This window comes from Ovis canadensis, chromosome 7 (genome assembly GCF_042477335.2).
Source record: "Ovis canadensis isolate MfBH-ARS-UI-01 breed Bighorn chromosome 7, ARS-UI_OviCan_v2, whole genome shotgun sequence".
Classification (NCBI taxonomy): domain Eukaryota; kingdom Metazoa; phylum Chordata; class Mammalia; order Artiodactyla; family Bovidae; genus Ovis; species Ovis canadensis.
Window position 1 is genome coordinate 79,943,235 of NC_091251.1, and position 127,950 is coordinate 80,071,184.

The 127,950-nt window shown below is 36.9% G+C and overlaps 2 protein-coding genes and 2 non-coding genes across 7 annotated transcripts; 1 reads left to right on the plus strand and 3 right to left on the minus strand.

Moving 5' to 3' along the window:
- Positions 1-7,181: 7,181 nt before the first annotated feature.
- Positions 7,182-57,917, minus strand: EXOC5 (exocyst complex component 5). Its single transcript, XM_069596696.1, has 18 exons — positions 57,559-57,917; positions 42,586-42,680; positions 41,812-41,959; positions 40,585-40,779; positions 36,125-36,189; positions 33,596-33,624; positions 32,459-32,568; positions 31,705-31,749; positions 31,462-31,602; positions 30,372-30,454; positions 29,201-29,410; positions 27,781-27,928; positions 20,110-20,218; positions 14,992-15,112; positions 12,411-12,497; positions 10,468-10,576; positions 9,988-10,203; positions 7,182-9,375 (listed from the first exon to the last, which is right to left on the minus strand). Exons 1-18 carry the CDS (start codon positions 57,583-57,585, stop codon positions 9,187-9,189), a joined length of 2,127 nt encoding a protein of 708 aa, XP_069452797.1. The 5' UTR covers positions 57,586-57,917; the 3' UTR covers positions 7,182-9,186.
- AP5M1 (adaptor related protein complex 5 subunit mu 1) lies at positions 57,461-81,535 on the plus strand. Of its 4 annotated transcripts, XM_069596697.1 has the most exons (9): positions 57,461-58,304; positions 64,008-64,653; positions 67,989-68,216; positions 68,779-68,918; positions 69,637-69,722; positions 69,819-69,937; positions 72,902-72,998; positions 76,123-76,201; positions 78,292-81,535. In XM_069596697.1, exons 1-9 carry the CDS (start codon positions 58,231-58,233, stop codon positions 78,308-78,310), a joined length of 1,488 nt encoding a protein of 495 aa, XP_069452798.1. In that variant the 5' UTR covers positions 57,461-58,230; the 3' UTR covers positions 78,311-81,535. The 4 variants fall into 4 exon arrangements, 3 of the variants coding, with proteins under 3 accessions (XP_069452798.1, XP_069452799.1, XP_069452800.1); XR_011258295.1 differs by lacking the exon at positions 72,902-72,998 and having other exon boundaries at positions 78,292-78,333; XM_069596698.1 differs by lacking the exon at positions 78,292-81,535 and having other exon boundaries at positions 76,123-76,832.
- A 457-nt stretch (positions 81,536-81,992) lies between these two features.
- On the minus strand, positions 81,993-82,124 carry LOC138444463 (small nucleolar RNA SNORA72). The gene has a single exon (XR_011258488.1). It is a non-coding gene; the product is annotated as a small nucleolar RNA SNORA72 (small nucleolar RNA).
- Positions 82,125-96,287: 14,163 nt separating this feature from the next.
- Positions 96,288-96,360, minus strand: TRNAS-GGA (transfer RNA serine (anticodon GGA)). The gene has a single exon. It is a non-coding gene; the product is annotated as a tRNA-Ser (tRNA).
- Positions 96,361-127,950: the final 31,590 nt, after the last annotated feature.

Here is a 127,950-nt window from a genome sequence, read left to right on the forward strand (position 1 = left end):
GGTCATGTATTGATGTCAGAGCTGGATTCTGAAGAAGGCTGAGCGGCGAAGAATTGATGCTTTTGCACTGTGGTGTTGGAGAAGACTCTTGAGAGTCCCTTGGACTGCAAGGAGATCCAACCAGTCCATTCTAAAGATCAGCCCTGGGATTTCTTTGGAAGGAATGATGCTAAAGCTGAAGCTCTAGTACTTTGGCCACCTCATGCGAAGAGTTGACTCATTGGGAAAGACTCTGATGCTGGGAGGGATTGGGGAAAGGAGGAGAAGGGGACGACCGAGGATGAGATGGCTGGATGGCATCACGGACTTGATTGAGTCTGAGTGAACTCCGGGAGATGGTGATGGACAGGGAGGCCTGGCGTGCTGCGATTCATGGGGTGGCAAAGAGTCGGACACGACTGAGCGACTGAACTGAACTGAACTGAATGTGTTATAATGGTAGCATGAAACTAGGTGCTGTAGAAGCCCACAGCAAGCCGTTATTACATTTGTTAGCTGGTGGGGATGGTACGTAATTAAAACTATTAAAGTTATCTTTCATTAAACACGTCACAAGTGTCTTTTCTCCACACTTTATAACACTTGCACAAGGTCACATAATTAGTAAGTGACAAGGTCATGCATGATGCACATCTGCCATTGAGCTGATTTAAAAGCTTTAGCTCTTATCAAAGCGGTACATGGTCACTGCAAGCGGTAGTATTGTAGGAGAATCTAGTTCTGATATCCTCATTTGGGTTCAGACATGACTTCTTAAGCTAATCTATTTCTGATATCACTATACGCTTTTAACAGTATGCCTACATTTGGAATTACAGAATTTAAGCTTGCTATAGCAGTGATCACAGAGCACTAAGAAGGAAACTGAGGGCTGAACAATTTGCCCAGATACAGACTCCTATTTCAAATGAAATTTAACATGTATTAAATCTAATCTAGATAGACTTTCTCATATAAAATTGATCTTACTTAAATGTATTTTTATTTATCAGCCTACACAATAATTTCATAATTATTTTCTTTTGAATTTTATTAGTAAAAATATCCTATTGGTATTTAGTCCTTAATGGTCAGATTTCCATTCTCAGAATTGGTTTCACTGATGTACTTTATCATTAATTAACAACTGCTATTAACAATAGCAAGGCCATGTATTATAGAAAAACATATGACATGATTTTAGTTCAATTCCTTCGAAATAAATACAAGTCTCATATTTTTTGGCATAAACACTTTACCCTTCTCAATTCTACAATAAAAGAAAATACACCAAAAATTTGTCGTTTCTGAATAAAGCGATTATGAACAATTTTTATTTACAATTTTTAAATCTTTACATGTTTTCTGTAATGACTGTTTTCATTCCCCCTACCTTGTTCTATGGCCAAAGCCTCAGAGGCTGAGTGAAGTTAGGAAGCCCCCCTCTTGCATGGGGGAGGAAACACAACAGGAGTACTGGAGCTCAAATGAGGTAAAAAGGGTATCACATAGGAGAGTGTATGTGCATGTAAATTTAAAACATACCTGTATACACACACAAAGCCCCACAGCACCATCCACTGAGGAGTGGTGGCACAGACATCTCAATTATAAGCATATCTCATATACAAATTGTAGTTTCTAAATACCAATTTCCACTAAAAAGATGAAGAAACAGCTGATTCAAACTATGGGGCAGGCAAATACAGGATGAGTTTGCAGAAAGCTGTGTGCCCAATGTAAGAAAGCACTTAAAAAATGATGACATGTCTAAAGGAGATAGGAGCCAACTTGAAGGGGATCCCATTAACCAAATGTGAGACAATTTGAGATTCAAAATAAGCAACAGGTTATAATCTTTTAACCAGAAAACCATTAATTCACACTGAAATTTTGATTAGGAGCAGGATATATACATAGTTTCAAACTACCTTCTCACAAAATTATTACAAAGGGAAAAAGTAACTTTATAGTAGAGAATCCTGATAGGTAGCAACATAAGCAAGTGATTAAAATGAGTATTATCAGAAATGGTGCACTGAGATTGTGCACTACCTCGTAGGCTGCAATTACAACACAGACTTGCTTTTGTAATATCCCTGCCAAAAAAGCACAACTGGAATCTATTCACGAGGAAATATATTCAAATTTAGGAACATTTTACATAACTGGCTTATAATCTACAGAAGTGTCAAGGGTAGCAAAAATCAAGGAAAGACTAAGTAAGAAACCATTCCAGAGTGGAAGAAAGTAGAGATATTACAACCTAAAACACCACATGATTTTAAAGTGGATCCTTATAAATCATTATTGGGACAATCAGTGAAACTTGAAAGGGGTCTTAGGGTTAGATGGGAGTAACATATCAATGTTAATTTCCTGATTTTGATAACTGTATTATGACTATACAGGAGAATTTCTTCTTCTTGGAAATAAAAAAGTATTACAGGGTAATGGGGCATCATGACAGCAACTTACTCTCAAAGTGGGAAAATTTTATTTGTACAATATTTAAAACCTTTCTGTAAGTCAGAGATTGTTTCAAAATTTTTTCCTTAAAAACCAAAAAACTAATCAATAGATTCCTATTAAAGAGTTGATAAAGGAATTCTAGGAGATATATAACCCTAAAAAACAATTTTAATTATGATGAACTCTTCTGTCCAGCTCCTTCCTGGGTCCACTGTGAACATACATGTTCTTCAAAACTGTTTGTTTTATGTCATTAATTCACTCAGATAATTCTTTTCACATAGGATTTTCAGAATCTTGAAGACACATACTCACACCCTCTTCCTGTTAGGATAGTGACATGTTCATAGGTGCTGTGAGAGAGAGAAGCTATGTGAATTCTATTTTTTAATGGAACAAAATGTTTGTAAGTATTACTATAAAAATAACTCCTCCCCCTTGTGGCAAAAAACTGAAAATACATTCTACTGAAGAATCCTAATATAGAGGCACTTAGTATTATACCTTATAAAGTATTTTCGCATATTTTTATGTGAATCCTCTAAATAGCACACAGCACTTGCAAACAATACGCTTAAGAGGTAGTGTCAGTTTTCTTTAGTTCAGCACTGCCCAGATTCTATTTGGCTAATTACTCTATAGCAAAAAGCTGAAGGTTTGATAGATTGCCACACAAAATGCCAGAGTTCAAACAAACCAAATTTTTATCCACAGTATAAAGATTAAAATGACACGTAGGTAAAAACGAGTGGCCCCATTCCAAGGCACCTAAGATTACAGGGGAATCAAGAAGGCTTCCTACCTCTCAAAATTTAATCTAAAAAATCTGAAAGCCTACCGCTGAAGATTCCTCGGAGTTGGTTCCATCCAATCTTCAGACTTAGTTTATTAATGTGAAGATGCTCTGGGAAAAAGACATTTTCCTTCATTTAAGATTACCAATGGTGAAAACAAAAGGAGGTAACTCATCTGAGCTATAAATGAAATTTAACTTATTCCAGATTCTTATCCTTATTCTTAACTTTCTATACTTCTTCCTATTAAGTGACCAGTCACTGATAATTCTGTTTTATTGACCTTCCAGTGATTATAAAGTAATTTAAGTGGTTTTTGAAAGTAAACTTAATTCCAGTTTCAGACTTAAATTAAAAGTGGCTCAGTTGGATACTGTCTCTTCAACACTGTAATATAAATATTAGTATCTCGGCTAAAATGAATTATTGACAATTTTAATACATGTTGCACAGTACATATTAATATAGAAAAATACATGTTATCAGCAGCATAATGTTGACCATGTTCTAATCCATTCCACCTGCTCAAATATTAGTGAAAATAATTATATATTTGTAATGCATCACTGCTGTCTAGCACAAATCTATGCCTTCTGAATAAATGACTTTCCTCTGAGCTTGTTTGCTGTTTGGAGTATGACTGTGATATATTCATATTTCAATTGGCTTCGTATGTACGGTGAAGCAGATAGCAACCTTCTAAACCACTTAGGAAATGAGCAAGTATGGTTAATTACTTGTCTCTGCCCCACAAAAGTGTTATTAATCCTAAGAACTAAAGTTTAGCGTTACCTCCCAGATAACAATGTTCAAGTATACAGAGAAAAAAGCGTTTGTCGCTTAGTCATGTCCGACTCTTTGAGACCCCATCGACTGCAACCTGTCAGGGCCCTCTGTCCATGGGATTCTCTAGGCAAGAATATTGGAGTGGGTTGCCATTTCCTTCTCCAGGGGATCTTCCTGAACCAGGGATCAAACCTAGGTCTTCTACATTACAGGCAGTTTCTTCACTGTCTGAGCCACCAGGGTAAGCCCAAAAGTATACAGTGAAAGTGAAAGTCACTCAGTCAAGTCCAACTCTTTGCAACCCCATGGACTAGACAGTCCATGGAATTCTCCAGGCCAGGATACTGGAGAATATCCCTTCTCCAGCGGATATTCCCAACCCAGGGGTAGAACCCAGGTATCCCGCATTGCAGGCAGATTCTTTACCAGATGAGCCACAACAGAAGCCCCGAAAGCACGCAGGGCCTTGTTTAAAAATATCAGTCTTGTTAAGCCCAAGGTTATCAACCTAGTTGCTTCAAATCACCAATTAAAATTCTTATTTTCTAATGTGTCAGATTTCTCTTCTACACTGAGGGTTGTTTCTCCCCTTAAATTAGGAAAGAGAAAGACTGATCAGTAGTAAGAATAAAAGTTAAGAGTTAAGGCAATTTTAAAAACATTAAATATACAATATTTGATTACATGAAAATGACAGCCTATTGCTAATACACTGAGTACTTTTTTCTCTTATGCTTTCACTCTAGCATTAGCTATTTTACAACTACCAATGCACTAAATGATCAACAGAATTGGCAAACTTATGACTTTAAAATAGTTTGTTTCTGAAGGCAGAAATACTGATTTCTTATCTTTAAAGGTGGAATTGTCGTTTACTCCTATGGCACAAAATATCTGAATTCTTTCTATTGCAAAAATTATAACTCAAGTAGCACTATGACTATACAAACTACTACTAAAGAACTTTTTGAAGGAAAGATTTCTAGTAGGCAGAAACTTAATATTCAATTAAATTGCATGACCACTTATAAAATTTTAAAGCCCAAGGTTATCAACCTAGCTGCTTCAAATCACCAATTAGAATTCTTATTTTCTAATGTGTCAGATTTCTCTTCTACACTGAGGGTTGTGTATGACTACACAATGGACACATTAAAAAAAAGTCTAAGAGTAAATTAATTAGCTCTGTATCTCAACTTCATAATCTAAACACTACAATGAGAACCAAATACTGGATGAAAGGAAATATTAAACAAAACTAATGAGCCCATCAAACTAAAGGACCTATTTAATATTTAATGTTACATAGGGAGAAAAGTGCATAAAGCACAAATAGCGAGAATGATTCAGGTTTCAATCTGAGCCTTTTACTTAGCTGCAGACCTTGAGCAGATCTACTTTCTGGGCAATGGGTATCTTCAAATGGAGATAATAGTACTCTGCTCTTAGGGCTGCTTTGAAACCAAATGAAATAACATATGCAAAGGGCTTAGCACAGTGCACAGGACTTAAGTCAATAAATATAGCTATAATTGTCTTTATTATGCATCAAAATTTTTAAAGGCCATTTTTACTTTATGTAGAATTAAAGTAACAATATGGACTGGTTCTTTTCCTCCAAAGTACACAATGTATTTCACGACAGACTTTCTCAAGCAAAGAGAAGTACCAGAGAACTGAATATAGCTAAACCAAATGGATGAAAGCACAGAATGCTTTGTATGTCAAATTCTTCACTAGAAATTATGCTTCTAGAAAACATCTCACACTTCTGAGTCAAAGGGCAAATAAGAGTAATACACAGAATATCTCTGCATTAAAAAAAGCTAAACTCCAAGATAGGAGGTTTTGAAGTCACTAACAAATTACACACCCAGGATACCTGACTCTCACATGCAGTTCAAGCATGCCTTGCTGCTGCTGCTGCTAAGTCGCTTCAGTCGTGTCAGACTCTGTGCGACCCCACAGACGGCAGCCCACCAGGCTCCTCCATCCCTGGGATTCTCTAGGAAAGAATACCGGAGTGGGTTGCCATTTCCTTCTCCAATGCATGAAAGTGAAAAGTGAAAGTGAAGTCGCTCAGTTGTGTCCAACTCTTAGCGACCCCATGGACTGCAGCCTACCAGGCTCCTCTGTCCATGGGATGCCTTAGGTAATATATAAATATGACCACCTTAACAGGTTTTCTGGCATTTCAGGAACAAAAATCTCTTTATCTAACTAGATGTAAATATTCATCATCATAGATGAGCAAAAGGCATTTTAAGGAAGCAGCACATTCTCCACTTTGAATCTATCTACTGGGTGATAATTATTTTATGATGTGAAATATTTCAAGTGAAAGAGAAAAGAGATAGTCTAAACTATACCATAAATTAACTCACTTAGAAGCTCTCTTTAAAAGAAGAAAGGTGCTAGGGATTTACAACAATGGTGGTACTCAAAATGAGGCTACTAATAATTGTCTTAGAATAGTCAGATAGCCAACTGTCTAAGGATGCATCCAGCCATTATGTTAATAATTCCTCATAAGAAGTATTCATCTACTTTGGTTAGCTGTTGTTTTCAATATCACCTGCATTCTATATTTCACTTTCTGTATCATTTTATGAAAACATAATACACTCAAGCTTTTTCTTGAGTGTTTCTGTATATTCTAAAAATGCAGTGTTTAAGAGCGTATTTTTAATTTCAAAATATTTTCTAAACATTGCATGTTAGCTCATGTGAAACTGGAAAATTATGAAGATTCTCCTTATTCAAATGTTGGCTAAAGTTACTAATGTATAAAGCTCCTTTATCACTACCTAAAATTTTACCATATGCATATGTTTACTTATCTATCATCTCTTTTGAGTCATATATATTTGGGACAAAATTTCATACTGTCCACTAATATGAAAACTACTTTAAAAATCAAATATAACAAATCCAAAGAATGCACACTGTTTTATACAATAAATTTTTTTCTTAGAGAAATTTTTTGTTTCTAATTTTGATTATATAGTCAAGTATTTTCCTGCTTAAAAAGGAAGTGGAAGACCTATGCCATGAAAAATAAGGAACATCTTAAAAATTCAATAAAAATAATTTATAAAATTCAGTATGATGTCTTCAAAATGTAAAAATGGAGTGAAATAAAAAAACAACTGCAGGGAATTTGTTTATTGAGCAATAATGTTAACACTTCTAAATTAAGTATTCACTTATGAGTTTTCTTTGTTAGTGTCCTGTCAATGGTCATAATGGAAAATATTGCACATAACTCAAATATAAAAATAAAAATCAACAAAATAGCTATGCAACAAATATATGCTTTACATTTTAAAAATTAATCCAAACAAAATAATCTGAAACACTTCTCTGATGTGGAAGTCTTATAATGTTCTCTCATGTTTTATTTGATATTCCCCCCCCCCTTTTTTTTTTAAACAAATTGACACTGTGTACAAAGTTCAAATGGCCAGTAAAACTACTGCTTTAAAATTGTTGGCTTTAAGTAACAGAGGTATAATTTGAATTCACATCAGAGCTTTCTAAAATGGCAATAGTACAAGCATATGACTCTCTAATATCCAAAACCTGTTCTGGCTTTCCTTTGGCTAAGGAACAGAAAACTAGACAGCCTTCCAAAGCTGCCACAATTTCCTAAAATGCTTTGATAAATGTTGGCATACTTTATTTCTCTTGCTTACCTAGATAACACTGGGCTAAACAGAAAATGAAGAAAATTCAGTTAAAAGTAACTTAAATAGTAGCTAGCTCACTCTGGACCTGGAAGTTTTGGTAAAGTTGAACATTCAGAAACATATTCTTAAATGTAGTTTTCCAAAATTAGGCCAAAAAGCCTACATTAGAGGAAAAAGAAAAGCCAAAAATGAGTCAAACATTGAAGTTTATCTGTTCCTGGAAGACTACGAATAATACAATGGAAGCTGAAACACTACATACAGCTAAGAATGCATTCTTGCAGAGAAAGTTTATAGTTAATAATTTTTTTTAATTTCCACTTGATATTTAAAATTTTATAAGTGATTTATTATGTCACCATATTAAGCCAATTCAATTAACTACACTCAGTAGGAATCGCTTCAGAAATGCCTTGAAAAAGATAATGACAGACACTATATATTTAAAAACTACTAGTCCTTAAGTTCATCTCTGGACTAGAATATAATGCTATCAATTCCCAATTCCTCTTAAAAGAGAAGACTACCTGCATGTTTAGCCATTCCATCTTTTTTCAGTTTAGCATAAGGATAAAAATCTTAAAGGATTGCATTGCTGCTAAACACTGCCAGTAATTCTCATATGCACCATTTAGTCTATACCTCACTTTTTTACTTCCCTTATAATATTAAAATAATGAATAAATATGGTCCTTTAGTTAACATCCTCTACTTTATCTTAAAAGAAATATAAAATAAGGTAGCTTTATTAACTTCTTGCTAGCATTGGCTTAAAATCTGTTTACCAAATAAGAAATTGTAAACTTTTTTTTTTCCTTTTACCCAGAAAGCAGATGTATTTTGATCCACACTGCTAATACCTACATAAAATGTATTTCATTTTAGTTTTCTTTATAACATTTTTTTGGAATAATATTACTGTTGTACCTCAGAAAAAATTCAATGAACCAACTACAGAAATTATGCCCAATTTTCAACCTTTGAAATAGGTAAAAAGTTCTCCAGGAAAACTTAAAAATAATCTGATTAACAATTACCACTGCTGTAAAGGTCATTGAAAACTGATAAATAATAATTGAGTCTTGCTGTATTTTACCCATCATTAGTGCAAAACAGGAAGCTGAAATTTCCCAATGGACTATGTTAAAGAACATGAACTGGAATACTGGTAACAATCTCATTTACCTTCTGACATCAACATTTTCCAGGATGAAAACAATGACATATAGCTTCACAGAGTTTGAGATTTATATAAGTTCAGAAATGGAATTAAAACTTTTAAGGAAAAACCAAAATATTCTTAGTATTGTCCAAATTTCAAATAAATCCTCAAGGGTAAGTATGGCTGCTGTTTTTCCAAACAGTCATTTTTCAATAAAATGTTGGCTGTGTCATAAGAAACCTTCTGTGCTTTCTTTCAACCAAGGCTTGCTGGAGTACAACACATTTCCCTTGTAAATTCAACCTCAGCTGAAATGTCGAGCAAGGCGGGCAGATCTATAGTCAGCACGAAGTTGTACGAAGGAGTGAAGAATGTTCTTGTCCAGATTAGCAAGTTGTTCTCCTGAGCAGACTTGCTTTAAATTATCTGGGTTTACTACCAGAAGATTGCAAAGTGCATGCAGAGTATCAAAAAGCTGTAATACCAGAGGAATCTGAATTGAGATAAGAGAAGGAAAAAAATATTTCTAGTTTTATAATCAGTTTGTAAATTCTTCTCACTTATGTACTGTCAGGAATTAACTGTTAAAGAGTTCAATGTTAGAATTTTTAAAAGCTACCAAAGTGTTAAAAAACTCAAATATTTCAGACATTATATAAACTCAACATAATCTTTTTGAAAAGATTCATATTGTGCCAATTTACTCAGACAGTAATAATCATTTATACTTTTGTGAAGTAGAACTAGTTATCATTAATTTACAGCTTTTTAAAATAATTTAAACATTGGATGGAAACTAATTTCAGAGAGATATACATGAAGAAAGAACATATTTTCTTGATATATGATATACAGCATTAGTTATGGGCATTAATAAGGTCATCTGGACTATGGAACTAAAATATGGCATTTTCTAAAAGCTCAAAGCAAAAATGCGTTAATACTGACTGGAGTAATACTTTTTCATTTAGGAAATGTCAGATCTGTCTCATTACAGTATCAACAAAAGTTATAAACTTTCCCGATGGTTATGTCAGTATACATTTTTATGATCTGACTTATGTTCTTGAACTTATTTACAAGTTTGATATTTGTGAATACATACCTTGAAGTCTTTGGCACACCTCCTATACTCAGCTACGTCACAAATTGCTAACATGCCACCCATACAGCTATAGGAATATTGTTGAAGATGCTCATAAATAAGTCGATGAAAACGTACTCCAAGTTCCATCAAAACTGTATCCACATTCTTCCCATCCATGGAATTTTTAATCTTCTCCACTTGTTTTCTTACGTAAGCACAGACTTTAACACAGGCCTGTAAAATTTTTTCTACACTTATTACACAGAAATATGTATCAGCTTAGCTAAGGAGAAAATACATACAATTTCTCATTAATCTCTAAGAATAAAAAAAAAACACTTGGAGCATAATAAGATACATCAATGAAATGTTAATAAGAATATGAATAAAGCAGATATAAAAAAACACTTGGAGCATAATAAGATACATCAATGAAATGTTAATAAGAATATGAATAAAGCAGATATTCTTACTAGCATATTAAATCATTTTACTCACATTAGTATACTGAATCAAAACATTGTTTTCATCTTCTGGCTTAAAATCTGTTTTCTTTTGTTCTGCAGCCAAGATATGCTTCATTTGTCCAATCATACAATTTAATGTCCTACAGAATTGAGAATACCATGTATTTGATCCATTTAATTTACTTTAATTTATATTATTTATACTAAATTAAATTTAAATTATTTAATTTCATGTCACCATAAAACTACTTTACTATTGGTATACTTCAGATTTTAAAACAAGTGAATTCTAGCTCTTGATAGCAAAGAGATCTTAATTTTATTAGCTTCCTGCTCAAAACACAGGGCAAAGATTCATTTGTCCATTACTTTATTTAAGGAAATCTTAAAGATCTTAGAAGACTGTCACTAATTCATTTCTTTCACAAGTATATTTGGAGAATGCTTAGGAAGGGAGTAAGAAAGAAGAACTTATAAGGAATGGCCAAAGTTTGGAAGAACAGGTGAGAAGAACCCGAGTTTCAGTCTAAGGATAAGCAGGAGGCTGAATAAGTGGTACTGAAGGCCCAGTTGAGAAATGAAATGTGAGTCTGTAATGGCACAAACAATGTCTGAGTTTTGCGACATTCTCCAACAGCAATGAACCATCCAGTTATCAGAATAACAGAATCTGCATTAATCCAGAGTTTAGGATCTGTAAGATAGTTATGATCAAAGGAAATAAATTTTAGGGTAATTACGAGGGAGTAATTAAAGATATGGAACAAGCAATCTAAGCGTTAATAGTGAATAAAACAAAGCTGGGAAAGGACAGATTGGCAAGAAACAAAGCTGGAAAGGATAGACTGGCAAAAGATAAAGATATTTAGAGCTAGAGTTCCTATAAGTAACTTATATTCGCATATGTCTTCTTGAATGGAAGAGAAAAAAGAATTACAGGAAGTAAAAATATGCCTAAACCTGGTAGCATGGGCTTTAGAATTTGAGTTCCAATTCTACCAGCATTAACTGTATGATCTCTAGCAAACTACTTCATTTCTTTAAGCCTTCACTTCCTCATCTGTAAAATGGAAATGGTATTCCTTACTTAAATGAAATTATACAGGTAAAGATCCTTGTACTGTGCCAGTGAAAGTAATAATCACCCAGTTGTGTCCAACTCTTTGTAAACCATGGACTGCAGCTCTCCAGGCTCTTCTGTCCATGGGATTTCTCAGGCAGCAATATTGGAGTGGTTTGCCATTTCCTTCTCCAGGGGATCTTCCTAACCCAGGGACCAAACCTGGGTTTCCTGCATTGCAGGCGAATGAAATTTTACAGGTAAAGATCCTTGTATTGTGCAACACATATAGCAAATGCCTGATAAATGCCTGATAAACAGATGATTATCATCAGTAACATATGTCCACTATCATTTCAAAATACAGAATCCACTGCTCCATATTATGAACAGGTAATTAACTAAAATAAACATCAAAAAAATTTTTCGAATGTAGGGTTTTCACTCAATGGAAGTTACTTTTAAAAATTGGTATGTTAATTTAATGCATTTCAGATATAAGCCTGAAATCTTCCGGGTTACATACCATTTTTAAGGAGTCTGGAGAGAGGAAGAGGAAGAGGGAAAGGGAAGGGAGGGAGGCAGGGAGAGAGGAGGAGAGAGAGGGAGGATGGGGACAGAGAGAGACAGTGTCTACAGCAGCATTTGCCAAAAGAAAAAAAAAAAAAAGATTTTCAAATAGAATTGGTCTAAAGTTAATCTAAACCTGCTGACTTCCATAAATAATAATTCTGGAATCCAATAAAATAACATTATTAGGATGAAATAAATATGTACAAATAAAATCAAACATTATAGCAGGATAGTGGAATTCAAATAGACTTTTTTCTTGTTTGAAAATAATTTTCATGTTGTTATAATGGTGCTTTTACAAATTAAAAAATGCAAGAGAATTAGTAAAACTAAAAACTTGCCTATCAATGCCGGTATCCAATTTCATCTCCATCTGTTCAATTATTTCTTTTTTTTTCTGAAGGCATTCAGATAATTTAGGAGAGGAGCTATTGAATGTTTAAAGGGGGAATAAAAATCATATTAGTACCCTTAGAATTCTAAAAGTTTTCACAATTCCTGCTTATTGTTACATACCTAGACACACATACACACACATAATTTTAACTTGCTTCCAAATCCAAGAAGGATATAAACAGTGATTATTTAGTATTCACTATGCTCAATTCATCACAATAGTCATGATAGGAAAAATTTATCATTTAAAACAAGAGGATTTAGATTTTTTATTTTCATCTCTGAGGACCTATCCCTTTAGAATATAAACATGATTTTGGAATTATTTGGTTTCCTTTTTAATTAAATTTCTGGTGTTAACAGTAAGAAAAATAACAGCTTCTTGAAACTAAAGTAAATTATATTACTTAAAATTTGTAGACCAACACTCAATCCAGTTGTATTTAGCTTTCTTATATTAAAAAACAAACACCAACATCTTGGTAGTCATATTCACCTTCTGAATTTTACCTAAATGTCAAATAACACCCAAAATACTAAGGAATATGCAATCTTAATAGTTATATGTGAATTCTTCGCTACGTGGTATTCAGTTCAGTTCAGTTCAGTCGCTCAGTCGTGTCCGACTCTTTGTGACCCCATGAATCGCAGCACGTCAGGTCTCCCTGTCCATCACCAACTCCCGGAGTTCACTCAAACTCATGTCCATCCATCAAGTTGGTGATGTCATCCAGCCATTTCATCCTCTGTCGTCCCCTTTTCCCCCTGCCCCCAATCCCTCCCAGCATCAGAGTCTTTTCCAATGAGTCAACTCTCCGCATGAGGTGGCCAAAGTACTCAATCCAGTACTTTGTTTCAGCTTCAGCATCAGTCCTTCCAATGAACACCCAGGACTGATCTCCTCCAGAATGGACTGACTGGATCTCCTTGCAGTCCAAGGGACTCTCAAGAGTCTTCTCCAACACCACAGTTCAAACGCATCAATTCTTCGGCGCTCAGCCTTCTTCACAGTCCAACTCTCACATCCATACATGACCACTGGAACAACCACAGCCTTGATTAGACGGACCTCTGTTGGCAAAGTAAAGTCTCTGCTTTTGAATATACTATCTAGGTTGCTTATAACTTTCCTTCCGAGGAGTAAGCGTCTTTTAATTTCATGGCTGCAATCACCATCTGCAGTGATTCTGGAGCCCCCAAAAATAAAGTCTGACACTGTTTCCACGGTTTCCCCATCTATTTGCCATGAAGTGATGGGACCAGATGCCATGATCTTCGTTTTCTGAATGTTGAGCTTTAAGCCAACTTTTTCACTCTCCTCTTTCACTTTCATCAAGAGGCTCTTTAACTCCTCTTCACTTTCTGCCATAAGGGTAGTGTCATCTGCATATCTGAGGTTATTGATATTTCTCCCGGCAATCTTGATTCCAGCTTGTGCTTCTTCCAGCCCAGTGTTTCTCATGATGTACTCTGCATAGAAGTTAAATAAGCAGGGTGACAATATACAGCCTTGATGTATTCCTTTTCCTATTTGGAACCAGTCTGTTGTTCCATGTCCAGTTCTAACTGTTGCTTCCTGACCTGCATATAGGTTTCTCAAGAGGCAGGTCAGGTGGTCTGGTATTCCTATCTCTTTCAGAATTTTCCACAGTTTATTATGATCCACACAGTCAAAGGCTTTGGCATAGTCAATAAAGCAGAAATAGATGTTTTTCTGGAACTCTCTTGCTTTTTTGATGATCTAGTGGATGTTGGCATTAGAGCTCATTAAAAAGTAAATTTCCTTTCAAAATGTGATTCAGAGATCACAAGTAATCTGTATCTTTGAGATCATTCCTAGATTAATAACTTCTTGGTATTATCAATGTTTATAAAAAGTGTCTAGAATTTTCTTTTATATGAATATTTTTCCTCTTTAATGACAGTACTACACATACAATTTTGTAAAACATGCTCACATATACACTATTTTACATAATTCTCATATGCTTCAAAAGTTCACAAAAATCTTATTTAATATCTCATCAAAACTTGTCCTACTGATGGCATGAAATTGTTACTGTACATCTTTTCATTGTAACAAGTGGGAACAAGCTAGAAGTCACCTTTCATACAGATTTAGGTTTATGACACAGTATTTTCAAATAAAACAAAATTAATACCACAGAAGGAAGAGAATATAGAAGGCAAGGAAGAAGAGTTTATGTTACTTTTTAAAAATTTTCTTCAAACTTCACATCTTTGAGCTAGATATTATTATTTCCGTACAAATTACCACATTTCATTATTTGCAAATGGTAAATGTTAAATACTTGATGTCAAATTTCTACTGAGAGAGAGGAAGGGGAAGGAAGAAGCAGGTTACAAATGCTTACATACACCCTGAGAGCAACCGGGTTGCTTATTTCACACCCTCCTGCCCTATTTGATGTTTCAGTGAACAGCTATTACCTTTAAAATTTAACATAAAGTAGAATATTATAATATTCTTTGAAATACCAATGAAAATCAGACAATTTGACTAACCTTATTAGTGGCATAAGGTGATCATTAAACTGCTTGTCAAAAAGATGAAAAATAGTATTGGCCTGGTGCACAACATCCAAAAAATAGAGATTTGCATTCTTAGAATCTGAAGAAGGAATTCCTAAAGTTGGAAGGCATGTATATGTTAGAATCATATTAAAGAAATTCATCTAGGCAACAGAAAAAAAGAATGTGGTTATATAACATGCATAAAAAAGAACTGTTGTTTCAGTAAGTCAGCAATACTTTTTGTGGACAAAAAGAGTAAAATTAAGCTCATTAATAACAAAGTTTTAATGCCAAATTTTCACCATATACTCAAGTCTTCATTGTTTGCTGAGATAAATCAAAATCTAAACTTGTAAGTGAATCATCTCGGACTATATCTTCTCCTTCCCCATCTTCTTGTGCCTAAAGATTCACATGAACCATGAACATACTTCTATTAATACCATTTTTCTTATAACCAGGCCTCATTACCTCTGCTAACAGTTAAAATAATTTTCTTATTAGTTCAAATTTCCTTATCTTTTATGCTATATCTTGTTGCCAGAGTAAGGTACTTGACATATTTCACTATGTTTTCTATCTACCATTTCCTCAAAAATATTCAGACTCCTCACTGTCAACAAAATAAATTCCTGATTTTCAGCATTGTATTCAAGCCACTTCACATTCTGACAGCAAAGCAAACAGCTGACCTCTTCAGATTTCAGTTTCCTCTTTTGCAAAAGAGTAATAGTTAAATTTCAAGGTGCCTACTAACCATAGACATTTATGTTCCTAGCTAAAATTAAAAGGTATAAAGGGCCAGGAGAAATATTCAGAGAAAATGAGAATTAAAAGTTTAATACCTAGAGTCCTTTACAGAAGGATGATTTTTTTCCCCAAAGTTTTAAAACAAGTTTTTATTTTCCCACAAATGACAAAATCACAACTGGCAACAAAACTAAAGCCTCCAACACAAACTCACAAGAGAAAAAGGTAGTCAACACACCCAATGAAAGACATGAAAGGCAACAGTTATGTATGTCTTTATATTACTAAATTATTACAGTTCTTATAGAAAATTCAGTGAGTGTAGAAAAATGGGTATAAGCATATATGCCAGTAGAAGTATAGATTAGTGGGGGAAAAAATCCTTAGGAAACCAGTTTGTTTATATATACAGAAATTTTAAAAATTTGCAACACACTTTGATCTGGTAATTTCAGTTCCAGAATTTTATCCAGAGAAAATAATTCAAAAAAAAGAAAACACAGTAAGTTCTACAGAGTTCACTACAGCCACACAGAAAATGCACAGGAATAGAAGGCATATTCTCATCCTACCAGAAAATTTCCTAAGCCCTTCCAAATTATGAATACTGCTATTAAAATGAAGATGCTAGGTTTCCATACTAAAGAACAAATCCTTCATACCATATGGAATCAAATTTGTTACTTTTTTATTATCTTCATTAATCTTCATATCTTTGAGGTAGATATTATCTCAATATAAATGACCACATTAGGTTATCTGCAAATTGCAAATGTTAAATACTTGATGTCAGTTTCTGCTATAAGGGGGAAGGGGAGGCAAGCAGGCTACAAATGTTTATGCACATCCTGAGAGCAACTAGGTTAAAATAATAATAATAAAAAAGCGGGGCAGGGGGAATATAAACTGCAAGGTTATTGAATTATAGGTAATTTCTCTTCAACCTTAGAAACTTTAAAGAAAGATGTTACACCAAACATTTTTGAGCATGTGCTATGTGCTTTCTAGTAGCTTCAGTTCAATTCAATGCAGTCGCCAGTCATGTCCAACTCTTTGTGACCCCATGGACTACAGCACACCAGGATTCCCTGTCCATCACCAACTCCTGGAGCTTGCTCAAACTCATGTCCATCAAGTTGGTATTGCCATCCAACCATCTCATCCTCTGTCATCCCCTTCTCCTCCTGGCTTCAATCTTTCCCACCATCAAGGACATTTTCGATGAGTCAGTTCTCTGCATCTGGTAGCCAAGTACTGAAGCTTCGGCTACAGCATGGTCCTTCCAATGAATACTCAGAACTGATTTCCTTTAGGATTGACTGGTTGGATCTCCTTGCAGTCCAAGGGACTCTCAAGACTCTTCTCCAACACCACGGTTCAAAAGCATCAATTCTTCGGTGCTCAGCTTTCTTATAGTCCAACTCTCACGTTCATACATGACTACTGAAAAAACCATAGTTTTGACTAGATGGATCTTTGTCGGTAAAGCAATATCTCTGCTTTTTAATATGCTGTCTAGGTTGGTCATAGCTTTTCTTGCAAGGAACAAGTGTCCTTTAATTTCATGGCTGCAGTCACGATCTGCAGTGATTTTGGAGCCCAAGAAAATAAAGTCTGTCACTGTTTCCACTGTTTCCCCATCTATGTGCCATGAAGTGATGGGACCGGATGCCATGATCTTAGTTTTTTGAATGTTGAGTTTTAAGCTAGCTTTTTCACTCTTTCATTCTCATCATGAGGCTCTTTAGTTTCTCTTCGTTTTCTGCCATAAGGGTGGTGTCATCTGTATATCTGAGGTTATTGATATTTATCTTTGCAAACTTGATTTCAGCTTCTGTTTCATCCAGCCCGTCATTTTACATAATGTACTCTGCATGTAAGTTAAATAAGCAAGGTGACAACATACAGCCTTGACACACTCCTTTCCCAATTTTCAACCAGTCCGTTGTTCCATGTCCAGTTCTAACTGTTGCTTCTTGACCTGCATACAGATTCCTCAGGAGGCAGATAAGGTGGTCTGGTATTCCCATCTCTTCCAGAATTTTCCAGTTTGCTGTGATCCATACAGTAAAAAGGCTTCAATGTAGTCAATGAAGGAGAGGTAGATGTTTTTCTGGAATTCTCTTGCTTTTTCTATGATCCAACAGATGTTGGCAATTTGATTTCTGGTTCCTCTGCCTTTTCTAAATCCAGCTTGTACATCTGGAGGTTCTCAGTTCACGTACTGTTAATGCCTCCCTTGGAGAATTTTGAGCATTTCTTTGCTAGCATGTGCGATTGTGTAGTAGTTTACATTCTTTGGCATTGCCTTTCTTTGGGATTGGGATGAAAACCGACCTTTTCCTGTCCTGTGGCCTGAATTTTCAAAAACTGCTGAATTTTCCAAATTTGCTGGCATACTGAGTACAGCACTTTAACAGCATCATCTCTTAGAATCTGAACTAGCTCAGCTGGAATTCCATCACCTCCACTAGTTTTCTAGGTGCTAGACTATAATGCAATTAAGACAAATAAGATTCCTAACCACTTGAACTTACATGATATTCTCTCTGCTTAAAATACTCTTTCTCCAAATATTCAATTTATTCCTTCACTTCATTCAGCTGATTCATGTCTCCTCAGAGGCCTTCTCTGACCATCCTTTCTAAAAAAGCCCTGTTCCCCCTGAATTCCCCATTCTACCTCCCATTACTATTCTCTATTTCTTACTCAATGTTATTTTTATTCACTGTACTTACTAGTCATTTGTCAATCTTTTCCATAAGAATGTAAGTTCATAAGAATAAACACTTAAGTATATGTTCAATGAGTGAGGCAAATACCAATGGATGAAAATTTTATTGTAACAAGTGCTACGAAAAAAGTTAATTCAATGATGAAATAATGAGTAACTAGGCTGGGAGAAGTGGGTCACTTTAGCTAGGTCCATCTGCAAAAGACTCCCTAAAAATGTGGCACCTTAGTTAAGATCAAAAGGCTGAAAAGCCAGACATGAGAAGAGCTGAAGAAAAAGAAATGGGGGTCATGAGGGGGGGGGAACACCAAGTGCAAAGAACCTGAGTAAGGAAAAAGAATAAAGGCCAGAGTGGCTGGGGCAGTGAAGGGAAATGCAGATGAGAAGAGGATGAATATATAAGAGGAGGCCAGATCAAAACTATGCTTTTGTAAAGAGTTTGTTGCTGTTTTCCCCCTAAGTGTAATAGGAAACCACTAAAATGTCTTAAACAAAAAAAATTTAAGACCCTTAAATTTATACCATGACTGTTACATGGAGTCAGTTATTTGGAAAGGTAAGAACGTACAGAGAGACCAGTTAGGAGCAGATGGAGATCATGATGTTTAAATCAGGTTGGCATCAATGGAGATGGAGAAAAGTAGGAGAATTTGAGTTATGTTTGACAGTATATAGACAGGATTCACTGACAGACTGGTTTTCAGGTTTGATGAAAAGAATAATTATGGCAACTCCTGGGTTTGGGGCTTCAGCAAATAGTAAATAGCAATGCCTTTTGGGAAAGGAAGAAGTTTAGATGGAAGATAAAGAGTTTCATTTTGGATATATTAAATTTGAGATGTACACAGAACAGATGAGAGAAGTCAAGGAGGCAACTGAACTAATGAGACTAGAATTTAGGGAAGAGGTCATTATTATCTTATTAATATCAGTAAACCCAAAAGGCCAAAAACAAAAGAAAAAATTTCTTATGAATCTATTCCTTTCCAGGCTTATTGATAAGGCTTATTTTCTTTTCCAAACTTTACATTACTCAACTGTCTCAAGCAGAATTGCTGTCATTTCCATTTCTGCCCCCTTGGCATTTAATAACTTCCAGCAAAGGCAATGGCAACCCACTCCAGTACTCTTGCCTGGAAAATCCCAAGGGCGGAAGAGCCTGGTAGGCTGCAGTCCATGGGGTCGCAAAGAGTCAGACACGACTGAGTGACTTCACTTTCCCTTTTCACACACTGGAAAAGGAAATGGCAACCCACTCCAGTGTTCTTGCCTGGAGAATCCCAGGGACAGCGGAGCCTCGTGGGCCGCTGTCTATGGGATTGCACAGTCATACAAGACTGATGCGACTTAGCAGCAGCAGCAGCAGCAGCAGTATTGTATTACAGTCTGCCACACACTGCTGTGACTTATATAGTTTATCCTGCCCTGCTCAATGTAAGCAACATTAGAACTGTGTCTTTGTATAGCTTTTAGCATCTGACAAATCCTTGCACTACAGGAAGTTCAAAAAGCATTTCGCTGCATTGACTGAGATGAATATATATAAAACAATAGTATGCATACAGTTTAACCAAACAGGATCAAAGGAATTTAAGATGAAGAATAATACAAATAAACATACTTACCAGCAAGTCCTGTTTCCAAGGCATAATCAATATGTTCAATACATAAAAATTCCACAAGAATGGTAAAAATTCTAAAGGCATTCCTTGGTAAATCAGAAGGATCAGAGAGCTTTAAAAAGAAAAACCAAATACATCACTCCTCAGGTTTACCTTTAAAAAACAAGGCAACTTTTTTTTTTTAAAGCAATCTACTTTGTATAAGACATAGTGATCTGGTGTCAAATGGTAACTTAAATACCTTCCACCCACCCAAAATGCCTTTCTCATATACATATAGTTGCAGTGCTCTGTATTTGTCTACAATTCTCCCGGCTTAAACAAGATTACTATTTTCTGACCTGGACTGCAATCCATGTTAACTGTGACAGGAAAGAAAAGGAGAGAGAACCAATAGAAAAGAAAATCTAAGGTACACATTAAAGCCAAGTATGTTTTAAAGAAATACACACAAACAAAACATACACATAAGTACATATAATAAAGTACACTCAACTGCCATGTAAAATGCCTTTCTTAATGTCATAGTAAAAGAAGTCTGAGTCACCTACTGAATAAAAGCTATTCTAGTAAAACTCAGAGCCAGAAAGGATTCTTCATTTTATTGGAGGGTGGGGACAGGGAAATCAATAACAGACACTATAAAATAGGTCAGGCTCAATCCCACCTTCATCACTTCCCACTGAGTGAACCCTTGAGATGTTATTTAACCCCACCAAATCTCAATTTCTTCATCTGTAAGGTAGCAATAGTATTATTGGTACTTATATCCTACCCTTGAGATGAAAATAAAGTATGAAAATACATGTAAGGTATTTTGAGCTTAGTGTCTGGCACATAAGTTCACAACAATAAATGTTCATTTTGATGTTGATGTTGCTGCTGATTAACTACTTAATAAAAGAATCATTAGTAGTTATGCTGAGAAAATTAAATCCCTTTTAAAATGTTGGAAAATAACCTCTCACCTTCTTGTAACTGCTGCCTACATTATTAATCAATTGATTGTTGCCTATTTGTTGTCTCTATTCATGCTCCCTCTTAGAGTAATGCTTGTTATCTGATATATACAGCTGGGTGTTAAAAAGTGCATAACCCACTTTAAATTCTCTAAATCTCTACAGCTTATAATTATTCGTTTGGTATTACTTGATTCCCTTGCTGGTCTTAACACCACCCCAACCTTTACCCTTCTCTACCACAACTCTCACCTCCCTTCTTTGTTCAATGATGCTTTATAAATGCCATTAGCAAGCCATTTTCCACATCCCTCCTCTCTACATCCATATATTCATGCATAATTGAAAGAAGAAGTAGACTGAAAAAGTTGTAAGGATATACAAGACAAAAATAACTATTAACCAATTGGACCTAAATGACATTCATAGAACATTCAACATTAGGATATACATTTTCTTTCAGTATTCAGAAAACATTTACCAAGATGGATCATATTCTAGGCTAAAAAACAAGTCTCAATAAATTTAAAATGGATTCACATCACACAAAATATGTTCTCTAACCACAACAGAATCAAACTGAAACCATTAACAGAAAGATATCCAAAAAATCCTCTAATATCTGGAAATGATATAACACACTTCTAAGCTACTCTTCAGCCAACAGAAATCAAAAGGGAAATTTAAAAGTATTTTGAACTGAATTTTAAACACAACAAATAAAAATTTATTGTATGAAGCTAAAGCAGTATCTTAAAGAGAAAGTTATGATTAAATCCTTGTATCAGAAAATAAGGGTCTCTAATCACTGATCTCACCTTCCACCTTAAAAACTAGATAAAGAAGATCAAATGAAGCCCAGGTAAGCAGAAGGAAAAGAAATAATAAAGAGTGGATATCCATGAAATTCAAAACAGGAAAATCAATGATACCAAAGCTGATTCTCCAGGGAAACCAATAAACTGATAAACCTATATCACACACACAAGACACAAATCATCAAAAATGAATAGGTGACATCACTATAGATTCAACAGGTTTTAAAAAGATAATAAGCTACTATATATGTAATAAACAAGAAAGTCATAGTGTAAAGTACAGCAAACTATATTCAATACCTTATAATGACCTATAATGAAAAAATATATATATAATATATATATATTTTATACATAACTGGATCATTTTGCTATACATCAGAAATTAACACAAAACTTTAAACAATTTTTTTCAATTAAAACACACACACACACACAAATCAACTGAACATTAAAAGAAGGATATGGCAATAATATGAACAACTTAATCCCCCGAGATTCAACAATCTGTGTGAAATATACAAATCTTAAAGGACACAAACTACTAAAGCTCACTTTAAAAGAAATAGGTAACTAAAACAGTTCCATATCTACTAAGAAGTTGAATTTGTAGCTAAAAATACTCACAAATTTAAAAACTACAGGCACAAAAGACTTCACTAAGTTCTACCAAATATTTAAGGAAGATATAACACTAATTTTACACAAACTCTTCTAGAAAATTAAAGTGGAAAGAATATTTCCAACTTATTCTATGAGGCCAAGATTACCTTGATACCAAAGCTACAAAGACATTATGAGAAAAAAATATGTATAAATCCTTTGTGAACACAAACACAAAACTTAACAAAAGTTTAGTAAACCTAATCCAGTAATACATAAATAGGACAATACATGATGACCAGGGGGGGTTTATTAAAAGAATGCAAGGTTAACATTTGGAAATCTATCAATATAATTCACAATAGAATAACAACAACAAAAAAGCATCTGACAAAGCCTAATATCCATCCTTATAAAAACACCTAGAAAATTATAATAAAAGAATTTCCTTAATCTGATAAAGAGCATCTATGAAAAACAAATGGGTCCTAATCAAACCGGGTTTCTCTGGTGGCTAAGTGGTAAAGACTCTGCCTGCAATGCAAGAGACTCAGGTTCCATCTCTGGTCAGGAAGATCCCCTGGAGAAGGAAATGGCAACCCACTCCAGTATTCTTGCCTGGAAAATTCCATGGACAGAGGAGCCTGGTAGGCTACAGTCCATGGGGCTGCAAAGAATTGGAACCAACTATGCACATGCACACACACATATGTATATGAGTGCATGTATATGTATGTGTGTGTGTATGGACCTAGAGGTTATCATACTAAGTGAAGTAAGTCAGATAAAGACAAATATGCAATAGAGCTTATTTGCAGAATCTAAAAGAAAAAGAAGACACAAATGAACTTATTCTCAAAACAGAAAGAGACTCACAGACACAGAAAACAAACTTATGGCTACCAAAGTGAAAAGGGGGATGGGGGAGGGATAAATTGTGAGGCTGGGATTAACATACACACACAACTATGTATAAAACAGACAACCAACAATGACCTACTGTATAGCACAGGGAACTATACTCAATATTGTATAACAATCTATAAGGGAAAAAATATATATACACACGTAAATATACATATAGCTGAACTGCTATGCTGTACACCTAAAACTTAGGCTTCTCTGGTTGCTCAGACAGTAAAGTCTGCCTGCAATGCAGGGGACCTGGGTTCAATCCCTGGGTTGGGAAGATACCTGAGAAGGGAATGGCTAGCCACTCCAGTATTTGTGCCTGGAAAATCCCATGAACAGAGGAGCCTGGTAGGCTACAGTCCATGGGGTTGCAAAGAGTTGGACACGACTGAGCAACTTCACTTTCAACTTTAAAAAAAATGAGTCTTAACTACATATACAACTGTCAAGAAATAAGAACCCAATTTTTAAAAATGTTACTAAAGAGAAATGAAAGCGTATGTCTGCATAAAGATATATAAATGAATGTTCGCAGCTTCATTTTTAACAACCAAACACTGGAGCCAATCTAAACTGCCATCAATAGGTATGTGGATAAGCAAAACAGTGAAGAACCTGCCTTTAATGCAGGAGACCATGGTTCAATCCCTGGGTCAGGAAGATCCCCAAGCGAAGAAAACGGCTACCCACTCTAGAATTCTTGCCTGGAGAATTCCATGGGTAGAGAAGTCCATGGGTCACAAAGAGTCGGACATGACTGAGCAACTAACACTTTCACTTCTTTTCCATGCAATAAGATACTATTCAGCAATAAAAGAAAATACGAATACACACAACATGAATGAATTTCAAAACATTTATGCTGAGTTAAAGAATCCAGAAACACATGTATATACTGTATTATAATCCCATTTATTAAAAATTCTAGAAAATTAATCAACTTCTTGAAAAGTCCTATTTAGTTTTCAAGACTCAGTCCTGAGTCTTGACAACTTCTTTTTGACAACTAATCTACAGTGAAGGAGGTCATGGTTGCCTGAGGACAGAAACAGAGGGAGGAGAAAAGGAGAATTTACAAGTAGAAAAGGAAACTTTGGGGGGGGGGCGGGGCGGTGATCTGTTCATTACTTTGATTGCACTCTAGCTTCATAAATGTACACATAACTTACCAAAGTTACCAAACTGTACAGTTCAAATACAAGCAGTCTACTGAATGTCAATTATATCTCGACATTACTAAGCTTTTTAAAAAAGAAAAATACACCCAATCTTCTCATTACACTGCCCTGTTTTATATCCTTTAATATTTCCATCAACATCTAACAAGGTCAAGTCCAAATTTCTAAGTATGGTATATAAAGAGTTTTTGTCTACATTTTCAAATTCCTGTCTCATTACTCTCCCCATATCCTTTTTCAGTTCAAGCATTTCATGCTGCATGACTGTTCTCTGTATATGTTTTTGTGCATGTAATATTCTCTTTTCCTGAAATCGCCTGCCATTATCTTGAAGATACTCTATTTCTCTTTCAAGACCCAGACCTCAAATGTCCTCTCCTTTCTGAAATCTCCTCTGAAAAATACTCATCCTCAATTCCTTAAGCAGTCAGAGCTGGCTGCTTCCTCTTTAGGTCTCAACAGTGTCTATCTGTTGTTGTGCTGTTCAGTCACCCAGTCCTGTTTGACTCTGCAACCCCATGGACTGCAGCACGCCAGGCCTCCCTGTCCCTCACCATCTCCTGAAGTTTGCCCAAGTTCATGTCCATCACATCGGTGATGCCATCCAGCCATTTCATCCTCTGACGCTCTCTTTTCCTTTTGCCCTCAGTCTTTTCCAGTAACGGACTTTTCCAATGAGTCAGCTGTTTACATCAGATGACCAAAATACTGGAGCTTCAGCTTTAGCATCAGTCCTTCCAAAGAGTATTCAGGGTTGATTTCCCTTAAGATTGACTGGTTTGATCTCCTTGCTGTCCAAGGTATTCCTGGATTCTTCCCCAGCACCACAGCTCGAAGGCATATATTCTTGGTGCTCTGCCTTCTTTACAGTCCAGCTCTCCCAACAGTACATGGACCAATGGGAAGAACACAGCCTTGACTACACGGACCTTTGTCAGCAGAGTATATACAGTCTAGGTCTGTCACAGCTTTCCTGCCAAAAAGCAATTGTCTTCTGATTTCATGGCTGCAGTCACCATCCGCAGTGATTTTAGAGCCCAAGAAGAGGAAATCTGTCACTATATACATAGTATATATCTACTTGCACTAATTCTTTATATATCTACCTCTTTTCTCACTATTCAAAAGTAATGTGTATATTTTGTACTTATAACCTTAATGCCTAACATGGCAGGTGGTACAAAGTAAACACAAAATAATGTTTGTTACATCAGACTGCAATGAATTAAAACTGATTTTTGATTTTGTCTTTATCCAGAGAGAAGGTCATGATTTAGATCTAGTTACTGAGAATGACTCAAGCGCTTCCCAGGTGGCGCCAGTGGTAAAGAACTTGCCTGCCAATGCCGGAGATATGAGACCTAGCTTCAATCCCTGGGTTGGGAAGATCCCCTGGAGAAGGGCATGGCAACCCACTCCAGTATTCTTGCCTAGAGAATCCCTTGGACAGAGGAGCCTGGTGGGCTACACCCCACAGGGTTGCACAGAGTTGGACACGACTAAAGTGATTAAGCACACACTGTGACTCAAAACAATAAATATGTTGACAGCTTCAGGTTTGATGACCTGCTGCTGCTGCTGTTGCTAAGTCGCTTCAGTCGTGTCCGACTCTGTGCAACCCCATAGACAGCAGCCCACCAGGCTCCCCCGTCCCTGGGATTCTCCAGGCAAGAACACTGGAGTGGGTTGCATTTCCTTCTCTAATACATGAAAGTGAAAAGTGAAAGTGAAGTCACGCAGTCGTGTCCGACTCTTAGCGACACCATGGACTGCAGCCTACCAGGCTCCTCCATCCATGGGATTTTTGATGATCCGATGGTATAGAAATATTTTAACATATTTCCAGTATTCAGAAGAGTAGAGCTATTACTGTATTAAATACAGCCATCACATACCCTGAGGTGTCATATCTTAACATTTTTCCAAATGTACTTCAGATTTTTTTTCTTCTGTGGTGGCAGGGGCTGTCCAACATTATAAAGTGCTTAGGTATTCCTCCCAAGACAACCACTACTCTGAAACTGTTTATCACACCCATGTTGTGTATGCTCCTGAACAAAATATTTTTAATTTTTAAAACTTTATATTGTGGTATAATGAATATATCTTTCCCCATCTTGCTCTTTCCACTAAACATTGTATTTTTGAGATTTACTCATGCTGATACATGTAACTCTAGTTTAGTCATTTAAATTGGTATATTAGCTTTCCAGTATATGAACAATGTCATTTTATCAATTCTTTCTACAGCACACTTAGTTTGCTTCTAATTTTTCACCATGACAAACAATGTAGCTTATGATGTTAGACATGTCCTGTGAACCTACAAATTCTCTAAGAAATTAACAAATTACTCTCCAAAGTATACCGATTATTATTTCCATAGGCAGTGTATAAGAACTTCTATTGCTCCACATCCTTACCAAAAGTATCAACAAAATTTTTGCCAACCTATTGAGAATTAGTATTTTCTCTGTCTTAAGTTTCATTTCCCACCAGTGAGACTAAATATCTTATTGATAACTCACATTTTATATTTCTATTTACAGTCTATATTGATCTATCAATATAAATATATAGACCACATACATCATACAAATAAAAAATTATGACTACCTCAACTCTCAACTTCATACTTAAGAAATATGTAGCTCAGTTTCTTCCTCTGTAAAAGAGATAACAACTTCACAGAAATGTTACAATGAGTTAATGCATACCTAAGGTGCTTGGAATAGTGCCTGGAACATAGTATGTGCTATACAATTACTAACAAGTATTATTTGTTTTATAAATCTTCTGCTAGTAAAACTGGTTAAAGCCTTCTTTTCACACCCTGGCTTAACTGTTTGTTAAAGTGTGTTTGTTGAAGGCATTCTAAATTTTTAATGGAGTCAATTTTTCCTTTCCTTTGATATCTGTTCTTAAAACATCCTTCTCTCCCTAATGCTGTATTTCTTTATGATCTGGTTCTAACCCTCACTTTCATATCTTGATTTAATATCTCACTGAAGAAAATTTGGTATCTTTGTTTAAAATAATATTAAAATACACTTCTAAACAATTTAAAAATAATTGTTCCCTAAACAAAAATCCTACTTTTTTATTATGATAAACAGGTGTTCGTAACCAGAGAGCAGAGTGTTTATACAAGCAAAACTTAAAATACACAGCTATATATAAATTAAATAAATGTACAATTCTTACCCTATGACATCTTTCAAAGGCTTGTTTGGTTTCTTGCAAAAGATTAACCACCACTTCCTGGGACAGGAAAGTCTCTCCATGAGTATCGATACTTGGCCCCAGAGGTAAGTTGGTACGTTGTCTAATTCTCTCTTTCAGATCTTGAATTCTAGTGCATAATAGAAACAAATGAAAAAATAAGACTACTATACATAGATTTCAATTTCAAGTACTCTCAAACTTAGTATATATGAACTAATTAAAAGAAGAAAAATGGACCAATAGCAGGAGATCTAAAGCTTCTAATTTCAGTAAGTAATTCTGTAAAGTGAAGAAAGCATTAATCTCTAAATAGAAGACTATCATATGAAAAGTGAGTAGATTTGCAGTCATTATCTCTAACATCTCTTTTAGGTCTACAATTCTGACTCAATATTTAGCTCTACAATTCAGACTCAATAGCCAAACACTCCTTGTTTGGTTTCCTTAGGAAGTAGGCTTTTCGAAGTAAACTAATATTTCAGATAATTAAATGGCCCTGCTTAAAACAAACTTTAAAATTTTAAAGCTTTTTAAATATACTAACTACTTAAGCATATTGTACATTTATTACTATTAAACATAATTTAGCTTTTCTAAATGACTGAGGGTTATTAAGAACATTTATTATATTTATAGAAGGCTACATTACTTTTGTTCCTATTTATAGAATATATAGCTCCAGATTGTGAACTTTAAAAAAAAATTCTTATGGTTGTTTTTTAGCTTTTCTCTTTTACTTGCTACTGCCTTTCAGATGTCACTTCTTATTCCTAATTATAATCTCTCCATGATCATTATTTAATATATAACAAGCTGGGAAATAAGAAGCTGATTTAGCTGTATGAATATTATATGAACCATCAACTCTGATGGTTCACAAAAGTCATTTTGATTCATCCTAGAATCAACTAAATTCCAGATAGGTAAGATCTAGATTACTGAGCTGCCACCAATTCTTATAGCAAATCATTTTATTTTCTTCTAGGATATGAGTAAATTCAAGTTTTAATGTATTACTTAAACAAGTTCATGCCCAAGTCATTTAAAAAGCTCAGGGTATCAATTTGCAGGGGTTTTTGTTCTTTTTAAGCACACCTGCAACAGCAGCAATAAAACAATTTACTTCCTAATTAATAGCCTGGAATAATTAACTCAATCTAAAAAAAGGAAAGAAGGGAGGATGGGAGGACTTATGGCACTGGTATTCTGTTTTACATTTTAATAATGTTAAAATATTTCAACATGTGGCTTAAAAGACAGGATTTGATGAATGGTATAAAAAAACTGATAATTCTTCACAGAAAATTCTAATGACTATCAATATTTCTCAAGTTGTCCAAATATAAAAATGCTTTTAATATCTTTAGTTTTAACTATAACATTTAACAAAAACTCTTACCCTCCTGTGCCAATGGATCTCTTTTGATGGTTTTTTGAATCATAATAGCGCTGTAGGATCATAGCACTTCTGCTTTTCAAATAGCCAGTCTCTATTTCAATGTAGCTCTCCAAATAGGAAATGAAAATGGACTTGATAAGCTTAGACAAGAAAGTCTGTTTATCAGTACCTAAGTTAAACTCCATCAACTTGCTGGAAAGATTTGTGGTTCTTTTCATGGAAAAGAGGGGGAAAAGATAAAGGTATATTTTAGGTATAGAAATAATATTAAGAAATACATATTTTTAAAATGTGACTTTTGAAAAACTTATGTTAAACCATTTCTTGAACCCTGGGATGTTACTTAGTATGCAGAGAGCAACTATATAAGATTATATAAATATATTAAGTAGAATGTATATTACAAATAATATGATGGTTTTGAAAACTGCCATAAACTCCTAGAGACAACTCAACAAGAGGAAACTGAGGCAACCAACCAGTCTAGAAATGGCAATGATGGCCGAATGGCTTCAAGTATGCCATTCATGACATGGTACCAAGTCAAAATACTTCCTCTGTTCATTCTCTTCTCTGGACTTGTCTCTAATTTTCTGTTTCTCACTGCTGAAGATAGACTCAGAATAGTGCTGCTGTTGAAACAGACTTCCTGATTATAGTTACTTTTGAAAACCCTCTTCTGAAAATCACAATGAAGAAAAGCAACTCCACATGAAGCTTCTACAAAGTGTAACACTGCCATTTACAAAACACAAGACAGATTTTCACATCAGACTTAAGTCTGAAACTGTCATTTGTTAAGAATTTGTCACTCCTTTTCTCAACTTCTAAAGCTTTAATGAAAATAAATGTAGTTATTACTCATTCTTTAAAAAAATTAAATAATGAACTAGTTTACAATCAAGATCAAAAACATAATTCTCAAGTCTTAGTTGAAACAAGGTTTTATACTTCATTAAAGTATATTAACATAAAGCAAAATATCTAATAGTTAACCTGCTAAGAAAGATACTCTTATACAATACTAGTCTATACAGGCAAGTATTTAATGCTAAAAGCTATATTGCTATCTGACAAACTGTTATTCAAAAACACCTGAATACTTCCCAATTTTCTATTTGAAGAAAAGAAAAGGTGAGATATTACTATTTTCTAATAATTAAAAATATACCTTGTGTATAAATCATAGAGACTTTTGAGATACTGCTCTGCATCAGACTTCCAACATTCTTGTAACTGGTCTTTAACAAAGCTCTAAAAAGAAAAGTCAACATTCTGTTAATTAAATAAATATTAAATTATACAGTCAATATTTTTTTCCTCTAGAATTACTCCACATTCTTGAACTGTTCTGACTTAAAATCCAGGGGCAAAGGCAATGCATAGGAAATAAACCAATATAAAAATAATTTTAAAACAGGTTTTTAGTTTACTGCTTCTCGTATTTACTTGTACATTTATATCAGTGTTGGGATTAAGCATTAAGAATCTCAAATATCTTATCTTTAGAAAAAAATACCCCAAAACACTTGAAGCTATATCAATATGGTCAATTCTTTAAAGCAGCATTTCCCAAACTGTAGTCTAAGTAACACTAGTGTCCTTTGAGATACTAACAGACCTTACTATAAAACTGGGAAAGGCAGACATTACATTTCCACTTCTAGAGGATCACAATATATATTAGTACCTCTAAAGGATATTAAAAGTCGTGTTTTTAAAACGACATTTATTTATCACTGCTGAATCCACTGGTAAACAGTTTAGGAAATGTTGCCTTAAAGTACAGAGCTATGGAAGCAAAGGCTGTAAACGAAACATTCAGAGTTTTTTCTTTTCATGTCAGTGCCATATGATAAAAAATTTTACAGATCTTGTAATCTTGTTCAAATTTACTTTACTAAGGTAAAATAAGGTAAGCAATGTCAATGCTAAGTATCATTCTTAGCATTTCAAAATGCTATCGATTGGTCAAGGTGCGAGCCCAGTGAATATTAAAATCTGAGGCTAATCTATCACACCTGTTACTACTACTACTGATACACATGTAATTTCTAACACATGCTCTGATGACCGTGAGTGGCACCTTTTAACATTTTGTTTTAAAGCTTGACACTGTCTCTCCTTTCCCCTATACTTAATAAGTGAATTGCTGTTCCTAAGGATATTACACAAATAAACTCAATTTTTAAAAACTTTTAAAACAGAGGAAAAAAAACACATATTGTCTTAAGAACTACTTAGTCACTGTTTAAAATTACCTGTAGTTTGATTTCAAATACATTTTGAATAAGTTTAGCCAGTACTGTTTCTGGATTACTAAAGATATCTCCAACTTGTTTGTTTACCCGTTGACAGAGTATTGCTGCATCTTCAAATATATCATTTCTCAAGTAAGCACCCTAAAGAGCAGAGAATTTTATATAATGAATACATAATTTAAATGCTTTTTAAAATACAAATTAGCATAAAATAAAATCAAATGAAGTGTACTGTTATGTTACCTCCTGGCACTGCTTTATATAAACATCAACACAATGAGAATAACCCTAAGAAGAAGAGAGAAATACACATCACTGTTTTGGTTAAGTTATAACAACAATAACAATGTCAATACAAGAGGTATTATATATAATAAAGCTATTCTATGCCTCAATAAATGGTCAGCAATAACAGCTACTCTCTGGTTTCTCTATTCCAACGGACACTTAAGGTCAAGCCTTCTTGCTTTTGAATTATTTCATAAAATGTTTGACTAAAAAAAAACAATAAACAGCCAGAAGGGAAACAATTTTCTACATCAAACTATATAAAAATTCAGTGATAGTTTATTATTAATAGTATTAATATAATAGTACCAAATATAAGATCCTTAAGACCTAGGATTTAATATCATTTCTGGAGAAACATAAAAAATATACATTCAAATTATTCCAAACAATCAAAATTAACACTGTGATACACTAAAACAACAGGGCAAAATCACAGACTGTAATACACCATGGTGGCTCAGTGGTAAAAATCTGCCTGCCAATGCAGGAGACACGGGTTCAATCCCTGGGTGGGGAAGATCCTCCAGAGAAACAGCAACCCACTCTAATATTCTTGGCCTGGGAAATTCCATGAATAGAGGAGTCTGGTGGGTTACAGTCCAAGGGGTCACAAAGTATCACAACTTAGTGACAAAACAACATACAGAATTCACATCATCTCTACATTCTTTAAGACTAATCTGCACTTTAAATTTTTTCTATATACCTTAAAATGAAGTAAAACAGCTGCTACTTCTCTCATTCTGGAGATTTCACCTCTTCTTTGAGCACCAGTAAACTCCTGAATCAACTGGCATTCTAAATCATGGTATTTACCTAAAAATAGAAAGTCATTCAGCTACAATGAAACAAAGTACACAGGTTATTTGTAAGTATACGGTTTCTTTATAAATATAATGATTATGAGTCTAGCTTTCTTTTAAAAGAATTGTAAAAACCATGAGATTATAGGTAGTGGATCAAAACTATTATAATATACTAAGGCATATAAATCTATATTTTCAACACACACAAAAAATCTTCCCAACTGGCAAAACAGATCAGCTCCTATAGTCTGACTTCCATTTACGACTATGGGAAAAAACTGGATGTCATTTCTGAAAGCAAGAGATAGGAAAAGTCTTAAACCTGGCTTTAGAGAAAGAGTAAAGAGAACTATCAAACTCTTTACTAGAGTTCAAATGCCTTTACCATGAACAAAGGCAGATTCAATACCAGATTATAAGACAACATGTGGTATTTGATTCACTACACTCTTGGGGCTTTTACCATATACTTTTGGCAAAACAGGTGATTTTTGAACTTTAGTGAGTTCAAAATAGTGACTTAGAGCCTAGAAATATAGTGGCTATTAAAGAAATCTGGAATGATCTGCCTAAAATACAATCTAAAGAACAAGTTTCAAACTACCATGTACAGAGTTAAATAGGTACTGAAATGGTCATATGAGCTTTTTTTTAAAAAAAAAAAAGAAAAAGAGAGAGACACGTATATATAGATACAAAAACAATGTCTAAGATATGTTGCTAAAAACACAAGGTACCAAGCTATTTGTATAGGATGTCACCAATTTTAAAATACATGGGGACCATAGAAAAAAATTCTACATATTATATACATGATTTACGTTCTATGCTTATATCAAGATATCCATAGAATACCATGGAAGAATACACAAGAAACAGATAATATTTAATAGCTGTTTCAAGGAAGAGGAATCAAATTCACAGATGGGGTGGGAGGATGACATTGTTCCCACTCTCTTCTTTTACGATTTTCTTTCTTTTACAAAAGTAGTTTGATCACCTATCCAAAACAATTAAATAAATAGAACCCCACTTACTTGCAATTTTAGATTTAACTTCTGAAAATCTGAAAGATAAAAACCAATGATGAAGTTATTTGCAACAAATGTACATAGTAATGTAAGACATTAATAAAAGGGAGAATGAGGATACACAGAAACTCTCCATACTAAATGTCTTCATAAAGGAAGGGAAGGAGGGGAGGGAGGAAGGGAGATGAGAGGGAGGGTGTGACCAAGGAAGGAGGGCAAAGACAAGGCCAGAGGGGAGAGAGTACTGACAGGAAGCATGCCATTTAACAAACTGAAACCAGGCAATTCAGATGGAGTATCTAGTTCTCACTGAGGAAATTCACACTGAATAACCAAATCCCTTTTAAAGAGGGAGGAATTCTGAACATTAATTAACTGAGCCAGTCCCAACAACTGAGTTATTGACCCTACTCATATTCATTGCCATTTTAAATTCACTTGATATTTGTCTCTTTTCCCTTCTGTTAGGATTTCCTCATATGAAGTTTCATTATTGTCACTTAAAAGAAAATAAACAATAAGTATATATAAATGATGCTGAAACTCCAATATTTTGGCCACCTCACGCGAAGAGTTGACTCATTGGAAAAGACCCTGATGCTGGGAGGGATTGGGGGCAGGCGGAGAAGGGGACAAAAGAGGATGAGATGGCTGGATGGCATCACCGACTCAATGGACATGAGTCTGAGTGAACTCCGGGAGTTGGTGATGGACAGGGAGGCCTGGTGTGCTGTGATTCATGGGGTCGCAAAGAGTCAGACACAACTGAGAGACTGAACTGAACTGATAAATAAATGAGTTATTTTAAAACTGGAAAAATAAAACAGAAGCCATAAAAAGGACCCCGCATGTGCCTAGCATTCAACCTCTGCAAATTCAGAAATTAAAATATCAAGTAAAATACACTAGAACTTTTTCAAATCATAAATATCAAAGGGAAATGCACAACATGGAAAATTAACGCTGAAAGATCTCACATAATTAAAGTGATAGGTGAGGGGATGGCCAAAAAGATGCCAAAGATAGATAAAGAGGGTAATAATTCAAAGAGCTATACAAAATTGATATGGGCTTCCCAGGTGGCTCATTGTGGTAAAGAATCTGCCTGTCAAGCAGGAGACGTGGGTTTCAATGAATCCTGGGTTGATAAAATCCCCTGGAGATGAAAATGGTAACTCGCTCCAGTATTTGTGCCTAGGAAATCCCATGGACAGAGGAGCCTGGCGGGCTATAGTCCTCGGAGTCACAGAGAGTTAAACATGACTTAGCAACTGAGCACACAGATAACATAATTGATATATCATAGTTATGGTGGATCACAGAGTACAGAATACATGTTAGGTTATATTGATCTCTGTGAGAAAATTAAATTTGATTAGGATGTAAATTCAATTCTAAGGCTTGGGAGAGAGGTTAAAACGAAATATAAGAGAAGTATGTAACTGAGAAGTAGGAGAAGATGAGTATATACATCTGATGTTTATATGGGTGGGAGAAAATGATCATGTACCCATTGTGAGCCATACATTTTATCCATTTAAGTAAATGGTTTAACTCTGAAATAAAAGGTTTTTTGTGGTTGACATTAAAAATCAGTTTATAATGTTGGACAAGCCTGAGAGTATCAATAATAGCTAAATGATTATTACTGCTAACTCTTTACGATGACACAAAGTTCAAAGTAAAATAAAATATATTTATGGGTAGGGAATATTGGGACATAATGGGCAAACTCTAAGTACAGTAATACATTTACATTCTACTTGTAACCGAGGATCTTCAAGTACCACAAAAGGAATAAGATACATTATCTGTTTTAAGAGAAGATATGTTTTTCCAGATATTTAAATGGGAGAACCACTATTAATAAAATTTAATTAAGGAGTCTGACATTCCATGGACTAAAGGAAATCATGAAAGAATTTTCTTCTCAGTGAAGCCTCCTTAAGGATAAAACCATTAATACCTGACTTAGCAATGGTCCTAAGGCCTGGCATCTAAAACAGGACTTTGTAACTTTAAGGTCCCTAGGAAGGAGCTTTCAGACAGGTTAAATGGTCTAAAACTCCAAGAAATTGTATACAACAGTCTGTTTATCTGAACTTTTTAAAGGCAATTTCATAGCTTTTACCAGCTTTGGAGAGGTGTCCAAGACTCCCAAAAGCTTAAGAACTCTCGTCTAGAGGAAAAAGCAGCTCAAGAAACCATGTTTAATCTTTCTCTGCCCTTCTACACTGTTATCAAAGTCAAAAAAAAAACAAACAGAAAATTCAAAATGTTACTTGTCAATCTCAAAATTCTCCATCAATTTTTTTTCAAAAGAAAAAGGATTGAGATTATTTCAACACACATCATTAAATTTAGTTGCTAAGAGATCATATTTTTTCAATCAATTATTGCATACTATATCTTTTAAAGGCAGTCCTCAGTACGTTCTTGTTGATTTAATGAGTAAACTAATACAGGTAAAACTACAATTTTATTCCATACATTACATACTATAAAGCCAAATTAACTCTTGAGAAATAAACTTGCCTATCAAAAGGTAACTCTTGGGCGATTAGGTGCAACTTCTGAATGATGTCTGCTGCCTCCTTTATCTATTAAAAAATAAAAGCAATAGTTAAAAAAAAAACCTTTATACATATCAAAAAATAATTTTGTATTTAAAAATAGTAATATATGTATGTCCACAGACTCTCACCCAAACAATTTTCTTTTAAAATACACAATAAAATCTTGTGAGCAAGAGGAATACATCTGGGGTATCACCAATAATGAGTCATTGAAACATAAACAATTTGTCATTATGGTATTGAAATCTTGTGATTTTATAATGCCACAATCCCTTCCCAATGAAACCTGCAGTTCAAGTCTACTCCAAAAAATTTCAAATAATTGACTGCCGAAAGCAAGTTTAAGTATCTTCTGAGTTTATGAACAGAGAAACAAGATTTATGAAATAATTCAGACCATACTGGTGCATATATCCCACTGTAGGTGAAGAAAACAACAAAATGCTTATCATTTAATAAACATATCAAGTTTTAAAACTTGTTAACATGAAGTCTTCTGAATAGAATATGATACAAAAATGTTTGTACTTATTCAAGCCGTGTAACTAAAGGATTTAGACAAGGAGTCTAAAATTTTTTAAATGCAGAAATTTGTGCTTATTCATACTAATGTATAGAGAGTTATATATGCTAACTTTTGAAAACAAATTTCAAATAAGCATTGAGTTTAATTTTGGCACACCTTTAGTAACTGATTTTATCATTCACTTTCTTTAACACTAAGAAAAAAAAAAGGAAAAAAAGACAGATAGAGACTCCTACAAATGTTGACAGAAGAGCTGAGAACCTTCAAACAGAACTTTCTGAGTACTCATGTGAAGTCTGGCAAACAACAGTGGAAAAAAAGAGCAGGACCAAATGATACTGCTGATGCCAAACAAGAGTGAATATAGACAGCATTTCTGCTTCAGCTACTTATCTCCTAGTCAGCATGTCACTGCCATTTTCAGTTACCGGACGCTCAGTCTAATTCTGCTGCACATGAGCATAGATTAACACTGCAAGACCACTTTTCAACATGCCATTTAGTGGTACTAGCAAGGTCCACCATTTTCTCCTTACCAATACTCCCTTCAGAAGGAACCTGCCAGGTACATGCTTTATGTTTCCATCAGGAGTTTGTTCTTGTTAAGAGATACAAGTCCCCCTTATGCAGTGTTTACAAGCTTCACTTAATATAGGAAGAAGTACAGCAGTGTAAATAACATATTATTTTATTGAATTACCAAATTATTTTACAAAAACTATTTCAAGCACAAGTAGTTCTTAAAGTCATCTGTCAGTTAAAATATACTCTAGGCACAGAAGTTTTCAAAACCACAATCTAATAACCTGCTTACATCTGCCACTGATGTCAGTGTGAGGTGACAGACCACCCAATGCTAACATGTTGAAGATAATCAGGGCCACCAGGCATTATCTACATGCAGAACATTAAGTTGTGATTCTAAGAAGAAAAACAACTAACATACTTTGTAAAGATGGAGGTAAGAGGGAATATATACTATGGACATAAAATGTTTTTTTTCCCCCCAGAGAAAAAAATTAGAAGATTCTGAAAAGCAAAGATAAAAAAAAAACAGCAAAAATGACTATGGAGCAGAAAGAAAAAGGACTAAGATGTGTTATCTTTTCCCATTCTAGTTCCTTCCACAATCACACACCGACATGGGTGATTTTCCTTTTCTTTCCACTGGGAAGGTGGCTGGTACACAGTGCAGAAACTGAAACAGCCAGAAGTTTACCTAATAATTAGCAATCTAGTACCATATATGAGGTTCCTAAGTGTAGTTAACTGACAGTGCCAGGCCAAAAATAATGACTCAATGGTAACCCAAAATCTATGGGAGACATGAGAGAAAAATAAGACAACTGTGAAAAGAGGACTAAAGTATAAGAAAAAAAGAAACAAGATGAAAGAAAATGAGAATGGGAGAGAGTGACGCAAAGGAAAGAAAATAAGAGGACTTAGCTTAAACCCTGGTAAGTCTGTACTTACTCCTCAAAAATTAGACAGCTAGTGACCAAGTGAATGAGGTAGCAAGGATATGAAGATTTGCTCATCTTTCATTAAGAATCTTAAAAATTAAGAGACAATAGTAACATCATGAACTACACAAATACTTGAGAATTAAAATGTTTAAAGTGTAAAGAGATAATGTAAAGAAGATAATTTCATTATATAAAACATTATAAGCAATACAAATCAGGTTAAAATACGTGTGCAATCACTATCAACATCATCACTATTATATCAAGTTTTAAGGATCTACTTATTTGTAACCTAGTATGTATGTATAACAAGCCTGAACTTTTGATGTCTTTCTAGAATGCCACAATATTCATCATCGAATTCAGTTGAAAGTAAATTTCTTGAAAACCAGGGCCAACGTTATTTGATTTTGCATAGTTCTGGTGGCTCAGACAGTAAAGAATCTGCCAGCAATGCATAAGACCTGAGTTTGATCCCTGGGCGGGGAAAATCCCTTGGAGAAGGGAATGGTTGCCCAGTTCAGTATTCTTGCCAGGAAAATTTAATGGACAGAGGAGGCTGGTGGGTTACAGTACCTGGGATCAAAAAGAGTCAGACATGACTGAGTGATTAACCCTTAGCATGATATGGAGAGTACTAAATCCTCAGTGATGTTATTTAGAGATGAAAAAAATAAAAACAGATGGATGTGTGAGTGATTGAAACATTCTACACTTAACTACTTTCAACTTGTGCCCCATAAGATCTTCCATACAAAGAAACAATACTCCACAATAAATAGTAAAATCATCCTTTTTCATTTAAAAAAAGTATATGTGGCACTAGTGGTAAAGAATCTGCCTGCCCATGCAGGAAATGCAAGAAATGCAGATTTGATCCTTGGGGTGGGAAGATTGCCTGGAGAAGGAAAAGGCAACCCATTCCAGCATTCTTATCTCTGAAATCCCATGGACAGAGGAGTCTGGTGGGCGACAGTCCATAGTGGAAGAGTAGGATACAACTGAGCGCGTGCACACACACACACACACACACACACACACACACGTAATCAGTCAATTTTAAAATATTTACTTTTCTCTAGATTCTAAATGGCTGCCTTGAGCTGCATGAAATAAACAGACCAACTCACACTGGGTAAAATATCTGCATTTTGTTTATAACAAAGCATAAATATACTCTACAATCCAACAGGTATAATCCAAGGTAACCCAAGCTATAAGACTTGAATGACATACAATTTTATATATATATATAAAACAATTAAAAATACATATATAAGTATTAATATATACTTTTATAATACATTAGAAATATATATGTTTCATGTAGGAAACAAAACAAAAACATTCAAACAAAACAAAACTGTACCCTGAAAAACAGTTTGGTGTTCAAGCCATATGTGTTATGCGTGTGTGTGTGAGAATCACATGAATGTATAAAAGTTAGATATTGCCAGTGTTTTACAAGTGTTTAGGTATGATTATGTTCTTGATATTAATCTTATCAGCTCTACTTTATATTATAAATATAATTCCTGGAACTCATTATTTAAAATACTGTCTTTTCTATAGAGGAATTTTCTCTACACATATAAGCATTTTTTTCAAAGATCTCTAAAAATTATAAACTCTATAAACCTATATATTTCCTGCTCACAAAACAATGTGTTGCTTAATTCAAAGTGAACTTCAGTACAACTTAGCTTTTAACATTCCACTACCTGAGATATCCCATGGAGTAAACCTGGAAAATAGTCTGGAAGACTGTATTTAACATATTAATAGACAATGTTATTACTATGTGCATATACTATCCATAATTCTTATTTTTTCATGCACTCTTAACTTTTTCCCACCCGAGGGGAAGAAAATGAGCTGAATAACCTTCTCCCAAGATTGTAGAGTAACCAATACCATACAACCTTAGACGAGGACTAAGTGACTAGTGCTATGAAAAAGATTAACATGAATAATTAATTCAGATTTTTCAATTCTTTTTGATCCAAACTATGCTTTAGCTTTTATAAAAGCACTTTATTCAAGTAACAAAAACTAGCAGCTCTGAATTTCTTGCACAGAAATATACTTCAGTTTGTAAATGATTTAGGGTCACACCACCCCCTCACCCAGGAGAGTATGACTATTAAATTCTTTTAATATTAAAAGTCAATTATGAAAAAGAAATACTTATTAACATAGTTAACTCAATATTTCTAAGCCATACACATTTCATAAACAAAATGCCAGGCAATCCAACTGAAAATTTGAATGTAAATTTTGTTGGCAAGTGTCTTTTTCAAAATAAAGACTTTTAGTAAGTCAGCTTCTCAGTGATTAAGTCTGACTCTGGAAAGTAGCAATTTAGTTCATAATTAGAGCACTGTTAGTAATGTTATTACATGCTTTTATTCTTCTGACAGTGCTCACCTTTTCAGAATTTGTAAAAACATCAGATTTCAGTTCTCCATCTAGAAACTCATTGAAGTATTTCATCAACTTCTGAGCCTCCACTGCCCGTTGTCTGGGTGTATTTACCCCCTCCAGCTGGTCTCCAAGGTGACAGACTTTGGTTGCTACATAGCTGATGTGCTCATCTAGTTCTTGGAAATGTTGGAAGGCAACCTATGAGAAACATGCACAAGCATAAAATACAATCAGAGAACCCAGATTAACTATTACTACTATTGTTATTACCAAGGGGACTTTGCATTAGAAGTATTTTGAATCTATTACTTTAACTACTTAAAAATACATTATCTTATGTAAATTACTGACTTTACTAAATATTTTCTAACAGTTATACAGGCTTAAGTGAAGGAATCTAAACATATGAAAACTGAGTAGAAATCAGCTTGCTATTCCCTAATACTAAAGAACAAACAACCCCTACAAGGCAGCAATGCTAAACATGCTCTTCTAACTACATTTCTAACTAAAGGTCAGTCAAGTTCCACATCAGGCTCAGGATGTGAAAGAGGTTCAGAGTTTCCTGATTAAGTCTAGGGCCTAAGAAGTAAGAATGGCTAAGAAGCTTGGCCTATGTACCCCAGAGTCACCCTAATGGTCTAGTTTTACTCCAAAATGGACTGAGGAAGAGTTCTGCATCTGCTTTTCCCAGTTACACCAGCATTCTCATTAGGGTATCTGCCTCATGACTTCAGTGAAACTTCCCAGACCAGGTTTCCTCTAGGGAAAAATCTGATCCAGGCAATAGTTGGTCTGGTATTATTATTTCGCTTTATGATTAAATGAGAATGCAAATAAATACCTAAATATCCAAGCTAATCATGCTGCTGCTGCTGCTAAGTCACTTCAGTCGTGTCCAACTCTGTGCGACCCCCTAAAAATACAGGTCTGCTGAGGTATCATTCTTAAAAATTTGCATTGTTAAGAGAGGAAGCAAGGACCACACTGTACTGAATACCATCTCATCCTAAGAAGGGAGTACTCTGACCCCAAACCATCACTCAGTAGCAAACAAGTACACCAAGAGTGCATGGTAACAATTCATAAACATTTTATGACATGAGATGGGAGCAGTATTAAGAAACCTCAACAATTACTATTTGACTAGACCTTTTTTTAAAAACCTTAAAACTGAAAGGATATAAACATATTGAAGTCTGTATATTCATTATTCAATTAACAGTTTACCTGATTGCTTTTCTGGAGTTCTTGTACCTTCCTGGCAAATTCCTTAGCTTCTTTCTGACACTGTTGCTCTAGTTTCTCTACTTTCCTTTGAATCCTTTCATCCATTATCTGGAGCTCCTGAATATGATTTACAAATTCTTCTAATAATCTAACAAAAGAAAATTAGAATATGTATCAATCCATCTATAACTGATCACTAGGAACTGATCAATTCACTTATAATTGTAAATAAAGCATTAGTGAGCATTCCTTGAGGTAGGGATGAACATGTTAATTTTCTCTCTAGCATCATGTTAGGGATTATCTCTGATATAAATGAAAACCTTATAGGGAATCTCCAGATTAACCCTCAGAAATGAAACCAATTTTACAGAAATAGTCAAAAGGGTAAAATGTACTATATAAACATAATACTGTGCATTCCAGGGTATAGTGAGTTTTGTTCCCCCAATTTACAACAATACTTAAAATGGCATTCTCAACATGTTTTATTTTAGAGGTATAACCAATAATTTCTAATTTATTAATTGGAGAAAAGATTAAATTCTCATAATGCAATAAAATCCCTTTCCCCATGTCACTTAAAGTCCTTCTTTAAAATAAAAGAAACATAAAAGGAAAAAAAATAAATCTCGAGCTTCTAATGTATCTTCCTTTTACTGGCCAGTTGTTAACTCCCTTTTCAGGAATATTGAAAGGAATTCCAACAGTCACCTCTGTCCCAGACACAAACTTGTACTAGATTGGGTCTATGAAAAAACAATTTTACTTCACCTTTTAGGATCAAAAGCTTCAGGTCCCCCTCTAGAGCCTCCTCCAGGGGTTCTCCACACAAGACGTTCAATATACTCATCTGCCACAAAAGGCTCCTAGTTTACAAAATAAATGTTCTTTTAAAAATTTCATACAACCCAAAGGGATGGTAAAGGGAGGGAGGTGGGAGGGGGGTTCAGGATTGGGAACACATGGCAGATCCATGTTGATGTATGGCAAAACCAATACAATACTGTAGAGTGAAAAAAAATACTAAAATTAAAAATAATAATAATAAAAAGAAAAAAGTTGCATACATTACTTACTACTACTTACAAAAATGAAATAGGTTATACTATGTGAGAACTGAAATTAAACTACCAATTAAATACATCTAATTATTAAAATGTACAGGCTTTTTCTATTTAAAAAGTCTTCAATAAACAAATCATTTAATGAAAATTAGGATATTAAAGAGTTTGATAAGCAGGAACAAACTAATGAAAAAGTGAGCAAAGAAAACAATGTATAGAAAAAATAAAAATGGCCAAGAAACATGAAACATATAAAGCTTCACTAGTAAGCAAATAAGATCAAGTTATTACTTTTTAGGGGGCCTCATACGGACAACATTGTTTCTTTTTCCTTAGTTACAATATTTAAATACAATATTTCCTTAATTACAATATGCAATACAGGAGCAGGTAGGCTGAAATTCACACTCTCATTATTGTTAGAAAATTTAAAATGTACAATATTTTTGGAGGGCGATAAGCAACATTTTGGTAACATCAACAGGTCTACAAATCCTCACACCATTTAACCCAGTAATTCTACTGTTAAAATTCTAAGGGAAAAAGTAGGTATGAATGCAAAATTTCTGTAATATGTATAATGCTGAAAAGTTACTTACAGAAATATCAACAGAATCATTATTGAAAAATTATAGTCAATTTATAGGAAAAAAATTATGTTCCTATTAAAATCATGTTGTAAAAAAATTTAATGAAATGAGAAAAAATGCTCACATATAATATCTAATATTAAAATAGCAAGACAAAATTTTCTAAACTTTATAGAAAAAAAGAATTAAAAAAAAGAATATCAGAATAGAAGGCCCAATTAAAATTATCATTCAAATGTTCACCATAAGCTGATAATGTGTTTTTTAGACACATAATATTAATACATGAATTTACATATTTTCCATATTACCCTATTTCATATAAACAGGTATCATATATATTGCCTCACACTTAGCATATAAACTGATAGCATTTGTTGGTGATTTCAGTTTGAATTCTTGTATCTGTAAAACTTTCCATTCTTAATCATACTTTAAAAACATATTTTCATTGGTGAACATTCACTGAACAATAAAATTTCCACTGCCAAGTAGTCTGTTAGGCTTTGGAATAAAAAGATGTATATAACACAAATGGCACCCTTCAGAAACTTACAACATGAACAGGGAAAAAGTATAAAGAATACAATAATAGTATGTAATAAGTAAAATCTAAAATTTGTGCACAAACTTCAGTACTAACATTGCTGAGTGAGTTGTTAACTCATTAGGTAGTTGAGTGATGGAAATAGGATATTTCTTAATTCAGCAAATGTTTAGTAAACAACTACTCTTGTGTTGAGCACTGTGGCAGGCACTAAGAACATAGATGTGAATTCAATACACAAGTCTCTGCAAGTTCTCACAGAAATAATCTTCTACTAAGGATACAAACCTTAAACAGTAATTACAGAAATAACTAGTCACAATTGTGATAAATGTGGGGGAAAGAAATTCCTGAACGCTCTAAAAACAGCAACAGAGATGATGGGAAGATGGAAATGAAAGAAGACTGGTAAAAAGTGAGTACTGCAACAGTCTTACTTTCTGAGAGCATGGCACTTCCGCTGAGACCAGAGGAAAGAAGAAGTCAGCCAGAAAAAAAATGGAACAAACAGTTTTCCAGACCATTAGGGAAAAAGAAGATAGAGCTTAACCCGTTAGAGGAAAATGGACTAGATCACAAATGCCACATATGGAAAGATGTAGAGAGAAGTGACAGTTAAAACCCTTAGATGATAACCTGTCCTTTTATTATCATCATCATCACATTGGAATTTGAGAGAATGGCTTACCAGTCTGATATGAAAGGAGGACTGAGAGGATAAGCTTCAGTCAGAACAATAACCATCGGAAAAAGAGGAGGAACACCAACAAGAATAACAGCTCACATAATCATTTAACATTCACTGTGTGCAGTTAAGACCAGAGGACCTATTTTATCCCCAGTTTATAATGAGGCAGCTGAGATTTAGAGAGGATACTGACTTGCCCAAGATAACACAAGCTGCATATGGCAGACTTGAGATTTAAATTGCTGTTTCCACTGCTATATAACACTTAATAGCAACTTTGGGAAACTACAAATAGCTGCTTGTGCCTAAAGTTTAGGTGGTGAGAATAAGAGGTGAAGCTAAAAAGGTGAAAACTGCCACATGAAGGCCCATGTGCATCACTAATTCCGTCTTTTAACATTTCTCCTTATAGTCATATGGGATCAAAAATACAAGCCAATAATTTTATCAGACAATTGATAAACTGTCACACGCCTTGTATACATAAACTCCATGATCAACTTTCAAACTGTACATATTTTAAAAGAAAACCATATAGTTTTTATTATTGTTAATATGTTATTGCTAAAAAATAAACATTAAGTAGCAAGAACACATAACAATATAAATAGGTTTTAAAAAAATTTTTAAGACTCTTTTTAAAAGATTCTTTTATAGTGGTCAAAATAACTGAAAAATAGCAGCCATAGTAATACAGTTCTAGGAAATATAAACATCTGATATGATCAAGGCATGAAAAGTAAACAAAACTGCTAGCTATTTTTAAAAAATTCAGTTCAAACCAGATTTTTTAATGGGCAGAAGAAATGAACAGACATTTTTCCAAAGAAGACATATAGATGGCCAAAAGGCACATGAAAAGATGCTCAACATGGCTAATCTATCATCAAAAAGAACACAAGTAACAAATGATGGCCAGGATGTGGAGAAAGGGAACCCTTGTACACTGCTGGTGGGAATAAAAATTGGTGCAGCCACTGTGAAAAACAGTATGGAGATCTCTCAAAAAAACAAAAAACAGAACTACCATGTATCTTAGCTGCTCAGTCATGTCTGACTCTTTGCAACCCCGTGGACTATAGCCCACCAGGCTCCTCTGTCCATGGAATTCTCCAGGGAAGAATACTGGAGTGGGTTGCCATTTCCTTCTCCAGGGGAACTTCCCGACCCAGGGATCGAACCCAGGTCTCCCTCACTGCACGCAGATTCTTTACCATTTGAGCCACCAGGGAAGTCCAAGACTACCATATGACCCAGAAATTCCATACTTGAGTATATATCTGAAAAGACAACAACAACAGTAATTTGTGAAGATACATGCTCACAGATATAGAGAACAAACTGCTGCTGCTGCTAAGTCACTTCAGTTGTGTCCGACTCTGTGTGACCCCACAGACGGCAGCCCACCAGGCTCCCCCATCCCTGGGATTCTCCAGGCAAGAACACTGGAGTGGGTTGCCATTTCCTTCTCCAAAGAGAACAAACTAATGGTTACCAATGGTAGGGAAGAGGACAACACTAGGGTGGGGTAGCGGGAAGTTTCTTCATTTTCAACAGTAGGATCTACTCGAGCCCTTTTCTTGCGAGGAGGCCTGAGATGCCTCACTGGTGCTGCCACCATCTCCATTTCCAGGTGTCTTCTGTTCTTTTTTGTCTTCACTTCAACATTTTTCTGCTGCAGCCCAGCAGTCTTCTTTCCAGGGGCAGCCCCTCGCATCTTCCCCTCTGCATATTGCTCCTGATTTGCTTTTTGAAGTTATCTTTGTTTCTGCAAATTGGTATCCACATACTTGAGTACTCTGCTTTCTGGAACCCATTCATCCCAATTTTTATTCCAACCACTGTAATGGATGAAGTATTTGACTTGTTTATCCTTTATGGAAACTTTTACACACTTTGCTTCATAAAGAAGAGGCCCATGAAAGCACAGCACTCTCTCACCATCCTGGAATTTAGGCTTCGGGTCCTGCTTCGGCGCCATCTATTTCTGCTGTATTGACTATGCCAAAGCCTTTGACTGTGTGGATCACAATAAACTGTGGAAAATTCTGAAAGAGATGGGAATACCAGACCACCTAACCTGCCTCTTGAGAAATCTGCATGCAGGTCAGGAAGCAACAGTTAGAACTGGACATGGAACAACACACTGGTTCCAAATAGGAAAAGGACGTCAAGGCTGTATATTGTCACCCTGCTATTTAACTTATATGCAGAGTACATCATGAGAAACGCTGGATGGGAAGAAACACAAGCTGGAATCAAGATTGCCGGGAGAAATATCAATAACCTCAGATATGCAGATGACACCACCCTTATGGCAGAAAATGAAGAGGAACTAAAGAGCCTCTTGAAGAAAGTGAAAGAGAGTGAAAAGGTTGGCTTAAAGCTCAACATTCAGAAAATGAAAATCATGGCATCCGGTCCCATCACTTCATGGGAAATAGATGGGGAAACAGTGGAAACAGTGTCAGACTTTACTTAGGGGGGGCTCCAAAATCACTGCAGATGGTAATTGCAGCCATGAAATTAAAAGACGCTTACTCCTTGGAAGAAAAGTTATGACCAACCTAGACAGCATATTCAAAAGCAGAGACACTGCTTTGCCGACTAAGGTCTGTCTAGTCAAGGCTATGGTTTTTCCTATGGTCATGTATGGAGAGTTGGACTATGAAGAAGGCTAAGCACCGAAGAATTGATGCTTTTGAACTGTGGTGTTGGAGAAGACTCTTGAGAGTCCCTTGGACTGCAAGGAGATCCAGTCAGTCCATTCTGAAGGAGATCAGCCCTGGGATTTCTTTGGAAGGAATGATGCTAAAGCTGAAACTCCAATACTTTGGCCACCTCATGCGAAGAGTTGACTCATTGGAAAAGACTCTGATGCTGGGAGGGATTGGGGGCTGGAGAACAGGACGACAGAGGATGAGATGGCTAGATGGCATCACTGACTCGATGGACGTTGAGTCTGAGTGAACTCCGGGTGTTGGTGATGGACAGGGAGGCCTGGAGTGCTGCGATTCATGGGGTGGCAAAGAGTCGGACACGACTGAGCGACTGAACTGAACTGAACAGGAAGTACAAACTACTGGATGTAAGATATGTTACAAGGATGCATTATATAACATGGGGAATATGCCAATATTTTGGAATAACTGCAAATAAATAAATAAATTCAGTTTACCCAGGTGCTGACATGATTGATGATTAAATCTTAAGGATGAGTTAGATATTCTGCAAAGTAAATATTCTGACCCTCTAAAATATAATTTACTCATTTAGCTGCTGCTGCTGCTGCCAAGTCATTTCAGTCGTGTCCGACTCTGTGTGACCCCACAGACAGCAGCCCAACAGGCTCCCTTGTCCCTGGGATTCTCCAGGCAAGAACACTGGAGTGGGGTGCCATTTCCTTCTCCAATGCATGAAAGTGAAAAGTGAAAGTGAAGTCGCTCAGTCATGTCCGACTCTTTGCGACCCCATGGACTACAGTCTACCAGGCTCCTCTGTCCATGGGATTTTCCAGGCAAGAGTCCTGAAGCGGGGTGCCATTGCCTTCTCAGACTCATTTAGCAAACATATTTATATAATCATACCTGAGTCTACCTCACTTGAGACAGAAGAGTTGACATGTCTAACAAATCTTAATTTACAAGCACAAATTGAGAAACAATGACTCAAAGGAATTTATGCTTAGAGCTACTCAGAACTTTAGAAAGTCTGACAAACACATGAAAGACTTCTAAATAAGACGGTAATGACAGCTAATTTTTAAAAGTGTTTACTATGTGCCAAATATGTGCCTAGCACTTACAATCTTATTTAATACATACTTAACAAGTCTATGAGGTAGGTTCTATAAATATAGCCTAGTTTTACACCTGAGAAATTGTGATACATGGGGGTATTTAATCCAAGGCCACACTGGTGAGCTACAATCCAATGGGTCACAAGATTTCGTTGGAGGTCTGGGTTGCAATGGACTCAACAAACCATGATGTCAAGTAGATCCAGGAACTATTCATCATAAGATGGAAGTAGTAACCCCAGGATCAAACATGAACAGAACCAGAAAGCAAACTGCATAAGCAGGTAGCCCACGTTTTTCACTACTATTGCACTAGCATGCTTCCCTTAATTCATATGTATGGCCTTATCGGAATCACTTAAAACCAGATGACAGAGAAGGAAAAGCATGAGCTTGCTTCATCAGAGTTGGCTAAGCATGCTGGTGTCAAATAAAAATGAACAGCAGCTACAATCACAACTTCCCTCAGCTGCTAAGTCGCTTCAGTCGTGTCCGACTCTGTGCGACCCCAGAGACGGCAACCCACAGGCTCCCCCGTCCCTGGGATTCTCCAGGCAAGAACACTGGAGTGGGTTACCATTTCCTTCTCCAATGCATGAAAGTGAAAAGTGAAAGTGAAGTCACTCAGTCGTGTCCAACTGTTCATGACCCCATGGACTGCAGCCTACCAGGCTCCTCTGTCCATGGGACTAAACTGTCTTAAAGTCAGCTTCTCTGAGAAAACCTGCAACATTGTAGTAGTCTAGTCAAGAGATGTTAATGACTCAAAGTAGCAATGTAAGGGATATTGTCATATCGCCAGGTACATGACCTTTTAAAGGATCTCTTCATATGGATGTGAGAGTTGGACTATAAAGAAAGCTGAGTGCCAAAGAATTGATGCTTTTGAACTATGGCGTTGGAGAAGACTCTTGAGAGTTCCTTGGAATACAAGGAGATCAAACCAGTCTATCCTAAAGCAAATCAGTCCTGAATAGTCATTGGAAGGACTGATTCTGAAGTTGAAACTCCAATACTTTGGCCACCTGATGCGAATAACTGACTCAATGGAAAAGACTCTGATGCTGGAAAAAATTGAAGGCAGGAGGAGAAGGGGACAACAGAGGATAAGATGGTTGGACGGCTTCACCGACTCGATGGATGTGAGTTTGAGCAAGCTCTGGCAGTTGGTGATGGACAGGGAAACCTGGCGTGCTACAGTCCATGGGGTCGCAAAGAGTTTGACACAACCTAGCGACTGAACTGATACAGTGAGTGAACTGAATGCTGATAAACTGGATGTGGCAAGAAATTTTAAAAGGGAATCATGATGACTCATAGAGGTTGCAACCAGAACAACTGTATGAACAGTGAGTGGTACCATTTACTGAGACTGGGAAGGAGATGGAAAAGGGAGTGGGGAAACAAGAGCTCTATTCTGCATATTATATGTAGAAGATGCCAATCTGATATACATGTGAAAATGTAAAGCACATAGTCAGAAAAATAAGCTGTATTACAGGGAAGAAACTGGTGCTAGATATAATTTTAAAGTTATTTAAAACCTCAGAACTGGATTAGATCACCCAGGAAGAAGGGCACGCCAACATGTGGAAATAGGAAGAGGAAAGGAAACCATCAAGAGACAAAATAAGAGGGACCAGTAAAGGAGGAAGAACTACTAGAAGAGAACAGTATCCTGGAAGTGAAGTGCAGGTTTTATCTTCAGAGGCAATCAAATTATTACAAGAGTTAAAGATAAATTAGTTGCTGATTTTTTAAAAAATGGAAGTTTTGAAAAAACAAAAAACCTAAAATCTTTTCTGCTTATAAAACTAAATAAAACCCAGTAACTTATTAATACTTAGCACTGCAAAGGCATTTACAATGAGAAAAAGATAGGCAAATTAATAAATTCTTCAAGACCTCTAAATGATCAATTCCTCCTGAGGATTCTCAAAGATACTTGTAAACAATTCCCCCAAAATCTTCTAGAATTTCATGAATCTAACAAAGGTATATCTTAATTTTCTATAGTAATTAAAAGCAAAATCAGCCAAAACGATCTAAGTATGTACTGCTGCTGCTACTGCTAAGTCGCTTCAGTCATGTCCGACTCTGCGAACCCATGGACGGCAGCCCACCAGGCTCCCCCATCCTTGGGATTCTCCAGGCAAGAACACTGGAGTGGGTTGCCATTTCCTTCTCCAATGCATGAAAGTGAAAAGTGAAAGTGAAGTCGCTCAGTCGTGTCCAACTCTTAGCAACCCCATGGACTGCAGCCTACCAGGCTCCTCTGCCCATGGGGTTTTCCAGGCAAGAGTACTCGACTGGGTTGCCACTGCCTTCTCCAAGTATGTACTACAAAGATACTATCATGTTAAATTCAACTTTGCATACATGCTCAGTCACTTAAATTGTGACTGATTCTTTGCCACCCCATACATGGTAGCTCGCTAGGCTCCTCTGTCCATGGGATTTCCCAGGCAAGAAAAAAGGAGTGGGTTGCCATTTCCTCTCCAAAGGACCTTTGGATCCAGGGATCAAACCAGCATCTCCTGTACTGGCAGGTGGGTTCTTTACCACTAAGCCACCAGGGAAGACAAACTTTACATAATGTATTAGTATGTTTATCTGTTAAACTGATTTCATATTCCTATAAGTTTCATATTCTTTATTACCAATTGTAATAAAAACATGGGGTTTGTAGTCATTTCTATTAAAAATTAAGACCTCAAGCCCTTGAACAGGAACATAAATCCCTAATTTAACATTTTCTCTTTGAGAAAACCCAACTAAACTTTCTCAAAAAGATTCAATAAAATATGTTATAGCCACCTACAAACTCAAAAGGACCTATAATATTTTCGCTTACCAAGGTAAAAAAAAAATAAGGCTCAGAGGATTTCAGGAAGAAGTATTTCTGGGTCCTATTAAAGCAACTAACAAGTAGGTTCACGTACTTCCTGTAGAAAGTACTTTTCTTAAATTCACTATGTAACAGACCACTGTCAAACTAATCTTTAAAACACTATTCACTTTTAGTCAGAAACTTCCCTATGCAATTTCAAAACTATGATGTTCATGCTCTTAAATCTACCCTTTTAAGTTCTTATTTTACACCACCTAATTTCTTTGCACTCCAAAATGGACAGGCACACTACCACAAGCCTACTCTCATCTTCTCTTCAAACTCACGCTTCTGCTTCCTTACCTGTGACCAAGTTACTCAATCCACAAGGATATTTGTGGGGAAAGGGTTCTTTCCCTAGATTATCTCAGCTGATTTCTTCACTCTTAAACAATCCTTATGAAGCTGAAAGGGCTCCTCTGGTGGCCCACTTCATAAAGAATCTGCCTGCAGTGCAGGAGTGCAGGGTTCAATTCCTGGGTCAGGAAAATCCCCTGGAGAAAGAAATGGCAACTCACTCCAGTATTCTTGCCTGGAAACTCCTATGGACTGCAAGAGCCTGGCAGGGTACAGTCCATGGGGTTGCAAACAGTTGGATACAACTAAGCACACGCACACATGTGCACACGAGGCTTAAAAATTCAAATCCCAACACAAAATAATATTTAATACCAGTAACACTTCCATTTTGTCATTTATTGCTTTATACTAACATCTGTGGAAGAAGGCAATGGCAACCCACTCGAGTACTCTTGCCTGGAAAATCCCATGGATGGAGGAGTCTGGTAGGATGCAGTCCAAGGGGTCGCTAAGAATCGGACACGACTGAGCGACTTCCCTTTCACTTTTCACTTTTTTATGCATTGGAGAAGGAAATGGCAACCCACTCCAGTGTTCTTACCTGGAGAATCCCAGGGACGGGGGAGCCCAGTGGGCTGCTGTCTGTGGGATCGCACAGAGTCGGACATGACTGAAGTGACTTAGCACCAGCAGCAGTAACATCCGTAAGTTTCTCTCTTGTTACAGTTAAATTGAAAGCAAGGGCAGGTTTTGTCATCTATTTCTCTTACTTTCCAGCTGTGGTCAACAGAATAACATTGAGCACATCGCAGATGCACAATAATTCAAGACACTTGCTTGCCCATAGCCAAATCCCCTGCTGAGGACCTTGAAAATCAAGATTTTCCCCTTATATCCAAAACCAAAAAAAGGCAGGATCACCATGCTCCACTCCAGAAATAAAAAATAGGCATTCTATGGTGCTGTAAATCCAAGACTCTACCAGAAACCAAACATGAGCTTTATGCAATTCCAGCACTGGAACTAAATGAATTTTACCCATTTGGCTTCTCCTTTTAATCACATTTGATTTTATTTTCATGAGACTACATGTTTTGTGGTGGATTGAAATCAATTACATTTATTGAATACTAATTCTTTTGAAAAGCACTACAAATGTTTTGTTTCAGGCTAGCAAAATGGGATTCATCCTACCCAAGGAAAGGCTGAAAGAAAGCACACACAAGACAACTAAGAGGCTAAGTGATAAGCATGCCAGGAGAGCTTTTGTTCCGGTGGTCTTCGATCCTGGTTCCTGACACAATCCTCCTAAAACTCTTCTAATCTGCTGAGTGACAAAGTTGATAGGAGTGGTTTACACAGAACTCCTAAATCTCTTGGAATCTCCTGGAAGCACCTTTGGCTCTACTGAAGCAACTCTTGGTGGGTTCCTGGATGGCGGCTGGTCACCAGAAAGATAAAGCATGATTAGAAGCCCAGAACTTTCAGCCTCATCCTCTATACTCTGTGAAGAGGAGAAGGGTTAGAGATTGAGTGAATAATTGATTCTCTACATGATGAAATCTCCATAAAAATCCCTAAAGTGTCGGGTTCAGGGAAATTCCTGGTTGTGGAGCACATCACGTTGCTAAAAGGGCGGCACACCCAAAGAGAGAATGGCAGTGCGGTACTCCTTCTCCATACTCTGCCTTATGTGTCTCTTCCCTCTGGTTGTTTCTGAGCTTTTTAATAAACCAGTAATCTAGTTACTAAATTGTTCTCCTGAGTTCTGTGAGCCATTCTAGCAAACTACTGAACCCAAAGAGGAGGTCATGAGAACCTCCAATTTATGGCTGGCCAATCAGAAATAGAGATGACAACATTGGTATCCAGAGTGGGGGCATGTTTGTGAGACTGAGCCCTTAACTTCAAGCCCTTTGTGGGACTTAAGCTAACTCCAGGTAAACAGTATCAGAATTAGAGTGAATTGTAGAAAACCCAGTCAGTGTCTGCTGGAAAACTGAACTGTTGTGGGAAAAAAATCCCCATCCCCATACATCTGATGTCAGAAGTGAAGCAATATTGAGAGTATTGGTAAAGTGTTGAGAGAAGAAAGGTTGGTTGTTTTTTTTTTCTTTCACTCCCTCAACTAGATTTTTAACTCAAACCATCTTTTAATTCCAGCACCTGGAAGGATTTCTGGCCTAGGGTAGGTAAGGTAAGGAAAGCTAAATGTTTGCTGAACGAATCCATTTTACATACATGATACTATGTATCGGTGGCCAAGTTCCATAAATATGTATTTAATAGCTATTATGGCTAAAACAAGTAGCATATCAACATCTTGAAAGTAAAGGAGTGGTCCTTACTTGTATATTTCCTGTTCATTATACTAACTAGTTACTTGAACAACAGAATAAGTCTTTTTGAGTAAGTCTTCAGTCCGTGTAACTTAATTTGTAAATCTAAGAGACATAAATATGTTTTTACACAAATGTGTTCTTCACTGTTCAAATTCTAATCTGGAAGTCAAAGAGCCATTGTCACCACAGTCAAATAAATTACCTGACTTCAAACACTATTATTAATGCATCCACATTTACAAAAAAAAAAAAAAATCAAATTCCTAATCCTCAACAATTAAAAACTCTTACCTTACATGCCACTCCTCGTCTTCATGCATGCTATACTCCATGAACTAAGATGAACTCTTCCCTTGTTTTGGGGGTCTACACTTGTATGGTCTGCTTTATTGGAATGTCCCTCCACCCAGTTCCACAAACTCAAATTTAATTTATCCTTTGTATTTCATTCAAATGTCACCTTCTAATCCTTTCCCACTTCTAGAGATAATCTTCCTATCCTTTCTACTTCTATAGCACTTTACCTAGACCCCTGACACCATTTATAACTTTATTTCAAGAGTATGTAGCTATATATCTATCTTCTCTCCTCCTATTTAACATTAAGGGCAAGTTCTGTTTATAATTCAACATTTTCTAATGTTCCATGGAATTCACAAAATTAACAGTAGAAAATAAAACATTCTCATGGTCAAAGAAGTTTGGGAAATGAGCTTCTTAAAATCTTTAACATACCAAGGAATATTGTAAATCTCTAATGAAATAAAGCATGCCCACATCCAAAACTTCTTTGGGCTCTGAACCAGTTGTGTTTTTTCTTCACATCTCATAGGATTAATATGTCTATAGCAAATTCTTTGAGACATGAAGCCTCATTAACTTAGTAGGTACTCAGCAGACTCTGCTTAACAAAGAATCCTCCCATAAAGGTAACTTGCCCAAACAGAATAATGACAGGAGAGAAAAACAGCAAGTGAGAAGGGAGTGCAAACTTCTCAGCAGTGCAGTGAAAAGAGAAGAATACTTTTGACAACAGAGAAATAATTTACTATCCCAGCCACTTTTTATATGTAGAAGACATAACACAAACCACATATGAACTTTTTAGAATGTCCATCCTGAGGTGCTCATTTAGAAACACTGCAGCCAGAACTTTTAAATCATTTCTGTCAACTGAGGAAATACCCTGTAGTTCGCTTTTGTTGTACGAAAGTGTTTATGTTAAAAAGGAAGTCTCACAGGATCAACAAGATTTTAAAAGAAACAGGGTTAACACTTAAGACATTTCACAGATTCAAAGCATAATTTTGCTTTAACTTCCTTTTCAGTGTGAAAAAATTAAGGCACAATTCAATTTATTGGTGCATTAAAGCCAGGATGCATAAAAACTAAATATCCTTGACTACATCCTAACCTGTTTTCCATAGTTCTCCAGCTGTGACTAAGGAAGGAAAATAAGAGAAAAAAAGGCACTCCCTGACTTGTCCTACAAGCTATCTTCTAAAGGCAATAGCAACAGGAAATGGCAGTGATAGCTAAAGTTTGGTTCTTTTCTTTTTTTCCTTCTCCCTGTAAAGCAAAGAGGCCAACTTTTCACTTATTCAAGGGTAGAATCCACTGTAGGGCTGAAAAGATAAATACACTTATCATTCCTATTAACATTTAATTGTAACTATTAATGTAATATGCTTTTAATTTTGATGAAGCAACAAGTTACACATGGTCAGCAAAGAGAAAGTCACATGTGTTAAGATCCACAAGCATGTTCAATCAAGGGCACTCTATAAACCCTGTGGATAGTTGGGACTAGTTGTTTGTATTATCACTGTTAAGTATTACCTGCTCTCATAACTGATGTCATTGCATTAACTCAGACTCTAATTTAGTTTAACTACCTTAGTAAATGGCAAGACATGAAAAAGCAAAATAAACTACACATATTTCTCTACTTCCTCTCCTTCCCCCATGTGGAACAGAAATCACATACATTTTCAAGGAAGTATATGTGGACTCATATGATCAAGGATTTAAAGAAAAAAAGACAACTGGGAATTCATAAGCCCAAAGGTTAATATCTTATGAACGGTATGACAAAGTTAACAGTTTTCTGTATATTAACAGCTGGCTGGTTCCCTATTTCATAAAAGATTTCAACTTCATAAATTAGTATTGGCTCAGGAACACACAGTAAAAGCTTTTAGCAGAAAGAAGGTCTCCCTGCTCCTGTCAATCAATAAACAAATGGCACAATTTTGGAGTTAGAGAAATTAATGCAATAAATATATGTCCCTACACTTAAATCTGAGGAAATATAATTAATATTTCCCAATTCTTTCTAATAATTATACTCCTTCACTCACAAATTACTATTTTATTACAATTTATAACAGTAGCATACACTATTCCTCAACAAATGCATTATCTATCCAAAAGCTGACAGAAATCCAAAACAAAGTTAAATTAACACTAACAAATGAAAAGTTCCCAGTTGTTACAAAAGCTGTGGCATTCAAATTTTAAGCCAAAAAAACACAAAATAACAAAACAAAGCCTGCTGAATCTTACACAGAAAAAAGAATCCGATTTTCACCTATGGAGAAATTTATTGTCAACTTAATTATTGACTTAAATATAGTTTTCTTAATTATTACCTACACTTTTGTTACTCAATATGAAACATAAGCACACACAAAAAGGGTCCATCCTTTTCTCTCCTTCACATCTCAGCTTTCGTGTCTTTCACAAAAAGATATACCCTGTTGTTAGGTGGTCCAATTAGCATCTTCCTCTTCTATAATCTCAAGCATCACAGCTTCTCACACTGGATTCCCCTTAGCTCAATTTTAAGTTTTAGAGACTGAAAACGGTCCAGGAAACATATTAGAATGTCAATGTCTCACGCGTTAAGGATTCTCTAACTAGCAGTCGAGGGGGGTTACGTTACACTTCAACTCCTCAAGACACGAACACAAATGTTAGTTTTAGTTTTGACTTTCTTCAATGGGAAGGGTTTAGTAGGCCTCTATTGTCCTAAAAAGAGACTACAGCCTTCTCAAATGAAAGAGTAAACTGGTAAAGCGCTTCCAACTCTGGCTAACGGAGCCATCACTCAATCACGAGAAGCCCCCTGTCGTCCCAATCTCAAGGGGCCCCCCCTAGAATATCAGGCGGGGATACAGGCGACAAGACGGAACTCGCCAGGCTTGGGTCAGCCTTCTCTTTCCGCGCCCTAAGTCAGCCCGTCCCATCCCGAGCTCATCTTCCAAAGCCCAAAGCCCGAGGCTCCCTTCCAGCCGACGCTGCTCTGCTAGGACTCCTGGCTCGCACCCCTGCCCACCTCCCCACCCGGGGCCCCAAGCTACCCCTCCCCCTTCACGCTCCGCCTGCGCCGACAGCCGAGCCACCACCCCACTCCTTCGTCTTCGCCCCTTCCTTCCGTCCGGCTGCTCTCGGGCAGCGGCGGACGCCCACTCCTCTGCCCGCACCCCGGGCCTGCCACTCCCTGAAGAGCCGCGGGGACCCACCTCGAACAGCTCGGCCGTCGTGGCCATTCCGGCCGGCTGAGAGGCTCGCCTCGCACTGGATGCCGTCTCCGCTTCACATGCTGCGCCTCAGCGGCGCGGTACACAGATCCCCGCTCGGCTCGCCAGCTCCGGCTCTCGGCCGCTGCGGGCCGCCCCGCTCCCCACAGAGCCCAGGCGGGGCGGGAGAACGGCCATGAAGCGAAGCCGCAGACGCCTGTCAGCTGCCTCCCGGCGCCACCCGCGCCGCTCCCATTGTCACCGCCTCGTACGCCGGAAGTGGAGCTGCGCGCGCCCGGGTGGCTGTTGGGAGGGGCCGGCGAGGAGGCGAGCAGCGGGCGAACTGCAGAAAGGCTCTCCGCGCGAGCGAGTGAGGAATTATGATCCTTGCGGGCCACCGTCCCGGAAATGGACTCGGGAGAAAGAAGGTAGGTAGGCTGATGGAGATAAGTTTATGAGGACTTAAAGTACGGATTCACGGAACTTTTTGTGGCGTGCGTTGTCCCGGACAGACTCAAAGGTTTTAGTCACTTCACCTGAAGGAGTTAGCTTCTCTGCTGAGCCCGATCTGTTTGCGGTGGAGCAGAAGGTGGCTCTGAAGACGCCTGAGAAAGCCCGTCTGCGCTCTGCCTCGGTGGCCACCTTAGTGATAAGCTGATGTCTTAGTGGCTTATCATGGCCCAGCGGGCAGTGTGGCTTATAAGCCACGAACCAGGAACTCCACTTTGTGGCGTTGTCAAATTCTCCAGGTAAATGCAAATCTGTATCCTTAGGCGTGATAGATAAGATGGATGGATAGTGTAGCATAATTTTGTGATGCTGTTCATCCCTGGTCCAACACCTGGGCAAGTTACTTAACCCTTGTAACATCTGTTATTAATAACTGGAGACTGTGATAATACCTCATAGTGTTGTGAAAATTAAGAGTTGATGCCTGGCACATTTTCTCCTGAGTAAAGTGAAGTGAAAGTCGCTCACTCGTGTCCGAGTCTTTGCGACCCCATGGACTGTAGCCCGCCAGGCCCCTCTGTCCGTGGGATTCTCCAGGCAAGAATACTGGAGTGGGTAGCCCGTTCCCTTGTCCAGGGGATCTTCCCAACCCAGGGGTCAAACCCAGGTCTCCCGCCTTGCGGGCGGATTCTTTACCAGCTGAGCTACCAGCGAAGCCCTACCATCTTACCAGCCTTACCACCTGCGTAAGATTGGTACAGAGGTGACAAAAGGAAAGGAAACTTTCTGAGCAGTAAATGCTTCAGATTTTTCTACTTTTGTTAATAAAAGTCGTGCAAGGACATTTTACTCCGTTCTTCTGGAAAGTCCTTGCTGAGCAGTATCAGACTGTTACTTTCAGGTTCTTATGTTTAATTCCTAGAAATTCTGTTTACTCTAAAGTTCCTAATTGTTGAAAATGGAAAAAATGCCAAAAAATTAAACTGAATTCACTTTTTAAAAATGGTGTAAGCTGATCTAGTGCCGCTTATATAAAATTTGCCACGTTTTATCAAAATAACTCTGAAGAGAGTTACACATACAGTAACTCATTGTAAAATATGGGCGGCAATTGTAACTTGTTTCACCTTTTATTCTCCGTGATGGGCGGTTCTTGTAAACATTCATTCTTCCCTGAGAATAGCTCTATAGTGAAGTATTAATAGCTAGCTCTGAATCTAGGTTGAGGCTGATAAAGATGAGTGTATTTTAAGTGAAAAGTGGTAGGCAACGTGAATGTGAATAATTCCCTCTTTCCTACCTAAACAATTTCTGTTATTGAAATCATAGAGACTTAAAGTTTACCATTTTCTCAGGGATATTTGGCTTACATTTGTTGTTGTAGTACCTCAGGAGATTATTTATAATCTTTAATATGGTTCATCAACCTTTTTGGTCCATCCTTCCCAGATACTCCTGCTTTATTTATATATTCCCCTTGGTATCTTTATTTCTGCCATTTGCCTACCTCATATGATTGGTGTTATGCTTTTGTTTTTGTGTTCATATATATATATTAAATTATACAATTTAACGATACTGATGTCGTTACCATTTCTTAACATTTGTCAGATTTCTCAGCATTTTTTTTTTTTTTTTTGGCTGCACTGCGTCTTCCTTGCTGTGTGGACTTTCTTTAGTCACAGTGAGTGGTAACTCTCTAGTTGTGGTACGCAGACTTCTCGTTCTGGTACGCAGACTTCTCGTTCTGGTAGCTTCTCTTGTTACAGAGCGTAGGATCTAGTAGTTGCGGCTTGCAGGTTCTAGGGCGCAGTAGCTGTGGCGCACGGGCTTACTTGCTCCACTGCATGTGGGATCTTCCTAGACCAGGGATCGAACCAGTGTCCCCTGCATTGGCAGGCAGATTCTTAACCACTGGACCAGCAGGGAAGTCCTCTCGGCCCTATTTTTAAGAAATATCCAGGTTACTTTGTGTTCATCTCGGGCATCACTGTCCACCACTTCAGTGATGGGAAATGTTCTAAATCTCTGCTGTCAAAATTGTAACCACTGGCCACATGTAGTTGTTGAATTTTTGAAATGTGGTTATTGTAACTAAGGAACTCAGTTTTTAATTTTGTTTCATTTTAAGTTTAAAAAGCCATGTAAGGCTGGCAGCTACTATACTGGACAGTGCAGATCTAGGCCACTGTTTCTACTTGCTCTGTAGTACTCCCCGGTTTCCATCTGCCACATTTTACGTATCCCCTTCTCCTGCTGCTGATCTCCCAAATTGCCTCCAACTCAGCTATCAAAACCATGCTGCAGTAAATAACCTCAAACTTTACATGAACACATATCTACACTGAGTTTGACTACTACCAAATAATTAGCTCCTCAGGATACTTGGACCAGTCTACACTGTCTCCATCACTATCTCTATTCTTTTCTAACACTTACTGCACTTTTTGCCAGTATTGCTGTAAAGAAATTCTTACTTTCATTTGCATTTCTCTATGGTAGCAATGATGTTAGCCCTTGGGCTTTCCTTTTCTGTGAATTGCCTATACATCTTTTTTGTTTTTTCTTTGAGATTTGCTGGCTTTTTCCTGGTAACTTGTGGGAGTTTGTTCTGTAATCTTGATATTAGTCCTATGTCATTTTTAGCTATTACAGATACTTGATCTTAACTTATTATCATTGTCAATGAACTTTTCATTACTTTGGTTAAACAGAAACCCTTAGTTTTGTTACATAGTAGTTAGCCCTTTAGGGGATTTGTTGTAGTCTTTCCCTACCCTTATTGCCCAAAGATGTCTTCCTACATTATTTTCTCTTGACTTTGTCATTTTATTTATTATATTTAGGCCTTTAATCCATCTATAGTCCATCTTTGAATGTGACATTAAGTAGGAATCTTACTTTGTTTTTCTCTGTGCTATGAGCCAGTTTTTCTGAATCATCCTAACAGTATGTATTTTCTTCATTGATTTGTGGGTGGTTTTGATAGTTTTTTATGTCTTCCATTGGTTTGTCTCAGTTCTATTACTTTGTTCTTCTGCCAGCACCATACTGTTTCTATATCTGTGGCTTTGTAGCTTATTTTTATATCTTATAGAGAGAAGATTTTTGTGCTACATACAATAACTAGTTTCTTGAAGAAGTTGTACTTGTTTCAGAGTTTTTTTCCCACCATTCTCAGAATATTTCAGAACAAAAATTAAGATATGTTTGGGTGGACTTTTCAGCATCTCTATGAAGGCAGCAAGTTGGGTTCAGATAATTCATCTGTCAGTTGTTTATTTTGTATCATTGAACAAATTAATTAGGTTTTATTTTATTTTTTTCTGTTTTCTGACCTCTTGGCCTAGAGTTAGAGTGAAACAGGTATATGTATTATCCACATATTTCCCAAAGGATAAATCACTTAAGATTTGAGAATCCAAATGATCTTTCCTCTAACTACTTTTTTCCCCACACCAAAACTTGATTTAGATTCTGGTTTAGAGATTTGCTGTCTAGATAGACAGTAACAGTACCACTCAAGTCTAGCTTAGGTTGGTATTTTTCCCTATAGTTGTGGGGCCATTTAAAGTTAAAGTCCTACTTTACAAAAGGCCTAGAATAAATCTGAAAAGACAGACTGAGTCATCGAACAAAGTATTTATTGAGCACATATTGAGGAATCATATAAGGACCCAGGGGGCTTCCCAGGAAGCACTACTGGTAAAAGAACCCACCTGCCAATGCGGGAGACCTGGGTTTAGTCCCTGGGTGGGGAAGATCCCCTGGAAGAGGGTATGGCAGTCCACTGCAGTATTCTTGCCTAGAGAATCCCATGGACAAAGGAACCTGGCAGCTGCAGTCCATAGGGTCGCAAAGGGTCGGACACAACTAAAGCGATTTAGCACTATGCATAAGGTCCCAGATTGACTTATTTTTACAATTTCAGTCATGAAATTCTTGCACTTTGAATTTTAAAAGAACACTTAAGAGCTAAAATTTCCCTTTCCTCAATGAAGAAAGCACATCAAAATGTAAATGAGTGAGGTTCACTAATACATGAATAACTTTAAATACATTCTCATTTTTCTTTTTTAAAATTATTTAAACAGCAATTTGTCTCAGTTCTGTTACTTTATCTGTTCTTGTGCCAGCAACATATTGTATTTATATCTGTGGCTTTGTAGCTTATTTTAATATCTTGTAGAGGTAAGGTTTTTATACTGTGTACAATAATTAGTTTCTTGAAGAAGTTGTTCTTGTTTTCAAGAGTTTTTGCCCACCATGCTCAGAATATTTCAAAACAAAACTTCAAATATGTTTGGGTGGACATTTCAACATCTCTATGAAGGCCATAAGTTGGATTCAGATAATTTCATCTGTCACTTATTTATCCTATACTAATAAAATATTACTAGTATTAGAGAATTAGTAGAAAAACATTTTGGCTAGGTGTGTTCTTGATCCTTGATCAGAATTGCCTGTATGTTCTTTAGCCATACCTTATCTTACAAATAAGAAAATAGACTTTGGGAATTTAGGCAATTTATACAGAAGCTGTGCAGTGCTTAGTCTCTCAGTCGTGTCCGACTCTGCGACCCCATGGACTGTAGCCTGCCAAGCTTCTCTCTTCCTGGGGATTCTCCAGGCGAGAACACTGGAGTGGGTTGCCATGTCTCCTCCAGGGGATCTTTCCAACTCAGGGATTGAACCAGGTCTCTCACGTTAGAGTCTTTACCATCTGAGCCACCACGGAAGCCCTATACAGAAACCAATAGCAAATAATTGATTTTGTTGTGGACTTTGGAGTAGAGAAATAAGGAATAAGGGAAAGTACTTTTTTTTTTAATTAAGAAAATGTGATCTAACATTTTTGTAAGTGAGCAAAAAGTATCTCCTGTTTCTCCCAAAAAGGGACAAATTAGTAACTTATTGTTCAGCATAGAGCTTGTAAACCATAAAAGGTTATTCTTATTTTATTCTTTTTGTTACCTCATAGTATCTTCCAAGGCCATATAGATAAACCACTAAACTACACATATTTTTGTACGGCTTGGCAAGAAGACTTAGGGTACTAGTGAATTCCTAATGTGGAGGATTAAATTAAACTACTTTTTTCGATCCTGCTCTACTAAGATGGAATCAGAAAAAAATATCCTGTGGTGGGGTGGGAACAACTTATGAAGGGAATCAAAAGGTACAAACATGGCTATAAAATAAGTAAGTCATAGGCTTGTAATGTACAGCATGGTGACTATAGTTGAATTATACTGCATTGCATATTTGGAAGTTGCTAAGATAAGTCTTATAAGTTTTCATCATAAGAAAAAAAATGTGTAAGTATATAAGGTGACAGATGTTAACTAGACTTACTGCAGTGACTATTTTGCAACATATACAAATATCGAATCATTATGTTGCTTCCCTGAAACTAATATAATGTCATATGTAAATTATACCTCAATTGGAAAAAGAAGGAGGGAGGAAAGAAAGAGAAAGGGAAGGAAAAACAAGATAAGAAAATCTTTGCAGTCTTATCTGTAACAACAGAAGTGATGTTTCTACCAATGGGAATCTAGATAGATTGTAGTTCTTTAACCCAACAGAATACTATGCAGCTGTAGCTTCATGAATACTAACTTGGAAAAAAGTAAGTTTCACTGCAAAATGTATCATTGTTTTTAAAAAATGACAGCGTGTTTATGTTTTAAACATACACATGCCTTGCTTACCAAGTGGGAATCTGGATAGCCAAGAGTCTAGGATTTTGAATTAGAAACAGGTACCCTACCAATTTAAAAAATGAACTAAATTCAATTTTTAAAAATAAAAACTGTTTATCATTTGAGATATATCAAGGACATAAGAGTTTAACATTAATATAACATTTTTTTGGTTGTGGTTTTCATGTGTCTGTGTATGTATTTGTTTATTATTGGGTGTTTTGTTAGTATTTGCCTTGTATTGGTTTTGGACTTCCAGTTTTTGCAGGAATTATGTTTTTATTTCCATTGATGCAGACGGTATCCAACTGTTGAAAAAAGAGCTAAAGTCTTCAATGGAGCAAGTTATGTGCCTGTTCCTGAAGATGGTCCCTTCCTGAAAGCACTGCTTTTTGAACTGAGATTGTTGGATGACGAGAAGGACTTTTTGGAGAGTCGTGATAGCTGCTCACACATCAATAAAACATCCATTTACGGACTCAGAGTAGGAAGTGAAGAACTCTGGCCAGTTGTTGCTTTTCTGAAGAATGGCATGATATATGCTTGTGTTCCACTGGTTGAACAAACGTTATCCCCTCGTCCACCATTAATTAGCATTAGTGGAATTTCACAAGGCTTTGAACTTCTTTTTGGGGTGCAGGATTTTCTTTCCTCAGGTCAAAAAATTGACAGTGAGCTAAATACCAAGTTGAGCCAGTTGTCTGACTTGCTTTTACAAACTTGTCCTTTTGGCACTTTGTTAGATGCCAACTTACATAATTCATTGGACAGTATTAATTTTGCTTCTGTTACTCATCTACAAAAACAGCCAGCCTGGAGAACTGGAACATACAAAGGAAAACCACAAGTCTCTATTTCTATCACTGAAAAGGTAAACTCCATGCAATATGATAAACAGGAGATAGCAGATACATGGCAGGTCGTTGGAGTTGTCACTTGCAAGGTGAGATTTTCTCTGATACTTGTTTTATGATACCACTTAATATTTATGGAGAAAAGTAAATTTTGCTGACTTTATTTTACATCATAATGTGACATTCTTGATTCTTACCATAAACAGCAGTCATTTGATATTATATTCAAGTGAAATTTTCTAATGTTATCTTTTTGCATTCTTTACTAAATATACTAGCTATATGCAGTTGACCCTTGAACAGCATGAGATTGAACTGCTTGGGTCCACTTATATAAAGATTTTTTTCTTTGAATACATACTACATTCAGTCCCATACTATCTGTGATTGGCTGAATGTACAGTTAAATCTATAGATGTAGAACCTGGCATACAGACTGCTGACTATAAAGTTATACATCGATGTTTGACTGCACAGAGGGTCAGTTGCATTGCTGTGTAATGAATTAACCTGTCATCACAACCAGTAAACGTCTACTATACTTGTAGTTTTTATAGGTCAGGACTTTAGGAGCAACTTAGCTGGGAACTTCTAATGTGGATGTCTGTCACAGTCAATATTTCAGCTGGGGCTGCAGTCACCCGAAGGTTTGAGTGGGACTGGAAGTTCTGCTTGTGAGGTGACTCAGTCACATGGCTAGCAAGCTGGCCCTTATTGGTAGGAAACCTCAGTTCGTTTCCACATGGACTTCTCAACAGGCTGCTTAAGAACATTCTCACAACTTGGTGACTTCCCTTTGATCAAACAGACAATTGAACAGGCAGCCAGACAGCCACCTGAGGCACAAGTGAAAGCTGTTCTTGTTACCTAGACTGAAAGGTCACATAGCATCACTTCTACCACTTTCTGTTCACCAGAAGCAGATCACTTTGTCAGTCCACATTCAAGGGAAGTGGAATTAGGCTCCATCTTTTGAAACAGTAATATCAAAGAACTTGTGAAAATATTTTAAAGTCACTATACTTACTTTGCATTTTTTTAGAAAGTGTGAAATTGACAAATCTTTGACTTAATATCTGAAATCATTTTCAGGGACTCATGTTTCATTTAAACAAGTCACTAGGTAAATATAGGGTTCTCTGGTTTAAGGTTAAATAATAGGAAAAGCCAATGAAAATAACAATACAATTAGCAGTGATAATTGCCACATTCAATAATGATCAAAAATAGAAACCCTCCAAAAAAGAATGCTTATACATGTATATTAATATTCTGAGGTGTCCTTTCTGTTTTCTTCCTTTATTTTCTACACTAATAAACTTTTTATATATCATATTAATGTTGAGTGAGTGAAAGTCACTCAGTCATATCTGACTCTTTGCGACCCCATGGACTATACAGTCCGTGAAATTTTCCAAGCCAGAATGCTGGAGTGGGTAGCCTTTTCCTTCTCCAGGGGATCTTCCCAACCCAGGCAATGAACCCAGGTCTCCTGCATTGCAAGCAGATTCTTTACCAGCTGAATCACAAGGGAAGCCCAAGAATACTGGAGTGGGTAGCCTATCCCCTCCCTCTCCAGTGGCTCTTCTCAACCCAGAAATCGAACCAGGGACTCCTGCATTGCAGGCAGATTCTCTACCAACTAACTATCTGGGAAGCCTGTATTAATGTTGAGTAGCTATGTAAAAATCTAATAGATTAAAAGTAGATTTCAAGAACAGAGAATTAAAATGGTCCTGGCAGACAAATTGAGTCTTTATTTTTCTTTTTAACCTTGTATGCAAGCAAAGTCATTTCAGTTGTGTCCAACTCTGACTCTTTGAGATCCTATGGACCGTAGCCCACCAGGCTCCTCTGTCCATGCGATTCTCCAAACAAGAATACTGGGATGGGTTTCCATGCCCTCTTTCAGGGGATCTTCCTGACCCAAGGATTGAACCCGTGTCTCTTACTTTCCCTGCATTGACAAATGAGTTCTTTACCACTAGCACCACATTGGAAGCCCCTTTTAACCTTAAAGTGACCTAAAAATGTATGTGTTTTCTTTACACTTTCTTCCATTATGGTCAAAAATACATTCCAGTTACTACTTTTAATGGAAATCATTATCATAAATGTCTCCAACTTAAGGTGTTTGCAGATTACGTCATTCACACCTCTTAAAGTTGTTGAGGCTCTCTTAAGTTCTGTAAAATAAAAGTAGGGAAATTCCCTATGTGTTTTTTCATTCTGTGGTAATGAACAGGGAATATGTTATATATAATGTAATATTAATTCATATCATGGTATTTAAATAGGTCTTTGGTAGACTGACCCTAGTTTTTGGCTTCTGGGAATTTTGAATTGGCTTCTATTCTTGGTCTAATACAAATAGATGATCATGATGTTTAGTATAGAAATGAGGGTTTGTTTACTCAAGTATAAGAGGAACTGAAAGAGTAAGTCTCTGATCCTCTGATAGTAACTAATGACTCTAGCCTAGAGACTAGGATACACAGAGAAGCCAGAGTTAACAGAAAAGCAGCCACATCTGTGTTACAACCCCAAAGCAGGAGTTCATGGAAAAGTCTGAGAAAGTGCTGTGTCTGACCACCACTGCCTTAAAACAGAGCTCAGAGTGAGGTCTGTGAAGCTGTCATATCTGGTTTCCATGACTTTCCTACTATAATGACTTCCCTTTCCCTTCTATCTGCTAAATCTCTCATGAGTACCTCTCATTGGCAAACTAACCCAGACCACAGGGAGGAAGATCCTGGGCTTCTCTGCATAACAAAGGTAGGCCACGGAGGTGACAATACAGAATATAAGGCTTCATACAACACGTGTAATGAATTGACTGTTTAAGAAGAAAAGAGCATTGTTGCTGGAGGGAATAGCACGTACAAAAGCGTAGATAGAAGATATGGTTTATTCAGGTAAATTCAAGAATCCAGTAAGTCTAGAGCATTACTTGTGGGGTAGAAAATGGCTAAAGAAATGGGTGGGAACCAAACAGCAAAGGCTTTAAAAGTAATATAAAACTGAGGGGCAACTATTGAGTGGTTTTGACATAGGTACAATAGAATTAGGATTATTTTATTAAGATAGCTCTGGCATTGATGGAGTATCTATTGATTAGAGGAAAGTGAGTCTAGATACACTTAGAGGGCTGTGACAGAAATATTTTTTGTAACAGGAATAGAGAAAAGTAGTTTTTTAAGGATTTTAAATGTAAGCAGAGGGTTCTAAGAAGGCTCTTCTGGTTTCTAGCTTGGGTTTCTGAGAGCCGAAATAGAATCATTATCCAGAACACAGAAAGCAATGAGAATAATTCCTTGCAAGGAAAGTGAGTTAAGTTGTGAAAAGTGCCTCAGATAAATTAAGAAAAGCCTCATCCAGAAGATGACTTCTTCAAAGCTCTCGGTGATATCTGTTTGTGTTGCAGTGTGATCTAGAGGGAAGCATGCCAAATGTTACCATTAGCTTGAGTCTCCCTACCAATGGATCTCCACTTCAGGATATTCTGGTTCATCCTTGTGTGACATCTCTTGACTCTGCCATTCTGACCTCTAGTAGCATTGATGCAATGGATGATTCTGCATTTAGTGGACCATACAAATTTCCGCTCACTCCGCCGTTAGAGTCGTTCAACTTATGCTACTACACTTCGCAGGTAAGCGACCTTGGAGAAGTTGGCACTTTGCTAATCTTTATGAATTGTGTTGTTAGGAAATCACCATATTTTGGTCCAAACAAAACCTTTTCATGAGTTACTTACCAGAAGATTCAAATTGTTTCCCCTTAATCAGCTTTTTCACGACCAATTTAAGTGACTGCTGACCTGGGAGGATGGGGGAGTGAAGATACAAGCAGAGCAGCAGGAACTGTGAGCGTATGTCAGGGATCAGTGTGTCTAGTGCGTGTTCTGTGTGTTGTACGTCATCGAAAACCTGGAGGAGGAGAATCTGGACAAGCAAGAGTAGGAAAAAGAATGTATTACACACCTTTGTAAGGTACCTTTCTGGAAATGGAAAGAGATGGAAGAATCCCTGTCCTTAGAAGGACTGTAGCTCCATCATCTGTTGTCAGAATGAGTTCGAGTAACCTAATAGTCATTCAAGGCGTATGTGTCTATAGTGACTATATTAGTGCACAGCTCTTTCCTCAGTCACCATTGGCATTTTAGACCCATTAACTTGAGAATCATGTAAAAAATGTGTTTGTTTTGTTTCCAGGTCCCTGTTCCACCAATTTTGGGTTTTTATCAAGTGAAAGAAGAAGAAGTACAACTAAAAATAACAGTTAATTTAAAACTTCATGAAAGTGTGAAAAATAGTTTTGAATTCTGTGAAGCTCATATACCTTTTTACAACAGGTAGGAATAAAATTACATGATGCCATGATTTCTGCCTTCCTCAGTACATTGGCACTGCCCTATAATTAAGTTGTCTTGGTTTTTACCATATTTTTAAGATCTAAAAATTTTGTGTTATTCAAATGTGTGTTGATTCTGAACCAAAACATAGTCGTAAAAATAATCTCTCTGTTTTTAACTGTCACCATTTTTCTGGTTAAATTTGCTAGTAAATTATAAGCTTCAGCCAATATAGCTTCCTCAGGGATTATTTTTTACTGGCTTTATTTCTAGCAATTTCTCTGCACTGTACCTATATTAATAAGTTAAGCCAACAATAAAACCTGGTGAATTAAGTCAATTATAAGATTTTTCCTTACCAGTTCTACTTTTAAATTTGTTCTACAGCACAGTTCTTTTCAAAGGCTACATACTATATAGTAAAAATCATAGTTTTAATATTATATAATTCATGTGCCTGTATTAATACATTCTGTATGACTTTGTGGTCATCTTTAGAATTAATAATGAAATGTATAGCATCACCAAAAAGGTTTGTTGTGTTTCTATGTTTTTTGAGATATGATACTCGTTATTTATTTTGCTCTATTTTGCAAACTTAAATGCAGATCTGCTTTATGTTATCCTTGTATTAAGTCACAGTAGCAAGATTTGACATATATCTCTTCAAACTTAAATCTGTGATTTTTTTTCTATTATCTCCATTTCTTTTTTAAAGAGGTCCCATCACACATGTGGAGTACAAAGCTAGTTTTGGCCAGCTTGAAGTATTTCGAGAGAAAAGCTTATTGGTCTGGATTATTGGTAAACTAGGTTTTGTTTTTTGTTTTTTTTCTTTCATTCATTTGCTGTAGAACCTATTTAATTTATAATAGTTGGTTGGTGTATTTCCGTTTCTAGGACAGAAGTTTCCCAAATCAATGGAAATTAGTCTTTCTGGAACTGTAACTTTTGGAGCCAAGAACCATGAAAAGCAGTCATTTGACCAGATTTGCATTGGAGGTACAGCATATTTAAAGGTAACTATATTTATATGGCTCTACATTAGAGATCTTTCCTTTGTTTCTGAAATACATGTATCTAATTGATTTTTGATGTTTTCTGATCCTTTGGGGGGTAGGAATTCTTTTTGTCTAAGTCCTCTTCTAGATTTTAGTAAAATTCTATTTATTAATCACTTTCTATTTCATGTAATACTTAAATATTTTAAGAGGAAAGAATTATGTAAAATTTAAAACACTTCAATTTAACTTCTTTCTACCCAGCTCTTAAGATACCACATTTGAGATTTGTATACAAAGAATATAAGATACAGTCTTTGCGCTCTATGGATTTTTCAGTGATGCTTGTCAGTAATTAATCAGGACTACCTGCTTTTGGACTTTCAAAAAAAGACTAAGCTCTTCCAACCAAAGTGGTCAAGGAAGGCTTTGTAGTAGTGATGAACTTTAAGGAAAACTCTGAGGCCCAGTTAAGCATGAATATGAAGCCTTGAAGATGGAACTAACATTTGTATAGGTAAAGTCATGGTTTAATCATGGGAATGAAGGATAACTAGGCATATTTAGGAACCTGTGCTAGAAACAGTAGTTACACAGAAGGCTAGATAAGTGATTTAGGTCTGGACTGTAGAGGATTTGAATCTGGCTTTCACTGCTTGTTAGAAAATGTTATTCTTTTTTTGAGTATGGGAGTGGTCCTTCAGAAAGTGGAACTTTATGAGGATCAGCCGAAATGGATGTGAAGAAGATGAGAGAGGAAAAAAGCTAGAGACAAGGAAACTTTTAGTATTTCAGATGAAAGATGATAAATAAATGATGCTGAGCTAGTATAGTGTCACAGAAAGAGAAAGGGAAAAAAAAGAATAGAGCTGTGATAAGGGTAAATCCTTTAATCTCACTAATTAAGTAGAAAGATAAGAAATAGTTTTAAGTCAAAGATGATGTCATTAAAAACAATTATGACTTAAACCAGGGGCTTCCCAAGTGGCTCAAAGGTAAAGGATCTGTCTGGCTAGTGCAGGAGACAGAAGAGACATGCATTTGATCCCTGGGTCAAGAAGCACCCCTGGAGGAGGAAATGGCAACATACTCCAGTATTCTTGCCTGGGAAATCCCATGGACAAAGGAGCCTGGCAGGCTACAGTCCATGAGGTCACAAAAGAGTCGGACACAACTGACTAAACAACAACAAACCATACTTGAAGCTCCTGGAGAGCAGAGACCACGTGAATCTCATTCATTATTTTATTCTGAGCATCTAGTTCAGTACCTCACACATAAATATTTGAAGAATGGATAAACATACTTAGAAGAAAGCTCTATTTCTTAGAAGAAATACAGAGAAAGTTGAGAGGGAGTGGGCTTCATATCACATTGTTGCAGGTAATAGCAACTTACACCAAGGTGGTGTCTGAGAAAGCTCAGCTGTTCATAGAATCTAGGAGTTATCCACGGAAAAGAAATAGTTAAGGCAGTGGAAATGAATAAGGTCAGAAAAAGATAAGAGAAAATAGGAAGATTCAGGAGAATTAGCGAAGGAAAGTGAAAAGGTGATGAGAAAGGTAGCGGGAAAATTTAAATAAAATAGTATCAAAGAAATCCAAGAAGATAGATTGAAATCTATATGTAAAAGTGACTAGGGGAAATAGTAGTGAAATCAGAAGTACCCTGATGGTATTTCTTCTGTATTGACTTCAACTGTGTCCACAAGGTTTGTTTCAATGATTGTTAAAAAAAATTCCCACTTCTGTATATTTTTCAGAAAAAAAGTGGGATGTTTACTATGTTATATGTTTTTTCAAAGGTAGGGACTATAACTTTTCTATTCATTTTCATCACCTAACCAGTTACAGTGTCATAGAAAGCATGTAATAGATATTTGTGTTCACTGAATAGATTTATTTTTATAATATCTAGTTTTGTGGAAATCTGCATTGTCATAACTTCCAGCATCCAGAATTCTGCCAAACAAGGAAGCCATAGCTCTTTACTGTTAGATAATTTGAGTGGCAATAGGGAAAAAAATTGCTGAGGAGACCTGAAAATTATATCTATGCATGTGATCAGTTACTTTGACAATCAAAAGAAGAAAGAGGAAATGAGAGAAATATTCAGGAAAAGAAGAAGAAAGAAAAAAGTATGGAAAAACTATCAGGCTATTGCAAATTCAAAAGATTTTAGCAGCAAAGATAAGAATCACAACAAAAGGAGGCTGGTCTGTGATAGACCTTTCATAGTTTATGTGTCTAACACTGTGCTTTCAGCGAAGGTACTAATGGCCCTCTCTGTTATAGCACAGTATATTAACTGGCACTTATACTAATGACACTACATGATCAATTAAATTCAGGAACTTACATTCATTCATTACATTCGTTGATTACATTTTAGAAAAGTTCTACATAAGTTAAATTTGAGTTTTATGAAAAATTAACTAGAGCATTTTATTCCCTCCAAAACCAGATAAACTGGGGTTCCCTTTTTAATAATTACATGCTTGTGTTTTGCTAAAAGGTGTGTAAAAGTATTATGATCTGAACTATATCGCAATCACCTAGTCTTAGAGACAGAAGAGAACGTACAGAACAGCAGACCGCAGGGAAGGGCCAGCGGCATCTGTAATCAGTTGGCTCTGAGCTCCAGTGCCCATTCTTCTACCTGCTTCCACCTCTGAACCTCTGTTCCCTTGTTTGCAAAATGCAGATAACTTGCCGTGTAGATTAGACTGTACATTAGTGACGGGCCTGATACGTGTTACGCGCTTCGTAACGGCAGCCTTACAAAGAAGTGACTCTAATGCAGAAGGGAAAGATTAGTGTATATGTGTCTATACACATGCACACATAAACAATATTACTTGTGATTTTTATTTTGTGAATTGTGTGAAATAAATTCCTAAAATTGTGTCAAGGGAAAAAAAATGTGACCATCATTTTTAACAAATAATCACTTTAACTTGGTACATTTCTCTTCTGGTTCTAGCTTCATTTTAGGATCTTAGATTACACACTCACTGGATGTTATGTTGATCAGCATTCAGTTCAAGTTTTTGCATCAGGAAAACCAAAAATAAGTACACGTAAGTTGCACAGATTCAAGCCAACTTGAGGGAATTAAAGTGGTGTTATATTATTATTAACTAAGATAAAATTAAAATGTGAAATAAAAAGATAAGAAAATAATCCCAATTTATAAAAATTCTGGCCTAATCCATCCTGTGTTAATAGGTTATATCCATTGCCCTCTGCCTTCTCCTATTTATAAAGTGGTCTGAATGAGTAAGGATTGACATAGAGGTAGGCTCTAGTCTAAAGGTGAATTTGCTTTGCTCAATTTATAATATACTGTTTGACGCTTGAGCAAGTTAGTGAACTTTACTTAAAGTTTTAATTTCCTCATGTATAAATTGGAATTAGTAGTATTATTTATCTCAGGATTGTTATGAGGTTTAAATAAAATTTATATTGATCAAGCACTCAACATAATATTTAGCATGTAGCATGGATTCAATAAATGTTAAGTATGAGTATTAAAATTTTAAACATTTTTAGCCAGTGTCATAGTCAGTGACCATTACTTTGTACCCTGCTTTACCAAAAGGAGAACAATAGAAAGTTTCCTGCCTTTAGTGAGTTTGTTAGTGTTTCATATATATATGTATGTTTCATATGTATATAGTGTTATATATATATATATATAAACAGATGTGAGAATATAGGTAAAGGAAACCAATTTAATTATGTCATAAGACATGCATCTTTAAGCTTTATCATTGCCAATATGTACAGAAAGAGAATAAAAATATAAGTTTATGAAAAAAGAAACTTTAATTCGGATCAAATACAGACATATGGCATAAAACAAACAAGTAGTTAGAATGAGGGTGGAGTTAGCTGAACAAAAGTAGAAACCTTTTTGCCTCATATGTTAAGAGCAGAGCTATCATATTTAGATAAGTATATCTAAATCATCAGGGCTTCTCTGGTGATTCAGTGGTAACGAATCTACCTGCCAATGCAAGAGATGTGGGTTCAATCCCTGGGTTCGAAAGATAGCCTGCAGAAGGGAATGGCATCCCACTCTAGCATTCTTGTCTGGAAAACCACATGGACAGAGAAACCTGGTGGGCTACAGTCCATGGGGTCGCAAAGAGTTGGATACAACTTAGCAGCTAAAAAACAACAATCTTAAACTAAGGGTTAGGGTCCTTAAAGCAGGAAAGATAGGATAAGACTTTGTAATTTGAAAGTTTCAAAAGATTATAGAACTCAGAACTACTGAATTCTAGGTAATTACTTGTGAATGGCAGTAATAAATTCTATGAGGTATAACCAGAGTAAGCCATATTCTTTACTGCCGAGGTTTTCCCTGTGCTTTCTCCTATATCATTTTTTGTTTTTTTTTTTTAAAGAAATTCGTATGTATAAAAGAATCTTCATAATGTCTTTTAAAAAATTTTTTATGAAGGCACAGTATAGTTGTTAGCTTGGACAAACCAGAAGTATTGTCTAAATGTAAATAGACCAGTGTTTCTGTGGGAAATATGTTGTCTATTTAGATAAAATCTAAAATATTATAAGTATATTGTTAATATTACTAAACGTTGTAGTAACTTTCAGAGAGCACAATACAGAATGGAATGCTTCAGTAATATACCTGCTCCTTAATATATGAATGAAAGAGGTCATTTTAAATGGATAATTGTAACTAATCTCTTATTTCCTTCTTCTTTTAGTTTCAAAAGATAGCTATCACTTTGTGCAACTATGTGAAAAACTTTATTTTGCAATCATCTTGACAAGAAAATTTCTATTCATAATATTCAACTTAGTTCTGATAATAGTTTAATAATGCTCATGATGGTAATTTAAATAATAATAACTAATCTTTATTGCTTACTGTGTGCCAGGCATAGTTTTGAGTACAGGCTAACTCATTAATCCTTAGAATGCCCTATGTAAGTGTTATCTCCATTTGATGGATGAGGATGCTGATGGAACAGAGAGATTAGGATCACATAGCTAGTAAGTTGTGGAACTGGGACTCAAATCCAAGCAGTCGGTCACTGGAGCCTGACCACCTAACCAATATGCTGTTGCCTCTCAGTGTTACTAGATTCTCAAACTGAAGTAACAATGAAAAAAGGCAACAAGGTAATGTATCATTGTTGTTGTTCAATCACCCAGTTGTATCCAACTCTTTGTGACCCCATGGACAGCAGCAGGCCAGTATTGTACACCTATCCTTTTCATTATGAAGAAGATGCATGAAGAGGTATTGTAGAAAAGGCAGGACTGGATAAATAGAGATGTATGGAATAAGAATTTACATGTGTCTAGCTCCAAACGAACGTTATCGTCTCAGTTTTACATGTCAAAAAACTTTAATTCAAAGAAGTTGTCAGTTGTTCAAAACTATTAAAACAGAAACCTTAAATCTGATCACAACTATTAGAAACCACTAAAGCAACCTTTTTAAAACATTTCTAGAAAGTTAAGTCAGAGAAGGCGATGGCACCCCAATCCAGTACTCTTGCCTGGAAAATCCCATGGACGAAGGAGCCTGGTAGGCTGCAGTCCATGGGGTCGCGAAGAGTCAGACACAACTGAGCAACTTCACTTTCACTTTTCACTTTCACGCATTGGAGAAGGAAATGGCAACCCACTCCAGTGTTCTTGCCTGGAGAATCCCAGGGATGGGGGAGCCTGGTGGGCTGCCGTCTGTGGGGTCACACAGAGTCGGACATGACTGAAGTGACTTAGCAGCAGCAGCAGAAAGTTAAGTATGTATTTCTTTCTATGAAACTTTGAATGCATAAAGAATAGCAAGAATAGAATCAGAACTGTGATGAAGAGGTTACAGAAGGGAAACCAATAAACGTATTTTTAATGTTTTTGTAGCTGAAGTAATGGTCTATAAGAAACAATTTAGGTAAGATGTGAGAAAAAAATTAACAGGTTTAGCATGAAGGATATCGGCATAAATTTGGAATATATAGGCTAAAAGATGGATTATTCATGTATTTAATAAACCCATACTTTTAAAGTGGTAAAAGTTATAATAATGCCTTGATGAAAACTGAATTGAAATGACTATCTCAAAGAATTTCCTTCCTTGAAATAATTGTGTTCCAAAATTTTAAATACCATGACTTTGCTTTCTCATTGAAATTTTGTTAATATAATCTTATGTTTTTTTTTTAGACCGGAAGCTAATTTCTTCTGACTATTACATCTGGAATTCTAAAGCTCCTGCTCCAGTAACATATGGATCATTATTACTGTAATTGTCTCATGTTTAAATGGGATTTATACACTAGTAACAATTTAAATCATAGTCTTTTATTTTTAATGTATATACACATAAACTGTAATTGAAAATCATTTATTTAATGATAAAATATTCTTGTTCAATGTTTTTAGTCTGATTTAGTTTGAAAGAACATTTTAAAAACTAATGTATTTAGTTTTTTTACCCTTGATTTTACTTAAGTATGATTCAGAGCATAAAATCTAGTGATAGACTTTCAGCTTATTTTAGACTAGTCTTAACTTTCCTTGCCATATGTGCTTCTTCCTGCCCCTGTGGCAGACATGGCTAATCAATCACAGCCCTCTTTCTCCATTGGGCATTCCTGGATTTGGAATCAAGCTCCTTCTCAATCCAGAGCTGCAGGCTGCCACTCCCAATGGATTGTAGGTGACATGTAAGATAAAAAAAACTATTTGCTTTTGCAAACCCGAGTACTAAGTGCTAGCACAATGCTTTGTTACAGAATACTAGAGACCACATTAGAAACAACTGTAAATCTCTTGAGAAAATAGCCAGTGAAAATGAAGGAAAATCGTTTAAACAGTAACATGTTTTTAATAAGAACTATCCTACTGACTAATAAAGAATCTGCATAATTCTATTTACAGTGCTTATCTCTGTTCTAGAGATACTTTCAGGCAAACTTAATAAGCTGCAACAGTAACATTTTGTTTAGGATATCAGTAAGCATATTAAGAGGGGTGGGATACCTTCTGAAGCTGAGCATAGTATTTTGTGATTACTGAATATCTGCAGCCAAAATTTTAAAGGTAAATTTAGATAGAGTATTGCTTTTTCTCTGTTTTATTGTAATTCATTAATGGATGAATTCAGGTTAAAATTCAAAAGCTATTTTATGGGTATAGAGTATCACTTAATCTTATTTCAGTTTCATGTAGCACATTATCTTTACATTTGTCACTCTTGTTTCCTTATTGGCATGCTCTGGGTTTCTTTAAGAACCATCCAGTCATACTCTATTCTCTACCTGTTTTTACAATTATTTCTATTTTCGTAGTAGCTCATTGTCAAGTTGGACTTTAAAGGAAAGATGAAATGCAAGAAAAGATGAAATCTTAAGATCCTCAAAACTTACTCCATGTCAAGTTTCTTTTTACAGAACAGAAGAGTTATAAAAAATATGCATCACAAATTAATATTCAGTTAAATTGTATCTTGGTTTCTTTTTTATGAGTCTCTTAAGGAAAAGCTTAGAAAAAGCTGCGAACTTCCTGAAAGAGAGCTATGATACTTTGAAATGAGATTGCATATTAATTTAGGATTTGAAATATGATTTTTAAAATTAAGGTCAGTCCTACTCATTATAAATTCCTTTTCTGCAAAGCCTTATGGCATAATGTTCTATGTTCAAAATCATCCCAAGTAATGAAAATAGAGTAAAATCCAGACCAGGACTTTAGCTTGTTATTCTAGGCTCATCACAGATAATCAGTAGTAAAAAACTTGCCTTTTGAAAGAAGAAATCATTCCCCTTAAGTTTTTTTTAATCTCTTAAACTCAAGCAAAGTTTAACATTTCACTTATATTAATGGAGCTATTTGTTCATCTTGATTGTATAAATGTTTATCCAAGCACACTAAAACAGGGAAGAGGCATTTCTCTAGTGAGTGGGCTGAGATTCCATATAATAAACCCCTAGGTAAAACTTTATAAGCAGTCAGAAAAACCAGTGAATCTTTGCTCTGACATTTCTAGAAACCTGAGGAAAATCTAAGAAGTACTGGAGAAGTATAGGGATGATGCCATCTGTTGCCATTCCATTCTAACATACCGCTACAGAACTTAAACTAACTCATGTTTTCATCCTGTTGAGATCAGCTGGGCACACTGTGATGCTTTTGATTTTGTCTAGAAACCTGTCACTTCAGGATAATTTCTGAAGACAAAGTCTGTTTCCCGTTTGGTAGGTGACCTGTTTAATGTTTTCTCTGTGTCTGGGAACTCCTTAGTGTAATTAGCGACCTTTGAACTCCACAACTAATCCTGAGCTATTTTGTATTCCTTACTCATCTTTAAGGCTGGACCTTTCTTTTCTTCAGAGTCCGCTGCCACAATTAAAGAAGAAACAGCTGCATTTCAAAGGGATTCCGATTCCAGAAGCTTAATCGTGATTGACATGTTCTTATTCTAAGCTATAAGACATTCTAAGAGTCCTTTCTTGGGTTAAAACTTCAATCATTTTCTAAAAAATTATCCCACTATGGATTTTATTCATTTTCTTTGATAACTATTCTTTGCATTTTTTAACTTGAAAGATGCTGTGCATTTGCACTGAATATGAGCACCTACTTCCAGTTAAAGATTTGGATGGTGTCAGACCTACTCCAGAGGCAGAATTGCTAAATTCCCTTTTAGTGCCAAAATATGATTATGAAATCTGATGTCTATCATATGGGTGATTATTCTTCAGTAGACCCAAAATGTACAAAAAGTGTTAAATTTCTGAAAATGTACTCCAGAAAAGATAGTTCATGATTTTGATAAAACTCATTTCTTTATTTTTTACAAACAGTATTTTTTAAACTTTTTAAGTCAGCAGTACCCTTACAGTGTCAGTCAGTCCCCTTCCAGTGGTGGGCAATTTTTACCTTTTACTTTTTAAATAATTAATTCAAATGTCAGCTTTGAAGAAAATAACCTGTCAGGAATTCTTAAATTATTTGTTTAAAAAATTTTTAATAAAACATTAGTCTTATAAAATTAATTTATTCACACTAACAGTATTTCTAGTGAGTTAAAACTAGTTTTATACATCGTATGGTTTAAGGTGTTTCAAAGCACAATGTTATACATAGAGTAACTGCTAGTATTTTTCTTCTAGTTTTTATTGTAGTATTTCAGAATTCTTTTTAGACATTCATGGACTCTGCGCCACCCCTGGGAGGTAGGTAGCTCGAGTTATCATCCAGAGTCTCTGCTGGGACTGCTGCCACAGCACAGTGGTTGTTTCTAAGACAAAGGTCAGAAAAGGGATGTTAATAAACAGTCCTCAGGTTTAAGGGACTTTTTTAGGATTACATCTTAAATTCCAACAAATCAGATTTAGGAGTTACTGAAAGTGAAATTGATCCATCCCTCATCCAAACTTTGCAATACTTTCCTGTTCTGACATCATTTAGATAGTTAGCTGTATTATCAGATTAGAAACCATTGTACCAGCCCGCTGAAAGGAAAAGGAGGCAAAAAGCTAAACATGGGATGAATTCTGAACCTTTTAACCTGGCTGAAGTACGTTGGTCCCTGTTATGCAAATACCTTCAATCCTCTGCTAAGTTCAGTGGAAATAATTTTCTTGAATGACAGGTTTATTCAGCAAGGATTCAGTTGGTGATTAATCCCCCTTTGATCTAGGGTATTTCACTTAACTACCAGTTACCTCGTTCTGACAAAGTGCAACTGAGATTAGGGAGATCACTAGAACACTACCAGGGTGTGCATTTATTCTCCATAACCTTTTAAAGCAAGGGCCAAGAATGCAATTTATTTTCAGTATTTGAAGATGTAAAAGTCCTGCCTGCTAAGTTAGAAAGTCAATTGAATACCAAATGAAGTTTATTTCTTACGTAATAGAACAAACGTTTCCTTTTACTTTGCCCAACAATGATTTTAGGAAACTTAGGCTTTGAAGTAACAAAGACTACATTCTAAGTATATCTTCTAGTTTTGTTTCATATACTAGAGTGTATATATATTGGCCCCGAGATAACCCAAAAGCAAAGCTGCAGTTTAGGCTGAGAGAAATGCTTCTATTTTATGAAACTGCACAGTTTCTCCCCATCCGCCCCCATTAAAAACTGTCATGGAATGTGGTAAATCCAATTGGGGAAAACACGTCACAATATACAATTATTCATCTTAAGACTTCTGATTTCAGAGCTTTATTTAACTTTGTCCTTTCTTGAGGAAAAAGCTTATTATGTTCCCATCATGAATCAGATCTTTTTCGTAAAGATACGTTTACAAAAATACTTCAAACTCATTATTTTAAATTTATCAAAATAACTATTTTCCACAGTATTATTTACTATTTTACTAATTTTTCTTTTTCTTGCTTAACTGGGTACCCTTCTTCCATAACTCTAATCTTTGAAATATTCTATGAAAATGTGTATAATATTTGAAAGATAAACTTGTAAGATGTTTCATGCTAGATTTCTCAAGGAATTCACTTTGTAAAACTATTACCAATATCAGTGTCAATGTTTGCCTTGCCAGATGTCAAATTTGGAGATTTAGTTCTCAAGTATATTTTGAGAACCTTAAAAGTAAAAACAATGATGTATAACAAAATTTGTTTTTAAATAGTGAATTCTTGATGACTAGTGTTATTACTATAGACAAAGCTTTTTTAAATGCTTTATAGTTCATTATTCTAGTATCAATTTGTAGGTTATATATTTGGATACTTTTCTTATACATCTTTTTGGCTCAGACTTCTATGATCCAATTTCTGAATAAACAGTGACTCAAATAAGGGCATATCTAACTTATATTGGTGCCAAATGAGCATCTCTAATTTGAATTTAATAACTAAACTTTCTGAATATCTTTTAATAGCAAGTTACTTAATCATGGTAAAACTGAGGATCATAGAAAATATAAGATAGAAGGCAGGATCCCTGACCATATTGCTAAGAAACTACAATAGTATTTTTAATAATTATACAGTAAATTTTTAGTTAACATTGCAATATATTTTGAAATATGCTATCAGGGAAAGAATATATATAAAACATGTTTATGTGCATGTGTTTATATAATTATATGTTAGTGTCCAACTGGGGAGGTTTCCCTATGAAATATTTCATTAACGTGTCAGGAAGAAGAATATTCGAAGTCAAATATTCAAATATCTTCCATCTAACCACACTTAGTAGCAATGAAGAGAAGCATAAAATGAGTATTGCCAAAGAAGTTCTTGAGGTTACTCTTATAAAATGGTTAAAACTAGTAGCATGAGTTGAAAGTTTCTCAACCATTATTATCAACAGCTGTTTTGTGGATATGATAACATTATTGTCTATATATAGCTTGGAACAGTGGAATGCCTTATCTGTGTTACTAGTTTACTGCTTTGAAAGCAGATTATTCTGAGGTCCAGGTTGACTTTTCTCAGGCAGGGCCAATCTGTGTAATTTATGGCAGTATAGTGTTTAATATTTGATGCACAGCATTTATAGATGGACAGATGCTCTGGAATGGAAACCACCTGCTAAATTGTTTTTCCAGTAGGACATGTGAAAATTTGTATATCTTAATATTCCATTAAACATTTAAAATGAAGCTATGTTTTGTTTAAATGTCTTCTTTTTAAATGATGGTTTCTGTAGAAAAAAAACCAGATTGTTTAGTTAACACACTACTAATAAATAAAAATGAAAACTCTTAGAAATTTTTTACTTTTTCTTTCAAGGGACTTGAGTGCCCTCTACAGGTTATAGAGATAACCAATGACTGTAATTAAAAAAAAAAAAAAAAGCTCCAGCCAGTTTTATTAAAGGAAAACTGTACATGATTTACTTTCACCAGTTTGTTCCAGTCTTCTAATGATATCAGAATCACCTAGAAAATAAAGCACAATAATTTTTCAGTTCCTTTAATGGTAACTGGTAATCATCAAACTAACAATGGTTATCTTCAAAAGTTATCACACTAGCTGTGCTGCCATTTCTCAAGGTTGATCAGATACCTAGAGTCACAGACACTTCTCATACAAGATGCAACATATAAATTGGACTTGGTTTATCACCAGCATTTATAAAACCAGACCTAGGTAAAGAACTAGATCTGGGGACACATGTACAGTCTTAACATAGTGAACATTTGGCCTGCCCTAATTATTACAAAATCAGAACAGTGAGAATACTCACAGTGACTATATTTTTAAACTGTGGTTTTTCCTTCTTAGAAGCAAAGCCTATGTGATCTATTTTATTCATATTGTTAACTTTGTTAATTAGCCAGTGATTGAAGTAAGGGGTTTTTTTTTTGCCAGTTTTATAGTTCAGTGTGAATAATACAATGTTAATACCATTGAATTTTCCAAATCACTTAGCTGGCTTTTTGGGTGTTTTTTTTTTTTTTGTGGAACTCTTTAAATGTTAGAACTATAATAATACACATTTTCTTACAGAAAGCAGATTGGGAAAATATTCAGCTATTTTGAAATTTATTGAAAATGTGGAGAAAAACTTGATTGTTTCCAGTTAAATTTTTAGAATATTACACATTGAAATAAATAAGCCTTTTTGAATATGCATCATGTAAATTTATTAAATTATGTGAGTTTTATGTCTTAATCTTGTTGGTGAGTGGTGATTGTGTTCAAGCTTAAAACATAAGGCCAAGTTAGAATTTCTTTATTTAAAAAAAGTTAAGATTGAACAGATAATGCTTCGGTATTATTGTTGCATAGATCTACTAACTAGAAAGAGTATTTTTACTTGAACAAAATGCAGAGGTTTCATATCTGAGTCACTCATTTCAAAGTACCCATACTTTCTCAACAAGTGTAACATTTATTTCGAAAGGATATAGGAATGCATTTATTATATGAAACTATAGAACTGGAGTACTGGTGGCACTTCTGATTCACTTAAAACTGCCAGGGAAACTAAATATGATGAGAACTGAGGAATGACTGGATCAAGTTAATAGAAATAGATCCTTTTGCAAGCCACATAATGATCCTGATCATCAACCTTGAAAAGTAAATTAGAACAAGCAAATTGCTGTTGAAAAATTCTTTCAGCACTGTGCTGTTGCTACTCAGCTAGTCATGGTTCAGCCGGAGGCAAGGAAAAAATGCACTCGGTTTTGCGTTAACAAAGGAAACATTATTAAAGTGAATGTTTACATTCTGTTTATTGAAGTGTTCAAAGAATGTTTATTGCATCTTCAAGCAACCTGCTGTTCTGTATTACAGTGCATGAGTGATAATAAAAATGACTCATTTGTACATTTCAGAAAAGTAACATTTAACTGAAGTGTTCCTGAGCCATCTTACTTCAAAATACTCAAGTATCCAAAAAAAAAAAAAAAAATGTGTCAATACTCTTTCTCTTTTAAAGATTTGTCCCTAGGAAAAGTATCCTATTAAAAAAAAAATCATTCACTGTAATACACATTCAAATTATTTCCAAATGCTTTACGGAACTTTCCTCCCAGACTCTGCAATGCATGAGACATAATAAAATAACAAAACAGTTATGAAATTACTTAAGTGAGTGTGTTACTGGATATATGTGTATTGGAGAAATAGCTTGATAATTGTAAGAGCTTTTTTGAACTACCTCATAAAGACTAAGTTGAGAATTAAACAAGACATCAGTGAAAAGCAGGAATGACAATCTCACATTAAAAAATTTAGTATTATATGTATTGGTAAAATTGAGGAAAGCAATAATTAAAAATTCAAAATTTTAGCTTTCATTTATGGGAAATGAACAATGTGAATCACTTTTAGAAGTAGAAGTGTAGTAGGGATCTAAGTACCATATTTTACTTGGTATCTTAGCAGATGTTATGGAATACAATTCAGTATTCTGTAATCTGATGGACTGACTGATTTTTGAGGAACAATTTTCTTAGATTCATCAAGATAACAAGTTGTCAGTCTTCTGTATTTCAGCCTAAAAATCTTTCTGTTATACTTAGCAAAGGTTATTAACCCATGCTATAGGCTCTTGAGAACCTCTTTGCCAGATATTTTTTTATTTACCATTTCCTATGGTATTTGCAGAGCAGCATATATTTTTTAAAGTCTAGAAATGATTAGAATTGCTTGAGTTAAACTGGATATTTTATATTTAAAATATCCTACAGAACTTCAATCTTTGTCCATAATCTTTTTAAAAAAAAGTTTGAATCTGAAATAAAGCAAATGTCAAGCTTCTAACTCTGCTTTTGCTAAAGAAATCACGAGGAGAAGTGGTTAGTAAATGCTTTCAGTTTCCTAACTGGTAGCAGCAAGAGAACTTTTTAATATAAGTTGGCTTCAGGCCCATAATTAACATATTTCCCTTATACTTAAAATAGTTATATAATTTAATGTCAAATTTAATAAACATTAAATCTTATAATTTAATGTTAAAGGCCTAAACAACAAAAAAAGTTGCTGAGTGGGCTTCCCTGTTAGTCTAGTGGTTAAGCATCCTGCCAGTGCAGGGGACACAGATGCAATCTGTGGTCTGGGAAAATCCCACATACTGTGGAGCAACTAAGCCCATGAGCCACAACTATTGAGTCCGCACGCCCTCTTACTCCGGATCTACAAGAGAAGCCACTGCAACTAGAGAGTAGCCCCTGCTCACCACAACTAGAGAAAGCCCACACACAGCAACAAAGACTTAGCACAGCCAAAAGTAAAATAAATCTTTAAAAAAAACTACCGAGTAATCCAGTTGAAATTGAGACATTAGCAGGGAAAACGCATAATTAATATTAAACTTTTACTGTGCTCCTATTATATGCCACTCCAGAACTAGACAGACAATAAATAGTACCTGATTTTGAATGGTATATGATAACTCCTGCAATTTAGCACTGTAATATGGAAGACTAGACATTGTATGAAATTGTCCAGAGGTGGGATGGTTGAAGTTCACCAGGCATACAAAGGAAAGAAGGGCATCCCAGGGACAAGGTCATAAACCTGGATGTCTAGTTCTCTGAAAAGAGCATCCCAGAAACCTGAGCGTCTAATATAGTAAGTATGTACATGTGCATACAAGGGAATATTTTTTCCTTCCAGATGTTCAATATTTGGATATTTAGATAGATATAAATTTCCAAGGAAAGTAATTACTCTAATTGCCACCTGAATATGCAGGCGTATGAACACATTCCTAAAGACAAATGCGCACTTCCAACACTCTGTCTCCCTCTCTGCTTTCCTTCCTTGCTAATTATTGAATGCATGTGCTTATATGAGACTTAGCTTTGCAATATCAATGAAGAAAATATAAATACAAATAGGACTATAGAGAAAATGTATGTGAAGAACTGTTATATAATCTGTTGATAGGTTAATATACAGCATACTCAGTCAATTGATAAGCTAAATTTTTTAGTTCACATCCCGTAGAACTACCATGGAACATTCTTCACCATGTTTCATTTGGGTATATACACATACATATACACACGAATGTGCGTATGTGTGTAAGTAAAACAAAAATGCAGGCTCCAGAGCACTGCTCTGACATACTAGTTTGCAAATTTTACCCCACCTCTCATGCTAACTTTTTGAACTTGAGGACAATGACATTCATCTCTTTACATCTTTGTATTCCAAGTGCCACTAGAAACACAAAACAAGTTTAATGTTGGCTCATTAAGTGAAATGTCAGAAATGAAGTAAAGCAGGTTATTCTCCCACTTCACACAGATCAGTGATGTCTAGTGATTATGGTTTTGCATGCATGTGATTCCATCCACATTCAGCACAGGTGATTTCTGCCCTGTGATTGTCATCTCTAACACTATTTGGAAGATTTATTGCTGTCCGTGACGCTTCCTTTCAGACACACTCTGCAGAGTTTTGGCTCAACCTGTTAAACTAGCAACAGCTGAGGTCTGCATTTACTGCCCATCCTAGGACACATTCTTTGCAATTATGCTTCAGTGAACCCTAAAGCATTTGGCACTCTCATCTTAGGAATTCCCTTCTGGAGCTCACTCTCCAATGGCTTTGTGAGCTCCCTACTATTTACCAGAGTTGATCCTGATTTTGTTCAGTATAATATGACCTGATATGCTAAGAGTCCCCTCACCCCATAAAGCCACAGCTCTCAGTGAGTCCCGTGTACTGACGAAATAGAGTTGCCTGTATCCAAGAATTCCAAGTGATTATTATGAAAATTTCCATCTATCATAAAAGCAGAATGGTAGAGAGGAAATATACAGTCTTTGAAGTCATACGGGCCTGATTTCAAATCCCAGGCTCTGCCATTTACAAGCTGGGTGGTCCTGGATAAATTAACGTCTGAGGTCTTCACTTTTATCCAAGCTTTATAGGGCTATTGTAAGCATTGAATGATGCAAATTTTCTAACTACATAGGTATTCAATTTGTTCATTCGCTTCCATATCAAAGGTTAAAAATGGCCTTTACATGCAACTAGTTATTAGATAGTTATGCCTTCAGACTATCAAAATTATATGTATTGTCTATTTGCCCTTGGTTTTAAATGTTCAGCTGTATATTACATTGCAGGAATGCCTACTCCATTGCTTGAATGGGTCTTTGGGATTTAATAAAATGGCTATAGAACTGAGTAGGTGTAAGTGTTTAAGTTTGCTAAAGTTTAACAATTTATCATTATTCATGGGAAGACATTTACTCAAAATTCACATATTAAAGATGACTGAACAGCCATATTCTGCCAAAAGTGGGATTGAACAAAAATAAAATTAATCCACAGGAACATTAAACAAATGCAGTAATAACCCACAAAATATTAATGGAGCTCAATTAACTTCTGGAAGGCTTTTCTTTATGTTGTCCAAGATATAATCTATACCATTCATAACTAATTGCTACATGTGGAAGTAATTTCTTAAATTTTCCTAAAAGTAGAAAAGTTATTTGACAGTATAATTATTTTTTAAATGTCAGATTGATTGATTTATTGATTTAATGAAACATTTAAATTGTCAAATTTAGCTTCCTAGAAATCTGAAGTTTTAGATCATGGCACTTAAATCTTAGTAATGCTAAAAAGTTGAAAATAATTTTTTCTCTTCTCACAGGATAGTAACATTTTGCTTTGTGTTATTGCACTAGCCCTTTCGCCCAAATTAGCTCTATGAATAAAGTACTCTGAGTTGCAGCTGCAGATTTCTAATACCAGTGGGCATACTCCTTCATCTTCCCTAGGCCTGAGTCTCTACCACCACGCCAAGCCTATCTTGATGTCTGAAAGTAGAAAAGTGAGTGACGTGATAACATCCTCCAGGCCTGGATGTGAGCCCCAGGAAATTTCCAGTGAAGACACCGCCCACAGCCAAGCGGGGAGGAGCTTCCTAACTCCCTAGTCCTGCAAGGAGGCCACACTTTGGATTCTCTGTCGTCAGTGCCTGAGAGCTTACTAGAGGCATCTAAACTCACATCTCTTAATGGTTATTTCTCTATGTTTTTGTTTCTAGCAAACATACTGGTTTTACATTTTTAATGGTAATAGAAAGTTTCTTCCTTAAAGCTAAATTTAAAATGAACATGTATAAAGAAAAATATTGTGTAAATAAGAGTTCAGGTGTTAAATGACAACTGAAAGGTTGAAACTCGAATGCACAAAAGTTATCTTGGGGGGCTTTTAGAAAATGAAAGATTGGACGCTCAGGGAATCTGAAACTAGGAAAACTCTTCATTGTGCTGCTGCTGCTGCTGCTGCTGCTGCTGCTGCTGCTGCTAAGTTGCTTCAGTCGTGTCCGACTCTGTGCGGCCCCACAGATGGCAGCCCACCAGCCTCCCCGCTCCCTCTCCCTGGGGATTCTCCAGGCAAGAACACTGGAGTGGGTTGCCATTTCCTTCTGCAACGCATGAAAGTGAAAAGTGAAAGTGAAGTTGCTCAGTTGTGTCCAACTCCTAGCGACCCCATGGACTGCAGCCTACCAGGTTCCTCCACCCACGGAATTTTCCAGGCAAGAGTACTGGAGTGGGCTACCATTGCCTTCTCTGTTCATTGTGCTACTGAGCATGAAAAAAAAAAAGTGAAAGTGTTAGTTGTTCAGTCCTGTCTGATTCTTGAGACCCCCTGAACTGTAGCACACCAGGCTACTCTGTCCATGGAATTCTCCAGGCAAGAATACTAGTGTGTGTGTGCTTAGTTACTCAGTCGTGTCCGACTCTGCAACCCAATGACTGTAGCCCGCCAGGCTCCTTTGTCCATGGGGATTCTCCAGGCAAGAATATTGAAGTGGGTTGCCATGCCTTCCTCCAGGGGATCTTCCTAACCCAGGGATCAAACCCAGGTCTCCTGCATTGTAGGCAGATTCTTTACCACCTGAGCCACCAGTGGGTAGCTATTCCCTTCTCCAGGGGATCTTCTCAACCCAGGGATCAAACCAGGGACTCCTACATGGCAGGCAGATTCTTTACCATATGAGCCATCAGCATAGTTTCCTAGGAAAGCCCTTGGAGGGGTTAGTAAACAGCGTGGTAAGTGGAGTATATAGTGTGGCTTTCAGGTTAGGCAGACACAGTTCAAAAGCCATCTCTTTTTTAAGGAAACCTTGGTCCCAGCGTCCTCATTTGTGAAATAGGAATCTTCATAAGAATTTTATATCAATAAAATGATACAGCTAGTATAAAGTGAATGGTACATAGGTGATGGCATACATTCCTTTGACTCTCCCTCCAATAAAGATATCAACTGTTTTATTAATGACTTAGGAACTGGAAGTAGGTCACTATTATTTACAACCCAAGTATTTTTTTTGTAATGTGATAGCACAATAGGGAAAAGTAAAATATTAAATTCCCACATTTACTATAGGACAGAGAAATTTAAAGTTTGTGTTAATAGCAAAGTTAGATTTCCATGTAGTTAGACAACCAACCTCATTGCTTCTTCTTAAACACACACACATATATACGGGATCAGGGAGGGGGGAAGTGGGAAGAGAGAGAATGAATTCATACACACGCATATATATTATTGTTCTTGTAACAGATCATTTTCCTCTCTGGTAACTAGGAAGCTGAGAGCTGAAATCTTGACCTTTTTTTAAAGAGGTGCAGAATTTTTCATATATATTTTCATCATCTTTGTATTAAATCATTTTACTATTCTAACTTTACTTTCCCTTTGCCTCAGTTTCTCTTTTTATCCTATCGTACTACCCTAGCCTTTATATTGGTCTTTACTAATATACTGTTATATCCTTTATTTTTAATTTCTTCAAATCATTTTTGGAATGAGGCTGAGAATAATTATATATGCAAAAGGGTGTCATTGATCCACCACTGATAATGTTCCTGGCAAAATTTAAGAGAAAAGGATTGGAGAAAATTTAATGTGATTCTGAAACTGATTATGTCAGACCGTTTCCTGGTGACTTCTAACATGAAGTATTTCACTTGCTCAAACACAGGTAACTTAGTTATGCCACTGTCATTGTTTTACATCAAAAGCCATTAGAATCCATTCGGCCATCTTTTAAAAACGAGACTTGCATCATCAACACCACCAGTTCCAAGTATTCGAGTATATACGTGTTGTCTTTTAGATTAGTCTTCTCTATCTGTGATTCTAGTGAGACTATCAGAAAAATATTTGGAGGAATTTCTTTGCAAAAGCCTTCAAAGCTAATTTAAAAGCTGCAGATGGAAAATGGACCTTATGATTGCTGCTTTGTATTAAATACAGAAACCATTTTATCTGGCTTAATCAACCATCTTATAGTCATGGGGCTTAAATTTAAGAAATCAAATATTTGGAAGAATATGCCACATGGTTTAAAAGCTATTCATGAAAAAAAAGGAATTCTCAGGAAAATTTGGCACAAAGACAGAATCATGGAGTAAGTGTGTAGTTAACCAAAGACTACTTTGAAGCTTAGTTGCAAATTCTGGTGTGTTTGTTTTTAAATGAGTCTCAATAATAAGCATACCCTGTACAGCATAATCCTGTGTACTTCTAGCAAGCCAAAATATTTTCAGTATCAGGGTTTATTTGGGTTCTGTTTGTTTGTATAAAGCATAAAAATAAATTTTTAAAATAAAAATAATAATTTGGGGGCCTTTTATAGCAAAGTTCTATTTTGACAGGAAAATTACAGCAATTGTACCTGTAGTGTAAGGGACTGGGACTACTTAAAATGAAAGAAAAATTTTAAGAGTATTTGTGCATGTCTTTTCATATTCTAATGTGGCTACTCTATCAAGAGAAACTAAAAATTATGTTTGATAGGTCATTCTCATTTTTTATGATAACCTTTTGATTACTTGTATTTAAGGTTAAATATTTCTTGACATTTTTACTTCAATTATTTTTAGCTATTCACCCACAAATGCAGGAAGGCTGACATAATTACCCCCTTTTAATTCACAAAAGACGTGTATTTACCTATTTGCTATAAGGCTTTTCAAGCTACCATGCTGTTACTGTGTCAAGACTTCTTTGAACACACAGTAGGTGAAATCATATTGTATATTGCGCAGCAACCTCAATAGCTGAATGTTAATTTAACCAGTAAAGACAAAGTAATTACAATAATAAGAATTCTTACATTTTTATGGGGTTAAAAATGGAACTCAAATTGTTATATAGCCCATTGGCTTAGTAATCACTAGAAAAATTGACCAAAGGACAAAGTATTATTTGCAAAGTTACTATTTGTTACTAGAGATGCCAGTAGAAGATCTCAGTGTAATGTCAGGTGTGAATATTTGTGGCATATCTGGAATATTTAATACATGGAGTGGATCGTTTTTTAATACTTCTCACTACCAAATGACAAAATTATTTTCTGCAAGACCAAAGGGACAAGAATGATGGCCACAAAAGGGGTACAGATAGTAAAAATTGTCTTTCATTAAATATATATGTACATATCTGTGTATCTCATATATGTATCTATATGCCATGTATATAATAATAATCATAAAAATACAAAGTGAAATATTTGTTACAGAACAAATTTAAATGTCCTTACTTTTAAATTTCATTAATGTATTTTTAAAGGGGGTCAAATTTATACATACATATCAGTCTGATACACAAATAATAACATTTCAGTAATTGATAAGTGAATTTTAATAAAACCAAAATATATTTTAAAAGGTACAGTTGAGACAACTAAATCATACCACTGATGTAATTCTATTTTCTCAGTATTCTTATTAAAAACAAAAATTGACATGAAAATATTATTCTAATTAGTAAAAGATTTGATGTTTGAAACAAAATTTATACTTCTCGAACATTATACCATACCTCAGAGTTAGCATGCTGTTTTACTTTTGTAATAGAAGCTGCCCAGAAAGCCTGAATCGAAGCAACCTCAGGTTCTATTTCTTCATCTTTCCAGTCACTGTGCGAAACTATTAACTTCAAAAAAATTACTGCTTAAACACAGGATTATGTAGTGCTGCAAAGCTTAGACAGAGAACTGCTTTTGAAGGAAGCTGCAACAATCCTCAGTTGCTATTACTCTGGAAAGGAATGGCTGCAGCCAGCTCTGCATGTGGAGCCAACAGGGTAATCAAGAATTGTCCAAATTAATTTACATGCAGGGTACACTGTTTATTAAAAGATAAGTTATCAAAATGTGTTCATTTAAAACTTTAATATATTCTATTTCAACTCAACAATAACCACAGCAATTTTTTGGTTTGAATTGACTGATTCAGCCTTCACCTGAGAATGCCAAAGCAGTCCACCTGAGGACCTTATTATGACATGCCCTGAGTCCTGCCACACTCTCTCTACCCACACCCTGACTTGACTTCTCCTCATGGATTCTTCCAGGGGGTCATATACCTCCCCCAGGACCTGTGAGTAATAAGCTTCTCTATTTCACTGGTGGTTTTCACTGAACCCCTCATGGCTCACCATCTGACACCTCAGGGCCCTGCTTAACAAATGTTAGCTAAGTCATAACAATAGGTAAAATATGGAGTCTGTTAGTAGTGATAAATTCTTTGAAATTAAAACAAGGTGGGTAGGGGGACTTCTTTGGTAGTCTAGTGGCTAAGACTTTGCACTCCCATTGCAGAGGGCCTGAGTTCAAGCCCTGGTCAGAGGACTAGATCCTTCATGCCACAACTAAAGATGCCCCAACGAAGATCAAAGCTCCCTAAGTGCTGCAACTAAGACCCGGTGCAGTCAAAGAAATTAATTAAAATCAATAATTTTTTTTTTAAGGGAAGGAAGGATGCAGAGGTCCAGGGCTATAATGTTTACAACATAATGCACAATGGCCACAGAAACTGAGGGTGCTGGTGGCAGGGACAAGAGTGAGCCTTCTGGTAATTGGGAAAAGAGTAGCAAGTGTTATGAAAAGTAGCAGCCACATGATTCAGGAAAGGAAGTGATCACACTGGTCACAAGGGCTGCTGAAGGTGTCATTGAGAAGTACTTTTTCTCAAACTTAGTACCTTGTTACAAACTAAATGGTTTGAAAACAGTTGAAATAACTACACCAAACACCTTAAGCCTAATTACAGTCACAAACTATCTTCTGAAACAGGAGCAAAGTCCACAGACGCTAAGGATAGTAATGCTGGAAACACTCTCCTGGGCAATACTGTTTTTCAATAAGGTACAGTCTGCTACAGGACTTGCCCTATTTCTTTTCAACTATCTCTCAAGAACTATTTCAATAACTATTGAAAGTCAGAGGTTGGAAATTTGCTAAGCAACTTAGCAGCAGTAGCAGCAGGAAATTTTCAGTATTTATTACCACACAAATATTTACTCTTACCATGCTGCTGCTAAGTCACTTCAGTCGTGTCCAACTCTGCGCGACCCCAGAGATGGCAGCCTACCAGGTTCCTCTGTCCCTGGGATTCTCCAGGCAAGAACTGGAGTGGGTTGCTAGTTCCTTCTCCAAAGCATCAGAGTGAAAAGTGAAAGTGAAGTCTCTCAGTTGTTTCCGACTCTTTGCAATCCCATGGACTGTAGCCCACCAGGCTCCTCTGTCCATGGGATTTTCCAGGCAGGAGTTCTGGAATGGGGTGCCATTGCCTTCTCCAACTCTTACTATACCCAAATGCATAATGTTTAGGCTGATTTTGAACATGTGTGTGTGTGTTAGTCACTCAGTCATGTCCTACTGTCTGTGACCCCATGGACTGCAGCCTGCCAGGCTCCCCAGTCCATGGAATTCTCCAGGCAGGAACATTGGATTGGGTTGCCATTTCCTTCTCCAATGTGAATTTTAGTAATAGTAGTTTAGTCGCTAAGTCGTGTCTGACTCTTGTGACCCCACAGACGGTACCCCGCCAGGTTCCTCTGTCCATGGGATTCTCCAGGCAAGAATACTGGAGTGGGTTGCCGTTTCCTTCTCCAGATTTTGAACATAGATGATAACAAATAACATTTGTTAAGCACTTGAAAGAAAGTGAAAGTTGCTTGGTCGTGTCCGACTCTTTGGGATCCCAGGTACTATACAGTCCATGGAATTCTCCAGGCCACAAACTGGGGTGGGGAGCCTTTCCATTCCCCTGGGGATCTTCTCAACCCAGGAATCAAACCCAAGTCTCCCGCATTGCAGGGGGATTTTTTACCAGCCGAGTCACAAAGGAAGCCCAAAAATGCTAGAGTGGGTAGCCTATCCCTTCTCCAGGGGATCTTCCTGACCCAGGAATCAAACGGGGGTCTCCTGCATTGCAGGTGGATTCTTTACCAACTGAGCTATCAGGGAAATCTCTGTTAAGCACTTACTATCGATTAATTCCTAGGCGTTTTCTCTCTTAATCCTCCCAATAACCTATGAAATTTGGTAGCTCCATCTTGCAGAGCAGGGAAACTGGTGAGGTTAAGTGTGGACCAGAATCAGAGTATAGGGCAGCCAGTCTTGGAAGCACTCTCCTTTCTCTCATACAATGCCTGCTAGGAGGCAGATCTGATTTCTTTGGCAGTTGTAATCAAAGACTTCGTATCTCTTCCCTCCCCCCACCACCCTCCACCCTTGTGGTCTTCTTAGCAGAGATAATAAGGAAGCTAAGTTATTCACATTGAATCAATCCATCTTTTATCTAATTTGGTTGGTGTGAATGAATGTTTCCCTGCTCTGATCTTTCCTAACCTCCCCTTTTACAAAGGGCACCTTTCAGTTGACGTGTATTCCCCAGCAAGCCTGCCAATAATACTTGGTAGTCATCTCTGAACTAAACTTTCATCCTGACTCCCTCTGTTTCCACAAGCAAAATGACTCACTCAGATTTCATAGGCAAGAGGTAAGAAAAATGTAAATATGATTCTTTAAATATCTCCTTTGGGTTCAGGGAATGCACTTTGTAGGAGCTAATTGTCAGAAAGTTTAATTGTTACCCTGCATCTCCAACTTCCCTCCTGGAGCACCACAGGTGCTAATAGTGAGAAAATTTGACTGTGCCTCCCCTGTGCTCTCTTCATTAAGCTAATGGAACATTTTCCTCCCATTTTCTCCCTAGGGTAGCTGTAGGAGTACAACCTTATAATTGTTGCTCTTAACTATAATTGGGGGTAGTAGGAGTATATATAATCATATTGTCTTTCCTATGTGGTGGTAGTTTATTTATGACCTATTGATAATAGGTCCTAGCCAGCAGCAGAAAACTGTATTACATTAGCATTCCCTCCTAGGAGAGTGACTGCTAAACAAAGGCTATTATTAACCAGAAAGCGTACCTGCTAGGGATGGTCCATCGTACCAAACATAAACTTCATTACTGCAAAGGTTGGCTCCTCTGGATGTCATTGGTGTTTTTTTTTTTTTTCACTAAAATTAGTGGAGAGCTCACTTTACTTCTTTTTAGATATGTGACTAAGCTTCATTAGTCTTTCAGAGAGGTTCCTGAAGGCTACTGCCAACCTTCTTCGAAGTGATGGGGAGTTTTGTTTGGTCACTGAAGTCCTTGGAGTATCATGCACCTGGAGAAAAACTCAACATTAAGCAACCATGAACCCAATACAGTATTCTTGCCTGGAGAATCCCACACCCACCCTGATTCAGTAGTGCACGACACTGAGTATAGTTTGGGGCCATCAGGACCCTCCCCAAAAGAGGGATGCCAAAATGCCTCGGGAACTTGTTGATCCAAATACAAATGAGGAGTTCTGCTGAGGCACCAACTCTGTATTGCTACATCGTGACCTCTTACAACATGCCTTGATGAAATAGCCTTTTGACTATCTTTTCCAAGTTGTAGCATTCTTCAGGACTTTAGGTATTCTCTGAAAGTTCTCCACACTTTGTGTGCTGCATTTGGTCTTCCTTAAAGAGTAACTAAAGAGAACTTGCACGTTTACCATTTGCTGTTTAAAATAGTTCCATTCAAGGACTGCCCTTTACTTTTTAATAGAAAGTATTTTCTAAGGTCAATACACAGCGCTCATAAGTGTATAAAATTAGGTTGGCATCCATGAGAACATAGCATTGTGTATTCTGCCTCTACAAAGATACCGAACATCTAAGAATTTTTTTGCTGGACAGAATACATAGTCAAATACCTGAATTATTAAAATTTACAAACTGCCAATAGGCATTGGTCAAACATCTGTTATGTGGAAACACAATGCTAAGAATCATCACAGATATTGTTTCATTCTATACTGCTATAGCAGGCAGAATAGTTACCTCCAAAGATGCCTTTATTCTAATCCCTGAATTCTGTAAGTGTGTTACCTTATATGGCAAAAGTGAAAGTGTTAGTCACTCAGTCATGTCTGACTCTTCTCAGTCCTATGACTATAGTCTGTTAGGCCCCTCTGTCCATGGAATTCTCTAGGCAAGAATCCTGGAGTGGGTAGTTATTCCCTTCTCCACGGGATCTTCTTGACCCAGGAATTGAATCTGGCAGGCATTGCAGGCAGATTCTTTATTTACCATCTGAGCCACCAGAGAAGCCTTATATGGCAAAAGGGAACTTACAGATGTGATTGAGTTAAGGATCATGATACGGGAAGATTATCCTGGATTACCCAGTGGGCCACTGTAATCACAAGGATCATTGTAAGAGGGAGGCAGGAGGGTCAGCATCAGAAAACAAAATATGAGCACAGAAGCAGAAGCTGGAGGGTTGTGGCACTGAGCTAAGGAATGTGGGTAGCCTGTAGAAGGTAGAAAAAGCAGGAAAACGGATTGTCCCTCTAGAGACTCCAGAAGGAATACAGTCCTGTTGACTCATTTTGGACTCTGACTGCCAGAACTGCAGATAATAAGTTATTGTTATTTTAAGCCACTAAATTGAAATTGAAATTTGAAATCGCTCAGTTGTGTCCGACTCTTTGCGACCTCATGGACTAGTGGCCTACCAGGCTCCTCCCTCCATGGGATTCTCCAGGCAAGAGTACTGGGGTGGGTTGCCATTTCCTTCTCCAGGGAATCTTCCCGACCCAGGGATCGAACCCAGGTCTCCTGCATTCCAGGCAGACGCTTTAACCTCTGAGCCACCGGGGAAGCCCCTAAGTTTGTAGTAATGTGTTATAGCAGCAATAGGGCACAAATACAATCCCCAATAGCTTTGCAAAACAAACTAATCTCCATTATACAGATGAGGAAACTGACATTTAAAAGGCTTCAAGAGGCTTAGTTTATCCTGCTTCCTCTCACAAAGCAGAGTGTGTAGATATTTTTGAGTGTAGCAGCTTTCTCTCTTAAAGCAATGATCTCTCCTAATGAGCTACAAAAGCTGCAAGATTCATGAGTCAGGTGACTCACTAACTGAACACCCACTCTTTGTCATCAATCATCGGGTTAGATGACTTCTTAATGAGCTTAGCTGAGTTTTTTATTCTCTAAAATTAAGGCAGTTATGAAGATTAATTCAGCAATTATGGAATCAGAGCTTCTTGCATTACTCCTTCCTTTGGCAAACATCTTCCTTTGTCTCATCATTTAAGTTTGGACTTGGAAAACTATTTATATCAGGAATGAATAAACAGCGAATGAAGGGAAGGGACCTGATGTGTTTTCTAGTTTTGTTAGAACACATTTAATTAGGTAGGGTCTTAGAGACGGATATCATGTTACAGTTTAAAGTTCATAACCCGCAGAAATGGAGAGCAAACTTTTATATGATTGTCATTTTCCAAGTCTCTAGCATCTTGCGGTGGAGAAGGCGATGGCAGCCCACTCCAGCACTCTTGCCTGGAAAATCCCATGGATGGAGGAGCCTGGTGGGCTACAGTCCATGGGGTCGCTAAGAGTTGGACACGACTGAGCGACTTCACTTTCACTTTTCACTTTCATGCATTGGAGAAGGAAATGGCAACCCACTCCAGCGTTCTTGCCTGGAGAATCTCAGGGACGGGGGAGCCTGGTGGGCCGCCGTCTATGGAGTCGCACAGAGTCGGACACGACTGAAGCGACTTAGCAGCAGCAGCAGCAGCAGCATCTTGCAGATCCCTAAGTTCTGCATTGAGTCTAGATAGGAAGGCTTGAGTCACAGGGATTTGGATTTATTTTGGTTTTAAGCATATTTGACTCTTTAGTAAAGAATTTACCTGCAATGCAGAAGACACAAGAGACGTGGTTTGAATCCTGGGTCAGGAAGATCTCCTGGAGAAGGAAATGGCAACCCACTCCAGTATTCTTGCTTGAAAAATCCCAAGGACAGAGGCAGCTGGCAGGCTTCAGTCCAAAGGACTGCAAAATCCTTTGAATCAGACACAACTGAGCATACACACACTCTGGCTTTGACCATTATTACAACATTGGGTGAATATTCCTCCCCTTCCCATGTGGTACAAGTGAGAGCATCCTCACCTTCCCATGTGACCTGGGCCTGTGCAGTTGGAGTATTTTATTCCTGACCATAAGGACTGATTCAGGGATCAAGAAGGATATGTAACCCAAGATAGTCTAGACTTCTCCGTCAGAGAAGGGAAGATGTTTTCTCTTCCTCTTTGGCAAGCTCTCAGAATAATATAAGCCTATGACCTATGCGTCTGGTGGCCATTTTTCCTGAACCTTGAGGGCCAGACATCTACTGCAAGGGAGAATACAGCCAACACCCAGGAGCTGAGACCTGAAAGAGAACAAAAACAAGAAAGTTCTGATTCCTCCAGCCATGTCTTACCCCTGTCCTCAGACTCTTCTAGTACATGAGCCGACAAAACACATTTTTAAACTGAAGTTAGTAGAATATGGATTTGCGATCAAAAATAGAATATATTTTAACTTTCATTTGTCAGAAAGGTGATAGTCTACCTGAGGAGAAAGGTATATAATAAAAGCCTCCTTTTCAGATTGTCCCATCTGCCCCGTTTCCACTCTATACATTCACAATTGTTCATAATTTTTTATGTAACCTTACAGATTTATTTCATGCTTATACAAGCAACTGTAAACATATCTCTCTGTTTTCCTCTATTTTAACACAAAAAATATTATATTAGACATTGTTCTCTACTTTGCATTTCACCTAACAACGTATCTTGTCATTCTTTTCCTATCAAAGGTGAGGGACTTTCTCCACTCCTTTATGAGCCTGCTGCTGCTGCTGCTGCTAAGTCACTTCAGTCGTGTCCAACTCTGTGGGACCCCATAGATGGCAGCCCACCAGGCTTCCCTGTCCCTGGGATTCTCCAGGCAAGAATACTGGAGTGGGTTGCCATTTCCTTCTCCAATGCATGAAAGTGAAAGTGAAGTCGCTCAGTCGTGTCCAGCTCTTCTCGACCCCATGGACTGCAGCCTACCAGGCTCCTCCATCCATTGGATTTTCCAGGTAAGAGTACCGGAGTGGGGTGCCATTGCCTAGATACTACTATAGGATCCATTTTGATAAGAAGGACCATAGAAAAGCAGATTGGTTTTGTGGAGTGGGATCAACTCTATATGAGAAAATAGTGTAGCTCCTTGGCAAGTAGTGTACAGGATTTCTATGTCCATTTTTCTTATCTCCTTTTTTTCACATCTTAACAAGCTTACTATTCCCCAAAGATTAACATCAAACTTCAGTGTTATCCTGGTGGCTCAGCTGGTAAAGAATCTGCCCACAATGAGGGAGACCTGGGTTCAATCCCTGGGTTGGGAAGATCCCCTGGAGAAGGGAACAGCCATCCACTCCAGTATTCTGGCCTGGAGAATTCCTGTATAGTCCATGGGGTTACAAAAAGTCAGACATGACTGAGTGACTTTCACTCAGGTTTACAGTTGCCATGAAAATTTTGAATGACCCTATATAATCTTGAAAAATGAACCCAAAGCAAATAGACGACTGCAACTTTAGTTTGGTTCACAAATATATTTTCTTTGAACAGTATTTCAAAAAGATTTTTAACTACCTAGTAATGTTTAAAAGTTTTTAATTGTGCTATTTCATAGTAATATTTTAGTATTTCACTTTTTATATTTCATTGTTCAATTGTGGATTCATGACTATTTTACACTGTGGGTCATACATCTAATACTACCTTATTTATTTGGTTGCCCACATTGTTCCAGGTTTGTCTAATAGTAAGTTCTTCCAGGTTGGCTTTTATTTCCCTTTAACTTGCCTCATTTTTTTTGTTTCTTTCTTTTTGTTTTTTGAGCAATTCCTCACTAGCTGGCACTACAGGATATTCCTGGTTCATCTTGAATATTTTCTGCCTCAGTCCTATAATTAGCCATTTTTCCAAGGAACCTGGTTCCTTTTACTAGAGAATGTCACATACCCCTAATTTATTGCTGTGCTCCACCCCACTGTCAACTTAAGAGCTATTTGAATACCAGGGAAAGAGAAAGATACTGATAATTTTCCTCAGGATTAATGTAAACTTTACTTTAACATCTGACTCTAGCTTCTTACAAGATGAAGACTGTATTAGTTGTCCCTTATCTTAGAAAAACAGTAGTAGAAATTGGAATTTTTCAGTCTTAACCTTGTACCCTTAGAAATATTATTTAACTAACATTTTACAATCCATCTGAAGAATGCTAAACAGGTATTCCAAGAATTAGATTCAGTGATATTAAGTATTTTAAGAGCAGGAGGCCCACAAATATATAAGATAGTTAACACTCTTAGTCTTTGCATTTTTATTAGGGATAGCTAACAGATTTTATAAATCCCATACTCTGAGTTATTCAGTGTGTGCATAGCTAGTGTCATTTTTTTCAACTTAAGGGGGGGGGGAGGAGGAAGATGTTCTTACCCTACACATAAAATGAATAACCAACACTACAGCTAAAAAAATTACTTCAGAAAGGGGCAGTTAAATTAGTCTGAAACCTATACTATATAAATGTGAATGCAAAGTTAATTATATTTTTTTCCAGAAAACTACATTTGTATTTACAGATACAAGGCTCAACTCAACTGTCTGTGTCAAATGACATAATCTGGTTATTAGACTTATGATGGGATTTAAACATTTTAATGAAAGGGGAAAAATATTCTTTTGTTTAAGTTAAGTTTTGCAATTCAAAGGATTTGTTCCTTTGGGTCTTCAAGTTCCTCTTTTCAACATTAGAGAGCCTTGAAGGTAGTATCTTGGCTTCAAAGGCTTTTGCTTTTGAATCTAACTTTTACTTTGAAACTAACCAAAAAGAAACTAAGTATATCAGAGCCATACTTAATCCCCTAGGAGTCAGCATTGCATCAAGTTTATTAAAGACTTTTTTTTTCCTCCTCCTAAAATAGGCATCTGGTAATAAAAGGCAAATCAACTGGGTTAGGATAAAACAGGCAATGTTTTTCCTTCACTAGTTCATTTGGAAAAGTCGCTTTGCTAATTGAGAAAAATTTAATGAATTTTACTTGTATTAAAATAGAGGTGATTGCTTCATGGCAACAGTGTGCTCATTTGAGAAAGTCATTACATTTATGTATTGTGTTTTCATGTAAATACTTGTGCCAAAATGTATTAGCAAGGAATATAATATTATGGTTCATGGTTCGTGTAGTATCTGAAAAGAATAATTGTATAACTAATCAGTGAAAACAAAGTAAATGTTCCTCTTGGGTTTGTATAATAAAAATGGAATTAAAATTATTCAGGCTCAAAAATGCAAATATAATGCATCTCTACTAGCAGGGAAATAAAAATTTAAAGGCAAAACCTGTATGTTAAGACCAGTGTTTCCATTCCTCTGAAAGTCTTAGTTTGATTCTAGAACTAATCTCATCAAAATTCACTTTATGCAAAGTAATCAAATACTTCACTGTTTTAAAAACAATAAAATTATCATTCCTTCTCCTGAACAAGCTCACTGATATTCAGAACACATTCTGGGGAAAATTAATGCTAATCAGTGCAGTGGCAGCAACCAAAATACCACTTTAATGTATTAAACAGTAATATAAGATTAAATTCACAGTAAACTCAAGAGCAAATAACCAATATCAATTTAAACAGATTAAATCCTGGGAAAGGGCAAAGGTTAGCAATGATTTGAAGAGATAACCAAATTCTATTGAGAACAATAGGTCTTGTATTAGACAACAGCAACCCCTACCGGAAGCCTGAGGCTGCCTGGGCAGGCGCTCATAGGGACTGCAAGAAAGCATGTGCAAGAAGAATGGATTTGTGAAGATGCTCAGACCTCTACTTGGCAGGTGGAGCTGCCATGGAATTCATGTGTGTTAGTGTCCAGAGCAATCATTTCTTTCTAATATTGTGTAATCTCAATCGTAATTTTATCACCTAGAATTTATAATGAGGAAGAAACTGACTCAGAATGTTTTACTTTACAGTACTTTTTTTTTAAAGAAAGCTAAATTTCTGTGATAAATACTCTACATGAAAAACCAATATCTGCTTAGGCAAAGATTTTTAATTTCCTTGGAATTCCCCCACTGTGCTCAGAATTGTTCCTGCCCTTGGTAGAGAATTTTTAGAGGGTGCTTTGATTTGACACCCCAACAAGCATGCACTGTGTATATATCTGTATACAAAATATACATACACACTCTCACACACACATACTCTCTCTCTTACACACACACCCACCCATATATACAAACAGTATGTTATTTATGGTTCAAAGTGGAACCGAGAGAAGCCTGCCTAAGATGGAAAGTCTGATGGAAAGTTTTCACCATCAGCTTGACCTGTTTGGTTCAGGTTTATGACTTTCTAATGTTATTCTCTGGGTGAGTAAGCATTCTTAACAATCACTTAAAAGAAGGAATATGGGACTTCTCTGGTGGTCTAGTGGTTAGGAATCCGCCTGCCAACACAGTGGACATAGGTTCGATCCCTAGTCTGGGAAGATCCCACATGCTATGGAGCAGCTAAGCCTGTGCCCCACAGCTACTGCGCCCACGCTCTAGAACCTGTGTGCTGCAACTGCTGAAGCCCACGAGCCTACTGTCTGTGCCCTGCAATGAGAGAAGCCATCCCAGTGAGAAGCCCAGGCACCGCAAGGAAAAAATAGCCCTTCTCGTAGCAACTAGAGAAAGCCTGTGCACAGCAGTGTAGCCAAAAATAAAAACAAAAAGAAATTTAAAAAATTTTAAAGAATATGAAAACTTTTGAGAAATGGTACAAAGCAATAATTTGACAAACAGATTAGCCATCTGTAAAGCATACTCTTTAAAATTGCTGCAAAATGCCCAACAGTATTTTGAATTCAGCAATTCCAATAAATCAAAAGTTTAAATTGGGTTTTGTCATATAATTAAAAGAAATCCCCTCCAGGCTGACTTGCTAAACATGTCTAAATATCACAAGCAGTAAGTATAGTTATCAGCGAAATGAGCTGAAGAAAAGTCAAGAGTGATCATTTTAACAGATGAGGGCAGAGTCAGAGAGAGGATGGAAGAAAGAAGGAAGCAGAAGCAAGGGCTGAAACTAGGCCTGACTTGAAGCCTGAATTACTGTGGAAAATGAGCACAGAAACAAATCTCAGCTTTACTTGACTTTCTGAACACCCATCTTACCACCACCAGCACCAACTGCTTTAGTTTCATGAAAGAAAAAAAAGAAAGTGAAGTAGCTCAGTCATGTCCGACTCTTTGTAACCCCATGGAATATAGCCTACCAGGCTCCTCCGTCCATGGGATTTTCCAGGCAAGAATACTGGAGTGGGTTGCCATTTCCTTCTTCAGGAGATCTTTCTGACCGAGGGATTGAACCAGGGTCTCCTGCATTATAGGCAGACGCTTTACCATCTGGGCCACCAGGGAAATTTCATGACTAACTTACAAATGGTTTTTATAAAAACCTACCAGGGAGGCCCAATACCCAACCAAGAAGATCCTATCCCAGAGTCCATGTTCATGTTCCCGGTCAGAGAGGAGAAGCTGACTTTATTTCCCTGGAAAAAGATTTTTGGGGCCCATGCCACAAGATATGTGGGATCGAGGGAGTCCCATGACCCCTGCATAGCAAGCATGGAGTCTTAACCACTGGACCATCAGGGAAGTTTCCCCTTCTTGGAATTTTTGAAGTACTTGGAGGAGACTGGGGGTAGCCAAGTTGGAAAGCACTCTGTTTAACCCTCCTGCCTGAAATACAGAATAACATGATTTTAGAAAGGAGTCAGATAATTTCTGGGAGTTGTCTGCAAGTGAAAGTGTTGATTTCCTGAGGCTAGAAGCACTCAACACATTCCTGTAAGAAACAAAACTAAAAGTATTTGAGATTACAAGTGCCTGAGGGAAGCAGCTTAGTAGTTGGAAGAGCACCCTGGGTCAGGACAGAAGAGCCCAAGATCCTACACCAGCTGTTGCCTTTGAGTGTACCTCTCTGTGCCTTATTTTCCTCACCTTTAAAATTAAAGACATTGACTATTTTTCCAGCTTTGATAGCAAAAGAAATTTTAATGAGGATACAGGATTCAGACAAAACATGATCTAACAGAGCTTCATAAAACCATCATTGTTCAAGAAGAGAAGGTGTCCACAGAATCCATGAACTAAAGTTAATGATGCATCTTCCCTGGATTCACTCACTGATTTATTCTTTAATCATTTTTTTAAGGATCTAGTATGTGTCAGACTCCAAAGAGGAAATAGAATATACATTTGTGTATAATTAAGTCTCTTCCCTCAAAGAACTTGGAACTCAGTGGGGAAGGAAGACAAATTTGTTTTCACAACACAGAACAGTGAGTCCTCTGCTAGCCTATGCCACAACTTAAAGAGTGTTTGGAAGATCTCAATCAAGGAGCCAAGGGCGAAAAGGATGGTCACAAAGAAAAGGTCACAAAAGATGCCCGGAGCCGCAACACTCAAATTCCCCCTTAAATCTTGAACAGAAGTTAGCCATGAAGGAAAAAAGAGGGGTGCCTTTTAGGCAAAGTGAGCAGCCTTTGAACTCAAGGCTGGAGCAAGAAGAGAATGCCGAAGGTTCAGGGAACCGCAAGCAGGGATGTGGCCAGAGAAGGGGCTGCAGAGAGAGAAGGAGTGAGCTGAAGGACAAAGCTCCTTCTACCCAAGGTGAGAATAAGGGTGGGAATATAACAGTATAGATTGGGGTTTTTTAAAACTGGTGACAAGAAGACCAGTTAAGAGCTTGTGATAAAGTTCTGAGCTAAGGCTATAGCAGTGGAACAAGAGAGAAGGGGGAAAAATTGCAAATGCTTATAAGATAGAGTTAGCAGTGTTTGGGGATTGATTGTTCTTGAGAGTGAAGGAGAGGAAGATGTTGAGGATGACTTCCAGATGTCTAGCCTGGCAATGGCACCCCACTCCAGTACTCTTGCCTGGAAAATCCCATGGATAGAGGAGCCTGGAAGGCTGCAGTCCATGGGGTCGCTAAGAGTCAGCCACGACTGAGCGACTTCACTTTCACTTTTCACTTTCATGCATTGGAGAAGGAAATGGCAACCCACTCCAGTGTTCTGGCCTGGAGAATCCCAGGGACGGGGGAGCCTCGTGGGCTGCCATCTATGGGGTCACACAGAGTTGGACACGACTGAAGCGACTTAGCAGCAGCAGCAGCAGCAGCAGCAGCTTGGATGGCTGGTGCCACTGACAGCATGGAGTATGGAGATCAGTTTGGGTGGGGGAAATGAGGAATCTTATTTCCCAACTTGGGTTGGGTTAATGAGGCATTCAGATGGAGATATCTCTAGGGGTTCTAGAAGATAAAGAAGAGATTAGAGCCAGAGGTATTGATTTGGGCATCATCTGGAGCATAGTTCCAGAATCATATCCTCACAGCTCAGTGCCCAGTGGAAACTCTATTTTCCTTTCTCCTATCTACTTCACCAATCAAGTACTGAAAAGTCCTGTGGAAAGATTCTACAGGCTTTGATGATATGCCCAAACCTGTGGGGAAGAGGGTGGGTTTCTGTGATTTGCAGGCTCTACTACGCTTACTGATCCCCTGGAGAAGGCAATGGCAGCCCACTCCAGTACTCTTGCCTGGAAAATCCCATGGATAGAGGCACCTGGTAGGCTCCTCTGTCCATGGGGTTGCAAAGAGTTGGACACAACTGAGCGACTTTACTTTCACTTTTCACTAGGCTTACTGGAAGGATTGTTTACTTACTAGAAGGGTTGTTTCCCAAAGGATGTAAGAGGGCTGCACAAAGCAGCAAATGTCGCCAACTTCCCTCTATCCATCATTCATTCAGTTCAGTTTAGTTCATTACCTTCTGATAAGAACTCATTCTCATGACCACATCCTGAAAATGTATACCTCTGTAACTCCTCCACATCAGAAACTCCATGTTCCCATCACAGCCTTCTCTCATCCCACATCTGTCTCCACCAGCCCCAATCTCATGTTTGCACTAAACCTAATTTTCAAGTTCATCTAGGACTCTAGTCTGCACACCCTGCCCGTTTCTCCCTTATACCATCCTCCTCCCTGGTTTTGGTTATTGGGTGTTCATATAGGATCACGGGAGACTCACAGAAGACACTGAGCAGCCTGAGGATGGACCATGATTGTCCTCAATTATCTTCTGGACTCAGACCTGAATATTCACATACTCCTTGATATGTCCTCCCCCAAACCCCTAGTTCAGATGATACTCAGCTTATTGGCCCATACTACCTCGTATAACCAAATTGTTTTGAAGTGTTTTAAAGTGAGATTGCATTCTTGAACAAATCCTTTCCTCCGAGGAAGTTCACAATTTAAAAATGGCAGCTTCTCTATGCTGCTAGAGAAACCCACAGTTCCTGGACATGATGGGTTACTCCATCTATTTTTTTTCATTAAATAATAAATATCCGTCAAGCATATATTTCAAGATATATCCATAGCCTTTAAATTTTTTTATTCTGTAACCATTTTAATAAATAGACTAAACCCTTTCTATTCTCCCTGACAAAATGCCCAAGCTCCAGGGATCATTGATGAATATATTGGTAAAGAAAAATAAGGTTACCCAGTTACCTAGAGTTAAATAGTGATATCCACAAAAAATGAACAGCCATCTGAGGAAGTAAACTAAGACTTTGTCTATAAATATGTGACTTAAATTCCACAATGAGGAATTCCCACAATTTTAATTAAGAATATCTGAAACTTATGTTTAGAAAGGGTAAACTAAAGAATTAAAGATTTTAAAATTTAAAAAAAATAAATAAATAATTAAAAAAAAGAAAGAAAGGGTAAACTAATATAGTGAATTATATGGTATTGAAATTGGAGATAGGCTGTATGAACTGTCCAGGAAAAAGAGTGACCTCTCTAAATAACAAGACTACATATATCTCATCTAATTCTGTTCATTAGTGAACTTCTGATTGTCTTTGGGGGAGTTGTTTGACTATAAAGGGGGAAGATACTGGTTGTGCAGATGGAAATGCACCATACTGCTAGCAGTTATAGTTCTCATTGCCAATTAAAATTTTGGTGTTAATTTCACCATCTCTACTGTGAGTTTAGTTATGTGAGTTGGCATTTCTAAATCCTGCTTGCTTAGGCAATTGCAGATTCTGCAAAATATCGGGTTTGAAAGCCTTAGAAAAGCTTGCATAAATGCCACTTTTGGGGACCCACTTGCAGAAGGCTTGTTAATCCCTCCAGCCATACTCTTGAACAGGATCCCCGCTACTACCTTCTATATTATTCAAAGGAACTGCAATTGATAAGCCAACAAATAATTATTGACCACACTAAACTTGTGTGGTTGTTAGTGAAAATGATAATTCTTATTTGTTGAATGTCCACAATATGTCACAAGTAGCTGTTCAGTTCAGTTCAGTCGCTCAGTCGTGTCCGACTCTTTGCGACCCCATAAATTGCAGCACGCCAGGCCTCCCTGTCCATCACCATCTCCCGGAGTTCACTCAGACTCACGTCCATCGAGTCAGTGATGCCATCCAGCCATCTCATCCTCGGTCGTCCTCTTCTCCTCCTGCCCCCAATCCCTCCCAGCATCAGAGTCTTTTTCAATGAGTCAACTCTTCGCATGAGGTGGCCAAAGTACTGGAGTTTCAGCTTTAGCATCAGTCCTTCCAAAGAAATCCCAGGGCTGATCTCCTTCAGAATGGACTGGTTGGATCTCCTTGCAGTGCAAGGGACTCTCAAGAGTCTTCTCCAACACCACGGTTCAAACGCATAAATTCTTCGGTGCTCAGCCTTCTTCACAGTCCAACTCTCACATCCATACATGACCACAGGAAAAACCATAGCCTTGATTAGACGGACCTTAGTCGGCAAAGTAATGTCTCTGCTTTTGAATATACTATCTAGGTTGGTCATAACTCTTCTTCCAAGGAGCAAGCATCTTTTAATTTCATGGCTGCAGTCACCATCTGCAGTGATTCTGGAGCCCCCCAAAATAAAAGTCTGACACTTTCCACTGTTTCCCCATCTATTTCCTCTGAAGGGATGGGACCAGATGCCATGATCTTTGTTTTCTGAATGTTGAGCTTTAAGCCAACTTTTTCACTCTCCTCTTTCACTTTCATCAAGAGGCTTTTTAGCTCCTCTTCACTTTCTGCCATAAGGGTTGTGTCATCTGCACATCTGCGGTTATTGATATTTCTCCCGGCAATCTTGATTCCAGCTTGTGTTTCTTCCAGCTGTAGGTAACTTTTATATATCGATATGCTCAGTCATATCCTACTCTTTGCAATCCCATGGACTGTAGCCTGTCCAGCTCCTCTGTCCATGGAATTTTCTAGGCAAGAATACTGGAGTAGGTTGTCACTTCCTTCTCCAGGGTGTATTCCCAACCCAAGGACTGAACCTAGATCTCCTGCTTTGGCAGGCAGATGCTTTACCACTGCACCACTTGGGAAGCCCGTAGGTAATTTATGGAGGTATACAAAAAAGGTAAATTTTTCCCTTGAAACTTTATTTATAGCAGTACTATGAACTGGATATTTGTATTCCTCCAAAATTCAAATGATGAAACCCTAATCCCAACATTTGGAAGTAAGGCCTTTGGGAAGTGGTTAGGTCATGAGGATGGAGTCTCATGAATGGCGTTAATGCCCTTATAAGAAGGGGCAAGAGAGTTTGCCCACTCTTCCTATCCACTCTGTGCCATATGGGGATACAATGAGAAAGTGGCTATCTGCAAACCAAGGAGACACTACCAGCTCTTATCAGACACTGAATCTGCTAGCACTTTGATCTTGGACTTCCTAACCTCCAGAACTGTGAGAAATAGTAAATATTTGTTGTATAAACCACCCAGCCTACAGTAATTTGTTATAGCAGCCCAAGCTAAGATGATGAAAAACTAGAATTAGCCCAAATATTCACCATACAATAATAAAGTACAATCCCATTTGGTAAAAACCCACAAAAGAAAAGACTAAAAAGAACTACTCGTGAAAACATGAACAGCCAGAATCAGGTGCTTTTTTTACTACTATTAATCTGATTTTTTCCTTTTATTTATTTAAATTTTTTCTACAGCAAACGTTTTATAATGGAGATGTTTTCATTCACTGCTAATTCACAAAAGGAAACTTTGATATTATTGTGTAAGTCTTCAGAATGTTTTTAGATCTTATTATTTCAGAGGAATGTCAGATTTCTTATAAAGGTTATATTGAAATTATAGATGAAATACAGACAGACTGTCCTTTTGGTTTACTGAAGAGTTAATTTGTCATTTTCTTGCTCATAGTTGGTCCCTCATTCATAACAAAAGCATTAGAGCAGCATCAGCCTAATTTTGCTTCATTACCATAGCAACATAATAGTGACAAAAGCACACAGCTCCTTCCTTCCCTCTTACATATGTGCTCTGTTACTGTAGCTCTTCCGCCTACTTTCATTCATCACCTTTTTCTTCCATGCAATTTTCTTCATCTTTTTTCATACATTGGCTTCCTTCCGCCCCACCAAATTTATATGTGGCAAAGAGTGGACGTGACTAATCAAAAGGCCCTAAATTCTAAATGCCAATTTGTTTGCTCTGCTTTCACTCTTCAGGAATCCTCCTGGACAACCATAAGTAAGGAATAGTTATATTTTCCCTGGGAAGTTTATCTGATTCAAACTTCTGAATACAGATAATTTCAATATTCAGACTTCATTTAAAGGAGCCCATAGGTAGAGGAGAGAAGACATATTGGCGGAGTTGCTAGTAGTAACTGGGTTTAATTGGACTTTATTCCATCCCATTTTCTCAACTCCTCCCACACAAATACAAAATAAATTCACTACTGATTCTGACAGTTGAGAAGAGATGGGACTATGTAACAGGAGCCATCACAGACAATCATTTCAGTTGCATTTAAATATAATCAAGGACATGGATACTGTTGTACTCTATGCAGAGAGTATACAGGTGACCTGGCTACCGAGTTTACTCTGGGCACCACTTTTCCCACACCCCTTTTTCCTTCCTATGAGTTCTGACTTCTCTCAGGTATCTGCCCTCTTCCTTCCAGAAGGGATAGGACCAGCTCCAAAGGCTAGATGGTAAGTCTTGATTGATATGAGTAATTATGATGGCAACACTCTTTTGTCAGGATTGACCTACACATGGAAAAGCAATGTTCTTTTGGCCAATAAGACTTAAGGGGAAGCCTGAGACTTCCCTGGTGGTCCAGAGGTTAAGACTCCATGCTTCCACTGCATAGCACAGGATCAGTCCTTGATCAGGGAACTAAGATCCTGAATGCTGCATGCTGTGACCAAAAAAATAAATAATAATAATAAAAAGACATAAGGGGAAGTTGCTGGTGGCTCTGAGAAATGTTGCTGAGAGATAGCAGAATGTGGCAATGAATTCTCCACTTAGTCCGTAGGCAAAATAGGCATCATAATAAAGCAAAGTGTATGTAAATATCTGAACTATTTATAAACTTCAAACATAGTCAACTGAAGATTATCAGAGTTTTAGAAAGTTTATCTTTGGCCTGACACAGTTTACAAGGCCAAGTAACAAGTTAGCCTTTTGTCTAACGTAAATATAATGGGAAGACCAGAAAATATTCACAAATAAATGAAAAATGAAAGAGAATTTCAGGCAAAATAAACATCGAAAAAGAATGGAACTATTAAAAAACCTTTACCAATGCATTCATGCTGACAGCACCATCATAAAATGGCTGAAATGTTTGTTGTCATCAAAAAATCATGAATCAATGAAAAGCCAAGTAGGCACATTGAAAGAGCTTCACTGCACTGCACTGAGAAGACAGCCTAGGGTCCTGTGGGGAGAAGTAGGGCCGGAGGGCAGGGAGTCCAGAGGAGCCTACTCTCAGGAATGCAGAGTTGTCACCTAGAGAAATGGCATCTCCCTTATCACCCTACTGTGCTTTTCTGCCACACATCAAACACCAGATGGACAAGCAGCTGTCAGAAAACACTGTCTGCTTGCTTCCTAAACAAGAGGACAGGGTGTGGAAGGTACTGTTTTAGAGCCTTGTATTTTCACGTGAGAAGGGGTAGTAAGGTAGCAGGAACTCAGAATAGGGGTTACGTGTTGCAAAAATGTCCAGAAACATCAAACGTTACTCTCTCTGCAGAAAGGTAGGCTCCAGCTTCAGTTGCTGATTCTTTGGTTCAAGCTGAGTCCAGCTGTACACAAAGAACAGATAAAATCTGGCAAAGGACTGGCAGTCACCATGGGGCACTACAAACTAGTGCTGGCTAACTCTGGACATTGTTCCTTCTCTGTGGAAGAGAAGCACCTGAATTCAGCTGAGGCTTGGCCACATCTCCTCCTCTGGACCTCTGGAAAAACTTTCCACCGCAAGAAGACGGGACTCTGGTCACAGAAGTTTCTGTGTATATTTGAATGCTTATTCATATGGAGATTTTATTCCTCAGGCTTCACTGATTTTAAGCTGAGCTTCTTTTTTTAATGAACTATAAATGAGGCATGACACAACTGTTGAAAATAATTTCTTTTTCAATAGCTGAACACAAGTGCAGTCTCCTTTTTCTGGAGGCATATGGAATTAGCCACATGCTTCTAATATTAGCATGTATATCTCCCACATACCCTTTGACAACCCAAACTAATCTCTCTTTCAATTATCCATTTACTGTTTACTATAATACTAATCATCACAGACCACTCTTTTGAGCATCTTCTGCCAGTTGTCATGGTATATCAACTTTTAAAATATTGTTGTTTTCTTCAATAAGAGGTAAAAAGAAAAAAAAACATTTTCTTTCATCTAATATTATGGATGTCAAGCATAATAAGATATTTATGGATCTTAAGAACTGTCTGCCTATAGCATTCATTTCTCCAATGAACATTTCTTAAATGTGTATAAAACATCCTATTACATAAGAAAGAATTACCCATTATGCTTTCCATTTTATAGAAAAGGAAATAAAAGCCAGTTGCGTGATCTCTGCATACCTTTACCATGCAGTGGGGAATAAGAAACTCCAGGAACATCACCCATTAAATTATTTAATTGCTATTATATTGTCATTTATCAGTGTAGAAACAATATTGAGAAATATGCATGTTTCAAACCTCTATAGAATGCAATTTTTGAGGAAAAAAGACACTTCTTTCACCACTTCTTCTTTTGGATTTTCTCCTGTGTCAACTCTAAGCTAGGAGCACTGAACACTGTGTGATCCTGAGCATCTCTGAGACAGGTTCTCCTTGAGAAGGAGATGTCGAAGGGTGGGTGAAGGCCTCAGCACACTGAGAAAGCAGACTCTAAGATGACTGGTCTGCCAAGTTAGGCTTTGTTTTCCTATTTGTAGTCATGTGGTTGGAAGATCTTCTTTCAGGTCAAGCATCTGTCCACTTCCACACAAGAACATGACTGCTTCTATGTTCACAAAACACTCTCTTCAAAAGTTGACCTTCAAATATCCTTGAAGATAGAAAAACAAACGTGCTATTGTTCCCATAGATGACATGAGGCACCTCCCAATGTTTGGTCTAATCTGCTAATACCCTGTAGCAGGTGGAAACAGTCAACAGAATTCCCACAAGAGCCATTTTCTCATTTGAACAAGATGGAAATGCACCAGATTAAGTTTAAATATCATCTGTGACTGTAGCATATAGATAGTAAAGAAGTTTATAATACTGTGACGACTACCCTTGCCAATGATCACTATCTTTTAAAATTTACCCTGTAGCCTACCCCCACAACTTGTTAAGACAGTGTGAATGGGCCAAAAACAGATACCTCATAGTAGATCCAATAATCCACATATATTTTAGCAAGTCATTCATAGAATCCAATTTAAAATGATAAAACAGGTCAAAATGGCACTGTGATTGTTTTTTCATGATCAGTCACACAATTCCTCAGTGTGAACTGTGGCAGTCATCATGAGACATGCAAAAGGCACCAATGAGAGAGGCGGAAGCAAAAGGTTTGGCAAGCTACAAGTCAACATTTGCCACAAATAATTTCCATGGAAATTCACAGTTGGATAATTCCTACACAAGGTGACATCAAGAATAAAGTAGTAAATAATCTGGTTTCTGAGTACAACTAAACAATGAAACGTTATAGAGAATGCACAAATCTTAAACAAGTATTATAGTACTGAAGAGATTATAAGTTCCTCTAATTTATATAGTCATACCAGTCCATAGACTCAACACAGTTGTTTTAAGAGTCTATAAAGCAATAATTTTGGAGAAGTAACTGATACAACTCTCCCAATGAAACATCACAAAAATAATTGAGGTATTAGTTTTGGAAGAGGAAAAGTTAAATGAAGAAGCAGAAAATAAGACAAGTAGTCATCTTGGTAATTCTGGTTTCATATAGACTGGTGACTCATTTTAATGACAACTCAGCAGGTAGTATCTTAAGGATATTTCTATGCTGACAACAGATACCTCTTAAGTACATACTGTTACGTATTTATAGCTGTTTCTATCAAAGGAGTAGTTGTAACTAAGAAACATGAAAGTATAGAATATAGTATTTCTGTTGTCCTAAAAGAAATCAGAGCAAATAGATACAGGCTTTATCATATAGCAAAGACAACTGATTTTTTAAAGTATTTATTTATTTATTCAGCTGTATCAGGTCTTAGCTGTAGCACACAGGATCTTTGTTGCTGCACACGGGCTTCTCTCTAATCAGAGTCTGGGCTTAGTTGCCCCTTAGCGTGTGAGATCTTAGTTTCCCGACTAGGGATCAAACCTGCATTGGAAGGTGAATTCTCAACCACTGGACCACCAAGGCAACCCCAAACACAATGATTTTAAGCTTGATTCCTTACTGAATCTTTATTATCTCTGCTCCATGTTATGTTCTGAGTGAAAGGTACAAATTAGGGAAGTATAGAAAATAGCCTGAGTAGTACAATACATCTTGCAGCAAAACAATAGGATCTGCGTCACAATACAAGGAAGAATATGCCACAGTTACCAAGGAAGACCCTAAACAGTCCTTTTCAATGGGAAAAGTAAAGAAAACATGAAAGAATTGTGATCATGAGGATAAAGATTTTCCTGAGGTAGCATTTTTCCAGAGGATAAAACAAGGGAAAGTAGAGGCAGAGAGACAGGAGTTAATCAAAGGAGCAACATCTGAAAAACAATGGTTTAAAAAAAAACCCTGTTAAAAGAGCTTGTGGATATTTGGTTGGCTTTTCTTCAGCAGAAAGAAAATTTTAATTATGTACATATGTATAAGGTATAAAAAAATCATTATTTAAAAATTGAGAGTAAAATATTTAATATAGTAAATGTGAAAGCACTCTGATAAAAAGAACTAGAAAACTGCAAAGTGTTATTTTGCGTTCTGTGATATTTTCCATGACATTTTACATTTATCAAAATGCTTGTCTTGCTGTTATTAATAATTGTCAACAACAATGTGATGCTGTAGGTTATTGTCTTTGACATTAGAGTCTATGCATTTAGTTCTATTAGAACTATTGAATAAGAAATTCTTTCTTTGCATATGCTTAATTACGTACTTATTTTCAGTTTTCCTTCCGAAGGAGTATTAATTTCATTTTGAAAAATTGCTTTTGGTTGCTCCATAAAATGAAACTTTATGACCATGGTTTTTATACTATTATAGGGATGTTACCTAATTAGCCTAATTTATTATATCCTTAGGAGAGTGAATATGAGGTAATTTTTCACTATTTATTTACCTAAAAATGATACTCCAGCTGAAGCAAAGGAGCTAGTTGGTAGGGATGGTTATCTGGAAGTTCAGAATTTTAAAATTCAGTTAACCAATTAAAAAAACCCACTGCTTGGTTTACTTGATAAAGAGACAATATTGTTTTGCTTTCAAAGTCAGCCCCAACATCATAATATATCTTAGCTCTATGAGACTCTATGATTTCTTCACCTTGTCACTATATCAAGAAATTCAAAGTATAAGAAGGATATTATATGTTAATATATCTTTTCTCACTTTGACTCCCAGCTAAGCTCCTGTCTCATAATTTTTTTAATTTATGAAAATGTAGAGACTTTAGTATACAATATCAACACAATTGCACATACTTTTACTTCCAGGTGAGAAATAAGACAATATTGCTGAGAAAATTATTAGAAATTTGAACTATAGCTCAGCTGTGATCATCTTAAAATCAATATACTTCTATTTTTTAACAATTTTATTCATTTATTTTATTTTTGGCTGTGTTGGGTGTTTGCTGTTGCTTGGGCTTTTGTCTAGTTGCAGAGAGTGGAAAGCTGCGCTCTAGTTGCGGCACTCAAGCTCAGTAGTTGTGGCACACGTGCTTAGTTGCCCTGCAATACGAGGGCTCCTCCTGGATCAGGGATCAAACCCATGTCTTGTGCTTTGGCAGACAGAGTCTTTACCACTGAGCCACCAGAGAAGCCCTCAGTATTCTTTTATTGGAACAAACAGAAGCAAAATTCACTTAGATAGTACCCTAGCAAGTCAGGATATATTATAACTCAACTGTGAATTTATTAGATCATTTGGACAAATCGTGTCAACATCTTTCACTTCTGTTTCTTGTAAGTATAAGAAGCATTATCATCTTTGCAGGATGATGTGATTTTCAAGAACTTGTTTTTAAAAAAACTTTCCAGATCCTCCCATTCAAGTCAGAATTTCCTAGACAAGAATACTGGAGTGGGTTGCCATTTCCTCCTCCAGGGGATCCTCCTGGCCCAGGAATTGAACCTGCGTCTTCTGCATTGTAAGCAGATTCTTTCCCACTGAGCCATCTAGGAAACCATAATAAAAGAGGAAAACTGTTATTTACAAAAGTAGTATCTGTCAAGAGGCAAGTTTTCATCTCAAATATTTGAAAACATGCCCTTATTCCTATATGGGTAGCGTTTACATACAACTTCAGAGGAACACAATACTTCATGAAATAAAATCCAGAATAGGCTTTTAAAAACAATAAAAACTTGAGAAATAAAGCAGATGAATCGATTTAATTGCCTGAATCCTGAGGACTCTCTTATTCATTCCACATGGTGTCTAAAACATGCCAAAGCCATAGATCCCTTTGTTGATCTTGTTTTGAATTTCCCAAGTGAAAAACACACTCAAGAAGCAAAATTGAATTTAGAACTAGCTACTATGAGAGCCGAGGACGTGACTGGTCATATTAAAACAGCTGCCTGCTTCCACCCATGCGTGCGGGCCATCCTGCCACCCCTCACAGCACCCAGTCGTCCCAGGGACGATGCTTCCACAGCTATCATCTACTACACCTCTGCCTGCAGGTGTATTAGACAAAAACCCTCTGCTGTTTCTGAATAAAAGAGTGCTTGCAAAGCCACATAATTATCTTCTGTGGCTTGAATCTCTGAGCATTTGATCACTAGGTAAAACAGCCATTTACCTGTTTTCATAAATCTTTTTTTCAATTTTATTTCTAATGATTTTTCATATTATTGGATATGCTATCCTTCTACAAAGTACATCCTATTTCCAATAGCTTTTGTCTAATTCTGCCTTAAACCTCTGCTAACACAATCACCTGTTTGTAACTAGCCATTCTTTTTTTTTTTTTTTTTTCTTTAAGACAGATGAACCACCATAAGGATACACAGCTGGCTAAAAGTACTCCATCAGGTGATCATACCACAGGCAGAAACTGCTACGAAATACCAGAGGTTAAAAGGAAATTCTGCCTTTCAGACCTAGTAATGTAAGAACTGTCTTAGAATAGCACAGAATTAGACTGAGCGACTTCACTTTCACCGCTCACTTTCATGCATTGGAGAAGGAAATGGCAACCCACTCCAGTGTTCTTGCTTGGAGAATCCCAGGGACGGCAGAGCCTGGTGGGCTGCCGTCTACGGGGTCACACAGAGTCGGACATGACTGAAGAGACTTAGCAGCAGCAGCGGCAGCAGATGTTAAGCCTCAGGAAGATGTATTTCAAATCACTGACCTTGGGGAGCTTATGAAATTTACCACAATAACTTGGTCTTTCAGTTCTGCCTGGTGTGTCCCTAAGAAAGGAAATTAGCTACAGTTTAGGTTTGGGACTAAAAGAGATTTGTAGATTCACAATGGTTTCCTTGTGTCTAGTAGCTTTAAGAGGTAAGTTTCCTTTTGTTTCAAAGATTATTATTATGAGTATTCAGCAATATAATTTATTATAAAAATCAGATCTTTTAAAAAGTGCAACATGCAGTTTGTTGATAAAGTACTTTTATAAAATTAAAATATTTCTTTTGTATACTTTGAGTGGAAAAACTAATGATTTTTAATTTTTAATTTCAACTGTTCATGTTGTGTTAATTTAAACTGTGTCGTTTAAACTGTATAATTGCCATGCACCTAACAGGCAATTTTATATCACAGAGAATGACATTTCCAATTTGCAATAAGTAGATTCCTTTCTTAGGTCCAGAATCACATACCATTTATAAAAATGTGTAAAAAAGATTTTTTTTTTAGTTGTGTTGAACTATGTGCATTGACATTAATAGTATTAGAAGGTGAGTAATAGATTTTCCTCACTTATGCATTATTCTCTTAATATTTCTGGAGAACAAATCTAGTAAATGGGGGCTGGGGATAGTAAGACAGGTTAATGAAATTTCAATTATCAAATATGAATTATGACAGTAATCCAGCAAGCACTTCCAGAAAACAAACAACACCCCTGTCTTCAAGCCACCTCACTGTCTTGAGTTGCCTGGCATGCTAGTTTTCTGTCTATTTAAGGTGCTGTAATGAAGGATATAAGGGAATCCCTGGGGCTCAGCGGTAAAGGACCACATGCAGTGCAGGAGGTGTGTCGTCACTCAGTCGTGTCTGACTCTTTGTGACCCCATGGACTGTAGCCTACCAGGTTCCTCTGTCCATGGGATTTTCCAGGCAAGATGGGGTGCCATTTCCTTCTCCAGGGGATCTTCCCGACCCAACGATCGAACCCAGGTCTCCTGCATTGCAAGCAGATGCTTTACCCTCTAAGCCACGAGGGAAGCCCCTGCAGTGCAGGAGACGCAGGTTCAATCCCTGGGCCAGAAAGATCCCCAGGAGAAAGAAATGGCTACCCATTCCAGTATTCATGCCTGGGAAATGCCATGGACAGAGGAGCCTGGCGGGCTACAGTTATGGGGTGGCAAGAGTCAGACATGACTTAGTGATTAAAACCACCACCACTGAAACCCTGTACAAGCCTCTTTGTCCTTCCTTATCTCCCTCCCCCACCTTTTTTTTTTTTTTTGAGAGTTAAGTTTTATTTGGGGCAAAATGAGGACTGCAGCCTGGGAGGCAGCATCTCAGATAGCTGAGCATCTCTGAGAGACTGCTCCAAAGCAGCAGTGGGGGAGAGTCAATATATAAGGTTTTGGTGAAGGGGGAGTTTGATACCATGAAGCACTCATTTTACAAAAGGTTTCTGTTAGTCATGAGGATCTGATGTCACCATGAAGGGATTTAGTGCTTCTCTAGATATGAGGAGATGTAAGGATAGAGATCATAAAATCTGTTCCTGAAAACATCCAACTATCTAAAGACATGTCCGGCAGATTCCATGGAGCACAGAGTGCCTCACTCCACCCTGAACTCCCTCAGGGGTTGTTGAAGGTCAACAGCTAGAGCTGCATGAGGTTCAACCTCCGTAGAGGCAGGTGGCAAATGCTTTTGTTGTTCAGTCATTGGCAATGCTCTTGGTAAGTGTCCATTTGTAGTTGACACGGCCCCCTTGTGGTCATAAATCCGGCCATACTTTGGGGGGCATTTCATGACCGTTTTGTCCCGTGTTGCTGGGAAGGCTCGTTCCCAGTTCTTTTTTTTTTTTTTAATTGGAGGCTAATTACTTTACAATATTGTAGTGGTTTTTGCCATACATTGACATGAATCAGCCATGGGTGTACATGTGTCCCCCATCCTGAACCCCCCTCCCACCTCCCTCCCTATCCCATCCCTCAAGGTCATCCCAGTGCACCAGCCCTGAGCGTTCTGTCTCATGCATCAACCTTGACTGGCGATCTATTTCACATATGGTAATACACATGTTTCCGTGTTATTCTCTCAAATCATCTCACCCTCGCCTTCTCCCACAGAGAACAAAAGTCTGTTCTTTATCTCTGTGTCTCTTTTGCTGTCTCACATATAGGGTCATCGTTACCATCTTTCTAAATTCCATATATATGCATTAATATACTGTATTGGTATTTTTCTTTCTGACTTACTTCACTCTGTATAATAGCCTCCAGTTTCATCCACCTCATTAGAATGGATTCAAATGCATTCTTTTCAATAGCTGAGTAATATTCCACTGTGTATATGTACCACAGCTTTCTTATCCATTCATCTGCTGATGGACATCTAGGTTGCTCTCAGCAATCCCACTGCTGGGCGTGCACACTGAGAAAACCGGAATTGAAAGAGTACAATAGCTAGGACATGGAGGCAACCTAGATGTCTTTATCATTTGAAGTAAAATGCTGACCCAAGAGTTAATGATTGGGAAATGTGAAGATGTAGAAACAAAGACTAGCTGTTGGGCTAAGGAGCTGGTAATAATTTAGACTATAATTCTGCCACATATCAGAATCATCAAACTCCCAATATTGATAGATACAGATAAAGGCCTGACACACATTCCTAAGTTGTTTTTATAGGAAGCAGAGCCTCTCCAGAGGAAAACTACAGACCGCAAACCCTAAACTGGTTGAAACCCAAAGGTTGATGATGCTTGAAACTTCACCTTGATGCCAACCAATCCAAGAACTGTCCACGAGCTGATCGCATCCTGCTCCTTGAACACAATAAAACTCATGACCCGCACTAGGGTGGGTCACATTGTTTTCAGGGCATTCGCTCACTGTGACCCCCTTTGCCTGGCAAAGCAATAAAAGCTACTCTTTTTGACTTCACCCCAAACTCTGTCTCTGTGTTTCTATTTGGCACCAGAGAATAGAGGCCAGGATTTTGGCAACACCACCACCAATGATGAGTACCTCCTCATCAAGGGTCTAATTTACTGACACTCAGAACCTCAAGTCAGAAATTTAGTTGATAAGTGACTCACTGTCACTTTCCAAACTCAAACATTCTCCAGCACATTATTTTTCTTTGAAGAAAGGTGGAGTTCTAGCATTCATATCCATTAAAACACTCCGTAAATCTCACAATATTTAGGTGACAAGTGACTCAACTCAAAGTGTACCACAATGTTGATCGTTCAAGAGGGACTGCTAGTGTAGTTATTGTTTCTTCCTTCAAGTTTCCTGAAGAGGAGAAATGTATTTACTGATGTGCTTGTGGGACTCTATAAGATACTCGCAAATTCACTCTGTTATTCAGTCAGTTCAGTTCAGTTCAGTCGTTCCCTCATGTCTGACTCTTTGCGACCCCATGAATCGCAGCATGCCAGGCCTCCCTGTCCATCACCAACTCCCAGAAGTGAAGTGAAGTGAAGTCACTCAGTCATGTCTGACTCTTTGCGACCCCATGGACCGTAGCATACTACTCTCCTCCATCTATGGGATTTTCCAGGCAAGAGTACTGGAGTGGGTTGCCATTTCCTTCTCCAGAGGATATTCCTGACCCAGGGATTGAACCCAGGTCTCCCACACTGTAGGCAGACTCTTTACCATCTGAGCCGCTGATTATCCTTCAGTTCAGTTTAGTCACTTAGTCGTGTCCGACTCTTTGTGACCCCATGAATCATAGCACGCCAGGCCTCCCTGTCCATCACCAACTCCCAGAGGTCACTCGGACTCACGTCCACCGAGTCAGTGATGCCATCCAGCCATCTCATCCTCTGTCGTCCCCTTTTCCTCCTGCCCCCAGTCCCTCCCAGCATCAGAGTCTTTTCCAATGAGTCAACTCTTCGCTTGAGGTGGCCAGAGTACTGGCGTTTTAGCTTTAGCATCATTCCTTCCAATGAACACCCAGGACTAATCTCCTTTAGGATGGACTGGTTGGATTTCCTTGCAGTCCAAGGAACTCTCAAGAGTCTTCTTCAATACCACAGTTCAAAAGCATCAATTCTTCGGTGCTCAGCTTTCTTTATAGTCCAACTCTCAAATCCAAACATGACCACTGGAAAAACCATAGCCTTGACTAGATGGACCTTTGTTGGCAAAGTAATGTCTCTGCTTTTTAATATGCTATCTAGGTTGGTCGTAACTTTCCTTCCGAGGAGTAAGCATCTTTTAATTTCATGGCTGCAATCACCATCTGCAGTGATTTTGGAGCCCCCAAAAATAAAGTCTGACATTGTTTCCACTGTTTCGCCATCTATTTCCCATGAAGTGATGGGACCAGATGCCATAATCTTCGTTTTCTGAATGTTGAGCTTTAAGCCAACTTTTCCACTCTCCTCTTTCACTTTCATCAAGAGGCTTTTTAGTTCCTCTTCACTTTCTGCCATATGGTTGGTGTCATCTGCATATCTGAGGTTATTGCTATTTCTCCCGGCAATCTTGATTCCAGCTTGTGCTTCTTCCAGCCCAGCATTTCTCATGATGTACTCTGCATATAAGTTAAATAAGCAGGGCGACAATATGCAGCCTTGACATACTCCTTTTCCTATTTGGAATCAGTCTGTTGTTCCATGTCCAGTTCTAACTGTTGCTTCCTGATCTGCATATAGGTTTCTCAAGAGACAGATCAGGTTGTCTGGTATTCCTATCTCTTTCAGAATTTTCCACAGTGTATTGTGATCCACACAGTCAAAGGCTTTGACATAGTCAATAAAGTAGAAATAGATGGTTTTCTGGAACTCTTTTTTTCCATGATCCAGCGGATGTTGGCAATTTGATCTCTGTTTCCTCTGCCTTTTCTAAAACCAGCTTGAAATCAGGAAGTTCACGGTTCACATATTGCTGAAGCCTGGCTTGGAGAATTTTGAGCATTACTTTCCTAGCGTGTGAGATGAGTGCAATTGTGCGGTAGTTTGAGCATTCTTTGGCATTGCCTTTCTTTGGGATTGGAATGAAACTGACCTTTTCCAGTCCTGTGGCCACCTGTGAAGTCCTCCATTATTCTTAAATAATGATGAGATGTAGGTCTGGCTTTTGACAAACTCACAAAATGAAATCATAACAAGAAAAAAGCAAGTGACACAAGTACAAAGTGGGCAAAGGATTTGGATAGACATCTCTCCAAAGAAGATATACAAAGGGCCAATAAGTACATGAAAAGATGCTCATTATCATTAGTCATCAGGGCTATGAAAATCAAAACCACAAAGAGATATTACTTTCTATCCACTAGGAGAGCTTTAATCAAAAAAGACAATCAACAATTGTTGACAAGAATGTGGAGAACTTGGGAACCCCATATCTGGTAATATAAATGTAAAATGGTGCAGGTGCTGTGGAAAACAGTTTAGCAGTTCCTCAAAAAGTTAAACAAAAAATTGCCATACTATTTCTAGGTTTATTCCCCAAAGAACTAAAAACAGATACTCAGATAAATGCTTGTACTTGAATATTCATAGCAGCACTTTTCACATAGCCAAGAGGCAGAAACTATCCAACTGTCCATCAGTTGATGAGTGAATAAACAAAATATGGTATATTCATTCATGCAATGAAATTTAGCTATAAAAAGCAGTGCAGTGTTGATACTCCTACAACATGGATAAACCTTGAAAACATTATGCTAAGTAAAATCCAACCAGTCCATTCTAAAGGAGATCAGTCCCGGGTGTTCTTTGGAAGGACTGATGCTAAAGCTGAAACTCCAGTACTTTGGCCACCTCAAGCGAAGAGTTGACTCATTGGAAAAGACTCTGATGCTGGGAGGGATTGGCAGCAGGAGGAAAAGGGGATGACAGAGAATGAAATGGCTGGATGGAATCACTGACTCAATGGACATGGGTTTGGGTGAACTCCAGGAGTTGGTGATGGACAGGGAGGCCTGGAGTGCTGCAGTTGCAACCTCTATGGGGTCGCAAAGAGTTGAACACGACTGAGTGACTGAACTGAACTGAAGTAAAATAAGCCAGATACCAAAGGCCACATATTATATGATTCCATTTGTGTGAAATGTCCAAAATGGGCAAATCTGTAGAGACAGAAAGCAGATTATTGGTTGCCAGCAGCTGAGGGAGAGGGAGAACTCCTAGTGGGCATGGGATTTCTTTTAAGGGGGATGAAAATGTATTAGAATTAGATAGTGGTAATAGTGCACAACTTTAAATATTTAAAAAGCTACTAAACTGTATGTATTAAAAGGGGTGACTTTATGGTATATGAATTTTATGTTAATTAAAAAAAATTTGTTAATGAGCTGGATCATTGTCTATTATAAATCGTAAGAATGCAGTTCTTGTTCCTCTTTACCCTCTAACATATCTACCACATACGTCTGTCCTCAGGGTAATAAGTGTAACAGGACATGTAGCTTCACACTTCCTCAGTTTGTTTTAGAAATTATTTCACAGTGAAGTTTGAAGTTTTGAAGACAGGCAGCAAAATGCAGGGATTTGACTGTGCATCAGCCTTATGGTTTGAGCTTTAGATTACTTGGAAAAAGCAACTCCTAATATACGACATTTCAGGTCTAGGTACTTTACATTTTGTACTCCAGTTCTTACAGACATAAACTAGGTTAGCTTTTTGAAAAAGAATTTCCTTTGGAGATGTGTAAAAATATTAAGAATAATTTTACCCAAATCAGATGATAAATGCCTTGCAATTTCAGTTCTAGTAAAAAAAATATGTATATGTATTTGTGTGTGGATGTATGTGCACAATAGAGAAAATTCAAGTATCTTCTTGTTCCATTGGGCTTACAGTGAGACTTAAGCAAAATATTTGATCAGTGTCCCAATTCTTAATATATTTTACAGAATCTGGTCCTATGTGAAAAGAATTTTAAAGGGGATGATATTTTCATATTTCTTTATTAGTAGATAACAAGTTATCCTTGACTCATAAAAGGTTTTCTGGTCCACAGATAGTGAGGAATTGGGTTGGAATGAGTTAATTAATTAGAAATTAAGTAGGCAAGGAATTAATTGCTTGGGATCTGATAAATTTACTGGTTCTTTAACTAGTATCACTTTATACCAAAAATATCCTTGTCTTTATGCTCTAGAATCCTCAGAATCATTTCCAGCTTTCTGCTCTGACTCAGTTAAAGTGAAGTTCAGAAATTTTATGGGCAACTTTTGTCTTTTATTGACTCATGGACCTAAAACAGTCCATGTAGGAATGAGGAGTCAGAATTGTAAGAAGAGACTTGTAAGAATTTTCTGTTAAGAAATTTAAAGCCAAGTAGAGCTCTCCCAGGAAATATGTGTGCTTTGGGAAATAAGCTATTGAAATAATAATTTTTCATTCTGAACTCAAAGTGAGATGCTTCATTCTTACCTTTCCATACAAAAAGTAAGCAGGAATGTTCAAACTGTAGTTATATTGTCTTCTTTGCAAACTTGTGGTTCTCTCGAAACTCAATGGCTATATACTAAGAAAAATGGTCAATACAAAAATAACCCAGACTCAGCAGTTAGTATATAATCCCTGGTCCCTTTCCTCCTATACTTAAAAAAAATTCTTTTAGTACATCTATTCATGATTTTCAAAGACATTTCCACTGGCTATGAACTTGGGCAAATAAGATTTACACTTTCAGGAATCATTAAAAGGACAATGTTTATCATTAGCTAGGTTCAATGCAACATTGATTGTTAAAACATTTTTGAATATTTATTCAACTGATAAGATAAAATATACAAACTTTCAAATTTGAATAGTATAACTTTAATAGGAATGCATGATAGACTTTAAAATAAGGTAATACTGAATAGCATAGTAGATCTACATATGACAGAAGAAAGTTTAGAATGATAGGATGAATTTTATTTTATTTTTAATTTTTATTTTTACTTTATTTTGCTTTACAATACTGTATTGGTTTTGCCATATATTGACATGAATCCGCCATGGATGTACATGAGTTCCCAATCCTGAACCCTCCTCCCATCTCCCACCCCATATCATCTCTCTGGATCATCCCCATGCACCAGCCCCAAGCATCCTGTATCCTGTATTGAACATAGACTGGCGATTCGTTTCTTACCTGATAGTATGCATGTTTCAATGCCATTCTCCCAAATCATTCCACCCTCTCCCTCTCCCACAGAGTCTAAAAGTCCGTTCTATACAACTGTGTCTCTTTTGCTGTCTCGCATAGAGGGTTATCATTACCATCTTTCTAAATTCCATATATATGTGTTAGTATACTGTATTGGTGTTTTTCTTTCTGGCTTACTTCACTCTGTATAATAGGCTCCGGTTTCATCCACTTCATTAGAACTGATTCAAATGTATTCTTTTTAATGGCTGAGTAATACTCCATTGTGAATATGTACCACAGCTTTCTTATCCATTCATCTGCTGATGGACATCTGGGTTGTTTCCATGTCCTGGCTATTATATACAGTGCTGCGATGAACATTGGGGTACATGTGTCTCTTTCAATTCTGGTTTCCTCGGTGTGTATGCCCAGCAGTGGGATTGCTGGGTCATAAGGCAGTTCTATTTCCAGTTTTTTAAGGAATCTCCACACTGTTCTCCATAGTGGCTGTACTAGTTTGCATTCCCACCAACAGTGTAAGAGTGTTCCCTTTTCTCCACACCCTCTCCAGCATGTATTGCTTGTAGACTTTTGGATCGCAGCCATTCTGACTGGTGTGAAATGGTACTTCATTGTGGTCTTGATTTGCATTTCTCTGATAATGAGTGATGTTGAGCATCTTTTCATGTGTTTGGTAGCCATCTGTATGTCTTCTTTGGAGAAATGTCTATTTAGTTCTTTGGCCCATTTTTTGATTGGGTCATTTATTTTTATGGACTTGAGCTGCATAAGTTGCTTGTATATTTTTCAGATTAGTTGTTTGTCAGTTGCTTCATTTGTTATTATTTTCTCCCATTCAGAAGGCTGTCTTTTCACCTTGCTTATAGTTTCCTTTGTTGTGCAGAAGCTTTTAATTTTAATTAGATCCCATTTGTTTATTTTTGCTTTTATTTCCAGAATTCTGGGAGGTGGATCATAGAGGATCCTGCTGTGATTTATATTGGAGAGTGTTTTGCCTATCTTCTCCTCTAGAAGTTTTATAGTTTCTGGTCTTATGTTTAGATCTTTAATCCGTTTTGAGTTTATTTTTGTGTATGGTGTTAGAAAGTGATCTAGTTTCACTCTTTTAAAAGTGGTTGACCAGTTTTCCCAGCACCACTTGTTAAAGAGATTGTCTTTAATCCATTGTATATTCTTGCCTCCTTTGTCGAAGATAAGGTGCCCATAGGTGTGTGGATTTATCTCTGGGCTTTCTATTTTGTTCCATTGATTTATATTTCTGTCTTTGTGCCAGTACCATACTGTCTTGATGACTGTGGCTTTGTAGTAGAGCCTGAAGTCATGCAGGTTGATTCCTCCAGTTCCATTCTTCTTTCTCAAGATTGCTTTGGCTTTTCGAGGTTTTTTGAATTTTCATACAAATTGTGAAATTATTTGTTCTAGCTCTGTGAAAAATACCGCTGGTAGCTTGATAGGGATTGCATTGAATCTGTAGATTGCTTTGGGTAGTATACTCCTTTTCACTATTTTGATTCTTCTGATCCATGAACATGGTATATTTCTCCATCTATTAGTGTCCTCTTTGATTTCGTTCATCAGTGTTTTATAGTTTTCTATATATAGGTCTTTAGTTTCTTTAGGTAGATATATTCCTAAGTATTTTATTCTTTTCATTGCAATGGTGAATGGAATTGTTTCCTTAATTTCTTTTTCTTTCTCATTATTAGTGTATAGGAATGCAAGGGATTTCTGTGTGTTGATTTTATATCCTGCAACTTTACTATATTCATTGATTAGCTCTAGTAATTTTCTGGTGGAGTCTTTAGGATTTTCTACGTAGAGGATCATGTCATCTGCAAACAGTGAGAGTTTTACTTTTCTTTTCCAATTTGGATTCCTTTTATTTCTTTTTCTGCTCTGATTGCTGTGGCCAAAACTTCCAGAACTATGTTGAATAGTAGTGGTGGGCACCCTTGTCTTGTTCCTGACTTTAGGGGAAATGCTTTCAATTTTTCACCACTGAGGATAATGTTTGCTGTGGGTTTGTCATATATAGCTTTTATTATGTTGAGGTATGTTCCTTCTTTTCCTGCTTTCTGGAGAGTTTTAATCATAAATGGATGTTGAATTTTGTCAAAGGCCTTCTCTGCATCTATTGAGATAATCATATGGCTTTTATTTTTCAGTTTGTCAATGTGGTGAATTACAATGATTGATTTGCAGATATTGAAGAATCCTTGCATCCCTGGGATAAAGCCCACTTGGTCATGGTGTATGATCTTTTTAATATGTTGTTCGATTCTGATTGCTAGAATTTTGTTGAGGATTTTTGCATCTGTGTTCATCAGTGATATTGGCCTGTAGTTTTCTTTTTTTGTGGCATCTTTGTCAGGTTTTGGTATTAGGGTGATGGTGGCCTCATAGAATGAGTTTGGAAGTTTACCTTCCTCTGCAATTTTCTGGAAGAGTTTGAGTAGAATAGGTGTTAGCTATTCTCTAAATTTTTGGTAGAATTCAGCTGTCAATTCAGCCCCGTCTGGACCTGGGCTTTTGTTTGCTGGAAGATTTCTGATTACAGTTTCAATTTCCGTGCTTGTGATGGGTCTGTTTAGATTTTCTATATCTTCCTGGTTCAGTTTTGGAAAGTTGTACTTTTCTAAGAATTTGTCCATTTCTTCCACATTGTCCATTATATTGGCATAAAATTGCTGATAGTAGTCTCTTATGATCCTTTGTATTTCTGTGTTGTCTGTTGTGATCTCTCCATTTTCATTTCTAATTTTATTGATTTGATTTTTCTCCCTTTGTTTCTTGATGAGTCTGGCTAATGGTTTGTCAATTTTATTTATCCTTCCAAAGAACCAGCTTTTGGCTTTGTTGATAGAACCTCCTGGAGATTAAAAAGTAAAATTGCAGCTGGTTTGAGTATAGTTATGCTCAGTAGCAAAAGAATGAAACAGATATATTATTCTATTACTCTAAGACATTGTGATAATACAGAAAAGAGAATTATGCAAGTGCTTAATACTCAAGGAAAAACAAACCCATCCAAAGGATAGGACAATTTGGGGCAATTGATAATCCTCCTATACTTTTCCAACATCAGACGAGATCGGGCGTGTTCAGGGTGGTATAATCCTATACTTTTCAAAGCCACTAGAATGACTAAATAGAATAGTGATGCAAATAACTACTCTGAACACAAAAGCATAATAAGTTAGGGGTTTGCTCTTTGTTTTGCCAGGTTTCAAACTTACTAAGGTCCTGAGTCCTAAACCCTGAGGAAAAGGTGAGAATAT

Bases quoted from the DNA above. Each gene is read 5' to 3' on its own strand.
- EXOC5 (XM_069596696.1), bottom strand. From the start codon at position 57,585: ATGGCCACGACGGCCGAGCTGTTCGAG. The intron at 42,681-57,558 runs GTGGGTCCCCGC...TTTGTAAACTAG, and splicing joins CGACGGCCGAGCTGTTCGAG to GAGCCTTTTGTGGCAGATGA. The intron at 29,411-30,371 runs GTATATTTTTAA...TTCCATGAAAAG, and splicing joins CTCTATGATTTATACACAAG to AACCACAAATCTTTCCAGCA.
- AP5M1 (XM_069596697.1), top strand. From the start codon at position 58,231: ATGGCCCAGCGGGCAGTGTGGCTTATAAGCCACGAACCAGGAACTCCA. The intron at 64,654-67,988 runs GTGAGATTTTCT...TTTGTGTTGCAG, and splicing joins TTGGAGTTGTCACTTGCAAG to TGTGATCTAGAGGGAAGCAT. The intron at 68,919-69,636 runs GTAGGAATAAAA...TCTTTTTTAAAG, and splicing joins CATATACCTTTTTACAACAG to AGGTCCCATCACACATGTGG.